Source organism: Dreissena polymorpha, chromosome 8 (assembly GCF_020536995.1).
Source record: "Dreissena polymorpha isolate Duluth1 chromosome 8, UMN_Dpol_1.0, whole genome shotgun sequence".
Classification (NCBI taxonomy): Eukaryota; Metazoa; Mollusca; class Bivalvia; order Myida; family Dreissenidae; genus Dreissena; species Dreissena polymorpha.
The window spans coordinates 21,538,832-21,683,010 of record NC_068362.1 but is presented as its reverse complement, the minus strand read 5'-3'; the positions used below and the strand labels follow the sequence as shown (position 1 = coordinate 21,683,010).

Sequence of the window (144,179 nt, the reverse complement as noted above, 5' to 3'; positions counted from 1 at the left end):
TGGCTATATTATCTAACGGCAGTAGAAACATACTAAATAAAAGATAAATATCGTCCAAGCATCATTCTTGTATCTTTTCTTACCAACGCTACAGTTACTGTGAGTCCACCCAGGCTCACATTGCTCATTGGAGCAGTTACCGGAGACATGGTTACAGTTGGCTTTGTGTAGGCAATGACATTGTGTGGAGCAGTTCAAACCAAATAACCCTTGATCGCATGCTGTAAAGGTGAAACAAGAGGAAGTAATACGAGCTATACAGTATTACTAAACTAAATTACTGTTCATTCATGTCACAAAAAATCAAAGGGTCAAAATGTACGTAATTATACATTTTTATCATGCATAGACAACACCATAGCAACGATACTATATAAATTTTGGCTGTCAAATAGTTGCAATCTTATCAACGCTACAGTTACGATAAACCCACCCAGGGGCACATTGATAATCAAAACAATAGCCAGAGATAGAGTCACAGCTTATCCCGGGTAAGCAATAACACTGGGAGGAGCAGTTTAAACCATATATGCATTTACCGCATTCTTTTAAAATGGAGCAAACGATACAGAATAATTTAAGTTAAAGTAAAGTGAGTAACATTGTTAACACAATGTTAAAGTAAATGAAGTACTATGTCTATAGTAAATGCACTATACCGGTAAGAGGTATACTTGGCTATACAAGTCGATACCACTACATAGGTATTTTATACATGCATCATTTCATTAAGAGCATAAGAAGCGGAAAACCCGTCATAAGTAAACGACAACTATAAATCTTACCAGTGCTGCAGTTACGAAGAGTCCATCCTGGCGAACATTTGTCATTTGGACAGTGGCCGGAAATATGGTCACATCTATTACCATGCAGACAACGACAGGGGAAGGAGCAGTTGTTGCCAAACAAGCCATGATCACAAGCTTTGAAAGTCGAACAATTGAAAATATCTTAGAGTAGATATCATCTGTATTATGATTGCGTAGAAAGTACGCACTTGATGCGAAATCATTAAAAATCGCTTTCATGCGTACAAACTATAGCAGTCTTGATAGTTAATTATTAAGCTTTTATCAAGTGTCAAAATTATATCATACCAACGCTACAGTTGCTTTCTGTCCATCCAGGTGCACATAGGTTATCAGGACAGAGACCGGAACTTTTGTCACAACTTGCTCCGAAGAGGCAATGACAACGGGATGAGCAGTTCTTACCAAACATATCTGGATTGCATGCTAGAAGAGTAGAGGAAACAACAATATTCGTATATGACACAGCAGATTTTAATTCATATTTATACAAACAATACTCCTAAATGATTTTCTCACAGACACAGGCTAATTTTTAATGCCCCGATTCATAACTTAGCTGGCTTCAAATCAACAATAAATCGCTTACCTACGCTGCAGTTACTTTGTGTCCACCCAGGTGCACAAAGATCATCAGGACAATTGCCAAAAACAGGATCACATCTAACGCCGTTGATACAGTGGCATTCATACGAGCAGTTTTCGCCAAAGTTCCCATGATCGCAAGCTATGATATAGTATATTGAGAATTAGTAATAGCGCTTAAGCCATTTAATTTGATAGCGTTTACGGTGAACTTCAAATAGAAGGTGAAAAATATCAATAATTGTACCTGACGACATAATTATCACAGTTCTAGAGCCACATGAAATTGTAAGTAAAACATAAAGTTGCAGGCTATACCAAAATTGTATACTCGCTCTATACACTATTATGAACATCAAAATCAACCATTGATCTGACTTATATCTCACATTTCTATTTCACCCAAGCAATAATTATTTTGCATCCACCCAGGCGCACATATAAAGTAGGTTTCTGTAAACAAAGTAATGGCCATAATTTCCCCTTATTACCAGGGAAAGACGCAAGTAAAACAAAACATACCTGAATCACAAGATGCATGCTAATATATCCATTCGCAAAAGGTTGAAGTAATAATTAAAAAGTCTTCCAGAAATACATTAACTGAGATAATGCGGGACAACATAATACACCTCAATAGCTCGGTCATTTTTTTAATGAGAAACATTCTAAGAAGTAGATATAGATTTTGCATAAATATATACATTAAATTGTTACAATACAAAATTATTAATAACATGATTATCACCATGTTATTACGCACCTACGCTACAGTTGTCATGCGTCCAGCCAGCTGCACATCGCTTATTGGAGCACACACCGTCAACATGGTTACATGTTGCATTGTTGTGACAATGACAAATATTCGAGCAGTTAGAACCAAAGGTGCTACGGTTGCATGCTGCAATCATAAAACGTGGATTCAGTTATTATTAATCAAAGCTCTAAACCATAGAAGACTACGGCTTGCCAAAACTTTAGCTCTACATCAAGTCAACATGTAAGGGATTTTAAATAAAACTAGTTGTTCATGAATAATGTTTAATATTCCGGTTATTTATTAATCACGCATTTAAAAAATATTTTTCCTGATACATATAAAAAATTAATGTTCATGTTTAAAGATTCTTATTGGTGGTTATTTTTTCCCTTTGGCTATATTCATTGAAGCCAATAAAAAGGTCATTTTAATCTTTTGCGTGAAAGTTCTACAGAATAATAATACAAGTTTTAACTAATTACAACGACATTTGTGAAATTCAAAATCTAGCAATCAGATATAAATGGTTCATAAATATGCACATAAACTCTTATATAGTTCAGACAATAACAATGTAAAATTACTATGAAACACAAGTCAATAACAAGGGGATCTGCGTGTTGTTACGTACCTACGCTACAGTTGGCATGCGTCCAGCCAGCTGCGCATTGGTTATTGGGACAGCCACCGTCAACATGGCTACAATTTTCATTGTTTACACATTGGCAAATGTTGGAGCAGTTAGAACCAAAGGTTCCTTGGATGCAGGCTGTAATAGTAAAATGTCGATTCAGCCATAATAATTCAAAGTGGTGAACGCTGGTAAACTGTGGCTTGCCATAAATTTAATGTTACATCAAGTAAGTATGTCAGGAAATGTTCGAGACAACTGATTCTCCATTCAGAATTATTCGAGTTCAAGTATTTTACATATGACACGTTGCTAACATCTTATAAACATCCCATTTATCAAATTGATATTCCACGGCTTTGATAAGCGTGTTTGTTTTGTAAATTTATCATCCTGGCTAACTACATTTAAGACAGTGACAAAAGGGGGATAACTGTGTAATTGCCATACTTCACTATACATATTTTGATAGCGGTTCTCAAGACTTCGACTTTGCCGCAGTCAAAACGATCATTATATCCTGTTATCACATATGAAAACATTAACCTATTAGCTATTATTTTTCGGTAAACTTACTTTCATTACATGCGAGTCCTCTCCAGCCGTCTTTACATGTAGCAGACACACAATTGCCCGTGACACTTTCACATGAACCCGTAAGACAATGACATGCTTTTGAACAGTTTGCACTGTACTTGCCGTCTGTACAGTCTGGAAAAATACTGACATATTATTATAGCGTAATGAAATGTCAGGTAGAACCTATATAGACTTTAACGGTTTTGTTCTGAAATTTAAATATACTAGTTATTTTAAGATTTATAAGTGTGTTATTCTTGGCTCAAATTCTTGTTTGTTGTTTTGAAAATCAAAAATGTAAATAGTGTTATAGCACCCATTACTGAAACACTTATGACATTCCACTAAATATTGGTACATGTTTAATATAAGATGCTTAATATATATTTATTAAACACTAATTATATATACCACCCATGGGTTACTTTTGAAAAATAATAAAAGTTTGTGTTTTATTGTCACGGCAGAAAAAAATGTATTCACAATGTACTAAAACAGCTGTGTCAAGTAGTGTCTTAAACAGAAATGTTCAATTAATCTGCGCGTCTTGATGAAGTTTACGCTAGAGTTGCGCTGCCGGTTAAGAAATGTTTATTAGGTGGTATGTGTTAACGCGATCATAAATATAAGAAAACAGTCAAACGTATAAAAAATAGTCACACTACAACATTGGGCTAAAAGTTTACAATTCATCATAAAAATGTTTGAGTCATTTAGCATCGCAATAATAACCAGGTATATAAGCGATCGTAAATTAGAGATATGTTGGTGTTAATGGAAATGAATATCGGTTCATAATTCATAAACACCATTAAACAAAATAAAGATAAAGGTCTGACTTACAAATGGTTCCCAATTTATCCGAAACAGAGATAGGAAGCCAATGTTTGGTGAGAAGTCTCTCAATTTAGCAAATGCAACAATACGAGTTATTCATTCGGGTGTACTGGTGAGAACAATTTTCAATATAATAAATATTAGCAATTTAAGTAAGGTCGAAACCTAGGACTGCACAGATGGGACAAAGCCTGAAAACAAGATAAGGAAGTAAGTTAGTTGTTATAATAGTTCAATTTCAGCACGCTGGTGGTAATACTTTTTTTACTTATGTGCGACATAATTTGCCATTACTTCGGTGCGAACCAACGAATAAGGATGCACATGTCGGTTAATATGTTAACAAAAATAAGTCTCCCGGTATGAATATTTTACGCGTAAAGCGATTTAAAAGTAAAAGCAAATTATATATAAGCAGGCCATAAATCAGCCTATCGGAAATCAACGAACTAAAACTTAGAGGTGCGTAAGTCCACATGCTGGATTATATGTTTGTGAACTATGCATGGCACAAGATAAAGCATAAATTATTTGCTTAAGAAAGAGTCCATAACTCCGGATATGTCCGGTTATCACAAGTTATGGCGAACACACCGGACCGAAAAATTAAGGTACTAAAGCTCATACGCAAGTTGACCTGTTTTTAAAGTTTAGGTTAGTAGCAACACGTTTTGAAATTATGCTTCCCATTTTGAAAAAGGGAAAATCAATCGTCCACCTCTAAAGGGGAGCAATCATAAAATTGATCTTAAGTATGCATTCAACAACCATGAAGGTAACAATGCTTTAGAACTTGAGAACACTAAACGGAATTCGTAACTATCTCATGCTTATATGGTTTGTTTGCTGTAACCATAACTTTTCTTCTATTATGAGCCTATAAAGATCTGTATAGGTTTTCATACACTAAATTTCCTGTCTTCTTTGTGTGTAACACACTGATTAATCTGCAATTCTAATTCAAACCATATAAGTCCGTTCGTTTTCATATTATCATAGTATACTTAGCAAAAACGCCAAGTTTACTTTAGTTTACATACACGTTGACTAGATTATACATGATCAAGACGAAAATTCCAGAATACGGAACAAGCAGGACATACATGATACACAAATGTGTACATACTTTAAAACGACGTAAAAAGGCCAACTAAGCAGAAATATAAATAATATCCATGTAGCCATGTTTTCAACGAGATTAAATGATCGCGATTTTATCTTACTGTTGTCCCAGTTGGTAATGCACATTTAAATTATTACAAATCGCGATTTTATAATTATATACATTATATATTTATAATTATATATCTGCTTGGTACTGTTTCGGATTTATATCATTCCTTATAAAACCAGTATCAACGAGGGAAAATGACTTCATTTAATGCGACGTTACGCAAAGTCACCTAACCTTGAGTGAATTGATATAAAAAAAAAGTTCAATGATTTAAAAAAAGGAAGCCGTCAGCTACAAAGCGCGTTACCTGCTTGTCGGTATATTATTATCTCGCATATGGTCATATAGTCGCCTTGTTTCGTAACTGCCGAAACTCGCACCGTATCTACTTCGCGTGGAGGAGTCAGTATCGTCATCGCAAAAGAACGGTTTGTGGAAGTGAACGCTTCGTTCTTAAGTGATTGATCCTGTCTTCCCAGTGATAATGTGATGTTGTGAAACTGTTCAAAATCTGCAATATACAAATATACATACGCGTTCTTTGCATATGAAGTTATATAGACTCTTTGATAAATGTAAGTTGGTTGTATAATATTTGTGGTTTTTTTTAGAATATCAAATCCTTCATGTACCTGTACCGCTGGAAATAGTAACATCGGCTTTTAAAATAACCAGTTAGGGAGGATTAACATGTAATACCAAATATGCAGGTTCACGAGTTTTAGTATCATTTTTGGACATTATTCGAAAGTGTGCAGAAACTTCCAAAGTAAATTTGAAAAATGATTAATGGAAGCAAATCGCGTAACTGAACGGCAATGTGACTGGCTTGTGTTCAATAGATCTACATATCTAGAGAATATTGTGTACACATTGGGGGCAATGTTGCACACAACTATATAATCCGACGGACGCTTCTCAAGTCGAGGGAATGTTTTAAAAAGTTGTTATGGTAAGTTTAAAATGCTTGTGGCAAAATAATCTTTGATCTGGAAGTAATATTAGACAAAAATATATTATGTTATGCATACCAAACTTGAAAAGTGGAAGAGCTAGTTTGTCATTAAATAATACTCACACACATGTATTGCATTGTATGGGGACATACATACGCTGAGAAGCGTATGTATGTTAGATAAAATTCAAATATGGGGGAAACAATCAAATTACATGGAGGGAGAAAACTTAAGGGTGATCCAAACAATAAAATACGTAGTCATTTTATGAACCTATAAAAAAGCTTATTAAATCTGTATCAAATGATCCAACCGTACCACAGTAAACGTTATATTCTGAAAAAGTTCAAACGATTGAGGTTTTCAGGACTAGCTCTTATGTTTATCACGCTTTTCGCGTTTTCGCTTTACGTGAAATCGGGGTACCTCCAGAGTAACACTCTCCTGGAAGATTCAGTGCAGTTGGATATAACCATTTAAAATGCAAGCCTTCGGTCTTTATAAGGAGCATACTAAATAGCACCAGATTGACCTATTCCTATAGATGTTAGCTATGCAATTACTGCGGGAAGAACATAAGTGTGATTTGCATTTTTTCTTCTATTCTAAAGAGACGCCCCGCAAGCTGATGGAGGAGTGTGGCTGTACTGACGATTTGTTTACGCTGGTATTGAAATTGCAATCAAAACTGACGCATGTTTCTGGTATTAGTATCCCTATTTCAAACCGCTGCTGGTTACTGATAATTGTAAGTGAAACAACGTGTTTAGGTTTTAAATGTTAATATGTATGTCCTTTTATAATTTTATCATTTATAGTTTAAAAGGACAAAAACCCTAGCACATCCTTTTCAGCCTGCATACTGCTACACTTCAATCATTGGGTATTTTAAGTGCTTAGTGTTTTCTAATTTTCACTCTCGTGTAAGAAAACGCATGTAATCTATGGAAAATGGTTCTTGTAAGATTTATAACATTTTCACTATAAAACGTATACTAATAATTCAATGATGTTCTTCTTATAGTATATAATATTTAAACATTAACGTTTCTATAAGTATATTCATATAATGTCTTCCTAATTATTTCGTCAATTTATTACATTCATTCATTGTATGATTACACGTGTATCAGAACAATTTATACCTGTAGAGTTTATGTAAATATGTAATTCTGTCAATGCCTTGTAGGAAATAATTTATAGAAAAAGCGGATGTCTAAAAGGCAAACGGATGTGTTAGTTTTAAATCAATTATATTAATCTGTGATATTAACGTTACTAAACCTTTATATGTTTGTCATGAATTAGCGTTTATATCTACGCACTTTTCTCGGTACGCCCAAAAACTAGAATCTTTTCCACGAGATAAGTCTTGTCAAGTGTCAGTTGCACCGATGATGGTCTTTTAAGAACTGCGCAACATCCACAATTGTCCGCATAGTCTGTGTAATATACAATACCATCGTTGACATTATCTGCAGTCATGTCCTGCCATGGAGCCCCTTCTGATGTCACCGTGATGCTTGAATTAATGATTTGGATGGGATCTGAAGTATAAGCAAAAAGCCCTGATAATACAAGGATTCCGGTACTAAAATAAAAAAAATGTTTATTACCGATATTAATAATGTAGTGTATGTCTGTCGTTGTCATATATAAAAAGGGAGGAAATAATTCACAGAACGAGCAAATTTTTTATAACACTGAGCTAATAAAAATGGTTCAATCATTTAACTATCTCGGCATTGTACTATCAAGAGGTGGGTCATTTATACATATTACTCAAACTTTATCCGATAAAGGCTTAAAGGCTATGGGGTCGCTTTTTGCAATCACCAAAGACGTGCATGTTCCTGTTAAAATAATATTAAATTTGTTCGATTCTGATGTTACTTTAATACCGTGTTATGCGTGTGAGGTTTGGGGGTTTGTAAATGCTGATAATACTGAAAGAGTTCATAGAAGATGTTTTAAACGAATACTTGATGTCAAAATGAGTACCCCTAATTCAGCTGTGTACGGGGAACTAGGGCGATACCCATTATATATAAATCGCTATGTACGAATTATAAAATATTTTATAAAAGTGTATACTGTTAAGCAAACTAATTGTATATTATATATACACTATGTTATATGAGAACTGGTGCTGAAAATATAATACGATGTAACAATTGGATTACCAAAGTACGGGACTTGCTCCAAAACACTGTTTTGTAGATGTTTGGATGTATCCAGAATCAGTAAATGCAAGTGTATTTATTCCTATATTTAAAAACAAACTTATTGATATGTACATAGGTTTGTGGCTAAATGATTTAAATGTTAAAAGTTCATTTACTCTATACAAATTGAAACATCGATTTGAACTAACTGATTACTTTAACATAATCCAAAACCTTAAATTGAGAAAATTCATATCAAAATTAAGACTTTCGTTCCACATGTTAAAAATTGAATCTTGGAGACATATAAATATTCCTAAAAACGAACGCAAATGTAATATATGTAACTCAAGTGATATTGAAGACGAATACCATTGTGTAATTGTATGTCCTCCTTATACAGATATAAGAAAAATGTATATTGACAAATTCTATTATAACCGACCTAGTATGCATAAATTTATTATTTTGTTAACAAATACTAAAACCAAAGTCCTAAATAAACTCGCGATATATTGTAAAAATGCTTTTAAAATGAGAACTGATAAATTGAATGCAAACGTTGGGTAATATATTAGCCTAAGTGCATTTTAACACCTTTTTATGTACTATTTTGGTCACTTTTGCATTACTATGCATGTGCTTATTGCTTATATATTGTCAGTTATGTATACATTGTATGCAACGATGAACTGGAAATGTTCAAGTTATTTGAATAAACTTTCTGTTCTGTTCTTTCTGTTCTGTTGTTTAAGAAGCATATGTTTATGTTAAGAATGTCTGTTTTAATGTTGTTCGCACACTATGAAAGGGGTTATATATCATGTGTAGACGATCTGAATTGGTGGACAATTCGGTGAATAACTTCCATGGATTGTCTGAAGTATAACTTGCGAACTTACTGAGTGATGCTGTCTCGTGCTATTGATATTAATTTCGGATACTAATAATACAACAATTATGTATGTGAATGTCCACCAAAAGCGGCTTAATGGATTAAGAGATGTCTTCAGCACTTAGACAATTAAGTTAGTTTGCAGATATTAAACGTATTTATGTTAAGCAAATCTCGTTTAATCGGACATGTTGGGCGTATTAACATGTTATAAATATTCAAAGATGAAATGAATCAATTAGAGATAATGTTCCATTAACGAATAAACATAATTTACCAAAAACATAACTAGAATACAATCGTTGCTTTAAACCAGATTTTATTGCACGGTATCTGGCATACTTGTAATACGATACTTACAGTCTAGTGTAATCATATCAAAACCAACTTTTCATTCATGATAATGTTCTTGCCAAAGCCACACTTAATTATTTTTTTACAAAATAAAATTAAAATAGTTTTGTTAAAATACTGCCGCAGGGATATGACACAAAGTCGATTGATTATTAGATATGAACGAAAAACTTTTATCAGTTTGCCATTGCTTGTTACAAGCGTTAACTAACACAAAACTATTACTTTTATTAATACTAACACTATTAATATCAATATTATTATTATATTACTACTAGAAGTAGTAGTAGTAGTAGTAGTAGTAGTAGTAGTAGTAGTAGTAGTAGTAGTAGTAGTAGTAGTAGTAGTAGTAGTAGTAGTAGTAGTAGTAGTAGTAGTAGTAGTAGTAGTAGAAGTAGTAGTAGTAGTAATAGTAGTAGTAGTAGTAGTAGTAGTAGTAGTAGTAGTAGTAGTAGTAGTAGTAGTAGTAGTAGTAGTAGTAGAAGTAGTAGAAGTAGTAGTAGTAGTAGCAGTAGTAGTAGTAGTAGTAGTAGTAGTAGTAGTAGTAGTAGTAGGTTAGTAGTAATAGTAGTAGTAGTAATAGTAATAGTAGTAGTAGAAGTAGTAGTAGTAGTAGTAGTAGTAGTAGTAGTAGTAGTAGTAGTCGTAGTAGTAGTAGTAGTAGTAGTAGTAGTAGTAGTAGTAGTAGTAGTAGTAGTAGTAGTAGTAGTAGTAGTAGTAGTAGTAGTAGTAGTAGTAGTAGTAGTAGTAGTAGTAGTAGTAGTAGTAGTAGTAGTAGTAGTAGTAGTAGTAGTAGTAGAAGTAATAGTTGTAGTAGTAGCAGTAGTATTAGTAGTTGTAATTATTTGCAATACATTCATTTCATGATGGTGATGATCATGATGTGGATGATAAGGAGAAGGAAGAGGAGAATAATGGTGAGGATGTAGATTAGGATGAGGAGAAGGATGAAGATGGTGATGATGATGATGACGATGATGATGATGTGATGATGACGTTATGATGATGTGATGATGATGATGAAAAAGATGATGATGATGACGATGATGATGATGAGTTCGATGATGATGATGATGTTGTGTTGATGATTGTGATGATGGTGATGATGATGATGTGATGAGGATAAAGTTACCTGCAGTTGTGCTCACTTTCACTAAAAATCCAAGTATAAGCAAAACCAGCCATTCTTTTGTAGACATAATGAAATGACTGTCTGCTTGAAACCATAACTTATACCGTTAATGGGAAGAATAAAACAGGCGCCTCATGTTCAGTTAGAGCGATTTCGAGAAATATTAAAAATAAGCATAATTGAAGCGCGCCCTGTGCACTTAAATTTTGAGAACTTCCTTCTACACATATGAAGAAACTACACTATTTGAATTTAGTAACTTGATCGTTATCAATCTTCCTTGTTGCCTCCTGCATGATAATCAAAGCGTTGAAGGCATTGCAATTATTCGATTTTGAATTACATTTGACACAACTCATTTTTCATAAAGGAATTTATGCTTTTTAAAGCTCAAGTTTAAAGTAAACACAACACATTCGATGACGTTATGACTGTGCTTCAAAACAAATCTAAACAATGTGTGAGGACATGTGTGTGTACTTTAAAGCACACTATGGATGGTATAGGGATAAGTAAGTACTTTTTGATCAATCAAATGGCCCCTTGTAAGACTTCTTGAAAGTATAGAAACCATGATGCAAACGTGGCATCTTGCACTATAAGAACTAGTCACCAATAAATGAATACGTCGTCGGAATTATCAATGAATGCAATTATATTATATAAATTCGCTTTACTTGTGTGTAGTAATATCATTTTAACAAACTAGAATGCATTACACGATTAATGAAATTATATATTATTAATATTAATATATTATTTAACTCACGAATTAGGTAGAACAACCGACCCGGCTCTTTACACTTTGGTGTTCATGCGGGGTTACCCTAGGATCGTACAAAGGTGTCAAAACGCCTCAAACTCAAACTGCTGAACTGAACACTACACTCAAGTGTTTAAGTGGTACAGCAATTTAATCCAAATCATACTTTCTGCTCTTTGTCTGTATTTAGTATAGTTAAACTTGTACTCTTTGTCTGTATTTAGTATAGTTAAACTTGTACTAATGTATAATGTTAGTGAGAAGAAAGAACAATGTACACTATACAATATTGTTTTTATTACCGAAAAAATGCTGATGAATAGAATAATTAGGTCAACTCTGCAACATCCGTTAAAATAAATGCTTTTAGATTGGCTTTTCGAACATCGAAAACTTAACCAAAGCGAAACAACAACAACGACAAATAAGGAACCAGTTCGATATATATTGTAGTACTCATATATACAATAAACTTTAAATCCATGAAGCTGAATAAGTACTTGTTGATTAATTAAACAAAATTAAAGAACGAGCAGAGTAGAGGAGCTAATAATTGTTAACAAGAAATTAAAAAAAAATCAGGTACAACAAGATCAATTTTACCACTATTTAACATTTTCAAACACAAACACTTTTTCTAAAATTAATAAGTTATATTTTATAATCATTGAAAATAGTCAATAAAGTACTAAAAATGGATAAGACAACGGTCGAGAGGTAATTAGCAGAAAGACAGGGTTACTGTACACTCGAATGCGGATTTTATATCAAACATGATAATGATTATGCATTTAGACGGTAATTGGTTGACTATTTAAAGAATACGTCTCCGATTTCACTCACGTTCGCCATCTATCTAGCCACTCAGCCAATTGACACATGATTTTCATAATCTTGAGACAGCAAATGTCTCCCAGGATGTTCATTTGTTCCATAAGTAATAGAATGTTGAGGTCTATTAAGATTTTGGATGATAAAGAGACATTTAATTATAATTAACCTGAGTACAGAATGTTATGTTCTAAGAATATATGCAATAAAACGACCACTTTGTTTTAATTCGGACTGTTTCTGTTATATGTCAAATATAACATTTCTTCTGTTGTATTGGAGCACTGATTGTGCTTTATTATACTATATAAATAAAGTGATCTTTAGGATGCGACCATTTTTGAGCCCATGGGCATAATTTGAACTAACGTATAATAAACTATTAGACGATGTTACACACCAAATATTAAAACCAATTTCCAATCGCAAAAGTTGTGTGAGTTTTTACCAAATTAATCACATTTCTCAAAGTTAACTCGTGTTTTTCGAACACGCAAGAATTATGTTAAACCCTGGTCTAAATCAAGATTACCTGTTGTTTTTTTTTCATTTATCTTTTATGTCAACCAAACAGTGACAATGACGCGGAATTGAGTTACACAACAACAACAACAACAACAACAACAACAACATTTATTAGCTTTTAAGCATAAAATTGCTTTTTAGCCAAATGTATAATATACACGTGTTAAGACATGGATGATAATAATTATGAGAATAAGATAATAATTATGAAAACTATGCAATGGAAGAAGTTAGCAAATATTTTACTGATTTATAACCTAAGATATGTTCCTTTAACATCGATAATGACAATTGGTAATAAAATCATGTGACACAAATATTTTACTGATTTATAACATAAGATACGACATAAATATTTTACTGATTTATAACATAAGATATGTTCCTTTAACATCGATAATGACAGTTGGTAATAAAATCATGTGACACAAATATTTTACTGATTTATAACATAAGATATGTTCCTTTAACATCGATAATGACAGTTGGTAATAAAATCATGTGACACAGAATACATTATTTTGCGAAATTATTTTCACTTTAACATCGATACGTATCAGTGCTCATCGAATTCTGAGAGAAAAAATTAGTCTACGTAGATTAATTAATGTGTCTCTAAATTGTTCCGTAAACAATTCGCATTATATATGTATTTTGAAAGATTAATGATTTCTTTTTTATTTTGTGTTCCCATTAACATATCAAACTTATTTAATGTTGGCCATGCTTGATAATATGACTTTAAATATTTTTTTCTTATATCTTTGTATAATGGACAAATTAATAAGAAATGGTATTCACTTTCTACAACATTTAGATTACAAAATTTACATTTTCTGTTATCACGTGCAATATTGTGGTATCGACCTCGTTCTATTTCTAATCTGTGTGATGATAGGCGGAATTGAGTTAGTGCTATTTTAAATTTCTTCGTTGTAATGATATCCAGGTATGGTTCGGTATTAAACGTGTTCTTCGTGCGGCAGTATGTGTTTAGTCTTGACGAATTAATGATTTCACTGTACCAGTGCTGTTTATACCGATCAAATAATCGTTGTTTAATAAGATTATAAGTGTATGTTTGTTCAGATTTTTCTGTCAGGGTTTCTTGTTCATTCCATACATAAGTTAAACCTAGCTGCTCGAGTATTGATTTGATTTGATAAGCCCAATTTCTATTGTTGTATGTTATGTTTTGTTCTGCGTCATTGAACATGAATGAGTATGTTATTTTTATGGGATTATCATTTGTACATGATATTAATTTAAACCAATATTTAAATATGTGTAATTTACGTATCATTGATAAAGGGTATCGTCCTAATTCTCCATACAGTGCTGATAGATTTGTTGATTTGTTGACACAAAGGATTTTTCTTAAAAATTTTGTATGTATAATTTCTAATTCTTTTCCTGAATCATGTCCCCAGATTTCCGCAGAGTAATGAAGAACGGGGGTTACTAATTTATCAAAAAGGTTTAATTTTTCTTTAGTAGGGAATTCATATTGGTTTACAACAGAAAAAAGGCGATGAAGTGCTCTGTTACCGTGTTCTGATATTGATTTTATTGTTTTATACCAGTTTCCGTTTTTAAATAAAGTTACACCAAGATATTTGAATGATGCGACTATTTCCAACGGTTCACCATATAAAGTGAAGTTGAAACTTGTTTGTCGGTTACTTTTTTCAAAAATAACAACTTTTGTTTTACTTATGTTTATTTTTAATTTGTATGTATTACAATAGTTTTCAATGTCATTTAACATTAGTTGGGCTGATGTGGGTGAAGTTGAAAATAGGACTTGGTCATCAGCATACGATAATAAAAAGAATTTTATATCGTCGATCGATATGATTCCTTCAATATTAGAATTAATATTTTCGATAATGTCATTAACGAACATCATGAATAGGATGCTTGAGCAAGGGTCTCCTTGTTTAACACCAGAGTATGAATTGATATATTCGGATATTTCATTGTTTAACCGGACGGCTGATTTCACCGACGAATACATCGCTTTGAGTGCAGAAATCATTTTAGTGCTTATTTGTTCGGTGATTAACTTTTGCCATAGTAGTGAACGATTTATACTGTCATAACATTTAGCATAATCAATGAAAATGCAATATAATTTTTGACCAGAGTTTAACACTTTGTTGATTATACTGTTCAGTATAAAGATACAGTCGACTGTGCTCTTTCCCTTTTGGTAACCAAATTGACAGTCAGATATAATTTTGTTTTCATCACACCATTTAGTCATTCTGTTTAAAAGTACCTGAGAATATATCTTTGATAAAATATTATTTAATGTTATTCCACGGTAATTTTTGGTATCGCTCGGATCTCCGCCTTTAAATATTGGTGTGATGTAACCCACTCCCCAGCTTTCAGGATATTGTGCAGTATCAAATATTGTATTGAATATGGTTTTGAGGTACGGTTTAATAGAATTGTATGTTGTTTTAATTATTTCAGCTGAAATATCATCAGGTCCACTAGATTTGCCATTGTTTTGTTTGAAAACTGCTTGATATATTTCCGACTCTGTAATTGGTGAATCGAGTTGTTCAATTACGGTTTGTGGTGTATTTAAATTATGTTCGTTTATTTCATTATCTATACTGTCACTTGGTTCGTTTCCGATTAAGTCATTAAAATGATTGAACATTTCGTTAATTTTAGGTTGATTTGTATTTTTATTATTAGGTTTATAGCATTTTTTGAGTGTTTTCCAAAACGTTCTTGGTTGTGTTTTTGCAATGTTATATAACCTCGTGCTTTCATTCATTTTGTATCTATATTTTGCTTTTCTTCGAATTACATTATAATTTGTTCTGTAATGTACAAATTGTTGTCTATTTGGGTTGGACTTATTCTTATTAAAGTTGTTTTTTGCGTTACGGAAATTGCATTTTGCAGTTCTACAAGTATTATCAAACCATTCTGGCGGTTTTTGATGCGGCTTTTTATTGTTATTAATCGTAAACACTTTTCCAAATGTCTGAACGCTATTTTCGTGTAAAAATTGTGTAAGAATATTAATTTGATTATTAACATTAGTTTCAGTAAAAATTGTATTTAATACTTGTATATTTTCATCTATTAACAAGTTAAATTCTTGTGATTTGTCATTATCAAATATTATTTTTAATTCTTGTTGTTTTGTTTCCTTTTTGTTGTTTTGTAAGTTAATATTATTTACTGTTAGAAAACTAAAATAGAGCCCAGCATGATCCGAGAATTCAGTCCAATCAAGTATTTCAAATTCATGAATGACATTCCGATGGAATGTGTCGTGGTGTGTTAGTAAATAATCGGTTACGCTAAGACCACGTGTTGAGGTGAAAGTGTAATTACCTGTTCTATCTCCGGGCATACGACCGTTAGCTATGATATGGTTGGTTGATTTGCACATGGAGATTAAAGCTCGGCCTTGAAAGTCAATTATATGATCTTCATTCATCCGCTTCGGAATGTGTCCAAAATTTAGTTCACTTGAATTTGTATTAACGTTGTTATAATCATCTAAATGTTTATCGTATTTTAATATATCGGATAATAAGCCAGTTCTTGAATTTAAATCTCCTACGATAAAAGTGTATCCTAAGGTGCAATATTGTTCTATGTTATTTTCAATTTCTTCGAAAAAATCAAAATCTACATCTTTTAAGACTTTTGAACTAGGTGGTGGAATGTAAGTACAACAAATGTAAACATCTTTATCAAAATTTAACATTTTGCTATCTAATTTTAACCATATTATGCCATAATCATTTACTTTTACAATTGATATTTTATCTTTTAAAGCAGTTTTAAAATAAACAGAAATACCTCCGGCTTGCCGGCCTTTTTTAACTCCATAAGATTTATGTCCATAAATATGTCTGCTTTCAAAGTTTTGTATGTTTAAATTTTGCACTCTATTTTTGTTGGTCCAAGTTTCACTTAATAAGATAATATCATATTGATTAATATATTCTAAAAAGTCAATGTCATTTAGTTTTCGTATAAGTCCGTTTACATTCCACGAAATGATTTTTAACTTTCCATTGTCCTAATTATTTATTTCTTGGTAGGTGCCGTTCTGTCCTTTTACTAGTAGTCTGGATCCAGCCCATTTGGTGATTCTTCCAGCTGTGCGTTCTCTGTCAACTATGTGCTGTTTGGATCGCCTTTTTTCGAGTGTGGCCTTCGTTTGTTGAATTCCAACTCCTTGGTGTAGCGTCCTTAGATCTTGGTTGTTATCGATTGAGGCTTTTCGGACGAGTTCTCGGTCAGAGTAATGGTGAAATTTTGCCACGATGGGTCGTGTTTTCCCGGGTGAAGCTTTTCCTATACGGTGTACTCTATCGAGCTCGATGTTCTTTTCAATCCGTAGCACATCTCGAATTAATGTCTTAATGGTTTCTTCGCAATTTTCTTGATTTGATGTTTCTTTTATTCCATGAAATAGTAGATTTTCTCTTAGACTATGAAATTCCAAGTTATCATTTGAGTCCTCAATCTGGGTTAATTTTGTTTGATAAGTGTGCAGGATATTTTCGAATTTGTTGGTTTTTTTCGTTGAAAATTTTGATCTGCTCTTCTGATTTGTTAAGTTTTAATTTAGTTTCTTCGAATTGTCCATTTATAAAGTTGCAGCTGTTTTCCATAGATTTTACTTGAAGTTCTAACTGTTCTACCTTAAGAGTGATTTTAGAGACGGATTCTTCAATTTTGTCTATCTTTGATACTACAATGTTGTTCTGTTGCTTGATTGTTTTTATGTCCTCTATCAATCCCGTGGCCCAAGGAGGAGGGCTCATCAGGCTCATGGCGGGGTTCAAAGTGGGGTTCATGGAGGGGTTCGTGGTGCTTTGATATTGTTGGCCGAAACCTCCAAACTGGTTCATCGGTGGAGAGGAAACCCCGAACTGATTGTTATAGAGTGGCGATCCTGTATTGAAGTTCATGTTCCAAATAGCGTCCTGTAAACAATAGTTGTCGAAATTGAAAGCGGTCGGTGTTGTGGTTAAGTTTACACGTTTTGCTGCATTATTAACATTGTTTGTGTCACATGTACTGTAGGCAGCGCTTACATCGGAACCGGTTTTGCCGGTGTTTTCGTGCGATAATCCCGAGCTTATTTTGGCGGGCTCAATTGGTGATATTGTTTTTCTCTTTTTAGCCTTTTTTGCACTTTTGTTTACGTTTTTTTCTTTATTTTTCTTAGGTGACATGAAGATTATCCTACTATTTTCACTTAAATCCAAAACTTATTTCGAAATGCACGTTTAAATCCATAGTTTTTCACATAAATTTAAGAGCATTAAAATCCATGTCTGCACACCTGCGCATGCGCTTTTTATTATTGGTTTGCGCCTTACACAATGGCTAATGTAATGTGCTGCCTTGATATTAGAGCAATAGGGAAAACACCTATTCACGAAAGTTATATTAACATAACGAACTTAAGAGATTTAGGGAAGGTATGACAATGTGTACTTTAATAACAAACAGAGCGTTCGTTCTATCATTTTCACACAATATACAGCTAACCGCGCATTCGTAACAATTTATTCTTACTAGAAGTCAACATTTAACATCTTTTGACAAATCCTAATTTCATTTCTCATTTTAATTAAACTATACATGTACTTCGTTTAAATCGTTTGTTCAGAAAACAGCGAGCAAAAATATTCAAACGCTAAAACACAATCTGCTCGTAATGCATGTTAAGCGTGCATTGGGTGTTTTGATAGCTTAGAACAAACGTTTAAGAGTATATAAGTTTGAGATCTTTCCTAGCGTACGAAAATTACATAAAAAGATGGTAATCGACGTTTTACTGACATGGACTTACATTCTTTTTGTCCGGACTCAATTGACACTTAACTTTCCAAAGACGCTAATACCAATATGCCAATTATCTAAACTATCAATATGTTTTATTGATTCAGTACTAAAGGACGTATTCAGAGCAGGATGTGATTTAACAAATATCCGACTGTTAAAGGCATCACAAAATATTGTACTTATTTCGTGACATAAAGCAAGTATATATACATGTAAGCATATATGGATATATTATCAACGTAAAAACACTCATTTTCCATCATATCTATATATCCTGATGATATTTTATATTGATAGGCCATAATATCATAATTAATTACTATTGCATTGACAAAGGGGTTTTACATAAAGATTAACTAAACATCCTAAGATTTTTCGATATATGCATTTGGTGCAATTAAGCTTGGCATAAACAAACCAATGTTGTTTAAATATTTATAAAATTGAAAATTTAACACACAATATTATTGAAAATGAATTTGTAATTCTTTTAACACAAGTCTATACATTGATGTGCTTCTCTTTTCTGAGGTCAAATATTCTCAATGACGAAAAGAGATTAAGAGCCTTGATTTGTAAGTCCAGCCGTTTCTATAAGAGGTGTAACAATAATTCCACTTAGTGCGATCTAAGTGGAAACAATAGCAATATATCGATAATAAAAACGAAAACTATCCCTCATAGTCTATTGATAGTTAATACTACAAGTAGTAGCATAGAAGACGTTGTTTGAGTATATTAACGTCACCGTACTATGACAGTGCATGTAAATAGGAGCCACGGGCATTGTTTGTTAACAATTCATTAATACGCTACTACTACAACCGAGAGTGACATGGTTTAAAAGATTGCCTCTAACATCACAGTAATAGTTTGTTACTTGGATAGTCACAAACACGCTCAATCAAAATCAGCACCATTAAATTAAAAAAAATCTTTTACTGCGTTTGCAATAAAGTATTATAAGATAAGGAGTCAATGCTTTGTAACACTGCAAATATCAGAAAAGAACATTATGGGGCATATGGTTTACTTTCATTCCAAAACAAGGCTTAACTTCTCTGAAGTAAATGGATGTGCATGTGAATTAATTCGGTAGATTATCACAATGTTTGACCTTAGTATTGATCTATGTAAACACTAACATTTCAATAATGACAAGCAGTTGTGAAATCAACAAATGCATATTTTAATTGGAATTTTATTTTTTATATTGTCATGTATTTTGCGATCATTAAAAACCATCATCAAAAACAACATTATAACAGTGTCTATGAAATACGTGAGTCACTTTGCCGGTTGATTTCCAAATTGTCCACAAGTTTACGAATCCACGGTAGATATATTAAACCAACACAATTTGAAGCCTTTCAGAATTAATTCCAAGCATGATTTGTGATAATCAGGAAGTGAATGACGCATTTCATTTCTAATGTACGGACTTACGTTAGGGCCATCGTGGTTACACATGAAAATCCAGAGGGCGACAATGCGATAATACGATGACGATAGTGCGACAGTACAATGGCGACAATATGATGACGACAGTGTGACCATACGATGGCGACAGTGCGATAGTACGATGGCGACAATGCGATAATACGATGGCGACCGTGCGACAATACGATGATGATAGTACGATATGACTATCGCGTTGTCGCCATCGTACTATCGAATTGTCGCCATCGTACTATCGCATTGTCGCCATCGTACTATCGCATTGTGGCCCTCTGAATTTTAATGTGTTACCGTATAACCGTAACGGTGTTCCGTACTTATGCGCATGAGCAGCGATCTACAAGTCTAATATCGAACCGTACTTTGTGTCATGGAATCTTAATTTAAATAAACGTATTAGTTTGAACCAGTTTTAACCGCCCAATTTAACAAAATGGATGTTTGACATCGCCTGACGACGTATAAGTTTTCTCGGTGAATGTACACGGACGTTACTAACGGTCGTCAGATCGTTTTATGTCCCCCAGTCTATACTGGTGACATATTGTTTTGTCCAGTCTGTTTGTTGGTTTGTTTGCGTCAAACTTTAAACATTGGCAATCAATTTTGCAATATTGAAGATAGCAACATTATATTAGGCATGCATGTGTATCTCATGGAGCTGCACATTTTGAGTTGTGACAGGTCAAGGTCATCCTTCAAGGTCAAAGATATGGGTTTCACAAACAAATTTTGAATGAGATGCATTTATAAAATAGCCAATCTACATCCGAATTCGCGCTAAGGGCCGGATGTTTTGAAATTCAAGGATAATTCTACAGGTGAGTAGGTTGTATATGGGTTTTTTTCAACATATTTTAAATTATTTTAAAAATCGGGATATGTAGTGCGATTTTACGAAGATTAATTCGACCAAAAATGAACAGAAACGTACACTACATTTGCAAACCTGAGAACCTTTATAAATTGTGGCAAGGTTGATTTTTTTTTAAACAAATCATTGTCTTTACCGGTTTTAAGATCACATTTCCACCCAATTAAGTTGATAACTACATCTAATGATTGCGTTTAACATATACGAATTGATGCATGCAAAAATACATTAGTTTCCTTCGGATATGCTAGAAACTTTCTGCATTTTTCCGTAAGAGATTGAGCCAATGCCAAGAAGGCGGCGGCGCTAAGGGCAGGAGGTGGCGCAAATGCATGATATATGAATGCACAGTCGCATGACAATACAATCATCAAATGACTTACAATGGATAAATGATGTTCCTTTTTACATTGTTTCTGACCGGATATAGTCTGAAGATTTGTCTACTAGATAAAGCCAATATTTGACCAGATAAAGTCTGGAGATTTGTCAACCAGATAAAGCCAATATCTGACCAGAAATAGTCCGAATAATTGTTAACTAGATACAGCAAATATCTGACCAGATAAAGTCTGAAGATATCAGCGGAGTTTTATATTACATCACAACTGATTGGATGTGTTAATTATGTTATCTTATTAGCGGGGTGTTCATTAACTCACCTCCGATTGAAGGTGATAATCTGAATACCCGCAGCACGCAATCTGATTACCCGCTGTGCACACACGTCATTATGATATAAATGCTTTTGCTACATGTATCATGCCTGGGTTTGTCAAGTGAATAAACATTCAAAACATAAATAATTATAATATTTATAGAAAATAATCTTAATAGATGATTCGTACATATATACAAGTATATGAATGCTTTTTCAATACATTTACATTTAAGCGATGCAAAAAAACAATCATACCGATGACATATTGACCCTTTAAGGCGTAAATATAGGGGATTTTGGTACTCGGCAGGCGTACTTAATATTAACGGGGATTTCGGTAATTACGGGAATTTGGGTATTTCTACACACCGGTTAACAGCGGTGTAAATAAACTGATTGTAAACACAATTGACTTCGAGGACACTGTATTTTGAGCTCAAAACAAGTTGCATTGCTCATTTTTTATCGCAATGTCCAATAGCTTGTATATATTGATTTTTTTATAACCTTTATAAATAAAATATGCAAACAATATTTAAAATGGTAATAATTAAGGATCGTCACCTTTTATGAGCCTTTAAATACAACCATGTTTGATGATACTTGCATAGTAATAACCGTCACACATATGCATCATTTGTTTCGATCTGTAGAAAAAAAAACACATTTTATACATATTTCAACCAACATGATTGTAAGTGGATATGTCTTTCTTAAAACGGATGTTTCATAACTATATTTCAGGTTTGATTTTGAATTTATAATAGGAATGCAATACTGCTGGAACAACTTGAGTTTCACTTCTTTATATTAATTTTTCAATCTTCAATGGAAAAAATATTGTCACAGAAATTTTTCACATAATTAAAAAGAACATAAAATTCTAATGTCTGAAGTCTTCTTAATTTTATTTTATTTAGTCTTCACATTTTTGAGTATTTAAAGTCGTATTACCCACCGCTGTCCCTTTAGAAAACTGATTATATGCTTCCGGTACTTTGACAATAAAGTACTGTGCTAATACGTTTGATGTCAAATATGACCATGACATTTAAGGAAGCTATCTGTTTTTTTCATAAGCACGTTGATTTATATGGTTCTGATTATGGATAAAAGAGATGAATTTTTGGCAGTCATTTGCGTTTGTTAAATTCGTGGATTGGTCAACCAACAAAATCAACAAAACATTAATACCCACAAATAATAAAGATTTAACGGTATTTCAAAATCATTTAATGGAGAGGAAATTGAGAGTGAGGAAAACCCTATTTTGACAAATAATTAATCTTACGTTCGGTCATCAATTTTAATGCACATGCTTTATTTATGTATGCAAAACATTGCATGATTGTCTACTCATATTGGCAACTAATCTGACTTTAATACAACAAATACTTTAGGTTTTACAAAGTTACAGAGCAGAACAGAAGTGTGGAAGTACTAAAGCACATTTTCTACATATCAGTTCTTTTATCAAACAGTCAAGAAAAGCTAACAATCGATTTGTATGACTGGACCATTCATCATGATCTTCAAAAAAAGTCATGCTTAGTAAATGCAGTTTGAACAAGAGATTGCCAAGCAATATGGTCCCGTACCGGTGAAACTCCACCATTGTCAGATTTTTTTTTTAATTTGTTGCCATAGCAACCATAATTATTGACGTAGTAACAAAATAAAATGACGTGCATAATCTCCATATTGCCATCTATCCATATTTTATGTTTCATGAAAAAATATGAAGAACTTTTAAAGTTATCGCAGGATCCAAAAAAGTGTGACGGACAGATTGACGGACAGACTGACAGAGAGAGCGCAAACCATAAGTCCCCTCCGGTTTCACTGGTAGGGGACAAAAACATATGCACCCAGCAATTGCAAAAAACACTTTTCATGACAAATTTATAGATTGTACAAGTAACAAGAGCTGTCTCCATCGGAAGACATATGCCCCGGAAAAACGCTTTTTCGTAACCTAAATGCAGACTTCAAACCTAAACGCGGACCCTAAGTTCATGGTCAAGGTCAAAGGGGTCCAAATTTGTGGGCGTATGGAAAGGCTTTGTCCAAATACACATGCATACCAAATATGAAGGTAACATCTGCAGCGACATAGAAGTTATGAGCTTTTTTCGAGCGGAAACGCAATTTTTTTTATGATTCAAGGGCCTTAACTAAGAAGTGCCTTGGTAAATTTGGCTGATTATTGAACTTAACCTAGATTGTATTGCCTTACACATTTTTATGAAGTTTGGTGAAGATCGGATGACAATGGCTGGTGTTATTGAGCAGAAACGAGAAAAAACTAAATTTTTCGATAATTCAAGGGCCTTAACTCAGGAGTGTCTTGGTCAATATGGCTGATTATCAAACTTGACCTAGAACTTATGACCTTACACATTTTCATGAAGTGTGGTGACGATCCTATGACATTTGCTAGAGTTATTGAGTGGAAACGAGGGCCGTAACTCAGGAGTGTGTGGGTCAATTCGGCTGATTATCAAACTTGACCTAGATGTTATTGCCTTACACATTTTCATGAAGTTTGGTGAAGATCTGATGACCACTGCTCGAGTTAAAGCGCGGAAACTAAAAATATTTTTTTTTACAATGATTCAAGGGCGGTAACTCAAGAGTGTCTGGGTCAATTTGGCCAATTATCGAACTTGACCTAGATGTTATTGCCTTACACATTTTCATGAAGTTTGGTGAAGATCGGATGATAATTGCTCGAGTTATTGAGCAGAAACGAGAAGAAAAAAAATTGTTTACAATGATTCAAGGGCCGTAACTCAAGAGTGTCTGGATCAATATTGCGGATTATCGAACTTGACTTAGATGTTATTGCCTTACATATTTTCATGAAGTTTGGTGAAGATCTGATGACAATTGCTTGACTTATTGAGCGGAAACTTATCCGGACGGACGGACTGACGGACTAACGGACAGTGCGATTTTAATATGATCCCAGAACCTATGTTCTGGGAACATAAAAAGCTGATTTACATATTATTTCAGTGTACAACATTGACAAATGACCAGTTCTATTCCTTTTTACTTATGCCGTCTGGTGACTATTAATATGTGTGTCCTGTAATTTATATCCATGCCAAGCTTAATTCGAGACAAGTAGAGGCAATTTGACCTTAAACATCTTGGAGTAAATTTTACCTTTGGCAAAGGTATTGAAACAATACAAACCACCATACAAGACAGCCAAACACTAAGTCAATTAAAGATTTTCACTATCAATTAGTACCAACAACCCAAAATCCTATTTATTATCAAATTTTCATTTTCACAAAATCATTGAAATATCCATACAATATATGCAAGTCCTTAGATAAAAGGGAAACTGTTTAATGTTTACTTAATTTTGAGGTATCATCACTTTGCGGAAATAATAAATCCACTTCTAAGTGAGGTATGAAATTGTCATAAAACATTACAAGATTAAAGGAACGAAGTGAAAACATCCTTTAATGTTCAAGTATTAATTGGTTCTCGCTGAACAGTTTGACTCTTTTAAGTGCTATGAGTGTATCCATTTTAGTGTTCATTTCTTGGAGCAGTCTGTTTCTTGTCCTTGTTTCTTCCAGCATCTCTCTTTCAATGTTGATGAGCTCTCTCTTGTACAAGTCATCAGGACCTGAAAGGAAGACGGTGTTCACTTATTTGATTGTATTTTATTATATGACATGAGCATGTTTGTTGCTTTGGTATTATTATGTTACACTGATAATACAAGTAATAGTATTTCAGTCATATCATAATAACCAGATAGCCTACTCACACTTTCCTTTGGTAAACTCAGCAAATATATGAGACATGCTCTGGAAAAACAGAGCTTAATGTACTTGTGTTAAGTTGTAGTCCCCACAGGCTTTTCTGCATGGTATTTAAATATTAAATACAATCTCTTCTGAGCAAAAGACTAGCAAAAAAACAGACACAGGCTTATCAGGGCCACCACTTTAGGCACATGCATGGTCCCAGAGTGAGGCTCATTGTTCTCATTCACAAGAAGTCACAGCTAAGATTACTTTACTAAGGTAAATCCAACTGCAAAGGGAAAGATGCCAAAGACTATATTTCAGACTTATCCCACCACAAGTTGTTTCATTCAATATATGTTATTCTCCCAAATGCTGTAATAATCACATCTTTGTCACACAATTTCCATTTGTTATTGAACTTTGACAATTGTTATATAATAACAACAGGAACAAGCCTGCATATTTGAATGTAGTAAGTTAATAAGTGCATGAGAACACCTGTTGTCATGTTAGTGTCGACAGACATACAGACAGACAGATGGACCGCCAGCCAGCCAGACAGACAGACAGCCAGCCAGCCAGACAGGCAGGCAGGCAGGCAGGCAGGCAGACAGACAGGCTGGCGGACGGGCGAGCGGTCAGGCGGACGGTAGGACAGATGGACAGGCAGACAGACACACAGACAGACAGACACACAGACAGACAGACACACAGACAGACAGAATGACTGACAGATAATCATGGTGATTCCAGTAAATCCCCATATACCCCCTTTACTTTGAATGGGGGATATAACAATAACTTTCTTAAACACATTTAATCCTTCTTTGTATTGTGTAATCATAACAGTCTAATCTTAAAGGTTTTTCTCCTGCTGGTTCAGTCGCAGTTTCACTTTGTTTATATCAGAAAGCAATTGCCCATCGAAAAAGTAAAATGTCAAGCAAATGTGCAATATAATTACAATATGGTTTCTAATATTGTTTGTTATGGTTTTAGTTTTCTACCAGCACTTATTTTATCAGACAAAGCATGATATGATCTTATTGCAACTGCTACAAGTCTAAAGAATGTGTGGTACTGTGTAATTATTTCTTTGTGCTTATACTCTTCATTAATTTCAAGCATTATGTTTTTAACATCATACTTAAATGGTCATTTATCATTCACACCTTTGATTAAGTGAAATTATTATCATATTAAATAACCAGCTCTTTATTTATGTTTATTTGAATACAAGTTAAATAAAGTTAGAGACATTTTTTGCATACATGTATTTCATTGTTACAAGATTAAACAAGAGAGCCTGAAAGGCCCAAAGTCGCTCATCTGAGATTCAAAGGAACTGACCTGTTCTGTGCAGCCCAAGATGTCATAAGAACAATATGTTCTTACCAACTTTCATGACTAGTGAACACCCTGGCAGCCACGTTTTTCAACAGACCAGAACCATTTTCATACACATCCAAGATATCATTTAAACAAATATACTGACAAAGTTTCATGAAGATTCATAAGTCTATATAAGGAAAAATGTCCCGCCCACTGGTGGCCATGTTTTTCAAGCAACTGGAACCACTTATTAACTTGTTCAAAATATCATTGGGACAAATCTTCTGACAAAGTTTCATGATGATCGTACAACAAATATGGCTTCTAGAGTGTTAACAAGGTTTAATTATATCTATATAAGGAAAAATGCCACGCCACATTGGCGGCCATGTTTTTCCACCAACCGGAACCATTTTCCAACTCATCCAAGAAATCATTGGGACAAATCATCTGTCCAAGTTTCATGAAGATCGGACAATAAATGTGGCCTCTAGAGTGTTAACAAGGTTTAACTAAAGCATGATACATAGCCATATTAGGAAAAATGCCCCGCCCCCTAGTGGCCATGTTTTTTAAGCAAACAAAACCATTTTCCAACTCATCCAAGATATCATTTGGACAAATCTTCTGACCAATTTTCATTAAGATCGGAAAATAAATGTGGCCTCTAGAGTGTTAACAAGGTTTAACTACAGCTATATAAGGAAAAATGCACCGGCCCCTGGCATCCATGTTTTTCAACCAACAAGCATCTTTTTATCAAATTGTCCATGATATTATTAGGGTGAATCTTCTGACCAAGTTTCATGAAGATCGGACAATAAATGTGACCTCTAGAGTGTTAACAAGATTTTACTATAGCCATATAAAGCCATATAAGGAAAAATGCCCCGCCCCTTGGCAGCCATGTTTTTCAAGCAAACGTAACCATTTTCGAACTCATCCAAGATATCATTGAGACCAATATTCTGACCAAATTTCATGAAGATTGGACAATAAATGTGGCCTCTAGTGTTCACAAGGTTTTACTACAGCCATATAAGAAAAACTGCCTCGCCCCCTGGTGGCCATGTTTTTTCACCGATCTGGACCATTTTTGAACTCGTCCGAGATATCAATGAAACCAAAGTTTCATGATGATTGGGCAAAAATTGTGACTTCTACAGTGTTCACAAGGTTTTTCTTTTTTTTGACCTAGTGAACTAGTTTTTGACCCAGCATGACCCAGTTTCGAACTCAGTCGAGGTATCAATGGGACAAATGTTCTGACCAAACTTCATGAAGATCAGACAATAAATGTGGCCTCTAGAGTGTTCACAAGGCAAAATGTTGACGACGGACGGACAAAAAGCGATCACAAAAGCTAAACAAGAGGCCCAAAAGGGCCCTGGGTCACTCACCTGAGAGACTTAGATGGAAAGAAACAAAGATTAAAACTCTTCAGCAAATATTTAAAGTTATTAGTATGACAAGACTGACTTTAAAAATAAGGTGTTCCAAAGTATTCACAATAGGCCTATATAGAAAATTACCCCACCCACCCTGTCGGCCATGTTTTAAATACCCAGATTTTTAAAAAATATATATATAAGGAAAATGCTTCTTACAAACATAGAGAAAACTGCCCCATCCCCTGGCGGCAATGTTTTTCCACTGATCACGACCATTTTCAAACTCATCTGACATATCAATAAAACCAATGTTTTGACCAAGTTTCATGATGATTGGCCAAAAAATGTGCATTTTAGAGTGTTCACAGGCTTTTTCAGTATATAAATATAAGGAAAATGACCCCCCCCCCCTTGGCGGTCATGTTACTAGATGGATCAAAACCATTTTTGAACTCAATCCTCGTATCCAGGAAACAAGGGTTGTTAACGTTGTTTTGTGAAAAGAAAAGGTTGCTGTTTCGGCAGATATATACATATATGCGTTATCAGTAGTTTTCTGTGTGTGTGTTTAAATTTAAATAAATATACATTTTTTAACTGTTGCGACAAAGCTATTATTTTACATAAAAGTAATATGAGGACAGTAATTTAATAATGCGCATCAGCAAAAGAAAAGGGATGTACATTTTTTTACAAATTGTTGTCCAAATTTGAGATCATGAGATAAGAATCTCAGCATCTTATAGGGGATGACTGTTTACAATCTGTTTAGCAAGAACACTTTTAGATACTGAAAACAACCGTATTTGTTCAAGAGATTGTGTTTTTGTAAAATAGTTTTTGCATAGTTAAATAAAATATGTTGAATTGTTATCATATATCAAAGACAGTTATAAAAAAGTAAATGATTATGAGAATATGTACAGCTACAAGAAATTCAATATTTATCTTCTTTTATAGAACAAAACAGCACTTGATCTATCTTATAGTTATAATTGTGTGCAAATATAGAAGTAAACCCACACAAGACATTTGAAAATGTATCATATCAAAACAACAATCAAACTATTTGTAATTTAAATACACAAAAAATCTGTTGCATAAATACATTATTTTTTCAAAAACAAATGCAAATCAACTTTTCTTCATACGGCTGTTTGTGCTTCTTAAAAGATGTGATAAGTTGTTGTTTTTTACTACCAAATTGTTCACATTTTTGACAAAGTGTTTTTAAACAACTGGAACAATTTTAGGACACACCTTGCATTGATATTTCCAATTGAACTAACAATAAAACCTGTTAAAATCACAAATCTTTTATAATCACACACAAACTACTGACTAACTGAAAATTGTAGGGGTAAAACATTTCAAGTTGTAATGTCTTATCTATCTGATGAATGGTTTCCATCTGACATCAACACAAAAGTCTTTGATGAAAGTGCCCAGTTAATTGGGGTCAATTTCCAGGAGTGTTACACGACTACCACCTGGCAACAATGCAAGCACAGGTATAAATGAGTTTTATAGAGAGTAGCCTAGGATAAATGAATGAAGTCAAATAAGATTCATATGTAACACTTCTTGTTGTTTTATTGGTTTTACCACTATGTTAAATTTCTGCAATGATATAGATAACAGTCATAAGTAATGGCAATAATTAATTTTAGTAATGCAATAATTATAATTAGATATTTGGGTTGTGGTTAATGTTTCTGAATTCATTACAAGTATCATCATAATCATCAAAATCTATCATTATCATCATCATCATCATCATCATCATCATCATCATCATCATCATCATCATCATCATCATCATTATGCACCAACATCTGCATTACAACTAGAGTGTTAACATGGTTTTAATATAGTCATATTATGAAAACTGCCGCTACCCTGGTGGCCATGTTTTTCAACAAACCGTAACCATTTTCGAACACAGCCAAGCTATCAATACAACAAATCTTCGGACCAAGTTCCATGAAGATTGGGCTATAAATGTTACTTCTAGAGTGCTAACAAGGTTTCACTATAGCCATATAAGCAAAGCTGCCACGCCCCTTGGTGGCCATATTTTTCAACAGACCAAAACTATTTTCAAACTCAGCCAAGCTATCATAAAAACAAATGTTCAGACCAAGTTTCATGAAGATTGGACAATAAATGTGGCCTCTAGTGTTCACAAGGTTTTACTACAGCCATATAAGAAAAACTGCCTCGCCCCCTGGTGGCCATGTTTTTTCACCGATCTGGACCATTTTTGAACTTGTCCGAGATATCAATGAAACCAAAGTTTCATGATGATTGGGCAAAAATTGTGACTTCTACAGTGTTCACAAGGTTTCTCTATAGCCGTATAAGGAATACTGCCCCGCCCCCTGGCGGCCATGTTTTTCAACGGACCGGAATCATTTTTGAACTGAACCAACATATCATTTAGAAAAACATTTTGACAAAGTTACATGAAGATTGGGCATCAAATGTGACTTCTACAGTGTTCACAAGGTTTTTCTTTTTTTTGACCTAGTGAACTAGTTTTTGACCCAGCATGACCCAGTTTCGAACTCAGTCGAGGTATCAATGGGACAAATGTTCTGACCAAACTTCATGAAGATCAGACAATAAATGTGGCCTCTAGAGTGTTTACAAGGCAAAATGTTGACGACGGACGGACAAAAAGCGATCACAAAAGCTAAACAAGAGGCCCCAAAGGGCCCTGGGTCACTCACCTGAGAGACTTAGATGGAAAGAAACAAAGATTAAAACTCTTCAGCAAATATTTAAAGTTATAAGTATGACAAGACTGACTTTAAAAATAAGGTGTTCCAAAGTATTCACAATAGGCCTATATAGAAAACAAGGGACAAAATTGTCACAAAACCAGGTTTTCATTGTGAAAAAAAAATCTGATAAAGGGAGAAAACTCAAACTGAACTTTTGAAATGACCAAAAAAAATTAACCCCCTTTGTAAGTTTTTTTTTTTTTTTAAATCTATTTTTAGTCGTGGCGACCTTGACATTGGAGATATTGACGTGATTCTTTCGTGGGACACACCGTCCCATGATGGTGAACAAATGTGCCAAATGATTTTAAAATCTCACAATGAATGACATAGTTATGGCCAGGACAAGCTCATTTATGGCCATTTTTGACCTTTGAACTGAAAGTGTGACCTTGACCTTGGAGATATCGACGTAATTATTTCGCGCGACACACCGTCCAATGATGGTGAACAAATGTGCCAAATGATTTTAAAATCTGACGATGAACGACATAGTTATGGCTCGGACAAGCTCATTTATGGCCATTTTTGACCTTTGAACTCAAAGTGTGACCTTGACCTTGGAGATATCGACGTAATTATTTCGCGCGACACACCGTCCAATGATGGTGAACAAATGTGCCAAATGATTTTAAAAACTGACAATGAACGACATAGTTATGGCCCGGACAAGCTTATTCCGCCAGCCCGCCAGCCAGCCCGCCCGCATTCGCCAATCTAATAACCAGTTTTTTCCTTCGGAAAACCTGGTTAATTACCCCACCCACCCTGTCGGCCATGTTTTAAATACCCAGATTTTTAAAAAATATATATATAAGGAAAATGCTTCTTACAAACATAGAGAAAACTGCCCCATCCCCTGGCGGCAATGTTTTTCCACTGATCACGACCATTTTCAAACTCATCTGACATATCAATAAAACCAATGTTTTGACCAAGTTTCATGATGATTGGCCAAAAAATGTGCATTTTAGAGTGTTTACAGGCTTTTTCAGTATATAAATATAAGGAAAATGACCCCCCCCCTGGCGGTCATGTTACTAGATGGATCAAACCCATTTTTGAACTCAATCCTCGTATCCAGGAAACAAGGGTTGTTAAAGTTGTTTTGTGAAAAGAAAAGGTTGCTGTTTCGGCAAATATGCGTTATCAGTAGTTTTTTGTGTGTGTGTTTAAATTTAAAAAAAAAATACATTTTTTAACTGTTGCGACGAAGCTATTATTTTATATAAAAGTAATATGAGGACAGTAATTTAATAATTCGCATCAGCAAAAGAAAATGGATGTACATTTTTTTACAAATTGTTGTCCAAATTTGAGATCATGAGATAAGAATCTCAGCATCTTATAGGGGATGACTGTTTACAATCTGTTTAGCAAGAACACTTTAAGAAACTGAAAACAACCGTATTTGTTCAAGAGATTGTGTTTTTGTAAAATAGTTTTTGCATAATTAAATAAAATATGTTGAATTGTTATCATATATCAAAGTCAGTTATAAAAAAGTAAATGATTATGAGAATATGTACAGCTACAAGAAATTCAATATTTATCTTCTTTTATAGAACAAAACAGCACTTGATCTATCTTATAGTTATAATTGTGTGCAAATATAGAAGTAAACCCACACAAGACATTTGAAAATGTATCATATCAAAACAACAATCAAACTATTTGTAATTTAAATACACAAAAAATCTGTAGCATAAATACATTATTTTTGCAAAAACAAATGCAAATCAACTTTTCTTCATACGGCTGTTTGTGCTTCTTAAAAGATGTGATAAGTTGTTTTTTTACTACCAAATTGTTCACATTTTTGACAAATTGTTTTTAAACAACTGGAACAATTTTAGGACACACCTTGCATTGATATTTCCAATTGAACTAACAATAAAACCTGTTAAAATCAAAAAATCTTTTATAATCACACACAAGCTACGGACTAACTGAAAATTGTAGGGGTAAAACATTTCAAGTTGTAATGTCTTATCTATCTGATGAATGGTTTCCATCTGACATCAACACAAAAGTCTTTGATGAAAGTGCTCAGTTAATTGGGGTCAATTTCCAGGAGTGTTACACGATTACCACCTGGCAACAATGCAAGCACAGGTATAAATGAGTTGTATAGAGAGTAGCCTAGGATAAATGAAGTCAAATAAGATTCATATGTAACACTTCTTGTTGTTTTATTGGTTTTACCACTATGTTAAATTTCTGCAATGATATAGATAACAGTCATAAGTAATGGCAATAATTAATTTGAGTAATGCAATAATTATAATTAGATATTTGGGTTGTGGTTAATGTTTCTGAATTCATTACAAGTATCATCATAATCATCATAATCATCATCATTACCATCATCATCATCCATCATCATCATCATTATGCACCAACATCTGCATTACAACTAGAGTGTTAACATGGTTTTAATATAGTCATATTATGAAAACTGCCGCTACCCTGGCGGCCATGTTTTTCAACAAACCGTAACCATTTTTGAACACAGCCAAGCTATCAATACAACAAATCTTCGGACCAAGTTCCATGAAGATTGGGCTATAAATGTTACTTCTAGAGTGCTAACAAGGTTTCACTAAAGCCATATAAGCAAAGCTGCCACGCCCCTTGGTGGCCATATTTTTCAACAGACCAAAACTATTTTCAAACTCAGCCAAGCTATCATAAAAACAAATATTCAGACCAAGTTTCATGAAGATTGGACAATAAATGTGACTCCTAGAGTGTTAACAAGGTTTAACTATAGCCATATAAGCAAAACTACCCTGCTCTTTGGCGGCCATGTTTTTTTACCAATCCGAACCATTTTCAAACTCAACTGTCATATCCAGGAAACAAATGTTCTGACCATTTTTCATGAAGATTTGACCAAACATGTGACTTCTAGAGCGTTCACATGTTTTCACTATATACATATAGAGAAAACTGCCTCACCCCCTGGCGGCCATGATTTTTCACCGATCTGGACCATTTTCGAACATGTCTGAGATATCAATGAAACCAACGTTTTGACCAAGTTTCATGATGATTCGGCAAAAATTGTGACTTCTTGAGTGTTCACAAGGTTTCTCTATAGCCATATAAGGAATACTGCTACGCCCACTGGTGGCCATGTTTTTCAATGGACTGAAACCATTTTTGAACTCAACCAACATATCATTTAGACAAACATTTTGACAAAGTTACATGAAGATTGGGCATCAAATGCGACTTCTACAGTGTTCACAAGGTTTTTCCTTTTTTTGACCTAGTGACCTAGTTTTTTACCCAGCATGACCCAGTTTTGAACTCGGTCGAGGTATAATTGGGACAAATGTTCTGACCAAGTTTCATGAAGATCGGACAATAAATGTGGCCTCAAGAGTGTTCACAAGGCAAATGTTGACGATGGACGCACGACAGACAAAAGGTGATCAAAATAGATCACCATGAGCACTTTGTGCTCAGTTGAGCTAAAAACTAACAAGAGCACCGCCTTGCGGGTGCAGACTGCAGATCTATTTTTTTTTTAAAGGTGAAAGGACCTATCTCAATTTCAATCACAAAGGAAGGAGGGTGGGGGGTGTATAGTGTGGGGGTGTGGCCATTTATTACATTTTCTTCCAATAATGCAATTTTTTTTGGGGGGGGGGGGGGGCGGTTCTTGGGTGGGATGTTTGGACACTTTTTCAAAAATAAAACAAGGGACAAAATTGTCACAAAACCAGGTTTTCATTGTGAAAACAAAATCTGATAAAGGGAGAAAACTCAAACTGAACTTTTGAAATGACCAAAAAAAATTAACCCCCTTTGTAATTTTTTTTTTTTTTAAATCTATTTTTAGTCGTGGCGACCTTGACATTGGAGATATTGACGTGATTCTTTCGTGGGACACACCGTGATGGTGAACAAATGTGCCAAATGATTTTAAAATCTCACAATGAATGACATAGTAATGGCCAGGACAAGCTCATTTATGGCCATTTTTGACCTTTGAACTCAAAGTGTGACCTTGACCTTGGAGATATCGACGTAATTATTTCGCGCGACACACCGTCCAATGATGGTGAACAAATGTGCCAAATGATTTTAAAATCTGACAATGAACGACATAGTTATGGCCCGGACAAGCTTATTCCGCCAGCCCGCCAGCCAGCCAGCCCGCCAGCCAGCCAGCCAGCCCGCCCGCATTCGCCAATCTAATAACCAGTTTTTTCCTTCGGAAAACCTGGTTAATAATACAAAAAAATATTTGTGTTTTTTAACCATGTTTCAAAAAAAATTGGGGGTGGGGATTGGGTTGGGGGGGGGGTAGAGTGTTAGGGTGTGGTGGTCATTTATTAGATGATCTTAAAGAAAAAAAAACTTTTGGGGGGGGGATTCAGGGGGGGGGGGGGGCTTGAGAGATGGTTTGGGTGGAGTATGTCAGGTAAGAGTTGTTTTGTCAAAGTATCAATCAAATCTAATCATAAATAAAGAAGTTATGGAACTTAACCAAAATTTAATAGTTTGACCTTGAGAGTCAAGGTCATTCTAAGGTCAAAGTAAATTTCAACTTGCCAGGTACAGTACCCTCATGATAGCATGAAAGTATTTGAAGTTTGAAAGCAATGGCCTTGATACTTTAGAAGTAAAGTGGATCTAAACACAAAATTTAACCATTCAAAGTACTAAGTCAAAAAAGGGCCACAATTCCGTAAAAATGACAACCAGAGTTATGCAACTTATCCTTTCCTGTCCCCTTATGATCGTTTGCGAGTCTTGCAAGTATGAAAGCAATAGCTTTGATACTTAAGGAATACAAGAGCACCGCCTTGCGGGTGCAGACCGCTCATCTATTTTCTTTTTAAAGGTGAAGGGACTCTCATTTTCAATCACAAGGAGGGAGGGACGGAGTGAAGAGGGGTGTATAGTGTGGGGGTGTGGAATTTAATACATTATCTTCCAAAAATGCGAAAAAAAACGCAAAAAAAAATAATTCGGGGGGGGGGGGTGGGGGGGGAGTGGGGGGGGGGGATTTTTGGGTGCGATGGTTGGACGGTATTTCAAACATAAAATAATAAAAATAAATATTTGTGTTTTTTAACCGTTTAAAAAAAAAAAAAATTTGGCGGGGGGGTTGGGGAGGGGGGGGGGTAAAGTGTGAGGGTGTGGTGGTAATTTGTGAGATGATCTTAAAAAAAAAAAAAAAATTAGGGGGGGGGGGGTGGATTCAGGTGGGGGGGAGGGGGGGGGGGGGATTCTTGGGTGCGATGGTTGGACGGTATTTCAACCATAAAATAATTAAAATAAATATTTGTGTTTTTTAACCGTTTCAAAAAAAAAATGGGCGAGGGGTGGGTGGGGGGGGGTATAGTGTGAGGGTGTGGTGGTCGTTTGTGAGACGATCTTAAAAAAAAAAAAAAAAAAAAAATTAGCGGGGGGGGGGGGGGAGGGGGGAAGGGGGGGGAGGGGGGAAGGGGGGGAGGACACAGGGGATGGTTTGAGTGGAGTCTATTGTGGTATGTCAGGTAAGAGTAGTTTTGTCAAAGTATCAATCAAATCTAATCATAAATAAAGAAGTTATGGCAATTTTAGCAAAATTTAATCATTTGACCTTGAGAGTCAAGGTCATTCAAAGGTCAAGGTAAAATTCAACTTGCCAGGTACAGTAACCTCATGATAGCATGAAAGTATTTGAAGTTTGAAAGCAATAGCCTTGATACTTAAGAAGTAAAGTGGATCGAAACACAAAATTTAACCATATATTCAAAGTTACTAAGTTAAAAAAGGGCCATAATCCCGTAAAAATGACAACCAGAGTTATGCAACTTGTCCTTTTACTGTACCCTTATGATAGTTTGCGAGTGTTCCAAGTATGAAAGCAATATCTATGATACTTTAGGGGTAAAGTGGACCAAAACACAAAACTTAACCAAATTTTCAATTTTCTAAGTATAAAAAGGGCACATAATTCTGTCAAAATGCCAGTCAGAGTTACATTACTTTGCCTGCACAGTCCCCTTATGATAGTTAATAAGTGTTGCAAGTATGAAAGCAATAGCTTTGATACTGTAGGAACTAGAAATGGCGCGGCAGAGGCCGACGCGTATCCCCACGCCGAATGTTTGACCTAGGTGTGCCCCAGGGTTGGTAATGGGGCCATGCATAGCTGAGATTGACCGTATTGTCATAAGAGAAGTTCATCATCAATTAGAAGTGAATTGGTGTAGAAATGAAGAAGTTATAGTAAAAGGCAATTTTGGGTGGGTGTGACATATGTGGGCAGGGCGCCCCAGGGTTGGTAATTGTGCCATGCATAGTTGAGATTGACCGTATTGTCATAAGAGAAGTTCAGTATCAATTTGAAGTGAATCGGTGTAGAAATGAAGAAATTATAGTAAAAAGCAATTTTGGGCGGGTGTGGGTCTATGTGGGCGGGGCCCCAGGGTTGGTAATGGGGCCATGCATAGTTGAGATTGACCGTATTGTCATAAGAGAGGTTCAGTATCAATTTGAAGCGAATCGGTGTAGAAATGAAGAAATTATAGTAAAAGGCAATTTTGGGTGGGTGTGGTCTATGTGGGCGGGGCGCCCCAGGGTTGGTAATGGGGCCATGCATAGTTGAGATTGACTGTATTGTCATAAGAGAAGTTCAATATCAATTTGAAGTGAATCGGTGTAGAAATGAAGAAATTATAGTAAAGGCAATTTTGGGTGGGTGTGGTCTATGTGGGCGGGGCCCCAGGGTTGGTTATGGGGCCATGCATAGTTGAGATTGACCCTAAATGTCATAAGAGAAGTTCAGTATCAATTTGAAGTGAATCTGTGTAGAAATGAAAAAAATATAGTAAATGGAATTTTTTGGTGGGTGTGGCCTATGTGGGCGGGCGCCCCAGGGTTGGGATTGGGGCCATGCATAGTTGAAATTGACCCTAATGTCATAACAAAAGTTCAGTATCAATTTGAAGTGAATCCGTGTAGAAATGAAAAAATTATAGTAAATGGAAATTTTTGGTGGGTGTGGCCTATGTGGGCGGGGCGCCCCAGGGTTGGGAATGGGGCCATGCATGGTTGAGATTGACCGTATTGTCATAAGAGAGGTCCAGTATCAATTTGAAGTGAATCGGTGTAGAAATAAAGAAGTAAATGTAAAATAACCTAAAAAAATGAGTGAAAATTTCTGACGCGGCCCCACCCCAACCGCTATAACTTTTGACCCAGGGGTCAGATCAAAATTCCAAATAGTGCAGGGTCGCACATATGCTCATAGCTACCATGTGTGTAAGTTTCAAGGTTCTAGTGCTTTTAGTGTAGGAGGAGATAGTGGCCAGGACGGACGGACGGACGGACGGACGGCGGAGATAACCACAATATCCCCACCTTTTTTTCAAAAAGCGTGGGGATAATAAAGTGGACCTACACACAAAACTTAACCAAATTTTCAATTTTCTAAGTATAAAAAGGGCACATAATTCTGTCAAAATGCATGCCAGAGTTATCTAACTTTGCCTGCCCAGTCCCCTCATGATAGTAAGTAAGTGTACCAAGTTTGAATGCCATAGCATTGATACTTTCTGAGAAAAGTGGACCTAAACGCAAAACTTAACCAAAATTTTCAATTTTCTAAGTATAAAAAGGGCACATAATTCTGTCAAAATGCACGCCAGATTTATCTAACTTTGCCTGCCCAGTCCCCTCATGAAAGTTAGTAAGTGTACCAAGTTTGAATGCAATAGCATTGATACTTTCTGAGAAAAGTGGATCTAAACGCAAAACTTAACCGGACGCCGACGCCAACGCCAACGCCGACAACGACGCCAAGGTGATGACAATAGCTCATAATTTTTTTTCAAAAAATAGATGAGCTAAAAATAGACCCAAACACAAAACTTAACCAAAATTTTCAATTTTCTAAGTATAAAAACGGCACATAAGTCTGTCAAATTGCACGCCAGAGTTATCTAACTTTGCCTGCCCAGTCCCCTTATTATAGTAAGTAAGTGTACCAAGTTCGAATGCAATAGCATTGATACTTTATGAGAAAAGTGGACCTAAACGCAAAACTTAACCGGATGCCGACGCCAAGGTGATGACAATAGCTCATAATTTTTTTTCAAAAAATAGATGAGCTAAAAATGTTCCAAGAAAATTCAAGTGTTAACGTGAAAAAATTATTGTATTCATCCACCATGACAGAGAACAAACATCTATTTTGTTCGCATCAATCAAGGATGCCGTTTGTAAAGCTGCATCATTGTATTCATGAAATAATCAAATCTGTCTCCCAAATAGATGTTCATATCTTTCAGCAAATAGTTACATGGAAGTAATGTAATGCATACAGCTTCATTGCTTCAAATTATGAACTGTCAATGACACACTTCAATATACTTAATTCAAGGACTGATATCTTACTACTCATCATATCTGACTTCCTCTTTCCTTGTCTTGACATGTGTTGATCCTCTTTCATAGATGACAGCACGCATGCGATGTTCTGTATTACTTGAGTAGCTGACTGGACTTCTAAAAAGACAGTTAAATAATAAGGGCCTCTGGGAAAACTGGGCTTAATTCAAGTGTGTTAAGTGTCACCCAATATTAGAGGGTGCAGTCTGCACAGGCTTATCTGGGACGAAACTTTCTGCTTTTATGGTATTTTTCATATAAAGGTTTCTTCTTAATGAAAGTCCAGTTTGGGCTAAGTGTCAAACTGAACAGGCTGATCTATGACAACACTTAACGCAGAATCATTAAGCTTGGCTTTCCCAGAACAAGGCTCATAAATAGATTAATCATCTTTGCCCTAAAGCACTCACATGAGCTAAAATTACACCAATTGTTATCAAAACCACATGGTGACCCATTTTTTACCCCAGGTGAGCCAGATTCAAGCCTTGACTCCATCAACATTAACATTTTGACCATGATTTGAGCATGGAGTTATTAAATTCAGATTCTTGGGTGATAAAAAGTTGTTTTACGATTTAAACTAGTTTGAACACCAAGTTTTAAACTTGCAATAGATATCAAATTAAACAGTCTGACAAAGTTAAACCAACATAATGGTAGTATATGCCTTAAACCATATAAGCTTTCATAAGTTTACTTTACTATTTTTGGTCATCTTCATACGTTCAGGGATTGACACAATAAAATAATATGATGAATGTATAATCAAATAAACATGTAATTTAATTAAAGGTTACCAATATCTTATACATTATTTTACCACGGGGCTGTTATAAGTAATGCAAATTACTCAGTTTTACGAATACATTTACTTGATTGTTGTTTTCCAACTCTATAAACAAAGTGGAATTACATACAAGAGGAATAACATCATTTGCATCTGCATCTTCAAAAGTCAACTCATAAATTTGCAGTAATTTTTTTTTTTTTTTTATGGGTTTCATAATAATATATTTAACAAGAGTGCCAAACTGTCACAAGATACGCCCGTTTTAAGGCTTTGGACAACTTGATACCTTTACCATGACCCATATTTGAACTTGACCTACATATCATCTAGACACAACTTCTGACCAAAGTTGGTGAAGATCTTATGAAAACTACTTCAATTAGAGAGCGGACACCATGCTTAATGCTTGAAATGCACTAAGTGACCTCCTGACCTAGTTTTTAACCTGGCATGACCCATATTTCAGCTTGACCTACATGTAGATATTGTCTAGACACAACTTCTGACCAAATTCGGTGAAGAGTGGATGAAAACTACTTCAATAAGAGAGCGGACACCATGCTAAATGCTTGAAATGGTTTAAGTGACCCTGTGACCTAGTTTTTGGCCCGGCATGACCCATAATCGAACTTGACTTAAATATTGTCTAGATACAACTTCTGACCAAGTTTGGCGATTATCAGATGAAAACTACTTCTATTAGAGAGCGGACACCATGCCAAATGCTTGAAATGCACTAAGTGACCCTGTGACCTAGTTTTTGACCCGGCATGACCCATATTCGAACTTGACCTAGATATTGTCCAGATACAACTTCTGACTAAGTTTGGTGAAGATCGGATATAAACTATTTGAATTAGAGAGTGGACACTGCTGTGGACGCCGCCCGCCCTCCCGCCCGCCGCCAAGGTGAAACTATAATACGTCATGTTTTTTTAAAACGGGCGTAGAAAATGGATCACAAAAATGTTTGCCCGTACAGTTTAAAAACAAGAAACCGTGGGAGACAGGTGATGCTCCCCAAAGGCTTTTTTTGTCACAATATTGCACTATATATTCAGATAAAAGGAAACGTCTTGAGGGGCATAACTTTGGACAAAATAATACTATGGATGGTTTAGCAACTTAAAAATTTCAAAGGGCCATAACTCTCTAAATAAATCATCTAACTAGAACCTACAAATAACATGCACATCTCCTCAAGGTAGTTAAGCTTCCCATAAAGCTTCATTGAATTACAGTCATTAGTTGCTGAGAAATAGCCCGGACAAGAATTGCACTATATGTACAGTTAATGGAAAATTTCAAAGGGTCATAACTCTGTGAAAAATCATCTGACTAGAATCCGCTGATAATATGCACATGTCTTCTTGGTAGTGAAGCTTCCCATACAGTTTCATTGAATTTCGGTCATTAGTTGTTGAGAAATAGCCCGGACAAGAATTGCACTATATGTACAGTTAATGGAAAATTTCAAAGGACCATAACTCTGTGAAAAATCATCTGACCAGAACTGGCTGATAATATGCTCATCTCCTCTTGGTAGTGAAGCTTCCCATAAAGTTTAATTAATTCTGGTCATTATTTGCTGAGAAATAGCCTGGACAAAAATTGTGTACGGACGGACACACGCACAGACAAAGCGGCGACTATATGCTCCCCTCAAAAATTTAGTGGGAGCATAAAAAACAGTATCATAGAGGCATTTATTAATTGCAGTGTTGATTTATCTTACAATCCTTTGACAAAAGTGTTCCAATAGCTGTTAATTTTATATGTAAACAAACATATTGGTTACAGTTGCATCTATTCACATTTCAAGTCAAAATATTTATTTTTGTACATAACAACCATTTTTTTTGAACATACTTATTGTAAAAATTATAACAATATAATTGAGACTGCTACTATAAGTCTATTTTAAGGGAAAATTACTGTTTTATATGTAGGATTTTCAAGTCTCATTCTGTTTTTAAGCAAGCTAATCCCAATTTTGAATTCTATTATCTACATGAAATGCTTACAGTGTTGCTGTCTTACATTTTTTTAAATACTAATTTATCAGTGTAACAAGCTATGAGTGCATAAGTCACAGATGCCCCCTCATTAAACTTTTGTCTCAAAACTCCAGATACATAATAAACTCAATCTTGATCTGAAAATCCTACAGGTAGACTCACAAACTAAAAATCATGTCAATATCTGAAAGTGTTTCACCACAAAAATACAGAAAAGTATTATTTGAGAGAAGATTGTATAGTCCAACACATGTAATTTCATCATAAAGTATTATGTATAAGAAAATGTTAAGTCCAACGCCTGTTACTTAGTAAACAAGAGCACCGCCTTGCGGGAGCAGACCGCTCATCTATTTTTCTTTTTAAAGGTGTAGGCACCTATCTCAATTTCAATCACAAAGGATGGAGGGGTGGAGTGGAGAGGGGTGTATAGTGTGGGGGTGTGGTCATTTATTACATTATCATCCAAAAACCCCAAAAAATGCAAAAAAAAAAAGTTTTGGGGGGTTTCGGGGGGGGGGGGGGGGGGATTTTTGGGTGGGATGGTTGGACGGTATTTCAAAAATAATATAATAAAATAAAAATTTGTGTTTTTTAATCATGTTTGAAAAAAACAAGAGATGTGTTTGTCAGAAACACAAAGCCCCCTATTGCGCCGCTTTGAAGTTATTATTTATTTATTTTTTACCTTTGACCTTGAAGGATGACCTTGACCTTGAACATCCACCACTCAAAATGTGCAGCTAAATGAGAAGGCCGCTTTGAAATATTATTTTTTTGACCTTTGACCTTGAAGGATGACCTTGACCTTGAAGGATGACCTTGAACTTCCACCACTCAAAATGTGCAGCTTCATGATAACGCCGCTTTGAAATTATTTATTTTTTTACCTTTGACCTTGAAGGATGACCTTGACCTTGAACTTCCACTACTCAAAATGTGCAGCTTCATGAGAACGCCCCTTTGAATTATTATTTTTTTTACCTTGAAGGATATCCTTGAAGGATGACCTTGAACTTCCACCACTCAAAATGTGCAGCTTCATGAGATACACATGCATGCCAAATATCAAGTTGCTTACTTCAATATTAAAAAGGTTATGGCCAATGTTAAAGTTTTTGGACTGACAGATGCCATATATTTGACATTGACCTTGAAGGATGACCTTAACCTTCACCTTTCACCACTCAAAATGTTCAGCTCAATGAGATACACATGCATGCCAAATATCAAGTTGCTATCTTCAATATTGAAAAAGTTATGGCCAATGTTAAAGTTTTCGGACAGACAGACACCATTATTTGACATTGGACCTTGAAGGATGACCTTGACCTTGACCTTTCACCACTCAAAATATGCAGCTCCATGAGATACACATGCATGCCAAATATCAAATTGCTATTGTAAAAAGTGAAAAAGTTATGGCCAATGTTAAAGTTTTTTTCGGACTGACAGACAGACTGACTGACTGACATACTGTTCAACTGCTATATGCCACTCTACCGGTGGTGGGGCTATAGTGCGAGGGTGTGGTGGTCATTTATTAGATGATCTTTAATTTAAAAAAAAATAATGGGGGGGGGATGGTTTGGATGGAGTCAATTGTGGTATGTCAGGTAAGAGTTGTTTTGTCACAGTATCAATCGAATCTAATCATAAATAAAGAAGTTATGGCAATTTTAGCAAAATTTAATAATTTGACCTTGAGAGTCAAGGTCATTCAAAGGTCATTTGCCAGGTACAGTACCCTCATGATAGCATGAAAGTATTTGAAGTTTGAAAGCAATAGCCTTGATACTTTAGAAGTAAAGTGAATCTAAACACAAAATGTAACCATATATTCAAAGTTACTAATTCAAAAAAAGGGCCATAATTCGGTAAAAATGACAACCAGAGTTATGCAACTTGTCCTTTACTGTCCCCTTATGAAAGTTTGCGAGTGTTCCAAGTATGAAAGCAATATCTATGATACTTTAGGGGTAAAGTGGACCAAAACACAAAACTTAACCAATTTTTCAAGTATAAAGGGTCCATAATTCCGTCAAAATGCCAGTCAGAGTTACATAACTTTGCCTGCACAGTCCCCTTACTATAGTTAGTAAGTGTTGCAAGTATGAAAGCAATGGCTTTGATACTTTAGGAAAAAAGTGGACCTAAACACAAAACTTAACCAAATTTTCAATTTTCTAAGTATAAAAAGGGCACATAATTCCGTCAAAATGCCAGTCAGAGTTACATAACTTTGCCTGCACATTCCCCTTACGATAGTTAGTAATTGTTGCAAGAATGAAAGCAATGGCTTTGATACTTTAGGAAAAAAGTGGACCTTAACACAAAACTTAACCAAATTTTCAATTTTCTAAGTATAAAAAGTGCACATAATTCTGTCAAAATGCCAGTGAGAGTTACATAACTTTGCCTGCACAGCCCCCTTATGATAGTTAGTAAGTGTTGCAAGTATGAAAGCAATAGCATTGATACTTAAGGAATAAAATGGACCTAAACACAAAACTTGACCAAAATTTTCAATTTTCTAAGTATAAAAAGGGCACATAATTCTGTCAAAATGCAAGCCAGAATTATCTAGCCTGCCCAGTCCCCTCATGATAGTAAGTCAGTGTACCAAGTTTAAATGCAATAGCATTAATACTTTATGAGAAAAGTGTACCTAAACGCAAAACTTAACCGGACGCTGACACCGACGCCGACGCCAAGGTGATGACAATAGCTCATAATTTAAAAAAAAAAAATAGACGAGATAAAAATCAATAGACAAGAACAAAACAATTACTTGATCTGTATCATGGGACCCCACTGTATCGCGGTACTTGTCGAAAAATCAATTACTTTGTAGCAAAAAATCTGATATATTCCATAAAGTTTATGTTTAATCCCTAAGAAAATCATTATTTCACAAAACAATCGCATTTATTTTACATTGGTGTGAAAATTAAAGACGTAACAGCATAAAGGTCATAACCTGTCAAATCGTTCGTAAAATCTATGTCACTCCATTATATCACGCTAATGTTACAAAAGGAAAAAAATTCAAGTATGGTGGGCAACAATTGCCATAAATTTTTTAATAGGGTACATAACATATTATATCATCATTATAAACAATGTAAAACTCAATTTTGTCAAAAATAAGATTTTTAATTATTTTTTTACTTTTACACAGAGAATTAATCTGTGCTTTCAATCGTTAAACTGTAAACGTGTTTATTCACAATGAGGACACAGAAATTCAGTGTCCCGTCGTATTACTCTCACATTTTGTACATAATTTCAAATGAGTCCAATGTGGACATTTGTCACATTTTCCCCATGTCACCAATGTTATGTATGGGTCAATATCTGCAGGCTCAAATCTATTGCAAACGCAACATGATTCCGATTCAGCCTCAATGTCCTCATTGCTGTCCGCATCCTCGGGACTCAAATTGGGCACATGTTGTTTGCCGAGTCCAGATGTACTCGGCTTAGTTCCCTTTGGCGTGTCCTTTTCTTTATCTTCGGTAGTTTGTGGTACTACAATTTTGTTTACTGCAGCTGTAAGTTGCTGGACATTTTCAGTTCAGGCCATCGTTTACAAAAGCCGTAGAACCAGTTGTCACTTAGGCTTTTTTGGTCGGGTTTCATGGCTTTACCCAAAGACTCTGCAAAATCTTTCCCCATATACTGTACCGATTTCTTCGAGTACCCAAACCCAATTTCGGCCATATAGGTAATATGGTTGTACAGCTTATTTTCTTTGTCGATGGTGAAAATGGTCTCGTGTCCTACTTTTGCTTCTTTATCAACACGACCTTTTACCCTGTCCCTAAGGGTCGTTTCAGGTACAGAGTACATCCTTGCGGCTCTGTACGCAAAAACTCCGCCTAAAGTGGCCTCAAACGCCCTCTGTAGTTGTCTCTGTTGTACCGCAGACGCTGTTTTTTTATTGGAGGTTCCTGAAAAATAAAATAGAATTATTAGTACAAATTCTTTAATATTGCCATGCAATCAAAAAAAATGCTGAAATATGCATTTAACATTAAAATATATTTGACACCTATGCGCTTCCGTAGTTTTTATTTTCGAAAACGGAAATGACGTAACTGTCAAACTTAACAGACGACCGCAAACTGTCAAAAGTTTGTTTAGCAAAATAAACACTTTTTTAAGACAAAATGTGCAACAAAATAATGAAATCAATTAGAAAATCACTTTCGATCGATAAATAAAGCAACTTACCACGACTCGGAACATTTTTTCGCTGGAAATATGACGATAACAAAACGAAAGTACGGAGTAACTAGTGTAAACAACCGGTAGGTGGCAGTGATATTGAAATATTACGAGTTATAAAAATAGCGCAATACAGTGGGGCCCGCGATACAGTGGGGTGTGAGTATAAGTCATGTAAACAGACCAAAACACCAAAAATCAGATAAATATCTGTAAGTATTTAGCAAAAAAAGTCCAAAAACTGTTATTGTTCAGAAAATTACATCCACAAAAATAATGGACTGGAACGAAACTGGAACTTGATCTGTAACTCATGCAGGGAGATTCACATAGCAAATATGAGGTAAATGTCTGCAAGCGTTAAGGAAAAACTGCGGAAACAGAATGACAAACAGAATGCCAGACAGACAGACAGACAGTTCCATAGCACAATGCAACCCTATCATGTGCAATAAAAAATGTACACACTGTATGTTCCGAAAAAATGAGAACTGAAGTCTCAAACATCACCTATTTGTAAATGTTTCTCATAACTTGTAATTGATCATATACACTGAATTTCCTCAAATATAACTCCACTGGGACAATAGACTGAATGAATCCCCATCATTCTGTAGTCAAATTAAATATATGTACCATGCTCTGGGAAAACAGGGCTTAATGCATATACGTCTGCACAAGCTTATCAAGGAAACACATTCTGCTTAAATGGAAATTTTCGTTTGAAGGGAGTCACTTCTAAAATAAAATCCAGTCAAGGCAGAAAATGTCTTCCCATTTAAGCCTGTATGAACTGCACATGTCAATCTGCTCCATTTTCCCAAAGCGGTGTTAAAATATGTTAATCAAAGGGAACAACTTCCAAAATCAGAGACCAGGAATTTAACCTGTCACTTTTGTACACTACCCAATAGCGCCATACCTTGTTCATCAACATATTCTGGTGGGCACTGTACCACCTCATCCTCATGGTCTGCAGTATCATCTGGGGTTGAACAAGAAATTATTCAAATGATAAATACCATAGCACATATTTACAAGATGGCCATGGCCCTCAAGGCGCTCACCTGAGACACGAAGGAACTAGCTAAAAATGTGACTTCTGGAGTGTTTTTTAACTATATAAATATAAGGAAATAGACCCACCCCCTGGAGGCCATGTTTGTTTTACAAATCCAAACCATTTTCGAACTCAACCGTCATATCCATGAAACAAATGTTCTGACCAAATTTCATGAAGATTGGGCAAAAAATGTGTCTTCTAGACGGTTCTCATGTTTTCACTATATACATTAGAGACAACTGCCCGACCCCCTGGCGGCCATGTTTTTCAAATGATCACGACCATTTTCGAACTTGTCCGAGATATTCACAAAACCAATGTTTTGACAAAATTTCATGATGATTAGGCAAAAAATGTGACTTCTAGAGTGTTCACAAGCTTCTTTACTATATAAATAAAAGGAAAAAGCCCCCCCCCCCCGGCGGCCATGTTTTTTTACCGATCCAAACCATTTTTGAACTCAAAACTTGGTATCCGGAAAACAAATGTTCTGACCAAATTTAATGAAGATTGGGCAAAAAATGTGTCTTCTAGACTGTTCACATGTTTTCAATATATACATAAAGAGAAAACTGCCCCGCCCCTTGGCGGCCATGTTTTTTCACCAATCATGACTATTTTTGAACTCGTCCGAGATATCTATAAAATCGATGTTTAGACAAAATTTAATGATGATAAGGCAAAAAATGTGACTTCTGGAGTGTTCACAAGCTTTTTTTACTATCTAAACATAAGGAAAAAGACCCCCCCCCCCCTTGACGGCCATGTTTTTTTACCAATCCAAACCATATTTGAACTCAACTGACGTATCCAGGAAACAAATGTTCTGACCAAATTTCATGAAGATTTGACAAAAAAAGTGACTTCTAGAGTGTTCACATGTTTTCACTATATACATATAGAGAAAACTGCCCCGCCCCCTGGAGGCCATGTTTTTTTTTTACCGATCTGAACCATTTTCGAACTCATCCGAGATATCAATGAAACCAAAGTTTTGACCAAGTTTCATGATGATTGGGCAAAAAATGTGTCTTCTAGACTGTTCACATGTTTTCACTATATACATAAAGAGAAAACTGCCCCGCCCCTTGGCGGCCATGTTTTTTTTACCAATCATGACTATTTTTGAACTCGTCCGAGATATCTATAAAATCGATGTTTAGACAAAATTTAATGATGATAAGGCAAAAAATGGGACTTCTGGAGTGTTCACAAGCTTTTTTTACTATCTAAACATAAGGAAAAAGACCCCCCCCCCCCTTGACGGCCATGTTTTTTTACCAATCAAAACCATATTTGAACTCAACTAACGTATCCAGGAAACAAATGTTCTGACCAAATTTCATGAAGATTTGACCAAAAAGTGACTTCTAGAGTGTTCACATGTTTTCACTATATACATATAAGGAATACTGCCCTGCCCCCTGGCGGCCATGTTTTTCAATGGACCGAAACCATTTTTTAACTCAACCAACATATCATTAAGACAAACATTTTGACAAAGTGACATGAAGATTGGGCATCAAATGTGACTTCTACAGTGTTCACAAGGTTTTTTCTTTTTTTTTACCTAGTGACCTAGTTTTTGACCCAGCATGACCCAGTTTCGAACTCAGTCGAGGTATCATTGGGACAAATGTTCTGACCAAGTGTCATGAAGATCGGACTATAAATGTGGCCTCTAGAGTGTTCACAAGGCAAATGTTGACGACAGACGGACGATGCACAACTGACAAAAGGCGATCACAAAACCTCACCATGAGCACGTTGTGAAGAAGTATTGAAGAAGAGATTATTGAAATGATAAATATCATAGCACAAAAAGGGAATTATCTCATATCTTAACTAAATCTTGCAGAAACAAAGACAAATATTGCAAACATGTCCATATACATGGATCTGTAATATTAGCAATATAAAAATTACAGTATCAATTACTGGAAAGCAGGTGAGGCTTTTAACTATTTATGTAGAATTTATATGATGTATTCTTTAATCTGGATGTATGTCATTGTACACGTGTGCCTTGTCTGGGATACAGGGTCTAATGCATGTGCGTAAAGTGTTGTCCCAGACTAGAATGTGCAGTTGCCAAGGGCTAATCAGGGACGACACTTTCCCTTTACTTTCTTCTTTTGTTTTCCGTAAAAACAGAAGTCTAGTTGGAAAGAGTCCTCCCTGATTAGCCTGTATGGACTGCACAGGCTAACCTGCGATGACACTTTACACATGCATTAGACCCCATTTTCAAGAGCATGGCTCATATACAGAATTTACAGCAAGGAACATACCTATGTAATGATGTTGAAACATGGTACCATCAGTGTTGACCTAAATATAAAGCAAACATATTTACACTTGTTTATCACAAGATTTAATTCACAAAATAATTCAAATCACAACATTTGTTTATGACACATGCAATACACAAACTTCTTAAATATGCTAAACATTACAAATCTAAAACACTTGTTCTAATTACTGCCCTTTCTAAGTACCCTTGCTTATGAATAATCTAAACTCAAGGCTTTAAATACATAATCATTCAAATTTGTGGAGAAAATTTTTAAGTAACTTTTGAGATACTTAGCTGAAGTGGTGCTGACCTTGGTTTTTATAGTTTTGGAAGGAGAAAAAAACTTTCGAGTTCTAAAATCTTACAAAAAATAAGACCAGGAGATGACTTGTTTTTCCCTTAATCACTAACACAGATTATCACTACATCTCAAATGTTATACAATGTATATCCACATGTTGATATAAATAAGGAATCCCCAATTATTCAGAGTTCTAACAAGAGATCCAAGACTATCAGTGAAACTGATGGATTCTCCCATATTATGCTCTCTGTCAATCAGGTATGTGTTATAACAAATTACAAAGCAAGTGGCAATTACTCCCTTAAAAGTCACTATCACATGGCAGATTAACATGACAATATGGGCATTTACACCATTTTGGGTTCACATGTTCCTGTGATCATTCACAGAAACATAACATTCATTAGACAATGTCAATTATTGAACGAAGGGCAATAACTCACTAAAGGACTTTAGAAGCAGAACAACCTAAAAAAATATTGTGTCCACCCTATTGAGAAGCCGCATATGAAATGTAATAAAGTTCGGACTATAAGTGCCTGGCGTCAAACATGGAAATTAATTATCAAAAGCAATTATTCCCTGAAAATCTACTGAGAAGAATGAACTGACAAAGTGTGCATGGTCAAACTAAAAGAGAAGTGAATCTTTTCATTTCCATCACAAAATGACATATTCAAATGAAAAAGGAATACATCCTTGCAAAAATCAATCAAGAAATTTGTAATTTTTCCATGATTGAAACAGTGCTATATGAAGCTTACTTAGAGCATTAAAAAATACTAAGTAGCCGTTTACCTTAGGATTCCATTGTGTTGGTGGTCTGACTTTGGTTTGGTTTTTTGTAGAGAGATCCTTTTTCTTTGTTACACCCTGATAACATAACATGCATATATTACAATAATGATCAAACCATGAGGCTTTCAACAGTCATGGAGTGTGGAAACAACAATGCTCCAGAAAATAAAATTATCCATTGCTCAATACAAATTGACTTAGAAAATAAATTGGGAAAAGTACTTTTATTTACCAAAGTTTGAACATATTTACCGTTCTATTTTTGCGTTTGCTACTCTCTCCCCTTTGCCTGCTGCCTTTAACCTGTAAAAAGGAAGTTGATAAGTACATTTTTGTGTCATATAGAGAAATAATGACAGACCTGTCACAATTATTGACATTTCAACAGAATATTATGCTAGTAGTATGTTCTGAGAATAGCTATCAGTCAAGTTGCTTGTGTTTATTTGTGCAATGCAACTTGCAAAATCAACAAGACTGATTAAGTTCTCATAACACCATACTAGCGTTGCATTTTATTTATTATGATACCTTTTTGATGTATTATGCTTCAAAACCAAAATTAATAGTTCAATAGGTTACGTTAAACAAAGTTTTTGCTCAATGACGATACTGGCAGATGCCAGTATTTAACATTTGTATTATACTTTATAGCATTTTGCTACTTGAATTAAGCAAAAACATAAAACTCTAAACAAGAGGGCCACGTGCCCTAAGTCACAAATATACTGACCAAGTTCCATGAAGATTTGACAATAAATGCAGCCTCACAGTGTTAACAAGATAAATGTTGATGACAGAGGATGCACCACAGACAACGCACAACAGACAAAAGTTCATCACATAAGCTCACCATGAGTATGTGCTTAGGTGAGCTCAGTACAATTTCTTGTATGTTTATGTGTATTTGCATGTTTTAGCACATGCATTAAATCCAGATTTCTCAAAGCGAAGCTCATTAGAAATTTCAAAATGTGTCAGCTTTAAGTACCTTGGCTTTATGCTCGCCATTGGGGAATTTCAAACGTAGGGCTTTGTTCATATGGTTCTGTATGGTCCTAATGGCAGGGTAGAAGCGTCTGTTGGTCGGGAGGATGGCAGGATGGCAGCGCTGCACGTACTGCTCAAGATGCTGCTTCATACTTGGGGAGTCATACACACCCTCATCTATAAACTGGACTATAACATCTATCAGCTCCTTGTCTATAGGCTCAGTTAATCCAGCCTCCTGTAACAATATTGAATGGCATACAAGCTGCGTTATAGCAAACTGGTTTGAATGCATGAGAGTAAAGTGTCATCCCAGAATAGCAAGTGCAATCCACACAGGCTAATCAGGGACGACCATTTCCTCATAAAGAGGATTTTTGTATAGAAGTGACTTCATTTTAACTAAAACTTCCATAAAAGCAGAAAGTGTTGTCCAAGATAAGCATGTGCAAACTGCACAGGTTAAAAAGGGACAACATAAAACACATGCATTAAGTGCCCAGTGTCTACAGGGCTCACTAACCCACCATGCACACCCCACCATACAATGCTTTACAACAGGAAAAACAACCATACCCATCGCTAATATCAAGGGCACATCAGTGATTGTTTCCTTTTTTATAAAGTACCCGTAAAAGGGACGATCCCAATCGTGAAAAATTACAAAATTCCGAGTAAGAAAAATGCCCATAAGTACAGACGCAAAATTATCTACCAGTCAACAAATCAAATTAGCACTGAAACTGAACATTTCAACCATATGCAAGTAAAAGAATATTCAGATGGATTTGTGCAATTAAGTAACAAGAAATTAAAAAGACCCATTATTCCGAATTGAGAAAAACATTTGCTCTACTTTAGTAGATTACATCAGTGAAAATGATATCTTGCAAATCTACACATCATGGTGATTTTATGTTTCAATGGAATCTCTCAGGAATTATTGTAGTTTTTTAGTACATAAAGTTATGACATGTCACATCAAAGTTGGATAATCATATTGGTGATTTTGTAACACCAAACAGCATTCTAAAGTTCTTTTATGTTTCAATATGCTATCTACACCTTCAGTAATTAGTATAGATTATACATAAAGATTATTTTATAAATGAGGTTTCAAGAGTGGTTACCAGATTTTAGTAAAATTTGACCTGGTGACCTACTGTTTGGACGCATATGACACAGATTCACATTCGGTCAAGATATTGTCCGATTCTGAAATGGTGTCATCATAAATGTAGCCCCTATACATGTAATGGTAAGTAAAAAGGTTTTACTAAGATTTGGCCTGGTGACCTTTGTTTTAGACACATGTAAGCAAGATTAAAAAACCGCCAATAGATTGTCCAGATAAACATTCTGACCAAGCTTCATCAAGATTGAAAGACAAATGTGGCCTCTTAGAGTGGTAACCAGCTGAAAGTTGACAACGCAAACCACACACAGAACACCACACAACGCCAGACATAGAGTGATCACAATAGCTAATCTTGAGCACCTTGTGTTATCAGGTGGTCTAAAATGACAGAGCTGAAATTGAAATGTACTTAAATTTTTACCATGACCTTGAATCAAGGAGCATGGGTGTTGCACAAAACACGTTGTGTTTTCATGGAGATATCTGACAAAATAATTTAATCCTTACTCGCATGTTTAAATTAGACAGAGGAACATTGGAGATCTTCAAGACACATAATATGATCATACGGAGACAAAAATCCAAAGTTCTATTAAAACCCTCCAAGGGAAGTAATTCAGACGGACACACCAGGGATTTTTTCCTTCATTATCAAGTACCTGTAAAATGTACTTTCCAAATCAAAGGAAAGCTACAAAATTCCAAATTGTGGTCTAAACAATCCCATAAGGAAAAAACATGTTGTCAATTTTCCTCCAAAATGCATTATCTGCAAGTGAACAAATGAATTGAGCACTGAAACTGAACATTTCAAGCCAAAATGAATGCACATAAAGATTCCAATCGGTTTATGCAATTACAACCAAGTAATTCTCTATCTGAAGATTTCACAACGCAAATGTTTCCAATTTCAGGGGGTTTTCAAGCTAATTTTTCCCAATTGAAATGGTGCTGGTACTTTTCCCAATTGGGCAGAAAAAATCGCAGCACGCACTCAAATACAATATACCACGCAAGGTGTGAATACTATAAGCCCTCCTTCTGAGACATAACACACTTGCTCTCACCTCTCCAATTGGATGGTTCTTATGGTCCTCCAACTGTGGCAAGGTAAGAATAAATCTCTTAGTTCCGCCATGGTTTCCAGATGCAATTCTCTCTCGCAAAATAAGTGAATTCTTATTTTTCTTGTGCTTGCTAGGGTCTTCATCAGTCTACACAAATAATTGGTATTTTTTTATGACCAATAATTAAAGATTATATATAACTTATACAAGAATACATTCCAATAGCATTTCTTTATGAGAAGAAAAAATGCCCCATTTTCAAATTCATATCTTAAGTATTGCATATTATTACAATAATAACAAGCAAATTCATAGAATTGATATCCCCCAGACATATGCTTTGTTTGAGGATGGGTGCAAATCGGACGGATGAACATACTGACAGATGGACGGACGGAGGACAATAACTCAAAACAAAGACAGAGGAAGGTTCTTGAGCCTTCAAAAATTATTATTTTTTTTTATTTTTTTTTTATTCAATATAATACATACAATGTATACATGAATATATACAACATAGTGATTGTACAAAGCAATAAAGTTCAGACATGTTATACAAGATATGCTAATATGTATATTTTTTAAAGAGAAAAGAAAAAAATAATAGAAGAATTGTTATGAAAAATGATGAGTTGTATAAAGTCGGAAGAAAGCATACTGGACTTGTGTGTTTCGTTGTATATTCAAAATGATCTTATAAGATTGAAAAAAAAAAACATACAAAAATATTTTAGAAAGATAAACTTACATTAGAGTGAAATGTATATAAGTGGACAAACATCATGAGAATTTAATCCGATTCCATTTTTGTTCAAAGTTTTGTAATGTGTCATTACTGAGGGCTATTTCTTTCTCAATCTGGACTTTAAGTTTGAGACTATGGATAAAACAATTAAAATTTGGTACTTGTTTTTTGAACTTCATGTTAAAGATGAACAATTTCATCATTATAAGAATAAAATTCACAATATTATTACAATCTTTTGATTTCAATGAGTAAATTCCGAAACTTACATTTAAGAAAGATAGTTTAACGTTTAGTTGCTGTTGTTCAAGAAAAGATGTTAATTGATTCCAAATAGGCTGGATGTGTTTGCACTCCCAAAACAGGTGTTCTATAGTTTCGATGTTTTCACTGCAGAAGTCACACAGATTTGAATTAGATAATTTGCATTTAAAGAGATATTTATTTGTAGCTATAATTCTATGAATGTATTTATATTGAAAATTTCTCAGAGTGCTTTCAATAGTTGCTTTATATGGCATGGTAAATATGTGTTTCCAATTAAGTTCATGTACTCCGAAAAGGACTTGCCATTTATTTTGGGTTTTTGAGTTTTCTGTAGGGTTTTTAATTTGTAGTGTTTAAAATATTTTATTTGTTTTGTTTTTTCTTCCAAGTATATTTTCTACGAATGTTGTTTTAGTACATGGTGTATTATTTGTATTGATTTCAGATTTAATATGTATGGGTATGCTTTTGATTAATGTGTAGTACTTCAAAAAATTATTTGAAGGTATTCCGTATATGTAGCATATATCATTAAAAGAGTAGAAATCCTTAATTCTGTAGTCATATAATTGGTCGACATATTTAATGCTTCGTTCAAACCAATCTTTATAGAAAAACGTCTTATTGTTTGAAGTTATGTCTTTATTGTTCCATAGAATAGTTTTGCTGCTTGTTTGGGTTTCTAGGTTATGAGTGACATCACTCCATGCTGATAGAACATCAGACAGAAATATGTTTTCGTTTGCAATTTCATGTAAGATAGTATTGCTGATGTTACATTCAAAGAGTAAGGAGTCACCATATTTTTTTAGAATTTTCTGATAGAATAATTTCCATTTACTTGTATTGGCATTATCTAGGTATCTTTTAACCCAGCTGCATTTGATTGCATTCAAGAATGAGTCAATGTTCGTTAATTGGATACCTCCATTTTCTACAGATTGAATTAACTGAGTTCGTTTTATTTTATCAGGCTTACCGTCCCATATGAAATTAAATATTGCTGATTTTATATCGTTAATAATATCATTTGGTGGATTTGGGAGGACTGTTAATACATAAATTAATTTAGGAAGTGCAAACGTTTTCAATACTGTGTTTTTTCCGATAAGTGTAAGTTTACGGTGATGCCATGATTTTAAGCAGTTTTTAAAGTTCTGTAATTTAGGTAGTATGTTTTTAAGAACTGTATCTTTTTCATTATTTGTGAAAGTAATTCCTAACGTTGTGGCTTCATCGGATGTCCAATTAAATTTCATTTCTTTTTTATATTGGACATTATTTTGTTTTAATTTACCTACTCGTAGCACAGTACATTTACTTTTGTTTAGTTTCAGACCCGATGTCATTCCGTAAAGGGTTAGCGATTCTATTAGGTTATGGAAAGAATCGTAAGTGTCGTTTAAAAAATAAGTTGCATCGTCAGCAAATAGGGACTGTTTGATTTCTTCGTCAGGTTCTAGTGATATGCCTTTTATGTGTTTATTTGATTGGATGTGATGTGATAGATACTCGATGCAGATAATAAATAGCGATGATGAGAGTGGACATCCTTGTCGAACCCCTCGTTCGATGTTAAAACTGTTTGAAAAGAAGCCATTGTTAATGATTAAACTGTTAATATCGGTATAAAATAGTTTGACCCATTGAATGAGACTTTCACCAAAGTTCATATTTTCTAAGCAAGAGAACATAAATGAATGATCAAGCGAATCGAATGCCTTTTCGAAGTCTGCAAAGAAAATTAGACCAGGATTATTTAAATTGTTGAAATAGTTTATGCATTCTTGGATAAGACGAACGTTTTCACCAATGTAACGTCCTTTTATGAAACCAGATTGAGATCTTGAAATGATTGCTGGTAATATTTTTTTTATTCTGTTTGCTATACTTTTAGTTGCAATTTTATAATCATTGTTTAGTAAACTAATCGGGCGCCAGTTTGATAAGGATTCTAAGTTTTTTCCAGGTTTTGGAATAAGTGATATAATACCTTGTTTTTGTAGCGTGGTTAAGTTTTCGTTGTTAAATGAATAGTTTAGTGAATTAATTAGATGTGTTTTTATATCGTTCCAGAATATTTTATAAAATTCGATTGTGATGCCATCAGATCCTGGGCTTTTGTTATTTTGCATATCTTTTAGGGCTAATCCACATTCATATTCATTAAGCAATCCGTCGCACAGTTGTTTTTCCTCTTCGTTTAAAGCGTGATGTGTATTTTTAAAAAGGTTGTTATTTTCAACATTTTTTCGTTTATAGAGGGTTTCGAAAAATAAACGTTGTTCTTCTAGTATTTGAGTCATGTTTGTTATATCTTTGCCATTGACTACTAATTTGTGTACAGTTTTTTGTTCACTTCTACGTTTTTCAATGTTTGCGAAGTATTTTGTATTTTTTTCATTGTGTTCAACATGCTGTGCACGCGCTCTTAGTATTATTCCATTGAGACGTGTATGATAGATTCCATCTAATATTTGTTTTTTTAATGTTATTTCATTTTCAATGTCGGTGGTATCATTTGTGTTTGTTTGATGCAATTGTTTTTCAAGTGTTTCAATGGTTTTGATGGTTTCAGTTTCAAGTTTGTGTGTTTCTTTTTGTTTAAATGATGTGTATCTTATTGTTGTGTTACGTATATTTCCTTTAATTACTTCCCATAAGGTGTTTGGGTTTGCATCTTTATTATTTTGAACTGTATTTAATATTTCCTGTTTTATTTGTGTTTGATATTGTGTATCCAATAAGATGCTGTTGTTAATTTTAAAGTATCCTGGGCCTCTTTCAGGTTGTATATTATGCAGTTTAAGTTCAACTAGAGAGTGATCAGTCATAAATCCTGGTTTTATGTTACATGTGTCAATAATGTTGCAAAGAGATTCAGATATTAAAAAATAGTATAGTCTACAAAATATTGTTGGTTTTGTGTTTGAGTGCCAGGTGAATTTGCTTTCGTTTGGGTATACTGTACGCCAGATATCTATTATATTGTAGTTTTCAATTATGTTATTTAAAATATTTCTATTTTTAGGATGAGTATAAAGGTTTCCATTCTTTTTATCTAATAATGGGTTCAGGACAGTATTGAAATCACCACCGATTATAATATTTTTATCTTGGTTATTAATTATAAAAGATTGTAATGTTTCGTAAAATGTGGAATCATCTATGTTAGGACCGTAAACGTTGATTAATGTTAGTTGTGTTTCATGTATTTTGATATCTATACTTGCTAGTCTGCCAATTATTATTTCGTTAAAATTATCAACTGTGATCCCTATGTTACTTTTTATCAGAAAGGCAATGCCTTGTTTATTAGTATATTGTCCACTGAGGTAGATGTCCCCGTCCCATTCATCTTTTAAGGTTTGTGTTAAAGTATGTGTCAAGTGACTTTCTTGTAGTAGGCATATATTTTTTTTTTTTTCGTCTAACCATTTGAAGATTTTAATGCGTTTGTCTTTATTGATTAGCCCTTTTACATTCAGAGTGCATAATTTAATCATTTAAAGAAAGGGAGGGTGTGTAAATATTATTGTGTGGATTTGTCCAGTAAGTTTCTATTTTAAAACATGTCCAGTAGGTTTCTCTTATAGGACATAAGATGTCCATACATACATACAAACGTTTAATTGGTATACAGCATACATCAACATCATTTTTAACTCTAAATTTCTGCATTTTAAGATGAAAGCAATTTAGCAAATTAAGTACAAAAAAAACAAAGAAACAAGAACAAAAAAACAAACAAAGGGATAGCAAGGTAAAACAAATGATCGTGATTACAAGCAAACAAATCAGTTTGTTTACATCAAAATACATGATTTTACAACAGGTTTTTTACATATATGTGTTAAAGAAGTGACTTTTACAACATAAATGTTTTGAACGTATTATTGTATATGTAGTGATTCATCTTATCGCATCCAATGCAGAACATATAGTATGATATTGAGAATGAGACAAAAAACACCCGATTCTTACGCATAATGACATTTAAATACTTATAAAGCATAATGTCTTAGATGAAAGCATGTTTTCAAGTTATTTACATATACTTATATATATTTACATCTATATAAATAAATACTGACATATACAATCACTCACAAAAACATTCCCATATACATTTATATCTATATCTCAAATAAATGCATAATTTCTTAGATCAAAAGCAAGTAGATAGCTGCATGGGATATTTTTTGAGTTACATGTGTACCTACATATATTTATATATATATATATATATATATATATATTAACATCTATATAAATACTGACATACACCGTCACATACACACAAAAAAAACATACAAACATACCCATATACAGCTAAATATATATATTCTAAATAAATGCATCTTTAAGTATATATATATTCTAAATAAATGCATCTTTAAGTATATATATTCTAAATAAATGCATCTTTAAGTATACATCAAAAATACAATTGTTATTGTGAGAAGAAAGGAACCGCACAAATAAAGCATCATCAATAAATCAAGTATTATTCTATGCAGCTTAAACTTTGTCACTACTACTGTAAAATGAGATTTTGAATGAATATAAGGGAAGCAAATCTGTAATAAAAAGAACATGCATAAACCGTAGTTGTTTCCCTTGTTTGAACCATGCTAAATCCTTAAAATGCCTATTTCCAGTAACTGTGACCTTCACCTATGACCTTGACCTTTGACCTAGTGACCTCAAAATCAATAGGGGTCATCTGCGAGTCATGATCAATGTACCTATGAAGTTTCACCTATGACCGTGACCTTTGACCTAGTGACCTCAAAATCAATAGGGGTCATCCGCGAGTCATGATCAATGTACATATGAAGTTTCATGATCCTAGCCCCAAGTGTTCTTGAGTTATCATCCGGAAACCACCTGGTTGACGGACGGACCGACCGACCGACCGACATGAGCAAAGCAATATACCCTCTCTTCTTCGAAGGGGGGCATAAAAATAGAATAGATTTTTCTTTTTTTTTAAATAATATTCAGTCCCACAGCCACAAATTATACTCATAGTGCGTGCTTAATCATAAAACGTGGCTTACACAGGTAGTTTTAGCAGATTAATTGTTAAAAATAAAAATAGTATGGATATTTCATTTTTTAATAATATTCAGCCGCACAGCCAACAATTTACAGTCATTGTGCATGCTTAATCATAAAGTATGGCTTACACAGGCAGTTGTAGCAGATTAATTGTTTAAATAGAAAAGTATAGATATTTCATTTTGTTTAATAATATTTAGCTGCACAGCCAACATTACAGTCATAGTGGCTTAGATATTTCATTTTTTTTAATAATATTCAGCCGCACAGCCAACATTACAGTTATAGTGGCTTACACAGGCAGTTTTAGTAGATTAATTGTTTAAATAAAAATAATATACATATTTCATTTTTGATAATATTTAGCCGCACAGCCAACATTACAGTAATAGTGCAAGCTTAATCATAAAACATGGCTTACACAGGCAGTTTTAGCAGATTAATTGTTTAAATAAAAATAGTATAGATTTTTAATTTTTTAATAATATTCAGCCGCACAGCTAACATTACAGTCACTGTGCGTTTTTAATAATAAAAACATGCATTAACGAGCACACAAGTTAAGACAATGACCACTCTGTTTGAAAAACAAATAAGAGTATGATATGAATAGCAATGACATATAAGGATTGACAAATAAACATCAGCGTTTTAATAGAAACATTCAATTAAAGAAAGAATTTATTTGTTTTTATTATTTCAGAAAAGGTTTATACGTTACTTTTTTGCAAATTTGCATATTCTAAACATATGTTGACTTCATTTAAATAAGATAAGGACTATAGTCTCACTAGTGGTTTGTGATGGTTTAAATAATCCAATTTATCAAGGTGAATGACCACATGCTAACAATACTATATGATTTATAGTCTGTTTTACAGTTTGACATTTATATTCCTTTTTATAGACTTTTTAATTACTATTTGTTTACAGGTTCACTTATATCGAATAATGTATCGAGAAGTGCATTTCTGATATATGTAAATCATTTTCTATCGCTCACTAGATAATGTATAGTCTGGTTTGAAGATTGACATATATATGCTGTTTTTACAGTCTCTTTCATTGTTAATTCGTTTACAAAGTATACTTACATAGAATAATGTATCGAGAAGTGCATTTCTGTTATATATCAAGCATCGTTTAAAACAAAAAAATCAACAAACGTTATTAGTTAATTATAGGGTATAATTACAATAAATAATAGAATATATTTACAAATGTTTTTTGAATTACAGAGAATTGTGTAACATACAGAAGCGTGAACTATTTTATTAGAATCATACCATGTTTCAGTAACATGGGGTCCATACATGGTAGTAATGATGTCTTTAACGTCCACTCACCCCCGTTCTTCTGAAGCGCCTGAATTCTTCAATAACATTGTTCACGTTGTCATAAATGTCAAATTTGATGCGCTCATCAGCAACAGTTTGACCATATACGGAACCGTTAAAGTACCAGGCACTACTTATGTCCGGGTGTAGGTGAAGCCTACTGATAAGCCCCTGGTTGGGCTTAGTGACGTCATCCACCTGAGTTTGTAGCCATTGTTCTTCATGGGGGTCCTCTTTCGCATAATGGTGGACTTCGCAGAGTTGTTTTTCAGTTTAATAAGGACTGGGCGGGTTTTTCCCCGCTTTGTGGGGATACGATGGATCGCCACTATATCAGTCAGCAGTAGGTCTACCCCTGCCCCTGCATTGGTCTTCAGGGTTGATGTTACTGTTTTTGCTAGTGATTCTTCTGATTCGTCCCTATTTTCTTGAATGTTCAATATCTTAATATTATTCTTCCTGGAATTGCTCATTGTAATTTGCTTTTTGATGTGCAAGTTTGCTCAGCTCATATGCTTTATTTACTTGTTCTTGTAGTGATTTATTTTCAGAGGTTGTGGTGTCTTCTATTTTTTGTATTTTTTCTTTTAGGTTTGTATTGTCAAACTCTAGGGAGTCGATTTTTGATTGCATTTCATTAATCTTTGAACTAACTATGTGCTCTATCTTATTGTTCATGTTCTCTTCAATTTTGGCCATAATTGTTGTTATTGTGCTGGTAATTAATTCTTCTATCTCTTCTTTTTTAAGCATACTCTTGAGCTCATCCCTCAAACTGGTAATTCCCTCTGTCATATTTTGCAGCTGTGTTTGGATAGTATGTAGCTCATCCATGCTTGAATTACTTGTCTCACTGTCAGGGCGTGATTTCTTAGTAGCCTGCTTTGTTTGAGGTTTTGTCCCCGTGAAAGTCAATTTTGCCTGGCCTTTTATTGTATTTTCACTCATTGTTAAAGCAACTCTTGTTGAAAGGCAAGATGGAGATAATTGAGATAATTAAGAAGAACAGTTAGTTTTCACCAAGTTTTTATTGTATTGATAATATAGCTTTTATTCAGCTTTTATTCTGCCTCAGCCTATAATCCAGGTAAGCGCAGGTAAACCCAGGTATTCAGGGGTTTTCTCAAAATAATATATTTTGAAAAATTTCAACAGTCGTTCATCTATTGTAAAAAAAAACACAAAAATCCACACCTTCAATTTACTCTTTTCAATCACAATATTTCCAATGTTTCACTTCATCACTTGAAGCACCTAACATTCATGTACATGTTGTACTCAAAAAGTCCATGACTTAGTCACTATAAACATGTATTTTAATGTATTTGTTTCAGAACAATTTATCCACACATCTCTCTGTGATGACCTTGACCTTCCCGTCAATTAATAAGTCGTGCGTTTTCCTCAAAAACATTCAATGTTTATATATATGCTCAATTTTCAGAGTGTTGCAGCGGACAACCCCAAAACAATATCCCTCCGCCTATGGCCTCTGGTGGGGGATATATATTCATACCAAGTTACAATTAAATCCGCCAAAGCACTTCCAAGATATAGCTCCGAACACAAACATGCCAGTAAAAAGCATTTTTTCAAGATACAAAGGGCCATAACTCTGGTTTTAACAGATGGTGTACAATGCCATTTGGCGTGAATCATCCTCTTATGCATATACATGTATATACTTATACGAAATTTCAATGAAATACGCCAAAGCACTTCCAAGATATGGCTCCTGACGCAAAAGTGACGGACGGACGGAGAGCCGGACGGACAGCCGGACAACGCCAAAACATCCCTCTGCCTCTGGCGGGGGATATATACTCATACCAAGTTTCAATGAAATCCGCCAAAGCACTTCCAAGATATGGCTCCGGACACAAAAGTGCCTATAGTAAAAAGCATTTTTACAAAGGGCCATAACTCTGTTTTTAACAGATGGTATACAATGCCATTTGGCGTGCATCATCCTCTTATGCATATAATATATATATATACTCATACCAAGTTTCAATGAAATCTGCCAAAGCACTTCCAAGATATGGCTCCGGACACAAAAGTGCCTATAGTAAAAAGCATTTTTTCAAGATACAAAGGGCCATAACTCTGTTTTTAACAGATGGTGTACAATGCCATTTGGCATGCATCATCCTCTTATGAATATATATACTCATACCAAGTTTCAATGAAATCCACCAAAGCACTTCCAAGATATGGCTCTGGACACAAAAGTGCCTATAGTAAAAAGCATTTTTTCAAGATACAAAGGGCCATAACTCTGTTTTTAACAGATGGTGTAGAATGTCATTTGGCGTGCATCATCCTCTTATGCATATATATACTCATACGAAGTTTCAATGAAATCCGCCAAAGCACTTCCAAGATATGGCTCCGGACACAAAAGTGCCGGACGGACGGACAGCCGGACGGACGGACAACGCCAAAACAATATCCCTCCGCCTCTGGCGGGGGATAATAATTAGCACAAATTATCTGTTTTGCAATTGTGAAAAAAAGTCCCCATGACAAATTAAATGGGGTCTAATTTCTAGATGGGTTCAAGATATCTTGACATGGAATCCTACATAGCTAAATTTAGCTTAGATCAGATTTGTTTACATAACAGGTTTTTTTTTCCACTTTTTGGGAAGATAGCCCTTGGCTTTGGAATTGGGAATTTTATCGGCAATTTCATGAAATTGGGAAAATAAATTCATTAGCCTTTTTATTCCAAACGAAAAGTCCACTGATTTAGGGAAATACTAAATTTGATATAACTCTTTATAATCATTCAAATGAAATGAACAAAATCATGTACTACTTTGTTAGATGTAATTGCATTAAAATTGTGATAAAATACACATTAGACACTTCTTTCAAAAAAAAAAAAAAAAAAAAAAAATTTTTTTTTTTTTGGAAATTGGAAATTTTTTGCCACATTTTGGGAAAAAAGTATACTTTTTGGGATTGGGAACATAGCCGAATTTCGGCTATAAAATCGGGCAAAAAAAAACCTGCATAAATATCCACTATACAGAGCTCCAGATAAGGATTTGTGAAATTAGTAACGGTACTGCCACTGACAGAAAGACAAGGAGTAATGCTGAAAATCAATTAGTACTTGTACTACCATATCCAAAAATACAGGTAGTACTGTACTACCCGTGTTCTTGAATATTGAAGGGTGTATAACTGCCTTTACAGAAACATTTGCAGCAATTATAATAAATAGTTACTTTATTAGGTTTTCCATTCAAAATTATGATGAAAATACAACTACACATTAAAGCTCATGACTAAATACTAGTTCTTCATATAAATAATTTTTCTTGAAAAGAAAACACAAGCCAACTAGTAAGCTAAGTAAATGAACACAAATGTCACTGTCTCATCTCAAAAGAATAATTGCTTTCGCAGTTAACTGTCAAAGCCACATTTTTAGCCATCGATGCAATCAAATTGTTTAATATCGGGGCGAGAATGTCTTTTTCCTGGGTTTACAGATTGAATGTCAGGATGGTAAGACGACCGTATGTAGCCATTGTAGGACAACAAAGTGTGTTTTATTAACCGCTTTCGGTTTAGCCCGCTCTCCATGCGCGCAGACATTTTTTTTTTGACAGGTTTACAAGTAACCAGAAATCACGCGTCAGAATAGACAATAATACCGAACCCAGTCTACAACTTTTCGGTAATTTAAATAAACGAAAAGGCGCCGTTAGGTAAGAGACCAACAAATCACGCCGTGCGGACGTACCGGTACGGCCAGATATTTTTCATTAATGCGTAAAAGGGATATTCAAGTCGTAATTGTACGTCCAGTTTATAAAAATAAATGTGTAAACCTTCATGAAAAAAGCCGTATGTACGGCTGTACGGCCCTTATCTGGAGCTCTGACTATACATGTACCAGTTTTAACAATCCAAAAATGAATGGATATTCAGCATAAATAAGCATTATTAACCAAAAACATTATTCTTTATTTTGACCTTTGACTTCTTTGTATAAGCATGTTGTAAATGTTAGTCAAATTCTTCTTATACAGATTTGTCCATGCACTTTTAAGCCAAGACATACTTAAACAACAAAGTCCTGAAGCTTCACACTTGACCTAAAAAAAACTTCACCTAAAGGGTGGCCTCACAGCTTTACAGATGGATACGGGACTAACAGTAGTTGAAATATGTTTGTTGAAAATAAACAATACAAAGTATTTAAATAGCAATTTACTTTATAATACAATGAAACAAAAGTATTTCCATGGTACACACAATGAGTTTCAGTCAATGAGAATCAGTTACTTGATTGAGCCTTACTTGATTGAGCCTCACTCTGATTTTACTGGGCTTTATGCATGTTCATTAAGTGATGTTCCAGATTAGCATGTGCAGTTTGCACAGGCTAATCAAGGAAGGACACTTTCCACTTATTCAGAATTTTTCAATTAAAGGAAGTCCCTTAAAAAAATGATCCAACCTAGGCAGAAAGTGTTGTTCCCAGGGCTATAGATAACAAGCGTACGTGCGTTATTACGCAATTAAAATAACCAAAAACGTAATTAAATTCAAAATAAAGCGTACAAAAACGCAAATACAAATTTAATAACGTAATTCCCGTAAAAAAACCTTGCGTCATGAAACGCAATTCTTAAGAATACCGGGCGTATTTTTTAGACTGGTTATTTTCCGTACAAAAATGTACCGCATAGTTTTTATGCCGTCCAATGAAGAAAAGCGGTTATCAATCTTTGAGGTAGTATTGTAATTATTCGTAGACCGTCCGCTTTCTAATTTCATTTTCAAGGTATTCATCTCAAAATGACCCGAAAACGGGGTACATCGCTTTGAACAGCCATAACTTAATCAATTCTGTAGCGATTTTCTCGAACTCGGTCTTGTTCAACGCAAAAATGAATGAACTTTGAAAGGGAATTCAGTAATTGTTTGTTGTTATGTAAAGGTACCTTTTTAAATTCCGTTTGTATAAATAATATAGTAACCTTAGAAGATTTTTTATTATTTTATATATGTAATTCCCTACATTACCCAATTGAGTTAAAAAACCGGGAGTGAAAAACCCAATTAAGCTCAAAATTAGGGGGTGAAATTTTTTGCTAAAACTCTATTGAATTTTCAAAAACCCTATTGTTGTCAAAAACAGGGGGTAAATCACCCGATTACCCCAAAAGTTATCTATAGCCCTGGTTGTTCCTGAAAAGCCTGTGCAGACTGCACATGCTAATCTGTGAAGACCCTTTACACACATGCATTAATCCAAGTTTTCCCCAAACGCAGTTTGATTTATAAAAAAAGTACATGCCTTCAAATCAAAGAATACGAAGACCTCCTTAACCTCGACCTTGGCAGGACAGTCCAGCTTCTTACTTTGCACAACCCTCTGTGGAGTGGCAGGAGTCACTGGAGTGAGCTGTGGTTTGATATAGCTAGAATGGTCTGCTTCATCTCCCTGAAATGCACACCACACTATGAGCCTTGTCTTGGAAAACTGGGCTTAATGCATGATTGCAAAGTGTAGTTCAACATTAGCCTGTGCAGTCAGCACAGGCTAATCTGTAAAGACACTTTCTGCTTTTGTGTTAATTGTCTTTCTCTCCCAACCAAAAATAGTGTCAATGTAGAAAGTGTTGTTATTGATTAGCAATCTGTGCAATCTTCACAGGCTGATCTGGGACAATCTGTGCAATCTTCACAGGCTGATCTGGGACAATCTGTGCAATCTTCACAGGCTGATCTGGGACAATCTGTGCAATCTTCACAGGCTGATCTGGGATGACACTTTAATCTGTGCAATCTTCACAGGCTGATCTGGGACTATCTGTGCAATCTTCACAGGCTGATCTGGGATGACACTTTAATCTGTGCAATCTTCACAGGCTGATCTGGGACTATCTGTGCAATCTTCACAGGCTGATCTGGGACTATCTGTGCAATCTTCACAGGCTGATCTGGGATGACACTTTAATCTGTGCAATCTTCACAGGCTGATCTGGGACTATCTGTGCAATCTTCACAGGCTGATCTGGGACTATCTGTGCAATCTTCACAGGCTGATATGGGACTATCTGTGCAATCTTCACAGGCTGATCTGGGATGACACTTTAATCTGTGCAATCTTCACAGGCTGATCTGGGCCTATCTGTGCAATCTTCACAGGCTGATCTGGGACTATCTGTGCAATCTTCACAGGCTGATCTGGGATGACACTTTACGCACATGCATTCAGCCATGTTGCCCAGAACACAGCTCAAATGTGCATTTTGACTGACAACTTAGTTGAGCAATTATTGGATTAATGTTCACTGGTCATATGTATAAATATGACAAGATTTCCTTAATCCAATTCCGGACACCCAACGATACCTACATGTACTATGGTATTTTATATTGTTTATGATCTTTGTTTGCTAGAGGGAGGGATGCATTAACATGCCATTAAATGACATATTTATGATGTAATGCCACACAAATGGTCAAATTTTCGGTAATCAAAAACATACAAAGTTATACACTGTTCTGTGTAAGCATCTTGGAACAGTGAAGAAGTCCGTCTACCCAAAATAAGAGAACATTCTATTTCTCCGCCATGCCAAATGTTCATAAAATTTCACCATCATATCAGAAAATCCTTTACATAAATTGGACACTATATGAATAATATGAAGTACCTTCCTTCTTCTTTCTTTTTTTTTTCTATGGTAGTCCTTTCCATGATGGCAGAATAATACTTTGCGGCCACAACTTACGTATGGAATATCGTAATCCCAAAATATCTTATGTATTGAAGTCTTGTCCAGCTGCTCTACAAAATAAAGAGTATATTATTATTATTGACCCCTAAGTGTGTATGAAGGTTGATCCACAGGTCTGTAGTCATCTGCGCAAAGCTAACGTTAAAGCATTGACATGTGTCAGAAGGACACACATACCATCACTTTATGACACTGAGCACAGAAAGAAGACACAAATAATGTGAACAGTTAATACAGCATATAATTATTATCAATTCTTTTGAATACAGTTGCTACATTTTTCAAATGTAAATATACAGAATGTCAGAAATAGAACTGAAATTCACATAACATCTAAAGTTGATAAGGATTTAAAACAAACTTTAAGTGTCCACTGTGACTTTAAGGGCACCACATAATTGTTTCATAAGGATTATAACCTCCAACTTGTTTCAAATCCTAAAATGCTTGATAATATAAGTGACCAGACATGAACATGTACTTTGAATACAGCCATATAAGGAATATGCACATAGAAATTATAGTGTACGTGAATATTAGGATCTTTGACCTTAAAGCCAGAAACTTTTTTGTTGCTCATGACATGTCACCTTGACATGATAATCATGTTCCAAATTCTGTTCAATGTTGAAAACTAAAAGTGTTTAAGATTTATTTAAATCCCCATTGATTTTATTTTTCTAGTTTAGATTTTATGTAATTGACATCCAATTGAAAGGTTATCAAACTGTGCAATATTGAGGGAGATCCACAGAAAAGTTAAAGAAGAGTCAAAAACACAAGCTTCAGACTGTAAACAACAGACAATTGGCATTGCTGAGGTACTGATGTCATTCAATTGAGAAAGATTGAACCAGATTCATCCAGTAGTTCAAGAGAATTTAAAACACACACTTCAGGACATCCAGACATACAAGTGAACTGGGGGCATAAATATGTGGCCTTTACAGAGGTAACCAGCTTCAAATTGACTACACATGGCGCTCAAAGATAGACATTGACTGACAAAACTAACAAGAGCTTGTCACAGTAGTGTTTGCTTGTATGACAACATTTGTTATAGAGAGAAGAATAATATTTGTTAAACATTGCACCTGTGTCATCTATTTATATTTCAAGGATTGATTAGTTATATAGTGTTGGAGTTATGCTGTAGAGGATAAAATATATTGAAATGAAAGAAAGGGAGGTGATTAAAAAAGAAGACTATTAACAGTTACTGTTCTTGATCACTGTATTTTTCCTTAAACTCATCTTTTCATTTTACAGTGAAAACTTCAGTGTTCAAATTAAAATATTAATAATAATATTGACAAATAGATAAAGAGAGATTTTAAAAATTGAAAAGCTAAAATATTTACTATGAAATTAAATTAAATATAATTTAGAATTATAAATAAATAAGCAATTAAAAAACAAGAGGGCCTGAAAGGCCCAAAGTCGCTCACCTGAGATATTATTGGGACAAATCTGACCAAGTTTCATAAAGATCGGAAAATAAATGTGGCCTCTAGAGGGTTAACAAGGTTTTACTATAGCCATATCAGGAAAAATGCCCCGCCCCATGGCAGCCATGTTTTTCAACCAACCGGCATATTTTTTAACTCACTCAAGATATTTTCAGGATGAATCTTCTGACAAAGATTCATGAAGATCGGACAGTAAATGTGGCCTGTAGAGTATTAACAAGATTTTACTATAGCCATATAAGGAAAATTGCCCCGCCCCTTGGAAGCCAGGTTTTTCAAGCAAACATAAATATTTTCACACTTATCCAAGATATCATTGAGACCAATCTTCTAACCAAATTTCATGAAGACTTGACAATAAATGTGGCTTCTAGAGTGTAAACAAGGTTTAACTAAAGCCATATATAGGGATTTACAAGAGGGCCTGAAAGGCCCAAAGTCCCTCACCTGAGATAACAAGATATTTTTGGGACAATTCTACAGACAAAGTTTTATGAAGATCGGACAGTAAATGTGGCCTCTAGTGTTAACAAGATTTTACTATAGCCATATAAGGAAAAATGCCCCGCCCCTTGGAAGCCATGTTTTTCAAGCAAATTTAATTATTTTCAAACTCATCCAAGATATCATTGAGACCAATCTTCTTACCAAATTTCATGAAGATTGGACAATAAATGTGGCCTCTAGAGTGTTATCAAGGTTTTACTTAAGCCATATATAGGGATTTGAGGAAAAATGCCCCGCCCCTGGTGGCCATGTTTTTAAAGCAACCAAAACCATTTTTGAACCCATCCAAGATATCATTTGGACAAATCTTCTGACCAAATTTCATGATGATTGGAAAATAAATGTGACCTCCAGAGTGTTAACAAGGTTTTACTATAGCCATATAAGGAAAAATGTCCAGCCCCCGTGGTGGCCATGTTTTTCAACCAAAGGGCATCATTTTTTAACTCTTCCAAGATATTATTGGGATAAACTTTCTGGCCAAGTTTTATGAAGATTGGACAATAAATTTGGCCTCTAGAGTGTTAACAAGATTTTACTATAGCCATATATAGCCATATAAGGAAAAATGCCCCACCCCTGGCAGCCATGTTTTTCAACCAACCGGCATCATTTTCAAACTTGTCCAAGATATTATTGGGATGAATCTTCTAACCAAGTTTCATGAAGATCAGACAATAATTGTGGCCTCTATAGTGTTAACAAGATTTTACTATAGCCATATATAGCCTTATACAGAAAAATGCCCGCCCCTTGGCAGCTATGTTTTTCAAGCAAACGTAACTATTTTCGAACTCAACTGTCATATCCTGAAAACACATTTTCTGACCAAATTTCATGAAGATTGGACAAAAAATGTGACTTCTAGAGTGTTCACATGTTTTCACTATATACATATAGAGAAAACTGCCCCGCCCCCTGGCGGCCATGTTTTTTCACCGATCTGGACCATTTTCAAACTCGTCTCAGAAATCAATAAAACCAATGTTTCCACCAATTTTCATGATGATTGGGCAAAAATTGTGACTTCTAGAGTGTTCACAAGGTTTCTCTATAGCCATATAAGGAATACTGTCCCGTACTCTGGCGGCCATGTTTTTCAAAGGACAGGAACCATTTTTGAACTCAACCAACATAGCACTTAGACAAACATTTTGACAAAGTTACATCAAGATTTTGCATCAAATGTGACTTCTACAGTGTTCACAAAGTTTTTATTTTTTTTGACCTAGTGACCTTGTTTTTGACCCAGCATGACCCAGTTTCGAACTCAGTTGAGGTATCAATGGGACAAATGTTCTGACCAAATTTCATGAAGATCCAACAATAAATGTGCCTCTAGAGTGTTCACAAGGCAAAATGTTGACGACGGACGATGCAAGACTGACAAAAGGCGATCACAAAAGCTCACCATGAGCATGTTGTGCTAAGGTGATCTAAAAAAAGGGAGATAATTCAAAAACTACGGCCGAAAGAGTAATGGTTCATGTTCACTGCACTTCTTCTAGTTGCCATCTGTTTATATTTCTAGTTTCAAGTAAATCCCTTCAGTAGATTGAGAGTTATGCTGCGGACAAAAATTTACTTTGAAATTAAATAACGGGAGATAATTCAAAAACTAAGGTAGATAGAGTTATGGTTCTTAGTCACTGCACTTCACCTTCTTGCCCTCTGTTTATATTTTAAGTTCTAAGTAAATCCCTTCAGTAGATTTAGAGTTATGCTCCGGACAAAAATTTATTAAACAGTTAAAAAAGTATAGACACTAAAGTTATACCTAGCTTTCCAAAATTTTTAGTTGCCTGGCCGGTCACAAATCTGGTTGTAGTATCAATTTCATGCTTTTTAAGAGCAGCAAAAGCTTCTGCTTGCGTGGGATATGCGGCTATCGTCATGACTGTTAGATTTACCTGGAAATAGTTGAACAAATACTATTATTTCAAATTAATAGCTATTTCTCACGTTTTACACCCTTTTAAAATTTTATTTAAGTAAAAATGGAACATTATAAGTTAACAAGAAGGCCATCAGGCCCTAAGGCGCTCACCTGAAAGCCAAAGGAACTAGACTATTCTGAAAAAAATGCAAGCTGATTCATGAAGATTATTTTGGACCAAAAAAGTGACTTTTAACATGTTTTTTTTTATATTTGACCTTGTGACCTAGTTTTTGAGCTCATATGACCCAGCTTCAATCTCTGGCAAAATTTCATTGGGACAAATGTTCTGACCAATTTTCATGAAGATTGGCCAATAAATGTGGCTTACATAGTGTCAACAAGTTTTCACTAAAGCCATATAAGGACAACTGCCCCCCCCCCACCCTGGCGGCCATGTTTTTCAACAAACCATAACCATTTTCAAACTCACTCAAGCTATTGTTAGAACACATGTTCAGATCATGTTTCATAAAGATTGGATAATAAATGTGACTTCTAGAGTGATAACAAGGTTTTGTAGTAAATAGCCATTTAAGGAAAAATGCCAAGCCCCCTTGCGGCCATGTTTTTTAACTGATCTCAACCATTTTTGAACTTAGCCCAGATATTATTAGTTCAAATATTCTGACCAAGTTTCATGAGCATTGGACCACAAATGTGACTTCTAGAGTGTTAACAAGGTTTTACCATACAGTAAAGACATATAAGGAAAACTGCACCGCCCCATGGCGGCCATGTTTTTCATTCAACTAGAACCATTTTCAAAACAGTCCAAGATATTATTAGGACACATGTTTTGACCAAGTTTCATGAAGATTGGTCTAAAAATGTGACTTCTAGAGTGTTAACAAGGTTTCACTATAGCCATATAAGGAAAACTGCCACGCCCCCTGGCGGCCACGTTTTTCAACCAACTGGAACCATTTTCGAACTTGTCCAAGCTATTATTGGCACACATTTTCTGACAAAGTTTCATGAAGATTGGACTAAAAATGTGACTTGTAGAGTGTTAACAAGGTTTTACTATAGCCATATAAGGAAAACTGCCACGCCCCCTGGCGGCCATGTTTTTCAACCAACCAGAACCATTTTCGAACTCATCCAAGATATTATTGGGACACATGTTCTGACAAAGTTTCATGAAGATCAGACAATAAATATGACTTCTAGAGTGTTAACAAGGTTTTACTATAGCAAACTGCCACGCCCCCTGGCAGCCATGTTTTCAATCAACCAGAACCATTTTTGAACTCGTCCAAGATGTTATTGAGGAACATGTTCTGAGTAAGTTTTATGAAGATTGGACAATAAATGTGGCCTCTAGAGTGTTAACAAGGTAAATGTTGACGACGCACGACGCACAACGGACAAAAGACGATCACAATAGCTCACCATGAGCACGTTGTGCTCAGGTGAGCTAAAAAGTGTAACAGGTCTATACAATTTGTGTTGTGTAACCGATTTCTTGAATGTAGGGTGGTGTATCAGTTGTGACTAGTTCTACACGGTTTATTATGCTGGGTTTTACGTTTTGAGATTGAAGGCTCAAATATCAATGGGAATCTTGTATATATTCTAACATCTTAGTGACAGGTATGGTCATGTTTGTTTAAAGGTATCAGTCCCTGTGTATTTCCTGCATTTATGGCCCAACTTGCTCCTATTTTCTTCTTTCCTTTTTGATAAAATTTATGAACTGTCAATAACTTTTGCATTGGTTGTTGCGCATCACTTTCACCTTGAAATATAAAATTAATATTACAGCAGTCACAGCGCCAACCTTCCCAAGGCTGAGAGAGGTCTAGAGTAGCTCATACTATGTAAGTTATATATGCATTTTGTCAAAGTAACGACGTATAAACACTATTGTTATTGTCACTGTGTTGTTTTCAGGATACCTATGTTTAAAGTTAATCTGAACGTGCAGTCAGATTGGAGCCGACCTAGCATTTCTACGAGTTCGAGACGTTTTTCTTGTAGTTTATGTTGGCAAGTAGCCGTTTGTGGTCATTTTTCGTCACTAGGCATCCTTTCTCAACAAAATTTGTACATAGTTAACAAAAATTGACAGCCATTGAGGCACTTAATGGCTTAAAAATGTTGATGTAGGTGATTTTCCTGTGTCAAGAGATACCTACCTTGTTTATATATATTATATCAGATTTTTTTTTGGATAAAAAAAGTTGTTTTATGACACATTGATAGTGTTAAAGTGACTTGGACATGCGCCCAATAGATTCATTGTTATTGTTTTGAGTTTGTTTCCAGATTTTCGCTCATGCGGGATGCACTGGTAGGCAAAACCATGGGTTACAGTAACGAAAAACATATGGATGACGACACTTTGTTTAGTCAATAAATCAGAAAAGAAACTCCGAAAAAACAACACCTAGATAATATTTCAAAAACATAATATTTAGTGCCAAAAGAATTTATTAATACATTTATATTTGCATCTTAAAAGAACGCATCATTAACATCAAAGTAAAGATTGTCTGAAGACTGCCAAAGACCGACAATTTGACACAACAAAGAGCTTCATGCATAAGCCGTATTATCATTTGCAGAAAAGCTTCAATAAATTACAATATTGATACATCTGATTATAAAATTATAATTATCAATGGCATGAGTACGCTAAAGGCGACTTATGGTTTGCGCTCTGTGTGTCAGTCTGTCAGTCAGTCTGTCCGTCACACTTTTCTGGATCCTGTGATAACTTAAAAAGTTCTTCATATTTTTTCATGAAACTTGAAACATGGACAGATGGCAATATGGAGATTGTGCACGTCAATTCATTTTGTTCCTACATCAAACAAGAGGGCCTGAAAGGCCCAAAGTCGCTCACCTGAGATTCAAAGGAACTGACCTGTTCTGTGCAGCCCAAGATGTCATTAGAACAATATGTTCTTACCAACTTTCATGACTATAGTGAACACCATGGCAGCCACGTTTTTCAACAGACCAGAACCATTTTCATACACATCCAAGATATCATTTAAACAAATATACTGACAAAGTTTCATGAAGATTCATATAAGGAAAAATGCCCCGCCCACTGATGGCCATGTTTTTCATGCAACTGGAACCACTTTTGAACTTGTCCAAATATCATTGGGACAAATCTTTTGACAAAGTTTCATGATGATCGTACAATAAATGTGGCCTCTAGAGTGTTAACAAGGTTTAACTATAGCCATATAAGGAAAAATGCCACGCCCGCTTGGCGGCCATGTTTTTCCACCAACCGGAACCATTTTCGAACTCATCCAAGATATCATTGGGACAAATCATCTGACCAAGTTTCATGATGATCGGACAATATATGTGGCCTCTAGAGTGTTAACAAGGTTTTACTAAAGCATGATATATAGCCATATTAGGAAAAATGCCCCATCCCCTGGTGGCCTTGTTTTTTTAGCAAGTAACCATTTTCGAACTCATCCAAGATATCATTTGGACAAATCTTCTGACCAAGTTTCATGAAGATCAGAAAATAAATGTGGCCTCTGGAGTGTTAACAAAAATTTTACTATAGCCATATAAGGAAAAATGCCCCGCCCCTTGGCAGCCATGTTTTTCAAGCAAACGTAACCATTTTAGAACTCATTCAAGATATCATTGTGACCAACCTTCTGACCAAATTTCATGAAGATTGGAAATAAATGTGGCCCCTAGAGTGTTCACAAGGTTTAACTATAGCCATAGCCATATAAGGAAAAATGCCCCGCCCCTTGGCAGCCATTTTTCAAGCAAACTTAACCATTTTCAAACTCATCCAAGATATAATTGAGGCCAATCTTCCACCCAAATTTCATGAAGATTGGACAATAAATGTGGCCTCTAGAGTGTTAACAAGGTTTTACTATAGCAATATAAGGAAAACTGCCCCGCCCCCTGGCGGCCATGTTTTTTCACTGATCTGGACCATTTTCGAACTTGTCCAAGATATCAATGAAACCAATGTTTTAACCAAGTTTCATGATGATTGGGCAAAAATTGTGACTTATAGAGTGTTCACAAGGTTTCTCTAAAGCCATATTAGGAATACTACCCCGCCCCCTGGCGGCCATGTTTTTCAACGGACCGGAATCATTTTTGAACTCAACCAACTAATCATTTAGACAAACATTTTTACAAAGTTACATGAACATTGGGCATCAAATGTGACTTCTACAGTGTTCACAAGGTTTTTCTTTTTTTTGACCTCGTGACCTAGTTTTTGACCCAGCATGACTCAGTTTCGAACTCAGTCGAGGTATCAATGGGACAAATGTTCTGACCAAATTTCATGAAGATCAGACAATAAATGTGGTCTCTAGAGTGTTCACAAGGCAAAATGTTGACGATGGACGTCGCACGACGGACAACGCACAAAAAGCGACCACAAAAGCTCACCATGAGCACGTTGTGCTCAGGTGAGCTAAAAATGTTGTTGCTATGGCAACAAATGTAAAATATTTCATTTTTTTTAAATGACAATGGTGGAGTTTTACCGGTAGGGGGCCATATTGTGTGGCAATCTCTTGTTTAATGTGTCAACGGGTTAGTTTTCCGAGACAAATACCATTAGGGCTAATTTTTATATGTGGTTTGTTGGCATGTTGAAAAATAAAATCTAAATATAATCTTTTAAATATAAATGATCACGCTATATTTCTTCCCATCAATTGTGTCTTTCTTTTGCCTACCAATGCAGTCCAGTGTAAACACACAGGTGCGCGTGACGTCACGCGTGAACTGGTCTATACCTGTGGCTGGGAGTTGGATAATTGCAACTACCTCTTGTTTAAAATGTAAACTACCCCTACAGCCAGCAGGCTCTGTTTCAAATTTCCATTGAAGTTTACAGTGCAAAACGATGAATGAGCAATGATGTCTTTATTCAATTGCTATAAAGATGTCCAATGACGGACCATCGTTAAAACATGACTCTAAAATAGTTTAAAGTTCTTGTTTTGCAGTTAAAAAAGTTAATTGTTCCAGTTTTGAAAATGTAAATACGTTAGGTGAAAGTTCGGATAGTTTATCTGATGTTAATTTGTTTGAAATCCAAAAACATGTTGAAAATGAATATCTTCATTTGGTTTTGAATGATGATGAAAGCAGCATTTGCAGCAACGAAAGTACTGTAAGTTCAAATGATCATAGTGGTTCAAGTATAAACTCTGTGTCAAGTGATACTGAATTGTACATGGATTCTTCACATAATGACTCAAACTCTACGGAAATATATACACATGTATACGAATTCTTCCTCTCAAAATTTGTCAAACTCCAGTACAAACTTTAGTTTTGAAAAACATGAAGGTTTAAAGTGCATTTACACAAATGCGGATAGTATTAGAAATAAATGGTCTGAATTGGAAACCCTTGTTTTTATTCACCAGCCTGACATCGTTGGACTCACAGAAGCGTTTCCTTAAACTTGTGACTCTTTGAATATTGAACATTTTGAACTACAGGGTTATAAGCAATTTGTTTATCCAAGATTTATTGGTAAAAATTTCAGGAGAACACTTTTATTTATAAGAAATGGTATTGAAGCTGAAAGCTATGAGAAACTGAACTTAATTTCTAGTCAAGAGGCATGTTGGTGTCAAGTAAAGATAAGCAAAAATGAAACTGTTCTTGTTGGTTTAGTTTATCGTTCGCCAAACTCAGGAAATGAAAACAATAATAAGTTGAACGAGCTAATGGCAGCCGTTGGAAAATGAAAATCATGTGAAAAAAGTGGTAATGGGTGACTTTAATTATAAAGACATAGACTGGAATCATTGGGTATCGTCTGCACCTGAAACTCATATAATAAGCCATGAATTTATTGAATCAGTGAGAGATAGCTTCTTACACCAAAATATTAACTTTCACACACAATTTATAGGAACAACAGCCCAGTATTTTGGACCTTGTAATTTCAAGTGATGAACTTTTTATAAATGAATTGAGACACTATTCTCCTATTGGCAAAAGTGACCACATTGTAATTTCATTCATTATGGACTGTTGTAATCAGGTAAATAATGTTGAAAAAGAGACATTTTTGTACGATAAAGGGAATTATGATGCATTAAATGAAGAATTGTCAAGTGTAAATTGGGAAGAAGAGTTCAGAGACAAAACTATACATGAAAATTGGTCATTAATAAAAGAGATACTAGCGAAATGTGTAGAAAAGGCATGTTTCTAAAAAGAGACATAAACCTCAAGTTACATCGAAAAAGAACAGACCACTATGGATGACTAAATTGGCTCTTAAAGCCATAAGAAAAAAACATAGGTCATGGCAAAAGTATATTAATACTAGAGAACACATTCATTTTAAATATTATTGTAGGGACCGTAACACAGCTACAAGTGCATGTAGGCAAGCAAGAAATGACTTTGAAAATAATATATATCGGAGGAAAACAATCCAAAAGCTTTTTATAAGTATGCAAATTCAAAGCATAAAGTGCAAGTAGGAATTTCAAACTTGAAAAGGACTAATAGAGGATTTACTGAAAATGATAAAGAGAAGGCAGAAGAACTGAACTCATTCTTCAAACGTGTATTTGTAGTTGAAGATTTGAATAATATTCAAGATGCAAATGACAGGAGTAATGGTTTAAACATTGGTGAACTAATGATTGATGAAAATAAAGTTATGAAATTACTAGAAAATTTGAATACCTTGAAATCCTATGGACCTGACCTTATTCATCCTAGAATTTTGATAGAATGTAGAAGCAACTTAGTTGTCCCACTTACAATGATTTTCAAACTATCTTATGAAATTGAAACTGTTGTTGAAGATTGGAAATCTGCACATGTGAAAGCATTGTTTAAGAAAGGTGCCAGAGATGAAGCTGGTAACCACAGACCCATAAGTTTTACTTGTATACCTTGCAAAATGATGGAAAAACTTGTTAGAGACTGTATAGTTTCATATATGAACTCAAATAACATGTTTTCAAATTCTCAATTTGGTTTCCGTTCTTTACGTTCGTGTGCTCTACAACTTTTAGACGTGATGGAAAAATGGTCTGAATGGATAGACGAGGGTAACAGCTTTGACTGTATTTATTATGATTTTAGCAAGGCATTTGATACAGTACCACACTACTGATTGATGAAGAAATGAGAGTCTTATGGTATAAATGGCAAAATTTTGAACTGGGTAAAAGCTTTTCTTACTAACAGGAAACAACAAGTTATTGTAAATAACAGTAAATCTGAATGGTGCAATGTTACAAGCGCCATACCACAAGGAAGTGTTTTAGAGCCCACCCTTTTCTTAGTTTACATAAATGACATTGAGGACTTAATTGAAAGTACCATTAGACTTTTTGCAGACTATACAAAACTATTCAATATTACACAATCACGACAAGATACGGACCAAATTCAAAGAGACAATGACAAATTATGTAATTGGAGTGATACTTGGCTTCTAAAATTTAACACTGAAAAATGTGGAGTAATACTTTATGGAAAAAATAACCCAAAGAAGACTTATTTGCTTGGAACAGGATCCGAAAGAAATAAAATTTCAAGTAAAACACATGAAAGGGATATAGGGATTATATTCAGTCCTGATTTGAAATTTATAGAACATTTGAACCAGTGTATAAATAAAGCCAACAGCCAAATAGGACTAATCTTCAAATTAATACAAAACAACTAAGGAAATTACGCAAGTTGTTTATCAGACCTCACTTGGAATATGGTAATATAATTTGGTACCCACGATTCAAAAAAGATATAGAAGTTGTGGAATGAGTACAAAAACGTGCGACTACATAAGTATACTATGTTAGACACTTGCCATACATTGAAAGACTTAAAATTTTGTAAATACCATCCTTGTCATATTGTCCTTTCCGTGGAGACATGATTGAAGTTTTTAAAATCTTGAATAAAAAAGAAGACATTGAATTTGACAGATTTTTTTAATGAACAATACTATAACAAGGGGTCACTGTTTCAAACTCAAGAAGAAATCTTGTAGAAAAGACACCAGAAAATACTTCTTTTCTCAGAGAGTGATAGATCCGTGGAATTCGTTGTTACTGCGCCATCCCTAAATACTTTTAAGAACAGATTGGACAATTACATTGGTGACAAAATGTACTCAGTTATACCGGAGACTACCTGGATTAACGAACATGAGGGGGCTATTAGAAGCTGATCCAGCTTGCAGCCCTAACCGGATATGTATGTATGTATGTATTGTTTAACAAAGCCTCTACGCATCCAAATTACTATTCCATTTTACAATATTTAAAGACACGCTGCAACAATCAATAAATTGAATTGTCCTTCTAAATTTTTTGATCTAACTAATCTTGCAAAAAAATAATTACTCTCAAATAAAAAAATCACAAAATGTTTGGAAATTCGGTTTAGTTGCTGTTGTTTTTCTGCTGTTATTATTTTTCGAAATTATTAGACGCTGTCGACCAGATATCCAGTCTATTCGTACCGACGTCAATTCGCCTGTGTTGTCAACTGGTACTCAAGTAAACTCGAGCTTCATGAATTGACAAAGACTTACAGCGAGGCCTCGCCTTAGCGCATCCATATAAGAACATTCGCACAACTAGGTCTTTAAAATGTGTGGAAATTCAGGTTTCTCTTCTGTTTTCATTTTGGTCTCAGGTCGTTTCGCCCTCAAACCTGTTCGCCCTAGTTCACCTTGAGTCGTTTCGCCCATGGTCGTTTCGCCCATACAAGTGGGTTGTTTCGCCCTTATTTAATTCTAATAATTCTAATAATATATTATGGTTTTGTAAATTTTGTTTCGATCTGAATAGTACTTTTTAACATATATGATTATTTGATTATTACAAATTTGATTATTGCGCAGTTATCCGTTATCTAACGGAAACATTTTGATACGTTATGTTACAAACTAATAAAGTATCACGATTAATTAGTTTGGCAGAGGTATCATACGTTTATTTGCCAATCAACATAATTTCGGGACCAATTACAATTATCAAACAATCTTAGATAGGAAGATGGGAAGACGTGTGATCAGATGATTAGCACAGAAACATTAATAGAAGATATTATAAAGACGTTATATTGTTTTTATAAACAATGTATTTCGTGTGATCAGATAGTCACACCTCGCCAACATGCCATCACATGTGGTTTATGTGACAGATGGCAACATCGGACATGTGATACAGGTACGAGATGCTTATATATTAATTTTAACAGACATTTCCCCAGACGGTTTAAGCACAGCGGGCCCGCAGTGCCTGGACTTCAAAATCCATTGCGCCGCGGCGCTTGATTTTCAGATAATGACGTCGCAATGCTTGAAAAGTTTACAAGCCATTGCAAGCTCTGATCCGAATGTTGTCTGCATTCTGGCATCGACCAATCCTTATAAGTTTAATGTTCACAATAATACATTTGATAAGACGTGAGCACGATTTATGGGTCGTTTATAGGGGTCAATGATGTTGTGTATCCCCTAATAATGGTCTATAATGATCGATTATTACCGGTACACGTGACGTAAGAGCAATTGAAGGTATGCTCGATTTTGTTGTTGTTTTATTTTAATTGCACACGACTATTCACAAAATAAACAGTCAACGTTGTTTGTTGCGGTAGTGCGTACTTGAATAACAGAACATAACACGTGTTTTATTATTACTTGCAGTATAACAAAACACAGCGTGATTAAGAAGATTTATGTCACGTTAATCATATAACTTTAGTAAAACACGGTATACATTTCAGCGTAATTTAAGTTATATTTACAATTAATTAAAGTCAAACGTCTAACTTGATTTCTCCCGCAAACTTACAATGTTTTCACACTATTTTCTCAAATTAACATCACCAACTTAACATGCAATTCACATCAAATAGCTTATTCGATATTTTCGGAAAACGCTAAATATCTGCAACAAAGTTTTCTTTAGTTTTGATGCACGAAATAATGATACGATCGAATATACGACCAGTCCCTGTGTCTGGGAAATCTGCAATTGCACATTTCTTTGTCAGTACTACTAATTATCGTCGCTGTCAGAGAGTGAAATAAGTGAAAGTGAAAGTGTCAAGGACGTTTTAGTGATCCTGAGACCTCCAACCCACGAACCAAAAGTCTCAAACAGCGAGTCAGTGGTAGCAATATTGTCCAATGTTGTCCATGGAAACATAAGTTGAAGGAGGTAAGAATATCTTTACTTAACTAAACTTTTTGTAAGTATGTAGTGAAATCAACGCAAAATGAAATCGCACGTGAATAATTATTAAAAACAGACAGATATTGTGTTGAATCAAATATGAGACACTACCGATGATAACATTTTAATATAAAAGCATATCTTAACGTAACTTTATAAACATATACTAGACTTTAAAATAAAACAGTTGTTCGAAAAATAATCCACCCTTTTGTAGGTTTATTGAGCTCTATGTGTATTCTTCACATGTGCAGATCAGTGCGTTCAGAAAAAAAATCGGTACTGCTCCTTGGTTACTTGACTAGACTGTCAATAATATATGTAATAACAAACGAAAAATGATTTTTTGCTTAAGAATCTCTTAGTGTTAAGTCAATGAGATTTAACATTCTAATTTCAGAATAATTTTACATTTTGTTTGTTTTTCAGACTGCGAGTAGGCTCAAGCACAATGAAAGGGGGTAAACAAACAGAAAATTCTGCTCGCCTGAAGTCTGCTGTCCTCAATGCTCTGGTGATGGTCAGCATTGAAGGACCAGACAATGAGGCAGTGGAAGAATGGTGGATGCCTGGCACCAGGAGATGCCTCGGGGAACAGGCGTTCCAAAGGAAAATTGTATATATGTACACGTGTGGTAAAAAATGTAACTTTATTATTGTGGTGTTTTTTCAATCATTTTAGTGCGTTCTACTGCCTACTGTTATTTTTCTTGTTATTTTATAATATAAAATATGACTTTAATATTATCAATTGAGGAAAAATAAATAAACAATAAACTTGTTTTAATGTTTTCATAGCTCCAAATTAGAGTGTATTTTATATAGGAACATGAAGAAAAAAGTGGTTAAATAGCTCCTTAGTTAAGTTTTGTGTATTGTGATTAAGAAAATGTAGAAAAAAAGAAAGCTTAATGGCACTCTTTTGAATCAACCCCCATTCCGCCATGTCTTGCCGCTGTGCTTGACCAAAATCCTGGGGAATTCCTGATATTTTATTTATATTTCGCGTCAACGGTATTTGTCTGCATGTTGTCGTTGCTGTCAGAATTGTTTTTAAATGGTTTTATAAATTTTTAAGTAAGAGACTCATTTTAAAAAGTGAGAAAAAGGAAAAAGTAGGAGATCAGCACATTTTTCATTATTTTCCGTTTCCGTAATGAAAATTTCTGTTAATATCTGCTGTATATACTGTTTCAGGGAATATAGGTTGGACTTATTTTATCCCATCAATCAAGTCATTACTACAATTTTATAATTTTGTAAAACAAATAATATAATACTGTATAAAACAATATCCCATTCCGCTTGTGACAAGCTAAAGATAAATCCTTTTAAATCGCTGTATGTATAAAAACTAGGGCGTAAAGACCCAGGAATTAGGGCGAAACGACCCAGGGCGATCATGAGCAAAACAGAAATAATTACGAATTCATAAGCTGACTGATTAAAATTACTGTGTGAATACTGCTGTGCTTTTTTATGTATTTGATGCGGAATTACTATTGTAAGATGTGCATGCTGATTATAAACTAATGTTATTATTATTGAAGTGTTTATTTTCATATACTTATGATATTCATATGGGGATGATATTGGAAACTAAATAAACTTAACATAGCACAAACACAACAAGCATCATTGGGTTTATTTTGTTATCTGGATCTGGATGGGTACGTTGCAGTGCCTTTCGGCATCGGCGCAACGGTAGAGAGGGTGGTTAGTCCCACTGTAGGACAGTTGACCTGAAACTGCCAACTGTGTCTGCGCGCACTACACGTTCTTCTAGCTTGTTCTGGGCTATTAATGTCTTGTCTTAGGGAAAACAAAGAGTTTTTATATTATGGGGGTTTACACTTGATTGGTATGAAACACTTAGAGTTTTTGTCCGCTTTAAAATCAGAGAAAGTCTTCGGGGTAACTCTGCGTTATGATTGCCGGACTGGGGTAAGGAAGTCTTGGCTAGGCATGGCTGGTACCAGCCCTTCAACCACCTTATAGAAGAAGATCAGTCTGTTGGACTTTTATTCTCTCCTTGGGGGATGGGATCTTCATACGTTTAGCATATTCACGCAGCCAGTTTTGTGGTGGTATAATCTCCAGTGATGAATATCGTCGATTGTTTTTGGATTTTTTTCAACTTTGTCTACTTCTTTTCGGAGGTGTGCATCACAGATAATTGAGCTGTATTCTAGAGTTGACCTTGCTAGGGCGAAGAATGCTGCTTTGCGACAGTGTTCCGGGCAATGTTTCAAGTTGCGTCTAAGGAAGCCAAGTTTAGAATTTTCTCTTTTATTGATCTTGTTTATATGTGAACTCCATGATAGGCCATCTGATAAACTTACTCCGAGTATGGGGTTTATGGGATTTTTTAAGGATATTGTTATTAAGCTGGTAGAATTTGCAGGTTTTCTGGTTGATGGTTAGGATATAGCATTTTTGGCATTGAATTTCATTCCCCATGTATTGGCCCAGATTTCTAGATTATTCAAATCCGGCTGTAAATTTCATGGTCCTGAAAATTTCTGACGGTGCGGTACAGTAAACAGATATCCGAATAGGCGGACTGAGGACTTGACTGAGTCGTGTAGATCGTTGATGTGACAGAGGAATAGCAGGGGGCCAAGGACTGTGCCCTGTGACTGTTGCCGGATCCGATTCTCTCCTTCGACAACAACTTTCATGCTCCTGTCTGTACGGAAGTTTTCAATCCAGTGGTTAATGTTACCATTGATGCCGTACTGCTCCAGTTAATATAGGAGCTTTTTATGTGGGACAATATCGAAGGCCTTGCTGAAGTCCAGTAGAGCCATGTCTATCTGCTCGCCAGAGTCATAGTTGTTAAGAAGGTCGTGGACAGTGGTCAGTTATTGCGTTTCGCATGAGTAACCAGAACGAAAGCCATGGTAAAGTTTAATTAGGATGCTGTTTTTTCTCCAGGTGGTTTAGGATGTGCTTGCATATAATATGTTCGGATCTATTTGTACGCAGGCCGCAACAGTTCGCGGTTAACAAACGTAGATTTGTCTTGTTCCGATGGGTGACCTGGTTGGAGGTATGCTGTTCACTGGAGTTTCCATGTGAGCTGTTTTGTGGAGGAGGTTCTGTTTTTGATGAGGGCTGCTAGCGTGTAGTTGACTGAAGCAGGTTGACGTTACTGAGATGAAGAAGGTATCTCTATCAAGAGGAGGTGTACAAACGGCTGAGGTATGAAGTTCGAAGCTGTTATGAAACAACTGTTTTATTAACATGCACACTCAGATTTCATATGCATCTTATCAATATTAGTAATAACATATATACAAAATTGAAGAAATTTCTTAACATAAATTAACTCGAAAACGAAAACACGAAGTGGAATATCGGAGATACACGCTACTAAAAACGGTGAAATTTGTATAGCTACTAGTGAACAAGAAAGGTATAGGTTATAGCAACATTCTTTACAAGTGTATTTACAGAATAAACTGATAAAAAAGATACTATGGAGAACATAAACATTGAGAAATTATTAAATGATGATGAATTTAAAACAGAAGAAGTGAAGAAACAACTTACCACATTCAAGTCTCCAGGTCCAGACCAAGTCCACTCGATTGTATTGTCAAAGCTGTAAGATATAATTCATATATCTCTGTGTCATATTCAATAGTTCCTTCAAGTCAGGCATTGTGACTATTTAATGGAAGATTGGCTAGATTGCAGCATCCTTTAAGAAGGTGATACAAAAACAAACTTCAAACTACAGTCTTAATAGTGTACTCTAAAATTGATGAAAACAAAATTATCCGTAAACGTATACCCGGTAGTTGACCATATGAACTGTAATGTTTTATTCAGTGATGGACAGTTTGGATTTATAGGAGCCCGATCAGCCAACCTCAGAGTTATGGACCACTGGGCTAGTATATCAGAGATCGAGGCGGTGAAATTGACACAATAAATACGGACTAAATGGAGGCGTTCGACAAGGTCCCGCACACACTTTTAATATATAAATTTAAAACATTTTAGGCAACTGTAATAAAGGGCCCAAGTCTATGGGAACTATTTCCAAAGTCACGAAGTGAAATTCCCCAGGGAACTGTTTTAGGACCCATCCTATTTGTGGTGTTCATTAATGACTTACCAAAATATGTGTACTCTTACGTTTTCATGTTTGCAGATAATACTAAGATATACTGTGAGACATCCACCAAGTCTGATCTGTTAATTCTACAGGATGATATAAATACACTTTTTCGAGTGGAGCAAAAAAAGGTTGTTTAAGTTGCATCGTGAGAAGTGTAAATTATTTCCAATATTTTTAAAAAAGACAAGATCCTATACTTTGCCCAAATGTGAAGGAGGCAATGTTTCTAAACTTGTAACTTGCTAATTTGATAAAACGCCTATTTATATAATTATATTCAATGGCGTTGTACAAAACATATATATGTACATAATATTGATAAAAATTAAGAGGTATTGATAATATTATGCAGCATAGAGAGTGTTGCAAATTAACAATGTGTTGGTGTAACAATAGACACAAAACTGAAATTTGATGAACACATACAAAACCAAGTTAATAAAGCCAAAATCATGGGATTAGTCAGACGATCGTTTAAATATCTGGATACTAGAAGCTTCAGATTATTCCATCGTTAGACCACATGTACAATATGCTAATAGCGTATGGAGTCCATCTAAAATTAAAGACATAGAGAGCATTGAAAATTAACAACGTAGAAGTCATCCTTTGAAACTTAAAACACGGATGTAAACGTGACGATTTTAAGAACTTTAATTTCAAATGAAACCGTATTGTAAACGTGTTGAATAAATAACCAAGTGCGGTCGTTATAGCCAAGAACACTGACACATATAAAAGACACCTGGACAAATATTGGATTGATCATCCTAAGATGTGTGACTATAAAGCTGAATATAACATAATTATATCCGGAAGTAACACATTGAGATAAGTAAAAAGTGAGAACGAAGAAGAGGCCACTATAGAGGTTCCAAACACCAGCGGGTGTAAACCACCAAAGGAAAGGTAACCTAATATATTATACACGTGCGGGTGACGGTACCACCGCAAACTTCGGAGAGCGTGTTTACTACCAAAAAAAGCTTAACATATGGCTAATTTGAATAAAAAATTCTAATTCCTCTGCATAATAAAAAGATAAATATTCATTAAATAATTGTAACAAGCTATGAAAAACACCGATCAATGTTGTAGTGTAAGGGATATCGGTATCAATTGAATATGCGTTTGTTCCAAATAAACAATAATTGTTATATTGAAACCCAATATAATTCATAAGTATAATTAACATTCTACACAATTCGTTATTTAAAGCGAGATAATACGATTTTTTGTGTGAAATTGTAATATATTGATAAAATATCTTACAATGACACAAAACACGGTGAAAAGGCGAATACCACAACTTTTCCGCTCACCGTCGAAATTTTATACTTATGACAAGAGCACCGTATCCTTCTGTCGAAAACATGGCCGCAAACATTTTTGCGAGCCCAGAAATGAAAGAAAAAAACGAGAAAAGAAGGTAAGTTTGTAATATGAAGATATTCCATCAAACGAAGTATATACTTTACACCTAATGCCGTTTACCGCATCAAAATTGAGTCGCTATTAACTTCAAAATAGTGAAAACAGTTTGAGCATGTCGGGAAAGAAGTGACTGTAATGACGCCAATAATCGTATTTTTTGCAGATTTTAAACTTTTTAAATGAAAGATTTTTTTTGTTAAACGGTATTTTATGGTAGAAGAATCAATATACAACACATTATGGCATGCTTTATTGAATATAACTTTGATTTTTACATTTACACGTGTTAGCAAGTATGCACCGCTCAACACTGACATTATAGAAATATGAACACCGCTCAACAATGTCCATAAAAGCACCGCATCTTTATGATTTTTTTGGCACCGCTTTATTCCGATATGTTTTCTTTCAGAAGGAAGAGACGTTCAAATATATGTTTGAACAAACACAAAAACAACAAGAAAATCAGACTCTTTCCTCCGGTTGCTGAATATTACAATGTACTTTGAAAATATTTGGTTAATATTTTATATTTGAAAATAATTGTGTTTTTTTTTAATACTTGACGGAAATAACTATATATGATTCAAACCCTTTACATCTCGTTAAAACGGACCGCGCTGTAATGTCTTATCTATGGAGACATGCACTCACAAGCTTCTATAGACAAGAATCAATATACAACACATTATGGCATGCTTTATTGAATATAACTTTGATTTTTTCATTTACACGTGTTAGCAAGTATGCACCGCTCAACACCGACATTATAGAAATATGAACACCGCTCAACAATGTCCATAAAAGCACCGCATCTTTATGATTTTTTTGGCACCGCTTTATTCCGATATGTTTTCTTTCAGAAGGAAGAGACGTTCAAATATATGTTTGAACAAACACAAAAACAACAAGAAAATGAGACTCTTTCCTCCGGTTGCTGAATATTACAATGTACTTTGAAAATATTTGGTTAATATTTTATATTTGAAAATAATTGTTTTTTTAATACTTGACGAAAATAACTATATATGATTCAAACCCTTTACATATCGTTAAAACGGACCACGCTGTAATGTCTTATCTATGGAGACATGCACTCACAAGCTTCTATAGACAGTCTCAAAAATTTTATAATTGTAACCCCTTTGTTTCTAATATAAGTAGGCGAGAGCATCTTTGGTATATATCTTAGGTTTTGGCCACAAACACCATATTCATATTTCAGTAAATTTAACCAATGCTACATCACTTTGTACACTCTATACATAACTAGACTTATTATTTCCTTCGGTAAGTTTTACACCAACATTTGCTTATACCTTTTCATAATCGTAGCTGGACATTATGAATCTGAAATCAATCAATAATAATTATCAATAACGATTGTATTTTACCACAACAATATAGATAAACTGAAACATGAGACTTAAACATGTGCCCTCCACGTACTGGAAAGCAAGACAATCGATCCCGGTGAACCTTTTTTGGTGCAAGCATGCCATCATTTTCATCAATTCTGGGACATATAACTTTTATAACTGGAAGATTATCGTAAATAAATTCTGCTCAGGATGGCTCGTTCTAGTTTATCATTTGAAACCATGTGCAGAAGTTAGCGATGCCACGAATTTCAGTGACACGGAACATAAATACGGTGTTTATAATCAGTGTTGCGCGGTGCATCGATATTTATGTAAGTGATGCATGTTTTCACCAAACAATTAGGCCTTTAACAGATATTGAAACAAACAGGTTCGTATGGCATGCTTTTTTATGTATACAATGATTTAAGTCTGTTACATCAGGTCGGACATATCGACAATCATCTCATTTTTACATTTTTCTCACAAGTACAAATGGTGTCGAGCGCGACACGACTTTTTGTAAACACTATTTCAAAGTCATGCTTAACATTTCACGACTGGTCAACTTTTAAATAGACGACATATTGGTTCAGAAATTCGGCGGAGTGCTTCGCTAGTGGCAATCATTTTGCAGTGTCTTATAATAAAACATTTTGTCACCCACTTAGCTGATATTGCTTCGTCCTCCATGTTTCTTTTCGTCAGAAGCATACGGTGCTATTGTCAGAAGTATAAAATTTTGACGGTGAGCGGAATAGTTGTGAAAATCGCCTTATCACCGTGCAAAATAGATAAGAAAAATTATACATTGAAGACGAATTTTATAAAATGCAGCAAAGACAAATTAGCGCTCCGAGCTGATTGTGACGAAGATATTTCGTACATATTTTCCTACAATTATGCACTCGTCTTTTTAGTTAGTGTTCGTGTGTCGTATGAATAGATATCGTTGTAGGAATTTAAAATGAACCGTTAAACTAAATTTAGATTCACATCGTACATGCATTATTAACATGCTGGCGAATTCGACTGTACATACCATACGGCCCAGACCATACGGCCCAGATTCTCGGACCATATGGCCCAGATTATCGGACCATACGGCCCAGATTTGCGGACCATACGGCCCAGATTTGCGAAGCATACGGACCATATCTTTATAAATATTTCTTTCGTTAATATTTATTGCGTGTTCCTTCAATTTTGTATGAACCAATTTAAGAAAATATTAAAATTGTAGTATTTCATGTTCATTAAAGCATGTTTTATATTATTTCATCGTGTAAGGATTATCGGACTATACGGCCCAGATTTGCGGACCATACGGCCCAGATTTGGGAAGCATACGAACCATATCTTTATAAATATTTCTTTCGTGTTCCTTCAGTATTGTATGAATAAATTTAAGAAAATATTAAAATTGTAGTATTTCATGTTCATTCAAGCATGTAAGGACACAAATATGGATACCTTTGTAAATTCCTTTATAGTTTGTTATAATATCGACATCCAAAATACACATCAATATCAGACACACATATATATATAGAATACTTCTAAACAAACACACATTGTGGCGTCCGTCAGGATGGGTTTATTGGGGGTTTTTGTGAGTTATATTCGTACAACAAGAATGGTGGCAGTTTAAATATATATTTACACTTCTGCTCCCTCTTTCGAGCACCGGGTGGTAGGTTTGGGTCGTTTAATTCCTCCAACACACAACGGACAATGACGGGTGCACTCTCAAACACGTCACCTCGAGCTGCCGCTTGTAAGTAATTGAAAGCGAAACACATACTAGCAACTATTAAAAATGATTGAACATTTTATTTAATTCTGTAATTAAAGGCGAAACACATAATAATAAAGAGTTCGATTAGTTTTAAGTCCTGTATACTTTCGACGTTGAGCTAATAAAATAAAAATGTTTGGACATTTTATGACAGATAAATTAAATATAATTACCTCTTTCGCGTTCTGAACAGCAGTGAGAAGGCCGGGATTTGCTGGGTGACTGTGCCCCCGTGATCCTTTCACAAACGCATACCCAGTTTGCTTGATGACCGCCGGACAACCAGTTCCCTTTCCTCGGACGCTACATCGCCACTCCGTCACACCAGAGACCAGGGTTCTCTTCAACACAAACGCATAGCCTTCACTGGATGCTAGCTTCCGCGAACCTTTCTTGGAACCACCATCCACCACAGTGTATGTATGTGTTCCATGTAGGTGTACGACATAGTGGACGGTTTCATCGTTGAGGTCACTGAAAGAAATCATTGTTGATTACTTTATATTAATTAATATGAATAATACCAAATTAATTTAATCAAATAACAAATAAGTATGCGATATATACAATAAATTGAATAATGCATATATAATGCGGGCTTGTATAAGCTTTATTGCGGAATAAATGCTGTTGTTGTTATATAGAACTAAAGTATAAAGTAGAACAATTGTAATTGCTGTTATAATAAGAAGTAAAACATAGGAATGTTGTTATTATTTGTATAGAACAACAAATATTTGTATTTGTTTGATCTATTATTGTATATTATAATTATGATAACTTTTTAATTTGTCCACCCAATTAATTTATTCAATTAACAAATGAGTAAGTGATATATGTATATATATATATATATATATATATATATATATATATATATATATATATATATATATATATATATATATATTTTTTTTTATATATATAGATATCATATATGACTATAGTGATACATTATAATGTATTGCTATAATATGATTTTAAACATAGGAATAGCATTAATGTTATGAATTTTTAATCGGCCAACTTACGTCTCATCTTCTTTTGACTCCATGGAACGCTCAGGGCGACTAACGTCAAACATTGACGTTGAATGATCTGCTCCCACCGCGTCCATAGTATCCCCACTTCCTGATTCTTCGTGCAACAACAGAGCAGCCTGTGTTGCTTCAATGCCCGTCGGTGCATCAGGCACCCGCAGTACGTGGACGACTTCATCTACATCCATGTCATCATCAGAGGTATCGTAGTGACGACACCTCATACATACGAAACGCAGTTCATCCTGATTTCGAACCGCTTTGTCATATACCTCCTCCGATATCCCGGTGTTTCCACATCGGATATGATGCCACCGTTGGCACTTGTCACAAGTGACCGCTCTTGAGTTGGAGTAAATTCTCCTTAAGCAAATCAAACATGGAGCGCGGGCATTTTTTTTCGAATATGGTACCGTACTTTGTCCATACTTGATATTTATATTGTCTTCAATAATAACGATTGTCACATTTTACCTTTAAATAGTAATTAAAGACGTGCTCACTCTATTAGCATTAGTGTAATTATCAACATCAATCAATATTTACGTTATAAATAGCGCACCAGATGTGCAAACATAAGCCGTTGTTGTCTACAATTATAACGATTATCACACTTTACCTTTAATTGGTACTTACAGACGTGTTAATCCATTAGGGTATAATATCAATTACTGTAATAGATAAGATCAATCAGTAGGTGTCATAAATAAGGCGTATCCAATATACAAATGTACGAGTCACTTATTCGAGTTTCATACCCCTATTGCAATTATAATATATTTCATCAAGCGGCATGTATTAAATTTAATAATTATGTTATACATTTTTATTACCGTTTTCACCACGCGGCATGTATTAAATTTAATAAATATGTTATAAATTTTTATTACCGTTTTCACCACGCGGCATGTATTAAATTTAATAATTATGTTATACATTTTTATTGCCGTTTTCACCACGCGGCATGTTTTAAATTTAATAAGTATTTATTTACAACTTTATTAAAATATATTCTGTCGATTAAAGTGAATGTTTGCGTGGTGTGTACTGCTTACATAAATAGTTGATGACAACATTCAAATTAATTTAAAATCTGAGAGAAATAATAACTATTTCATTTCCCGTGTTATTTATTTTCAAAAGCGAAACACATACTAGCATGTATTTATTTTTTTTAACACATTTATAGTACAATGGTAGCACAGTATTGTAGTGTATTCGTGTTTTAGAATAATGTACATGACGTAAAGAAACATGTGGGCCGTATGGTCCGCAAATCTGGGCCGTATAGTCCGATAATCTGGGCCGTATAGTCTGGGCGGTATGGTCCATGGTTTGTATGGTCCGTATACCGGGAGGTTAGTGCCCCTTGTTTGCGAAAGTGCCATGAAAGTTTTATCTGAATTAGAATTCAGATCTGACAAAAAATATCACGGAAGAGATGAACATTTTAAAGATGGGCGGACGTATCATGGATCTGAGGAAAATTATTCAGGTAAAGGCATTATTTTGTGATGCACAGAGTGTTACATGCAATGAACACATAAGTTGGAAAGAGACCAGAAAAATGCTTTGCATGCCTTTTTTGGCGCGAAAATGTAGGGAACGACTAACAGTAACACTTAAAAGCACAGGTACTTGAAAAAAAAAATGTTCTTATATATATATAATAAGAGTAAAGGTACCCAACAATGATTTCACAGGTGTATTGAATAACACTATGCAACAGCATAAAAGATCAAACAATGCACACATATGTTGTTGTGGTTGCCAGCAGGAAGCGTCCATCTATGATAAAACACCTTTTATTTGATGAAAATCGCCCAAGTATGTCCAAAACAGCCAAAAGTTTCACAAATAGCACCCCAAAATCAAAGTGTGTACACCAAATATCGGCCCCAAAATTGCCATAAAAAAACACTGTACAATCACCGAAAAATTACATAAAAGCACCGAATAGCACCGAAAAGCACTCAATTTCTCTTGATACAGGGCTTTCCTTTGACCCGAGCTCCCGGGTTTTGACGCTTGTAAATTACAGAAGACCCCTTTTTGACTCTTGAGAAAATTACGTCATGCGTCACATTTGACCCGGGGGAATATACCGACTTGCGTCAACGAGATCAAAAGTTGTTAAGACTAAGCGATAATTGGCTCGGGGCGGAGTATCTCATTTAGCACGCGCTAATCATTAACGCCCGTTTCCAATCATCGAAGCACAAGTCCACCCAGTGGCGGAGTTTGGTTAATTAAGAAATCTAGTATTGACCAATTAAAACACTGCTGGTTCGATGACGCGTGTATTAACTTTCCATTATTTATCATAGCGTTTGTGATCAGCTGTTTGCGGAAAAGACGTGTATTAAACCCACCTAGTTGCAATAATCCAACTCCCAGCTATTGACCCTCTGAGCTGTACGTATGTACTCATAAAAGCTCAGAGCAGTCATCGAAATTCAGATTTAAATCTACAAGCAAGTCGGGCTAGTAATATGGGAATTTGTACTAGCCCGAGTCAGCTTTTACTAGCCCAAACATTTTTTTATTAAAATGCAGATAAAAATAACATAAAACATCAAAAGAAGCATTCATTTATTCAACAATCTTGAGAATACATTAAAACTCTCTGATTTATTTCATCCTCATCGACCTCCAAGTCAGCTTCCTCATCTGATCCAGACTCTTTTGTATCCTGAAACAAGAATAAATTACTTTCACACATGATTTCAATCTAATCAAAATTATAAATATATACATACAGTTTAGGTACAAATTAGCAGAACAGTATCCCATATACCCACGCAAAAGAGAGAGCAAACCACCAGAAAATAGAAACTTGAGTTGGCGCTCGCTTTCCAGGTTTCGCCCCCGCGACGTATTTCAATAACTGTTCGGCCATTACACCCTCTGTGTACCGAACGCAACGCAAAACATTTATTTTCATAATAGTAATCCGGGAACCACAAAACCATGTGCTTCGGCTGATTGCGCAGCACATGTGCGCAATGTGTTAAATACATAAGCGGCAGTTGATATAAGCGGCTTAAAACTTTATTTATAAATATTGAAAATGAAAGTGGAACTCGTTTTTTGTTTTCTGAATTTTACAAGCACGTCGGGCTTGTAAGATTGGATTTCCTACAAGCCCGAAAGAAAAAATACTAGTTTTTTGCTGTCGGGCTAGTGCGAATTTCGACGACTGTCAGAGCATTTAAGAAGAACTATAAACCCACTAAAACAGAATGGACTCATCCGCGTCAGTTTTAATAATGTTCAATATTAAATAATAACATCCATATCCACAGAACACCGTAAAGCATATTTTGAGATATTTCGAGAGTATGGCAGAATGTTTTTCCAAAGCTGAATGCACTTATCACTGTTTTACTTCATGATTGCTCAGTTCAAAGACGCGCGAAAGTTATGCTGGAATATGTACTGTCTACAACGTCAAATTACACGCTTTGCATCAAAGTTGCTAAAAATAACTATAGAACCGATATAACTGACCTTGTGGCAAAGATACAATTTTTGCATGAGCTAATTGATTACAAAATACATGTAGGCGTAATAATTGACCGTTTGAGAAGGCATAGAAAACGGCGTGTTTGTCGCACGTGTTCAGTGAAGATGGCACATGAAATAATTAAAGGGCGTCGGAATTTTTGATGGGATTAAATACGGAGGCACCTTTATCGACGAGTAGAAATAATTTCCTTTTATAGTTTACCGATTTATATAGGCTATTGTGTTTAGGTACCACCCGTATGTTGTTGTTTTTTTTTTGTGATAGGCAGCGGAAATGTTTTTTTTTTCACATTTTGTATTTCATTCTTAATTTAATAGCCACGCGAAACGGTCAAACAAAGTTATTGGATAAAGTGTAATTGTGCAAAGTGTAATTGTGCTTGTGCATTCGGAAAATGTCGCAGAGAAACCTTTTCGAATTCGGAATCGGTAGTTACTCTGAAAGTGTGTGTAAGACGCCAACGACAAAGCGTACTTTAGATCTAATTGACAGTGCTCCTAACACCCCCAAACGTGCGAAAGAAGAACATATGACATATTACTCTGCTGTATACATGAAGTTAATGTTGTATTAGAATACATGTTTTGTATTTATTAATCATTGAAATATTGTGTTTAAATGCATAGTGTTGTAGTGACAGTAAAATGTAAGAAATAAATGTTAACATACATGTATCTTTTTATTTGTTGCTTTTTATATATTATATCTCAGTAATTTGCTTAAATTGCAAAAAATCATTGACTGTCCTGCGTTATTATTAGGACTCTCAGAAGTTTGATTTTGACTCTTGAAAATATGGTCCCAAGAGTCCTTGACTCTTGAGATTTGAGGTCTAAGGAAAGCCCTGTGATATATATGCAATATATCGTTTCTAGTGTGTGTTAACGGGTTTAAGTAGTTATTAATGGTTATATGATTGTATGTCTATACTACATTTGCCCAAAATGGTAAATATCAGCAATATACCGACTAGAAAGCATTTCATGTGAAGACCAAAAAGCACTCAATTTCTCTCTATATATATGAAAAATTGCGTTTCTATTGTGTGTAAACGGATTAAATTAGTTTTAAATGGTTATATTTCATGCTTATTTATACTACCTTATGTTTATTATGATGTATTAATGCCCAAAATAGGATAAATATCGGCAGTATATACCGACCGAAAAGCACTTCATGTGAATACCGAAAAGCACTCAATTTTTCGCTACACATATGAAAAATTGCGTTTCTATTGTGTGTAAACGGATTAAATTAGTTATAAATGGTTATATTTCATGCATATTTATACTACCTTGTGTTTATTATGATGTATTAATGCCCAGAATTGGATAAATATTGGCAATATACCGACCGAAAAGCACTTCATGTGAATACCGAAAAGCACTCAATTTCTCAGTATATATATGAAAAATTGCGTTTCTATTGTGTGTAAACGAATTAAATTAGTTATAAATGGTTATATTTCATGCATATTTATACTACCTTGTGTTTATTATGATGTATTAATGCCCAAAATTGGATAAATATCGGCAATATACCGACCGAAAAGCACTTCATTTGAAGACCGAAAAGCACTCAATTTCTCAGTATACACGGTAACTCCAATATAGCGCAGTCAATGGGGTCCAAGCCGCGAAACAGCGTTATAACGGATCCACGTTATAGGTTTTGAGCTCATTTACTGCAGGGCGCTATAAAAAAACAGGTATAGAATAGCCTATAATATAGGTCATGTATATTGCTATACTGTGTTGACGCAAATACATGCATATAAACCGAATCGTATCGATAACAGTATAAGCTTTTCTTATGTGCACATTTATCCGATAATCCAATAAAATTGCAACATCGCTTAAAAAATAATAATCTTGAACATTAATGACGATATATGTTTAAGAAATTCGTAAACACAACCGTACACATATATGCCATTTTCAGAAGTGTTAAGAGTACAGTGCATTATTGGGCAGAGCTTTCATTGGATGAGCGACTTTAAATTTAGATTGAATGCAATACGACTCATGTACGAAAAAATTGTTTTATTGCGTCATACGCATCCAAAAAACGTGTTTCCCGGGGACTTTCTGATACCGCGCGAAAATGAAAGTGCAACTCTGTTAACAATAGCCGGTACACTGCGTTCGCATGTAAATAAATCGTCTGCATTATTTAATATCTTATACACGAACTGAAAGATTAAATGACATAATACTAGAATGATAATGAAATGACAGAAAAAGTTGTTTTATACAGTAGGCAGCAGTGCTCCAGCTAGGATTTGAAAAGGGCACTTTCGACGCGCAGTATTTTGTCAAAAGGGCACTTTTGACGCGCAGTATTTTGTAAAAAGGGCACGTTCGAGCGCGCAGGTGTTTCTGGAATGCTTCCTATTGCATGTTAATTTATATGTTATAAATAATTGTATTATTCCCATTATTATTAAACCATTCAAATATAATGTCTACAATGAGGATTAAACTAATTACAATGTAATAAGAGATTTATGAATTATCATATGTAAAAAAAAAAAAAAAAAAAAAAATTTTTTTTTTTTTTTTTTAGGGGGGGGGGGGGGGTCAGGGAGGAGGTTCGGGGGGGCAGGGCGGAGGTTCGAGAGGGCAGGGCGCGGCGCCCTTCGATTTAGGCCTAGCTGGAGCACTGGTAGGCAGTATATTTCACAGCCGCTCATTTAATATAGTCAAACTGCAAACATATCAAAGTAAGAATGTTTCAATCGTTTTGAATTACTTGAATTGTATAACTATCCCGCTTGCACTTAACTTATGGAAATTATCGCACTGAACCGCTCTGATGAGGAATACATGTAATAAACACTGACACGCGAGTTTTTCACTCCTTTATTGACATTACACAACAGATTAACACCAATTAGCTGTCGGTGTTGTTTAACCTCGAGGCGATTATAATCGGTTCAACGGACGGTTGAATAAAGCAATCAACATGACTGTGATTGCCGCCATCTTTGAATTGTCTGAAAATACATGAAGTTGCATAATACGGATTTGAATCAGAAATCAAATGGAAGGTTGGAGAAAAAATGGGATCCAAGCACCCTCCACGTTATATTGGATTCAGCGTTATAACGGAGCGCTTTATATTGGAGTTACAGTGTATATATGAAAAAATGCGTTTCTATTGTATGTAAACAGATTAAATTCATTATAAATGGTTATATTTCATGCATATTTATACTAACTTGTGTTTATTATGATGTATTAATGCCCAAAATTGGATAAATATCAGCAATATACCAACCGAAAAGCACTTCATGTGAATACAGAAAAGCACTCAATTTCTCTATAATTATATGAAAAAATGCGTTTCTATTGTGTGTAAACGGATTAAATAAGTTATAATTGGTTATAGTTCATGCATATTTATACTACCTTTTGTTTATAATGAGGTATTAATGCCCAAAATTGGATAAATATCGGCAATATACAATGCCAGTTGCATAAATCTATATAACATAAACTACTCTTACAAATTATTTGTTTGCTCTTACTCGACTCACATGTATGAGATCGTCTATGAAAAAAAATCGAGGTAGATCGATCCCCGCTTCGTCGCGGTAATGTTTGTTAAAGTTGTTGTTGTCATGAAAACTCGTTGATTCTTAATGCAACGTCTTATTTGAACCAGGGACTTATACAAACAATGTTTGTATAGGTCCCTGTTTGAATGGACGGGAATTAATTAAATCATATTTTTAACTTCGCTTTTGCTTTATTTTGATAATTTAATCCAAAGTTTAATGTTAGCATGTGTTTTTTACTGGAATTGTAAACAAAGAATCAGTTTAAGTCTTCCAAAAATTTGCACTCTGTGTGAATTTACTGTGAGTTTGACGTCATCAAAGGAAAGCCACTTCCTGTCTGAAGCAATACAGCAACATATTTCTCGCCGACAAAATTGGCTTCCTTTGTCTAGCAATCAACATGCCGAACCAATCGTGTGTTTGTTTCTCAATTGCAATCCTCCAATTTAATAATTATATAGCACATGTATAGCTATGCCTTCGACTCTTTTGCAGAGAAAGGAGGTGGAGTCAAACAGTTAATTGAGCAAGTGTTTCAGCAAGTTGAGTTCCGATTTGCCAAAATTGCTCGGCCCTAAGCATTGAAACGACGAATACATTAATCAATTATTTTCTGAGATATACCGATTTGTTCCAATTTACAATCTTTCTGTACAGTTCTTAACTATGGCGGACGTGTTTACAAAAATCCTAAACACATATATCGTAAATAATGGCGTTTTTTTAATTGGATTATTTATACTAATTATCAAATTGGGAGGTAATACTTTTTTATCTAATATAATATCGGGTTTGTTTAGTATAATTAACATGTTTTACAATATAGTTGCGTCACAGACTTGGAAATAAATTTAATGCTGTCAAAATTTTACTGACGCTGATTTTCCTATTGTCTGTAATTTTTACCCGAAATAAATTTTTAGAAGTGCCCATAAAAGGACTGGTACATAAGGTGTCACATTGAAAAATATTCTTATGTCTGCAATATATGTGAACTAGTCGTCGATTGTACTTACTTGATTTTATTCGCAACTGTACTCAAACTGATTTTTTTTTTATCGTTTCGCTTGTTTTTCAGTGCGGTCGGGAATAAAATTAAAAAAAAAAAACGATTTTCTGTTTTTATTTTTTTTCCCATTTTCCTAAATTTGGGGTCGGCGATTTTGTTAACCAAGAAATATAAAAGTCATGGCTGAAAAAAAAAAAATTATTTTTTTATTTTAAAGTTTAAATACATAAGTTAACCTGATTCAGTGTAGAAAATATAACATATTGCATAATTAAATTATCTGTCACCTTGAATATATCCGGCGTTTTGCGTGATTTTTTTCCCCCAAATCTGGCATTTCGCGCAATTTTTTTCACCTCAAAAAAGGCCAGGCCCTTTCCCCAAAATCAGATAAAAACCCCTGAAAGTATAGACTTTGTGTAATTCTTTCAACAGTTCACATTTGGATGGATGTCTTTACTAGTTTACTTTGGTTTTTTACTTTTCTCTTTTTTCGGTTTTTGCCGCTAATACTTTGACAGTCATCAGTGCAGGACCAGCGGCTTTTTGGTGGATTTTCAGGATCAATTCCAAGGCAAGCATATGGTACTATTCTTCCTTCATCTCCATTGCCTTTGCTGCGCAGTCAATCATTGGTTCATTTGTTCCAAGGTCAATGCGACAATTGCAGTACTGGTATGGTGCAATTTTTTATGTCCCCCACTATAGTAGTGGGGGACATATTGTTTTTGCCCTGTCTGTTGGTTGGTTGGTTGGTTGGTCTGTTGGTTGGTCTGTTGGTTGGTCTGTTTGCGCCAACTGTAACATTTTGAAATAACTTTTGCTATATTAAAGATAGCAACTTCATATTTGGCATGCATGTGTATCTCATGAAGCTGCACATTTTGAGTGGTGAAAGGTCAAGGTCAAGGTCATCCTTCAAGGTCAGAGGTCAAATACAGGTGACCAAAATCGCTCATTTTTTGAATACTTTTGCAATATTGAAGATAGCAACTTGATATTTGGCATGCATTTGTATCTCATGGAGCTGCACATTTTGAGTGGTGAAAGGTCAAGGTCATCCTTCAAGGTCAGAGGTCAAATATCAGGGGTTTTTCAGCACTGTCTGCGCCTCCGGGAAACGGAGGCATTCCCAAAGCAAACGGACCCGTTCCCAATCAAATTTTGATTGCATTTTTCCCAATTCCAAAAAATAAAATCTTCCAAAATCGTAATAAGTAAACATAATTTATATCGAAAGAGTGACTTCCCTTCATTCGCTTCGCGACGTAATAAAGCCTTTAGTGACACAGATTTTTTGGTGTATTTGCCGGATGCATTTACTCTCAGCGATGACGTTTGAACTGTTCCGCATTATACAAGAGTATATAGAGTCGCACAAAACACATTTTATACCATATCTGTAGACGCTTATTTTTCAATCATGGCTTCGCACAATAGTAAATATTACATTAAAAAAAATACAAAAAATAGACGCTAAAGGATGTGTAACGATATCATCGATGTTTTCGAAACGCTCAGAATCTTCCGAAATTACTGCCGCGAGTAACCCTGAACAGACAGGCTCGGACGATACGCAGCAAAATGGAACAGCAACAGAAGTAATTCGAGGGCCGTAAATCACAAAATCGGCAACTGAATGCTCAGATCCTTGTAAGAAAGTTGTAGTTCAATGGTCATTTAATACATTAAAGTATGAAATGAAATACCCATGGCTCTATTTTAGCTCGGCCAAATATTTTGCTGTAACTTGTGTTTGAGCAGTGTTTGTTTTGCATGTGTTTATATAAAAAAAATTAAACCACAGACTTATTTAAGCATGATTAATTCAATTTTTTTCCCAAAATGAGCCGATTCACGAAACAAAAATTCCCAAAATGGGCAATTTTGTCGATAAAAAATTCCCAATTTGGTCAGACTCCTTTTCCCAAACTAGCCAGAAAAACCCCTGAATATATGTGGCCCAAATCGCTTATTTTATAAATACTTTTGCAATATTGAAGATAGCAACTTGATATTTGGCATGCATGTGTATCTCATGGAGCTGCACATTTTGAGTGGTGAAAGGTCAAGGTCAAGGTCATCCTTCAAGGTCAGAGGTCAAATATATGTGGCCCAAATCCCTTATTTTATGAATACTCAGGGCCCTCAATCTATCAAATCTGCCGCCGAATTTCGATGGCAGTCCCCCACCTGAAAAGTATACTTTTTTCCCCTTTTGGGGGGAAAAATTCCCCTTAAAAAAAAAAAAAAAAAATTTTTTTTTTTTTTGGAATAGAAAGATGTGTCTCATGATTATTGTATCTCAATTCTATTTCAATTTAATCTTTTCAAACATACTAAATTATGAAAAATGCAATGGATATAGTGCAAACATGTACAAATGAAATAATGAGAGAGTAAGTAAAAAAATCCCCCAAAAAGGGAAACGCCGCGAAAATTCCCCCTCCTAAGGGCTGCGGACCCCTTCCCCCAAAGTAGTGTGAGGGCCCTGATACTTTTGCAATATTGAAGATTGCAACTTGATATTTGGCATGCATGTGTATCTCGTGGAGCTGCACATTTTGAGTGGTGAAAGGTCAAGGTTATCCTTCAAGGTCAAGTATATGGGTCAAAATTGCGCATGTAATGTCACTTCTGCAATATTGAAGCTAGCAATTTTATATTTGAAATGCGTGTGTATCTCAAGGAGCTGCACATTTTGAGTGGTGAAGGGTCAAGGTCAAGGTCATCCTACAAGGTCAACATCATATAGGGGGATATTGTGTTTCTCAAACACATATTGTTGGTTTTGACATTCGTTAGAACAGTACCATGGTGATGGTTTGTTGTCTGGGTCGACTCCTACACACGCATAGTGGAAAAATTCACCCCATACTCATTGGCTGCGACATTCGCAACCGATCATGTCTTCAACACTTTCCTTGCCACAACAAATGACATGTTCGTCTGTGAAATCTTCGCACGTCAGTTTGGAAACGTCATGTGTCTGCCAAATTTCGTTAACAACTGTTGCTGTGATGGTATAAAAGTATTCTTGTTTGTCAAGGTTATTGGCAGCCTCTATACCATCAGGCGCAGTTTGCGGTCTATCAGAAGGACTGTTCATGTTCAAATACTCCATTAAAAGCAAGCACACAAATCCTTCCACTATTGTCGCCATAAATTCCCATGCATGCAAAAAGCATTCAGAAATATAGCTGCGAACCTGTAGAAAATTAAAAAAAAATTTCAGTTGGCATATTGCCTTCCTGTCGGCTGCACTAGACTGCTTGAAAATTTCATCGTAGAAGTCCTGCGACAGTAACATTTCTTTATGAAATTCTTGTGCAGCAGGCTCGAGGCCTTCAAGTCTCTCAGTGGGGTCAAGCCCATTTTCTCTTGCCTTGTGAGCATCATTACCACGCTTGCAACTGAGGCCGTCGCCATAAACTATGGATGTAAATGGTTTATTCCTAACAACCGGAACATACTTCTGCAGCTTTTCGTAAATCCCAATCGCACCCTGTGTTGAAGATGGATCCTCGTTTAAGACGCCCAAGTTGATAAGGCTTCCTTGTAGACTGCAGTATATGATCGTGAACAATGTGGGGAGTCTCCTTGAAATTGTCTTTAAACCATTGTAAATGACGTGTGACTATTCTACCAACAATGACACGCATGCGATTCTCGTTAAACATCTTCTTTCCTTGCAGCGTTATAGATAATTTTTTACCCATGGGGATAAATACCCCCACTTCTCAAAGCATGGGGGTAAATGGTCAAATTTTGCCTTGCTTGAAGCAGGGGTTTTTTTTACTAAGAAAGTGACGCCGATATTCGGCGTCTTCCCCTACCAGAATTTTTCCCCTAAAAATACCTTTTCCCCTCCAAAAATATTTTTTTTCACCAAAATATAATATTTTACTCTCAAAGAAATGTTCTTTTTCTTTTGGGAAGTCGACACTTATCCAATTTGTACCATGTACAACGATCTCGCTCTCTCTCTCCCGACGAACGCTCAAATCTGGGAATCCCAGTGATTCTATATATAGCTCTTAAATTACGTCATGGAAACCGGGCAACTAATCGTATTAATCATGTGACTATTTTACTGGATTCCGGTCTTGCGCTAGAAACGGTGTTTCGTCAATTAATTACCGGAAACCAGTCGAATTTTCATCCGGGTTATGTGAAAGCCAAGATATAAACGTTAAAACAGAAAAAAGTCTCACAATTGGCGTTCATACACGAACAAAATAAAACGTTCGGACTCGGAAAATATTAATTGCGTTGACGCATTTTTTAAGAATGAATCATCAAAAACCGTTGAAACCCAGCAGGATTCGGAGGTACATGTAATCAACATCGATTAATACTGTCGGATTATTGTGAAAGTGAAAGTGGACAATCGGCAGCTGCCGCACCTTTCCCTTCCAATACTGTAGCAGATCTAGATCGTCAACCCATTCATCATGAAATTGAAATCATAATATTGACATCGTTCCCCGGCCACAGTTGAAAACATTTCCCATTATTAGATCTACACCTGCAACTTTATTTAGGACTTTGACTTAAATATCATACTTGTTCATGTGTTTAAGAACAAAAAGGTCAGAGACATGCCTCTTTTTCTAAAAAAAACCCTGAAGTCTGTAGGTGAGTTATAGACATTGAAATGAACAGTTTTTATTTTTTCCCCAAATATGTCTCTTTCGCGCTCGATTTTCCCCTTTTACCCAGCGTCCAGCGTCTTCCCCTTTTTCTAAAAAAAACCCCTGCTTGAAGGGTAATTTGCTAAAAGTAAAATAAGAATATAGCCGGGGTACAAACACACTACTTTAATCATGTTAAACACAAAAAACCATTAACTATGTTTATTCCTTCATAGTAGTAGGTTTCTTAAAGTGTTTTTTGTTTTTTAACTGTCCTTGGTTTATAGGCCCGTGAGCCACGTAAAACGTTTTTGCCAACTGTCAACAGTTGTTTATTAGCGTTTAAGTGTGTCCTTTTTGATTTGAAAACAGAGGAAATTAAATCATTCATTATTGGCAGTACAATGTTTTTACTCGATACAGCTTTTGCCGTATAAAAAGAATCAATTTTACTTTGAGAAGTTATTTGTTTTGGCTTCGAAGAAGCCATGCTGACCTCTTCATGTAAATAAACACATAAGCGCTTGACTGTCTGTTAAAAAAATCAATACTAAATTTACCATGCGTTTAGATAATACAGAGTATATATACCGACTGGCTAACTATTTCTACAATCCAGCGCACAAATTAGCTCTAATTTTTACGATAACCAGTCTCATTTTGGCGAAAGACAATCAGCTGTTTATATTTTTAGCTCATCTATTTTTTGAAAAAAATTATGAGCTATTGTCATCACCTTGGCGTCGGCGTCGGTGTCCGGTTAAGTTTTGCGTTTAGGTCCATTTTTCTCAGAAAGTATCAATGCTATTGCATTAAAACTTGGTACACTTACTTTCTATCATGAGGGGACTGGGCAGGAAAAGTTAGATAACTCTGGTGTGCATTTTGACAGAATTATGTGCCCTTTTTAAACTTAGAAAATTGAAAATTTTGGTTAAGTTTTGTGTTAAGGTCCATTTTATTCCTTAAGTATCAAAGCTACTGCTTTCATACTTGCAACACTTTCTAACTATCATAAGGGGACTGTGCAGGCAAAGTTATGTAACTCTGGCTGGCATTTTGACAGAATTATGTGCCCTTTTTATACTTAGAAAATTGAAAATTTGGTTAAGTTTTGTGTTTAGGTCCACTTTATTCCTACAGTATCAAAGCTATTGCTTTCATACTTGCAACACTTATTAACTATCATAAGGGGACTGTGCAGGCAAAGTTATGTATCTCTGACTGGTATTTGGACGGAATAATGGGCCCTTTATACTTAGAAAATTGAAAATTTGGTTAAGTTTTGTGTTTTGGTCCACTTTACCCCTAAAGTATCATAGATATTGCTTTCATACTTGGAACACTCGCAAACTATCATAAGGGTACAGTAAAAAGACAAGTTGCATAACTCTGGTTGTCATCTTTACAGAATTATGGCCCTTTTTTGACTTAATAATAACTTTGAATATATGGTTAAATTTTGTGTTTAGATCCACTTTACTTCCCAAGTATCAAGGCTATTGCTTTCAAACTTCAAATACTTTCATGCTATCATGACGTTAATGTACCTGGCAAGTTGAATTTTACCTTGACCTTTGAATGACCTTGACTCTCAAGGTCAAATTATTAAATTTTGCTAAAATTGCCATAACTTCTTTATTTATGATTAGATTTGATTGATATTTTGACAAAACTACTCTTACCTGACATACCACAATAGACTCCACCCAAACCATCCCCCGTGCTCTCCCCTCCCCCCTTCCCACCCCCCCTCCCCGAATCCTCCCCCCCTATTTTTTTTTTTTTTAAGATCATCTCACAAATGACCACCACACCCTCACACTTTACCCACCCACCCCCATTTTTTTTTTTGAAACGGTTAAAAAATATTTTTTTTAATATTTTATTTTTGAAATACCGTCCAACCATCACACCCAAGAATCCCCTCCCCCCAACCCACCCACCCCCCACCCCCGAATTATTTTAATTTTTGTTTTGCATTTTTTTCTGCATTTTTGGAAGATAATGTAATAAATGTCCACACCCCCACACTATACACCCCTCTTCACTCCACTCCTCCCTCCTTTGTGATTGAAATTGAGAGTCCCTTCGCCTTTAAAAAGAAAATAGATGAGCGGTCTGCACCCTCAAGGCGGTGCTCTTGTTTGTTTACGTTGTACGCAGAAAATTTACATCATTTGCGTAAGTCCAGATTGGCTTGCTTAAATGTACGCACGAAAATGATAAATTGAGCGTATCTTGATATTTCTAATGCGTATATTATGCTGGTACGCAGCTTATCTAGAACGCTGTTGCTAGGTAAAAAGTTGTCCACAGGTATTGCTTGTGCTTCTACCACAGACGGGTCATCGTAGAACTTAGCAGTTGGCGATCCGACTCTGTTAATCCCCATGTAACCTAGAGCCATATTTACATACTTGTTTTTAGCTCGACTTTTTGAAGAAAAATGAAAGTTAACGAGTTACTCGCAGGCTGTTCTGGCTTTATGCTGTTTGCACATAGCCATTTTCACTTTGCTTTTAAGTGGGAAATGGCTATACTACTTGCCCTGGCGTCAGCGTCGGCGTTGGTTTTAGTTTTTTGCTCCACTGGCCAGAGGCCAGCGGGGCTTATGTCATGGTCCTGTGTCCGTCGTGCGTGCGTGCGTGCATCCGTCCGTTTGTGCGTTAACTTTTTCTTTAAATATCTTCTTCTCCTAAACTACTGGTCCAATTCTGATGAAATTTCTCAGGAATGTTCCTGGGGTGAACCTCTTTCAAATTTGTTCAAATTATGCCCCTGGGGTCTAATTTGACCCTGCCCCGGGGGGTCAAAAAATTGAAAATTTGCTTATATAAGGCCTATTTTGTGAAGACTTTTAAAATCTTCTCGTCCATAATCATTGGGCCTAGGGCTACCAAATTTGGTATGTAGTGACATCTTATAGTCCTCTACCAAGTTTCTTCAAATTATGCCTCTGGGGTCAAATTTGACCCTGCCCTGGGGGTCAGAAAATTTAAAATTTACTTATATAAGGCCTATTTTGTGAAAACTTTAAAAATCTACTCGTCCATAACCATTGGGTCTAGGGCTACAAAATTTTGTATGTAGTGACATGGGGGTCAGAAAATTGAAAATTTGCTTATATAAAGCCTATTTTGTGAAAACTTTAAAAATTACTCGTCCATAACCATTGGGTCTAGGGCTACAAAATTTGGTATGTAGTGACATCTTATAGTCCTCTACCAAATTTCTTCAAATTATGCCCCTGGGGTCAAATTTGACCCTGCCCCAGGGGGTCAATAAATTGAAAAGTTGCTTATATAAGGCCTATTTTGTGAAAACTTTAAAAATCTTCTCATCCATAACCATTGGGCCCAGGGCCACCAAATGTGGTATGTAGTGACATTTTAAAGTCCTCTACCAAGTTTCTTCAAATTATGCCTCTCGGGTCAAATTTGACCCTGCCCCAGGGGGTCAAAAAATTGAAAATTTGCTTATATAAGGCCTATTTTGTGCAAACTTTAAAAATCTTCTTGTCCTTAACCATATGGCATAGGGCTTCCAAATTTGGTATGTAATGACATCTAATAGTCCTCTACCAAGTTTGTTCAAATTAAGCCCCTCGGAACAAATTTGATCATTCCCCAGCACACTGCGCCCAGCATGAGAATTTATTAATTTTTTCACTTTTTACTATTTCTCAAAACTTAGCATTTCCTCATAATACAAACTTCAGTGGTTAAAATATCAAATGGTTCTTTTTTTATGGCTATTTGATTAGACAGTAATCCATAGATTATCTGTTAATCTTATTTTTCTTTGCACCTGTCGCTCGTCAAACAAAAAAAGCATGTGAAATTTGAATAAACATAAAATCAAGGCAGATTTACCTTTTTAGATGATTTTTTTTAAACAACATAGTAATTTTGTTCCCTATTTGAATCTTTAGAGTTTGTAAGTTTGCTTTTACATTAACTTTGACATATTTGAGCACAAAAAAAACTGAAATGGATTTAAAAAAATTCATTTTGTTTCAGATTTTATGTTTATCAAATTGCCATGTAACCATGAGCTTTTATAAATTTGACAAACTTTGACATACTCTTTGCTGGTACATTTCCAAAATTCAAAACATCAGGATAATGATGGAAAAAACATCAGTTAAAAGGGATTAAGGGCTACTTCCCTACATCAATTTGAATTGAGGGACATTTATGACAATTCTAACCTATTTTTTTAATGAATTTCAACTGGGAAAGCAATTGACCAATATGTGCGGAAAACCTTATATATCAAATAATAAATATTATTTTTTCAAATAACAGTAGTGTTCTAAAAATTTACACAATTCAAAGGATCTCATATAAAGCTTAAAAAATTAGTGTCATACACTTCTTGACATTATGTCTGTAAAACAAATTAAACGAAACATCACACTATCACAAATATCAGTAACAAAATTGCAATATTAGTCATATACATTAAACAAAACATCAGTCTAGCACTGACACATGTGTAATATCCAGTCAGTAATACAGTGAAGCAATTTTTGACTCCTCCTCTGTCATGACTGAAACCACCTTGTGTTTGGATGAGCGAGCTGTGTGTCCGACAGCACCTCACACAGAGCAACTGGGCCGCGGGCGCGCAGTGTGCCAAGTTCGATTACATTCCTCCACAACCATTCGCAATGCCTTCTCGTTTGATAACTTTTGTTCATTTGCAAAGTTCTCAATACTCATGACTGCTTCATTTAGAATTGATCTTTTTTTCTTCAGGCAAGGGGCATCAGCAAGAGTCTTACTTGGCTGTCCTCTTGTTTTGTTTTTCATCAGGTGCAGGTTGTTTAAAGAATACACCATTTTCCCATTCTATCATATTAGCAGCAGATGATTTGTTGCCTGGTTTTGCTTCCAACAATCATTTGAACTTCATGCTGAATGTTCTGTGATCCATGTCCAACCCATTGCAGTGTTTAATAAATTGGGTTGCTGCTTTGTCACACTTCACACCAATTTTAGCATTTTTTTGAAACTCCTTGGTGAACTTCCCAAATAAATAAAATGCTATTTTATTTGTCCACTTCATGTTTATGGTTTATGATCGAGAAAACTATTAAACCAGCTCAGTGTGCATGCATGTCTGCAAAGCAGACAACATGGAGAGGTTACTTCTTGTATATTAAACACAAGATGTCTCCCTAGTAGCTATGAATTAAACACAAGATGTCCCCCCAGTCACATTGATCATTATGTATTACAGTACAACACATAGATGCTAGATGGAGCTGACAACACTTATAAATTCTGACTGATGTTATTAAAATGTCAATAAATCAACTTGCAACTATTTTGGTTTTCACATATCTTTAGATACCTAATAACATGGTTAAAACCAGCACTAAACTGTAATTGATCATTTTCAGTCTAAATATTCTCAAATTAATAATTTTAACCAAAATGTCCAATATGGTAATTTAACCCCAGACCCCCACAAATAAATGCTACACATTATTTCTTTTTTTAACTCTAAAGAGCATAAAATTATGCTTCTAACAAGCTATCAACCAGCCTCTGGCCGTAAGTTTTAGTTGAGATATATAATTATTTCCCATATTTCCTGATCTGGGCGCAGTGTGCCCAGTAGGGCTGTCACGATTCACCGGTATATCGGTATATCGCGGTGCATGTCGTGAAAAAAATCGCACGCCGCACCGGTTTTTTAATATTATTATATTAGCACAGATATAAATACATTACATAATTATTTTGATATAGATATCGTTTTGAAAACTGTAGAAGCGATTTAAAAGGGCTAAATAAATAATCCCTTAATATCCAGGTCAAGCAAGCGCTTCCACTGTTAGATGTTTAACTTTCACGTTTAAAATACGGCGATGTATGGGTCCGTACCTTTTTTGGAATTTGGGACAGATTTCCTTTGCAAATAAGTTCATAATTATCCAAAAGATATTTATTCTATTTCTTATTTTCTTTCTTTTGTATATCGATCGTTCAAAGCATGGCACTTCAGAATCATGTTATCTTAAGATTCTGAATAAGTCGAGGAAGAGTCAGAACGCTACGGATTTTCAATACTGGGCCTGCTGACTCCACATTTTAAACATGCCCTTGAAGCGTTCGATTTACACAGATCGTAGTCACAGCTATTGCAAACAACATTGCGGACATTTTAGAAAAAGACGAGAATAACAATAACAATAACAATGACTACTTCTATCAAGTTTATTACAGTTTCTTTTACAGTTTCTAGTCATACTATGATACCAGTGTTTTCTGATTATAGTTTAATAAAGTTTGTAAAACTTGTTATTCTGCTGTTTTCTTCACAGATACATATTCTGTAAAATATTGCGGTACGTACCGCGATACATTGTTGCTGTACCACGATATACCGCGGTACGCTCACGGCGTATCGTGACAGCCCTAGTGCCCAGTGGTCACAAAATAGAACATATGCTTATATTGGGCCCATTTTGTTCTTTAAAAATCTATTTCTCCATAACCATTGGGCCTATTTCTACCAAATTCAGTATTTAGTGACATCTAATAGTTTTTTACCTAGTTTGTTCAAATTATGCCCCTGGGGACCAATTTGACCCTGCCCTGGTGCTCACAAAAATGAACATATGCTTAAATAAGGCCTATTTTGTGCAAACTTTAAAAATCTTCTTGTTCATAATTATAGAGCCTAGGGCAACTAAATTTGGTGATATCTAATAGTCCTCTACCAAATTTGTTCAAATTATTCCCTTGCGCTCAAATTTGACCCTGCATGCCCGGAGGGTCACAAAACTGAACATATGACGTTTACCAGGGGAGATTACTGCGGCCTTGTGTCTGTGACCACAACAACAACAACATCTTGTAAACATTAGATAAAACCCTGTCATTTAGTGCCATTTAAGATCAAATGGTGACTGCTTACAAAGGAATTGAAGTAAGAAAAAGTGTTATGAATTTTTTTCTTATAAACTGAAAAAAGTTGGGTTTTATTTAATATGTCGAAAGTGAACATATATCTGGATAAAAATATTTCGGATGACATGTTAATTTCATGTCTTTTTTTGTAGTGTTTAAACCAGTTTAATAATATCTAATTGAGTTTTAAAACACAACTTCCATGAACATAATTATTTCAAGAAAAGTCAATATATGATACTGCATGGTAAACTCAAACTTTGTATCCAAGAGAAGGTGTTGGAATTAATGAAGTGCAATGTTCTTAACTATTGTATATGCTGCTTTTTAATAACTAATGATTCATTGTTTCATTTGTGAATCGTGACTCATGAATTGTGGATATGATTGTCAATTGCTCAACGATCCATAGATCTAAACATATCTGACCATTTTATAATTTTCTTTAAATAAGTTATGAATTGATCTTATAAGTCAAATGTATTACTTAATTATAAACATTTATAAATATAAAGAAATAATCTTTAGATTATCATAATATTCTCAGGCCTGTTGGTCTTAGGGATGTCTGGGTTGTTAGTCATATTTTGAGATGATTCTTTACAAAGAAAGATGCTACTATTGTATTTGTTAATATGATAATAGGTGCTACCTAATTTACGGGCAAAAGCTTATTTGATAACCACGTGAAAAAAAGCATCTGCAAAGCTTTATCATTTAATATCTCATAATTGTGTGCTTTTTTAGCCTCTGGAATTTAAAGCTGGTTCGGTGGCTGCGGCGTAGTAGATATGGTGTCCGCTTGGTGACTTGGGGGTCTCGGCATTGATCCCTTTAGGGGAAGTGTTCTTTAGATAACCCTTAAGATGCCAAGTACTGATCCTACCCAGGAAACATGTTATTCCATCTCATGTCTCGAGTCAAAGTAAGCTGTTGATTCAATCATAAACTGATTTAAAATAATCAAAATAATGTAATGTGTCAGATCAATTTTGATTGACAGGATTATCAATGTATAATTATGTGAACTGTAGGATATCTTACTTATTTTATTTTTTTTGCAATTGAAATATTTCATTAATACCGGTATCTCCCAAGGTTACAGGTTTTTTTTGCAAACTATTGTCGCATAGATTAAATAAGGTTTCCACTAAAAACGAGCCATTTTGTAGTAATTCAAAAATCACAGTCTAAACTGCATACACTATTAAAGTTTGTAGCTGTATGGTAAATATTTGAATGCAAACAAACATAAGGTTATATCATCCATATTTATTTTTTTAATTTTTACATTCTTTTAACACAAACAACACACACATATATTTCAGTAATCATATGTGCTTATTGTCCCCCTCCAAAGGTGATGGGATATTGTTTTGGAATTGTCCCTTCTTCCGGCACTTTTGTGTCCGGAGCCATATCTTGGAAGTGCTTTGGTGGATTTCATTGCAACTTGGTATGAGTATATATATATACGGATAAGAGGATGATGCACACCAAATGACATTGTACACCATCTGTTTATAACGGAGTTATGGCCCTTTGTATACATTCTGTGTAAATGCAGCATGTGGGGGTATATGTCACGTCTGTGACAAAGCTCTAGTTTGGCGGGGGATATCAATTCAACGAATTTGCTTGTTTATATGTCAGTCTGTCTAGGCTTAGAAGAAGCATGTTAATTATTGTAGTATATTCAGTCCATATATAAAACTTATATGGTAATGCATTGCGATACAATATAAATAGTGAACACTTCACATTATTTATTTGCAAATAAAAGACTAGTAACACAATCAGTAATGCTTAAACACTGTCATCAACTTACAAGAATATTTATGTATTATGTAGTTACAAAGTGATGTTATCTTTTGAGTAACTGTTGAATGAATTCCTTATGTATCATAATCCATTCAATGCATTATGAAAAACAAGAATAAGACAGAATAGTATGCAGTTTATTCAAAACAATATATTATACATACAATTTTATAAATAAACAATGCTGGTTTTTTACTAGTGTATAAAATATTTATCAAGGGACAACAACAATAAACAGCCAATTTATTAATTTATGATGCTAGTTGCTACTGTTTATTATTACACTGTCTTACTAAATGATCACAACGTTTACGAATGGAGTTCTTTTACCAACTTGTGGTAAGTTGTTTTATTGCAAGTTTAACATTTAGTTGCAGACACTGGTCAACATATAGGCTAAATTTGCATCCGAACAATCGCTTTTCTTCAACATGTTAATTGCCTTCAAATCGTTAATTTAACAACCCATTGACAATGTTTGCACATACGTCTTTATAATGTGACAGCTGATTTTTGTTTACAGAGAGACAGATATAGACTCTGCAAAGTTGTATAAAAGTTCACATATGTTCCTTTGAAATTGAAGTAAACCTACAGAACCAATTAACAAGATCACCATAGCTAAAAACTTCATTCCATGGAAACTTTGATAGTTCAGGAATCCCTCCTTTTCTGATTTCTGGAAACCAACACTGTCAGTTTTGTTCAATAGAATGGCTTGTGTGATGTCCAGTGCTTGGCAGAACAGCTTCTAATCAAAGTACTGAAAGTACTGGTTTGACGATGCTTTTGAAGAGGATGGATATATAGAGGATATTTGTTGGATAGGGTGGAATATCGATTTTCCCAGAAAAACAGCGAAAAATATCGATATTTTCACTGTTATTTTTCACTGTTTAAAACAGTGAAATGCCAGTTTATTTCACTGATATTTCTGTATAAATCACCGGAAAGCATAAAATAAATAAGCATCCATTTAAGTTAATCTACATCACCCAATTGTGTAATTTTTATTGATTGTCATTTATCCGCAGGTGAAATAGTTAATGGTTGTGGTGCAATCATTTTCGTTCTTGGACACTGCACTCCCTTCAATGAGATTTTTTTACCTAAACTTCTCATATTTGAACTTACAATTCTTTTGGGAGTAATGGTCCAGACAACTGGATAAAACAGCAACAATATGCTAACCCATTATTTTTCGAGGAACATAATTGAGAATTCCTGTGCTAGCCACCAATCACAGTATGTTGGGTATATAATAAAAGTCAAATTTTGTTTTTCTTCTCAAAAGATTGTCGTAGATTATACGGTGAGGAATATATCATCCAAGACTACAACTTTTAGAAAGCCATTTTTTCATTTATTTTTATTGATAAACAAGGTTTTGTAACAATCTATACTATACATAGATAGCTTTAACAGCACAATGTGGGTCACCTGAAACTGATTGTTTCCTAGTGGTGTTATTTAATTTTTCATGAAGATCTAGAAAAAAAGGCATTGTGAGTATGAACAAACTATTTGCGTCTATCAGATCTAGTTGAGCCTTGTTTCCGAGTTCCTACTTTTATTTATTTGAACATTCTGATCAACTGCCATGAAGATCAGGTAAAACATGTAAGTGTTAACATAGATTTTAATGATTTTAGTTATTGATCAAATGCTTGGAAGCACATCACCCAATTTGGAACGTGACCTGTTAATCACTGAGACTAGACCTTGTGACCTAAATGTTGAATATGCTACTTTCAAGCTTGACTTTGAAATCATTTAAAATAATGTTTTAACCAATTTACAAGTGGATCAAAGAGAGAATGTGACCACTAAAGTATTAACAGACCTTTTCTTATATTTGACCTAGTGCCCTAATTTTTGATAGAATATGAAACCCAAAATGACATAGAGGTGACTAGGTTTCATAAGAATCTGGCAAAGGGGTGACACCCAAATTTAAACATTGTAAAATGATATCTTATGTGTTCACAATAAACTTTGGATAAAATACAACATAGAAAGAGTGATAACAAAAGCTCACCTTGTCACATCATAACAAGTGAGCAAAATAACCAAAACTATGACATCATATAATTGCTCAGTTACTTCCAATAACAATAAAATGTTACTTTTGAAACAAATACAATACCTTCCCTTTTTTACTACAGGCTGTTCTAAAACATACATGCCATAAATTTTCAGACTGATTCCGGGACATTGTGCTAAATTTTACGGGACATTTGCCGATTTTCCGGGACATGTATACAAATAGCGATATATGAAGTCATACATGTATTTTTGGTACGCATTTTTTCGCGATATCCAATTAGTTAAATTACTTATGTAAATTACCTGGAATAAACAAATTTAACATTCATTTAAGATCAATGCACAAAAAAAACGTTATTTAAACAAGAAGAATAAAGTATAATTAACATCGTAAATTGCTTAAAGTCACTATCACGCTCACCAATACATACGGCTACTGTATTATGCTATATAAAAACATTCGACAACAAGTAGTACCATACGATGGTTAATTACAATAGGAAGACCCTAAAAACAAGTAACATTGATGTAAAAACGTTTTATTACAAGCATTCGGCAAGTTTTAAGCATCTTTAAATATCAAAATATCGTTCCATGATGTAATATACTTTCGCTTTCGAGTCAGGATCGGATTCATTCGGGTTGCGTTCATTTGCATAATTTATACAAGCAATTTTCGCATTCGCTAAGTTCCAGTTACCCAGAATTCATTTTGATTTCACAGACTGATTATTTATGAGAGCTACGTCATGCTTCCGACGCTTACCGTATCCAATCTCGTGTTCGCCCGTAAATGTTCGGATATTTCACGGGAGATATAAATGGAATTATTTGTGGCCACAAAAAAATAAAAACGAGCATTTTGTATCTCGTTAAATCAATTCTACCAGACAACATCTAACGTTGAAATCTTGCATTTTGCTAAAAGGAACATAGATTTTTTATGGGTTAGCTTTATTTAACGAAATATTCGATATTTTTTAGTGTGATTGTTACTTTAAACAATTGACAAATTAAACATTTCTACATCCGTTACTAGATACAAGCCACGTGTTTTGTGTGTTTGAAAAGAGCACATGTATTTAACATGAGATAGTTCAGTGCTGATTTAATTTTCAGTCACTGTATACACTTAAAACGTGGACTGCGTGTAACACGGGTGATGAATTCAGACGTTGTCATGGGTGGCGCGCGCGGTGTAAGCTATGACGTCAAACTGTTACAACTCACATTGTATGCGCTGAGCGTAAAGGCGTGTTGTTTGTCGCAATATGAGTGTGAATGAATCTGACATCGCGAAAATCCGGGTGAAACTGGATTTATTCATGAATGTGCATCGCGCAATCCGTTAAAACTACACAGCCATCAAATTTGAGCAAGCCAATTCACAGCGAATTAACCCCTTTTGTTTGACTGTGATTACGAGACAATCAACAAGATAATAGGACCCCCCGTTAATTGATCGATTTTGACACGTAGCGTTTTTGCCTAATCGGACAGTCATTGTTTTGGAGATGACGCAATATCAGTGGCAAGTACAGATTTGCATGCTAAGATGAGGAACATACAGGTTTTACTGAAATCCGGGACATTTGACCAATTTCCGGGACTGCGGGACAGGGTATGCATTTCCGGGACTGTCCCGGATATTCCGGGACGTATGGCATGTATGTCTAAAACAAGATAGCCCTGTATCGCTCACTCAAAACTCCTTCTATAGTGTCAAAAACTTGTGTATGATTTGACTAAGTTGTAACCTAGCTTTAGCCTGCACATGACCAACTTGCAAATTCAGCTTTTGATTTGATTAAGAACATGAACATTTACAAACATAAGACAAACAAGGGCTGTTTGTAAAACATGTATGCCCCCATATGGGCTGTCAGTTCCAGTGGTAGCCATTGTGTGAATACATTATATGTCACTGTGACCTTGACCTTTGACCTAGTGACCTGAAAATCAATAGGGGTCATCTGCCAGTCATGATCAATGTACCTATGAAGTTTCATGATCCTAGGCCTTATCATTCTTGAGTTATCATCCGGAAACCATTTTCTTATTTCGAGTCACTGTGACCTTTGACCTAGTGACCTGAAAATCAATAGGGGTCATCTGCCAGTCATGATCAATGTACCTATGAAGTTTCATGATCCTAGGCCTAAGCATTCTTGAGTTATCATCCGGAAACCATCTGGTGGACGGATTGACCGACCAACATTTGCAAAACAATATACCCCTTCTTCTTCGATTGGGGGGGGGGCATAATTAAAATCTTTGATTATTCAAAACGGCGCCTTCTTTAAATGTCACAAGTTGAAAAATATCTTTAATGAATAATGCCCATAACAGATTATACAATGGTCTATAATTTATATTCATATTACTGTATACTTGTAAAAAATCATGAGGTAATCACAAATATACGTGTGAATTGATTTAGTGCATTGTAAACTTAACAAATCCTATTAATTTCACTTTTGAATTTTCTAGCTTACTACATTATTGGCCTAAATCCTTACAATTAAGCTTCAATGTTGTTAAAAAAATAATCCTGATGAGGACAATTAACTTTCCTCAAGCATGTAATATAAACTGTTTACTTTTCTTAACCTTTAAGTTTTAATAATAAATAATCAGACAAGACATCGAAGCTAACAGTACTCATACAAATATAAACAAAAGGAAATTAACAGGGCAGAAACAAACATGAAACTGTGTAACTAAACATGAACTTTACCTTCTGGTGTGTTTGTACATTTGCTAATGCTACTGAGATCATCTTCTGTACACCAGACAGAGCAGAGTATCTCTGTTTCATCAGGATCGCATACGCTGTCCCCAACACTGGGACGAGGTCTTGGATCCTTTTACTGTCACCTATCTTATTTCTAGGTAAAGTGATGGCAAGGCACCTGAGCAAGGAAACTTTGTTTTTTGACCATTTCGTTTATGATGTTTTCCCTTCTAAATTTGATTAAGTTGTCAAAGTGTTTCAAGTACAGTGCACTTCCCTTGTTTGCACACTCTTGTGCCTCCATCTCAAGATCAAATAACACTATATTTCTCAGTTCTTCTCCAAGTGAAGTTATACCCATTATTGTTCTGGCCATCTGCTGTGGTGTAGCATTATCTAAAAAATGTATAGGAAAAAAACTAATTACTTGCAATTCTACTTTCTTTTTTTTGTATATTTTGCCAGAGCCCAGACAGGTTCTACTCCTTGTCGGATTTATGTTACCCACCTCTGTATCAAGGGGGGTAGTTGCCAGCTACTAGCAAGGAGTTGGCGTGATGTTTAGAAATGTTAGGTAACCAGATGCCATGATATAACTGAAAGATTGTTGAAGGCGGCTTAAAACTCCAAACAAATAAAGTAAATTGCTTATTATCTAACCCTTGCAAAAAGTTAACCCACTTTCATACCAAAACACACTTAAACCAACATAAAACTGTGTTTTTTCTAAGTTTTTCTGAGCGGAAGTTGGTTTTTGCTAATAAAAGCGAGTTTTATGTGAGCTAAACTGTGCTTAACTGAGTTTAAAGTTGGTTTTTTAAAGTAGATGTGTGTTAAAGCGAGTTTTTTTGCTGTAAGAAGTTGGTTTTTTATGTGTCAAAAGTGAGTCTTTTTATTTATGAGTTGGTTTATGTGTGTTTAAGTGTGTCTTTTTGTTTCATAAGCGAGTCTTTTACAACAGAAGTGGGTCTTTTTATAAACAGAAGTGGGTTAAAGCGAGTTTAAGTTGGTCTTTTTATAAATAATTTGAAAGCCGCAACAAGGCTAAAAGACTCACTTTAACACACTTATCAATAAGTTGGTCTTTTGTTTATTAACATAACTCAACAATAAAACAATAATTCTTCAACTAGATCTTTGTTTCATGTTTATAGCCATATATTATCAAGGTGAATTGTAAAGGGGCTTTTTTACAGCTTGTTTGCCATTGCACCTTTTGTACATTTATGGGCTCCCCATAATTTTAAGGAAACATTGGATAAAAATTGCTCTTTCAGAACATCACAGGTTCACAGATACTATAAAAATGTTAAAATGTTCAAACTTAGTTTTATACCTGAATATGAAATTGTTTGTCTTTCACTTTGAATCAATACATAAATATTAAATATATTATAAGAACAATCACACATCTATAAAAATGTGAATACTTCCATTTAATTCATGTTCTTTGGATAATTCAATAGACTTACAGTGTGTTTTTTTATTAATTTTTTGGGGGGGAAAGTGACACTGTTTTTATAATAAATAAAACTAGTTTCAGTGTGAAAGTGTTGATTAATATATGGAAACTTATGTGGGCTTGCCAGCATCAATTATAAAAACAATAACTATTTTAACTTTCTTATACTGATATTTAACCCCAATACAATTAATGCCTACCACATTGACCTTTAACATACAATTTAAAAGGCAATAAAAATAAATAATATTTATACTATTAATATTATTTGCTAACACCATTCAGCATGTTTTTTTTTAATATTCACAATTAAATATAATATGCTAAGGGTGCTGTGTATTATTCAATAAATACATATATGTTGGTGTTGAAATCAGTAGATATTTCTCAGATTTAGTAATTGGCTGACACACATAAGAGATTAGCCCTCCCCCCCCCCCCCCCCCAATTAAATCATAAACATTAATTCTTATCACAGTATCAGTGCTCCATCTATAGGCCTAACAAAAGGGGTGTTGATAGACTTTTGATTGGCTGAGCCACCATCTATTTGAAAACAAGCGACTTTGATTGGCTGGAGACAGGAAGTTATGTTTTGAAAAGAAAGGGGGTTTTCATCAACTGACTTTGAGCTTTAAGGTATAATTGAGTAACATTAAGACTTATAATTCTAGTTTAAAATGTCTTGAATAACTTTCAGCATGAAGTATTGTGTGGTGAAAACAATGTGTATGTACTACAATGTGTAAATCAACAATAAGTTTGTTGCAAAGGAGATTCAAAGTGGATGGTTAAAGTGATATGGTCTCATAATTCATCAACTGCCTGTTATCTTGGAATACTGAAGAACAGTTGTTTTAGGTTTGTATTTTCATTTTTACATCACTTTTTTATTTGGTTTTATATTGAATTAATTATGATCATTATCATATTTATGTATTGTCACTGGGAAATGTAAATGGATAAGTATAAATGTAATGCAATTATAAGGAAAAACAACACCATTTGAATAATTATGGCTGTATTTTATGATTATTGTCATCTTAAATGTTATTTATACCTATTTCTGGTCATTAATGAACAGATTTCTTTCCCACATATTCAATGAAAACTTTTATATTTTAAATTTGAAGGTTAAACTCCCAAGGTGAAATTTACATTGATTGGAAGATTCTTTGGATAGAATATTCCTGCCAAAAGACAGCAGAAGGGGGACTATTACTGATGTATGGATTTTGACACCAGATTTTACCCTGCACGAGCAGCCCAACTTGAGTAGATCAGGAGTGGGAAAACCGAGCCCTGTCCTTGACCAAGGAAAGTTGGATTTGTTGAGAGGTAAAACTATACAGGTTTTAGCATTTGAAAGGCGTCACACTTCCGACCAGTCCACACAGCCAAATGAGACCACATATCTTGGTACATTTTCAAACAGTATTTTCTACCACACGTAATTTCTTTTAATTATTTATGACAAGCGTTAAGTCACATGTGATCACAGGATTTAAATTGCAAAAATAAACAAACAAAAACAACAAGCAAACAAACTTGTTTTGATTTAAATTAATAATATTTATAGTAACAAGATATACCATAACAGCAATATTTATCACTTACATTATAAAATATCTTTCAGGACCTGATCTCAAATGAGATCATGCACAAGACGCACCTCGCAAAGGCCATGACAGTATAGTTTTCAGACCTGATCAGCTGGTGACTGCTCTATGAAGTGCTGTTCAACCTCCCCTAAGGGGGAGATTCGAGAGGGTCTCCTGATTGCTGAACACTATGCCATGGTTGGTATGATTCTTTTTTATAGGGAAAAAGGGGATTTAAATATATAGGTGTTCTACTGCCTCCATATTCATTTTGAAACAAACATAATGCAATTGATTCAAATTTGACTCCAGCACATAATCTGTCTTGCGTTAATTTAATACTACTGCTAAAATTGAAGAGTTACTAAAAATTGTGTTTGTGTATAAAAGTTTTGAGAATTTAACACATAGGCAGACAAAAATAACCTCAGTATAAAGTTAACGATCAAGCTCTAATTTTGAACGATATAAAAAATTCAAGCAACAGTAATTTGCCTCCTTGTTTCAAAAACCTCTTTTGAAATCCTTCTTATGTAGATGATGTTAAAATGGGATATCTGAACTGATGATATTGATGTAAAAGTTTATTCCACCAAAATTAAGTCATTCAGATCAGACTTGATTTGGGTAGAATAAACTTCTACATGTTTTTTTAATACTGTAATGTACAGTAAAATCCTGCATTGATTGTTCATATACATTTCAGTTGTCATCTCCAAAAAGTTTGCCCTGCCCATATCAACAGTGGAAGAGAACATGAGATGGGCCTTGAGGAGGCTTTGTGTCATGTACTGCGGGGAGAATATATAAACTGTTTAGTGCTGAGCAATATGTTCCTTTGTTCATAGGTGTAAATATGTGTAAAGGGCTATTCCAGGAAAAGATAGGATGAAGGATTCCTTAATGTTGTCATTTTATAAATCCGGTACCACCAACACAGTTAAAAACAATTATTATTAATTTTATCCTCTGTATCACCCCTCACTAACTGAAACTGTATATAATCATGGTTCATACCCTTCCTCCCATTTTTACCTGTGGTAGCCCAACGAGGAGAATGTTATTTATTTTAATTTATTATGTTAAATGTGCTCGCATATTGTGATAATGTATCTTGGGTAGATGTTTTCCTGGTTTTGTTAAAAATGCACTGTAAAAATGTTCACATTATTTGTTGTTTTTAATATAAACATTGTTTTTTGCAAATTGTGTGTGTCTTTTATTTATAATCACATGGGGCTTGTAATGATCTGTTGTGATTTTATCTCAAATAACCTTTTTACCATTAAGGTGTAAATATTTTTTTTACAAAGGTTACAGGTCAAACAAGCAAAATTTTATGATCCCTTAAGCGAACAAAAGACTCACAAAAACCAACTTAAACACACTATTGTAGACAGAAGTGTGTTTAAGTTGGTTTTTTGTGAGTTTTGGTATGTTGGTTTTTTGTGAGTTTTGGTATGTTGGTTTTTTTGTGGGTTTTGGTATGTTGGTTTTTTTTGAGTTTTGGTATGTTGGTTTTTGTGAGTTTTTTCTGTGTTTAACTCAGTTTTAACCAAGTTGGTAAAAAAACCCACTTTAAACACAGAAAAAACCAACATACCAAAACTCACAAAAAACCAACATACCGAAACTCACAAAAAACCAACATACCAAAACTCACAAAAAACCAACTTACCAAAGCCCACATTTATGTAACAAGTGAGTTTTTTCTGTGTTTAACTCAGTTTTAACCAAGTTGGTAAAAATACCAACTTTAAACACAGAAAAAACCAACTTACCAAAACTCGCAAAAAACCAACATACCGAAACTCACAAAAAACCAACTTACCAAAACTCACAAAAAAACAACTTACCAAAGCCCACATTTATGTAACAAGTGAGTTTTTTCTGTGTTTAACTCAGTTTTAACCAAGTTGGTAAAAATACCCTCTTTAAACACAGAAAAAACCAACTTACCAAAACTCACAAAAACCAACATACCAAAACCCACTAAAAACCAACTGCCAATACCGCTTGGTTTAACACGGATAAAACTCGTGTTTAACTCGAGTTTTACACACTTATTTGGGAAGGGAAGCTTCAGAATAACAATGACATTTTAAGGTTACCTTTAAAAAAAAATCCTGTAAATTCTCCTGCAAGCCAAGCTATTGACACTAACTGTTAGATTCATATCAGTTTGTGGGTAGTATGGCCTTTTTAAATCCAAAAGCAAAATACTGATGCTTGTATCTGAGGGATATCTGAGTGGATGCATGGGGAGTTGCTCTATAGTGCATGAGAAAATCATGAAATTCATCTCTCCAATCACGGTTCGCAGCAACTGCAGCCCTAACAAACTTGTTAAGTGTGGCCATAAACCTTTCTACAGTTCCGTTGGCCTCAGGCCAAAGAGGAGTAATTCTTCGGTGTTTGAACCCACAGGTAGAAGCAAACTCTGCAAATTCCTGTCCCTGAAATGGAGGACCATTGTCTGACTTCAGGACAGAGGGAAATCCTTGTCGAGCAAAGATAGACTTCAATCTAGGTACAACAACTCTGGCAGCTGTCGAATAAACAATCTCCACTTCTGGGAACCGGCTGTGTTCATCCATTACAACAAGCAAGTATTGGCCAGATGGGAAAGGACCTGCAAAGTCAACAGCAACTTCTTCCCATGGCTTAGAAGGAAGCTTTGTAGGACAGATAGGTTCTCGTTTGTTTGGACCGGGATATGAAGCCTGACATGGGATACAAGATCTAACCGCATCCTCAACCATCTTATCAATGCCGGGGAACCACACCTTCTCCCTAACTAGTTGCTTTGTCTTAACCATGCCTTGGTGGGTATGGTGAGCAATTTCGACAACATGCTGCTGCAAGGAAGTGGGAACAACAATGCGGTGGTCACGCAAAATAACACCATCTACTATCGAAAACTCATCTCGAAACCTGACAAAGGACGTACAATCGGAGTGAGACCAGTTGCCGGACTGAATGGCTGTCATAACTTTCTGCAGTGTAGCATCCTCTCTGGTTGCGGTTTGAATCTCCTGTAAGGACATAGCTTTCGGTACTGCCTTCTGGACAATGAAAGCAACATGAGCCTCAGCTGCATTATCACGTTTTGGCTTCGTGAATGGGTGCCTGCTCATATAGTCAGCAGGATTCAGGTCATCTTTACCTGGACGATACTCGAGTGTGAACTGATACGGCATCAACCGAAGACGCCATCTCTCAATGCGCGCAGAAGCAGGTTTACGACTGTTCACAAGACCTAGAAGGGGTTTGTGATCTGTGATCACCTTGAATTCAGAAGCAAAGAGATACAGATGGAAGTGCTAAACACCATAAACAACAGCTAACATCTCACGATCTGTTTGTGAATATCGCTGTTCCACGTCTGTGAGTGCACGGCTTCCGTAACATATAACTCTACCTTCCTGAGTGAGAATCGCTCCGACTCCAACAGGGGATGCATCAACAAGAACCTCAGTTGACTTGTTCTGGTCAAAGTAAGCCATCACCTTAGTACTAGACAGAGCAGATCGCAAACTATCAAAAGCATTTTGGGCATCACTTGACCAATCCCAAGGAACATCTTGCCTAGTGAGACGTCTGAGTGGCTCAGTCATGGTTGCATAGTGAGGTATGTATCGAGAAACATACTGCGTCATGCCAAGGAAAGATCTTACTTCAGCTGGGTTTTGAGGAGCTGAGTGACCTACAATAGCCTTAATTTTTTCTGGATCAGCCGAAACACCTGTATCGCTGAAAACATGGCCAAAGAAAGAGATTTTGTTTACAGAAAAGATACATTTATCTCTGTTGAGTTTGGCACCACATCTGTTCAGTCGCTCCAATGTAAGGCTAAGTGCTCGATCATGATCTGACTGAGATTTACCATGAATAATGATGTCGTCTGCCAAGTTCTTTGCACCAGGGATATCAGCAAGGAGGTCTGCAACCGTCTTCTGGAAAATTTCAGATGCAGCATTCACACCAAACAATAGACGTTTGTAGCGCCGTAAACCAACATGAGTGACAAAAGTAGTGATGTACCTGCTGGACTCATCAAGTTCAAGTTGGTGATATGCGTTGGACAGATCAAGTTTGCTGAATACTGTAGAACTATTCAAATCTGACATAAGTTCTTCCACAGTTGGCATAGGGTGTTTCTCCCTAGAGATAGCCTTGTTAGCCTTACGCATGTCAATGCAAACACGAACACCTTTTGACTTTTTGGGGACAACTACAACGGGGCTTACCCAGGGTGTGGGACCTGAAATAGGCTCAATAACATCAAGGTCTTCAAGACGCTTGAGTTCAGCCTCAACATCTTTGCGTACATGGAATGGAATTCGCCTTTGACGCTGTGTCACTGGGGGAACATCATGATCAATGTGCAGTTTCACAGAGATGCCCTCTATCTTGCCCATCTTGCCATCAAACAGAGAAGGGTACTGATCTGGAATAGAACTTGAAGCTGCAAACGAAGAAAATGCAAACTGAACAATATCCAGAGCTTGAGCAGTTTTGGCCCCAAGGAGACAGCTGGACTGCCTAGAGTCAGTGTTACCTACAACATACATGTCAGCAGTAACTGTTTTACCCTTATAATTGATGGTTGTTCTAAAATAACCCTTAACATCTAAAGGTTGAGATGCACCGTATGCAAAAATCAATGGTACAGGCTGTTGAAGAGAAGGTTTGCTGCTCATGTTATTGTAAATATTTTCATTCATTATATTTACACTAGAACCAGTATCAATCAAAAATTTAACATCACTGTTAAAAATATTAACACAAACAGAGGGTATGCTAGAATTTGTACAACAAAGGTTAAATACAGATTCATCACTAGAACTATTTTGTGTAGCTTCTGAAGTACTGGCTTCTGTATAGTTCACATGTTGTAATCTTGATCTGCAAACTGTTTGAAAATGATTTAATTTGCCACAATGATGACACTTCTTCCCAAATGCCGGACACTTCCGGTCTACATGTTTGCCACCACAGTTACGACAGTCAGTGCCAGTTCTTGATGCCTGGGATGGGTTGTTGTAGGAACCACGACCTCGTGAAGATACACTACGACCACTCGAAGACACACCACGACCACGCGAAGACACACCACGACCACGCGAAGACACACCACGACCACGCGAAGATACACCACGACCACGCGAACCACCAGGGATAGTGTGGATAGCGTTAGCGTTAGCTGCTTGCCGTCCCTCCATGTCAGACGCTCTAACCTCGGAAACCTCCAATGCGCGAGCCTCTTCAATAAGTCTGTCAAGAGTAAAGTTATCTCGCAGAGCTCGACGTCTGATGCGTGTAGACGTGCATCCTTGTATAACTTGGTTAAGGATCTCAGTGTCCTTGTTGTGAAATTCACATGTCGCTGCAAGGGTTCTTAGCCTTGTGTAAAAGGTGTCGATCGACTCACCAGATTCTTGTTTCGACTGCCTAAACTTATAGATTTCGTAGGTAAGATTCTGTTTCGGATAGAAATAGTTTTTGAATGAGGAACACAATTTTCCATATTCGTCAGGGGTTTCTATGTTATCACCGTTTTCATTCTGTACAGTTTTAGTAGAACCTACCCCTTTTTGTTCATCAGTGAACGAGTCATATATGTCGAAACACTCTTCGCCACAGTAATGCAGAAGGAGAGCCTTTTTGCGCTTGTCAATATCAATGTCCAGTGCACAGATTAAATTGTCTAATTTTTCCGTCCACTTACGCCACCGTACGCCGGCTGAATTTGACGAAGAATTTGACGTGTCCCCGCTGTCATGGATGTTGAACGAAGGAAATGGAGGAAGGTTGGCCATCCTCGTCGCCAGTTTAGTGTTGTAGCTCGTACAAGCACGTTATAAATGGCCAATTACGGGTTTAAAAACAACAAGACCATGCTACTCAGAAAGCGTTCATTACCAAAACTCTTAGTCGTACAAAACACCACAGGTTACATTCAACTATTCATTTACACACAACACTACAAGATCTACACCTGCAACTTTATTTAGGACTTTGACTTTAATATCATACTTGTTCATGTGTTTAAGAACAAAAAGGTCAGAGTCATGCCTCTTTTTCTAAAAAAAACAAACCTGATGTCTGTAGGTGAGTTATAGACATTTAAATGAACAGTTTTTATTTTTTCCCCAAATATGTCTCTTTCGCGCTCGATTTTCCCCTTTTACCCAGCGTCCAGCGTCTTCCCCTTTTTCTAAAAAAAACCCCTGGTATGAATGGTCACCGGAAAAGAAAGATGCAATTCGTTCGTTCTTTCTTTCAGATGTTTCTTTTAGGCAATAACTTTGTTGTAGGAGCTGAAAAAAATAACGGTAAACCATATATCATATATCATATAACTCCCACACTGGCGTATCACAAAGACAGCATATTTTCATGTTTCTGGCCATTTTTCCTTTTCATGTGGATTAAATATTTTATGTTAAAGCAACAATATTTTTGTGCACCCATGACTGGTGTCATGCAGTCGTCAGTGGTCAGAAACACAATATAATATTATAAACTCTGTTAAAGTGCTCTAAAATACACGTAAAAAGTCATTTGCAGGAAACGCTTGCATTAATAATTCCTTTAATATTTAAATAATAACTTTAGTTTAAGCAAATAATTCCTCCAGACATTATAAACCTTGGATTATCCGAATTGTTTGTTTCATCCGAAATATGGCTAGGTATTCTTGTAGTATTTTTTGCATGAAATCGGGCAGATCACAACAAATGGAAGACACTAACGTATTTGTTATATAAGACTGTCTTCATTTTTTTCAATATATAGACATGATCATTTGATTCAAAGAATCAACCTTACCTTAAACCACTGCCGCCATTATTGGTATTTGCCTGACCCTGTTACGTAGTGAAAGGGGAAGGAACTCCAGACAACAATCTCCTACGCAGTGGCGAATGCCCAAGGGAAGTAACTGAAAAATCGAGTTATCTCAATCGGACTGGCTGGGTCTTTTTCATTATAAGGTCGCCATTGTGAAGAATTTTTTGATGGGTATCATACCTTATCAAAAATGGAGAACCAACAGTGAGCACAAACCATAAAATTTGATAAATGATGCAGGCGTTTTGTAAAGTTTTTTGTTTAATTTTGAACAATCTGGAATATTGTGGTACGAAAATCCGACAGTGTTAGATTTAGGGGTTTTAGGCCTAATCTGTATATAGTGATATGTAACCTCGGCAAAGTGAGACGCATCAAAGTGTAAACAAGTTGAAACTAAGCTAAAATACAAAACAGTTTAATCGCAATATCGATACATTTTGTAAAAAGGATTACAACCGCAACTTACCAGATTATTGCTAATGATCACATGTAAAACTCCTTTCTGAGAGCGAATGCAAATTGTGTCATGAAATCTGACATGTGAACAGCACGTACTGTAGGGTGGCGCATTTGAAATACCGCGAGAATACCGATGCCGACAATAAAATTTTAAATGACATTATTTTTAAACAAGCGTTTATTGATTTATGAGGATAATAACAATCAGAAATCAAATAGATCGAAGCAAATAGATTCGAAAGAAATCTGGATTTATGCAATACATTTAAGACGGGCCATATTACGGGAAAATATGTTGCCCAAAGTTATCACGTTTTGTAGTTACCAGTCTGTGGAATATGACTTGTTGCTTGTACGGCTTAAGGCCGGGAAACAGGCAAACCGGAAGAAAAACAAAAAATTGCATTTTGGCGGTCAAAAACATAATTATAATACAATAACATAGAGTACAATTAGCTACTTAATAATTGCTGCCATGACGTATTATTTCATGAGGAATGCATCTACGTGTCACATTGCGTTTGTCGAAGTGTCTATGTGCTCCAGCGCACTATGATTTTCCATCGCGAAAATAGGTGACGGCAGGAATTATTTGACTTGATAGCCTATAAGGTAATGTCTCTTTGTATTTCAGAAAAGTGATACAAATTAACGGTCAACGCCCGCTTCGCGGGCTTTTGCCCGTATAAATGTGTGAAAGGCTCTAAGAAGGAACCAGAGATTATTAACCCTTTACCAAACATAACAGGATTTTACGGGTTTGTAGCTGACAACTTTATAAATAATTGTGGTAAAGGTCAAGGTCATCCTTCAAGGTCAAAGGTCAAATAATATGTGTCAAAATCCCTCATTTAATGTACACTTTTGCAATACATGTATTAAAGATAGCAACTTGATATTTGGCATGCATGTGTATCTTATGGAGCTGCATATTTTGAGTGGTGAAAGGTCAAAGTCATCCTTCAAGGTCAAAGGTCAAATATATGGGGACATAGTGTTTCTCAACACATCTTGTTTTTTCTTATTTTTGAAATATCATCTAATGAATGACCACACCCTGAATTATTCCCCATCTCCTTCTCCCCCCCCCCCCCCCCCCCCCCCTCCCTCGCACAAAGATTTTTTTTAACAAGGTAAAAAAACAACAATTATTAATTTTATTTTATTTCTTTTAAAGGCCGTCCAACCATCCCACCCAAGCTATTCCTATCAAACTTGAAATATAATCTTATTATATTAGCTCGGCTGTTTTCGGAGAAAACCCGAGGTATTATCATAGCCAGCTCGTCGTCCGCCGTCTGACGTCCGCCGTCCGTGTCGTGCTAAAAACTTTACATTGGCTCTAAAATCAAAGTGCTTCCACCTACAACTTTGAAACTTCATATGTAGATGCACCTTGGTGACTTCTACACGCCACACTTATTTTGGGGTCACTAGGTCAAACAGGGCCCTCAATCTATCAAATCTGAAAAGTATACTTTTTTCCCCTTTTCGGGTGAACAATTCCCCTTGATTTAAAAAAAATATTATTTTTTTCTTTAAAAGATGTGCCTCATGATAATTATATCTCACTATATCATTCCATACAAATTGTTTAACTTGATTTCGTCTGTCATGGTGATTTCCAGGAAAAAAATCAGCGTGTCAAAAATTAAATTTGGTGCCCATAGTGTGTATTGGCTGTTGTTGTAGAGAAAGAGCGAGTTTCCCTGGTAAACAATCGGTAAGAAATGATTCATGTGTATGCAATTTACAACATATTTTGTTCATTACCCTATTAAATGAGTGAAACAATAGTTACAGGGATTTATCACATCGTCTTTGGAGGTTTCTGTTGAAACTGAAAGTAGATAGAGAAAGAGCGAGGTTCCCGGCCTGCGTGCGCATTTCAATAAGCGAGCGGGTCGACAGCAATTTAATTATGGGTAATGACGCACTTCCGTTGCTTGAGAAAATGGCGAGTGATTAACCTTGTCAATATCTATGTACATAGTCAAACTATATTTTTTTTAGAAGACGTTTTGTCGGAAGATTTTTGTTGATTAAGTATGTGTATGTATTATAATAAACAACGGGTAACTAAAAAAAAATTTAAACATTGCCATCGAGCACCTATGGATGTGATCAATAGCATTGAGTGTGGCATCGTAAGCAACACAAAACCCAAGCCTACTTAGCTGTTTGATCGTCTCTCTTATCTTGTTATCACTCTAGAGGCCACATTTATTGTCCAATCTTCATGAACCTTGGTCAGAAGATTCATCTTAATAATATCGTCAATGAGTTGGAAAATGATGCCGGTTGTTTGAAAAACATGGCCGCCAGGGGGCGGGGCATTTTTCCATATATGGCAATAGTAAAACCTTGTTAACACTCTAGAGGCCACATTTATTGTCCAATCTTGATAAAATATGGTCAGAAGATTTGTCTTAATGATATCTTGGATGAGTTTGAAAATGGTAACGTTTGCTTGAAAAACATGGCCGCCAAGGGGCGGGGCATTTTTCCATATATGGCTATATAAGGTTATAGTAAAATCTTGTTAACACTCTAGAGGCCACATTTATAGTCCGATCTTCATGAAACTCTGTCAGAAGATTCATCCCAGTAATATCTTGGACAAGTTCAAAAATGATGCCGGTTGGTTGAAAAACATGGCCACCACGGGGGCGGAGCTATTTTCCTTATATGGCTATAGTAAAACCTTGTTAACACTCTAGAGGTCACATTTATTTTCTGATCATCATGAAACTTGGTCAGAAGATTTGTCCCAATGATATCTTGGATGAGGGGCGGGGCATTTTTCCTTATATGGCTATATGTGGCTATAGTCACACAAGAGGTCACAATTTTGTTTCAAATTTTATGAATCTTGGTCATAATATTTATTTTTGTAAGCAAAGTTTGATGTTTGGTAAGGGGGATGGGGTCAACTCAAATGATAGGTCACCAGGTCAAATCTTACAAAAACAAAAACACTCCATATGCCAGAGTTTTGGTTCAATAATGATGAAACTTGACCAGGATGTTTGTCTGGACAATATCTAGGTCAAGTTTGACGTTTGGTAAAGATTGAATGAACCTACCCCTCTCAGGCGAGGGAACTAGGGCCATCTTGGCCCTCTTGTTTAGACTTCTTATTGTCTTGTTCATATCTGCAACCGATTTTGCAATGGAAGCAAACATCTCCATGTTTTACTGCAAATCTTGCAGAATCTGTTCCCTCCGTCTGGATAATGAGTTTGCCCTTTCCCACATTGGGGCCCCCAAAGGGTTTTCTTCTGCAATTTATTGACCTAAACTATATAAGAATGTCTCCATTATCTTCTTTGTCTTTTTATAAAATACAATTTTTAATTGTTTTGTATTGTATTCATCTAATTCCTAGGGTATGCGCTCATATTTTGTATAATATCCTTTATTGTCCCCTACCGGTGAAACCGAAGGGGACTTATGGTTTGCACTCCGTCTGTCTGTCAGTCTGTCTGTCATTTCGTCACACTTTTCTTGATCCTGCGATAACTTTAAAAGTTTTTAATATTTTTTCATGAAACTTGAAACATGGATAGATGGCAATATAGAGATTATGCATGTCATTTCATTTTGTGCCTACGTCAAAAATTCTGGTTGCTATGGCAACAAATGATTTTTTATTTTTATGCCCCCATTTCGAAGAAAAGGGGGTATATAGTTTTCGCACTGTCCGTCGGTCGGTTGGTCGGTCGGTCGGTTGGTCGGTCGGTCGATCGGTCGGTCACACTTCGTGTCCGCTCTCTAATTCAAATAGTTTTCATCCAATCTTTACCAAACTTGGTAAGAAGTTGTATCCAGACAATATCTAGGTCAAGTTCGAATATGGGTCATGCCGGGTCAAAAACTAGGTCACAGGGTCACTTAGTGCATTTCAAGGATAAAGCATGTTGTCCGCTCTCTAGTTTATGTGGCTTTCTGATTTATTTTGATATTCTAAGACATTTTTATGCCCCCAAAGGAGGGCATATAGTGATCGGACTGTCCGTTCGTCTGTCCGTCCGTCTCTCCTTCACACTTTGCGTTTAGTTTTCGAAAAATGCTCATAACTTCGCTTCTGATAGCAATTTCATATTTGGCATGCATGTGTATATGGACAAGGTCTTTCCATACGCACACAAATTTTGACCCCTGTGACCTTGACCTTGAACTTAGGGTACGTGTTTAGGTTCGAAATCTGCGTTTAGGATTTGAAAAAAAGCTAATAACTTCTACCAAGCCTTTACACAGTTATACTTTTATGTAGTGACAAAGTTACAGTTGGGGGCATCCGTGTCCTGTGGACACATTTCTTGTTTTTACTGACAATGGTGGAGTTTCACCGGTAGGGGACCATATTGCTTGGCAATCTCTTGTTTATAATAATTTAATGGAATTTCCACAAAAATGCGCATACAGCCATGTATCTAGCCATTTAAGCTTTGTGTGCACGCTTTATGAAGAAATCGCGCGTAAGGAAAACACCACGACTTCCTATGCGGTGGTGCCCTTCCTGTATAAGTTATACGTATATTACGCTATAGTGCATATGAAACACAGAACAGCTTGGCTGAGGCTATGCGTATGCCTGTGGTCAAATTTAGGTCAACTTTATTTGGATCAATGCCGCTGTTTTAAAGGTTACGCATCCCCAATTAATTTCCTTCTTTGTTATATATAGAATTTGCAATTTTTGATCTCAAATGTCACCATGACCGAGCGATAAGCCAATATATCACTATACATGACTGGAACAGTGGTAATTGGCCAGACACATTAACTATACTTACATGTATAATGCTAATACAATCCGCGCATCATAAATTTATTATGATTTTAATTATTATTATAATTGTTCTTTCAAAATTTGTTAAAAACATGTAACTAATAATTTTAAGAAGATTTTTTATTTCATGATGCGCACTCGACTCGGCATCATGTGGCGGATCCAGCATGCCTCGGCGGACAGATGCGAAGTTTCACGGCGAAATGCGACTTGCCGCCGCATACTGACGCAGCTTAAACGACTGACGCGGCATCGACTCGTTTCACCTTGCCGTCGCGGATCGCGAAATACGTTTGTTCCGCTTTGGCTGTACTGTATTTGGCATGCATGTGTATCTCATGAGCTGCACATTTTGAGTGGTGAAAGGTCAAGGTCATCCTTCTAGGTCAAATATATGGGTCAAAATTGCTCATGTAATGTAACTTCTGCAATATTGAAGCTAGCAATTTTATATTTGACATGCATGTGAAAATATTGTGTATCTCATGGAGCTGCACATTTTGAGTGGTGAAGGGTCAAGGTCATCCTTCAAGGTCAAACGTCATATAGGGGGACATTGTGTTTCACAAACACATCTTGTTTAGTGGTATGATCGTCATTCACTATTTCCTGGAAATCCTCACAGGCTGTAAGAATCTTTGAGGCATCTCTACCCCACACCTGCCTTCTGTCGGCGCATCCCTCTCCAGCGACTCCATATTGTCATAATTACTGCTTACAGCACAGCTGCAATATGGCTGCAAGAACGCCCGGCATCTGCTGGGCATGTACATTGCACACTCACAATTCCCGCATCCGACACAGCGGCCCAGGATTGGTATTCTGACCTCCCGACACCGGATTGACTGGGGGAAACAGTTGCCTTCATAAAGTGTAAATCCTGTGCCAACCTTGTGGATTGTTCTTGGACCACTCTGCATCATCTGGTGGTATTTCTGTGAAAACTATCTTTTTCAAACATTTTTATAAATTAATTATTAAGAACTATACTTTTAATACATTTTATGTTGATTCAAACACAGCAAGTAAACAATTTGTTTCTATTGATTATGCGTTATGAACAAAACAAGTAAGAAAAACGTTGTTCTGAGTAGCAAGTAATTAAATAATGTTATTGATGATGATGTACATCTCTATGAATAATACAAATCAAATGATAACCTTTTTAATTAAGGCGGTTTAAACTGAACCAAACTTGATAAAACGTTACCATAATCGAACACAAAAATCGGAATCCATCTTTTTTCGATGTATGTAAACATCCGTTTTAACATGTTCGTACAGTGCATTTCTAATGAAATGTTCCATTATGCATTACAGTTGTATTCGTAATTAAACAACATTCTACTGAATTATCGTTAAAAATAAATACATAAAAATAGCTTACTTATGTGTCGGGAATGGTCCATATTTTAATTTTCTTGTTAGGCCTATGCAATGTAGAACTCGATCAGCTGTTATCTGTCAAAATTCTTCAGTACCGTTTTCAGTTGCGGGTCACGTGATAGCCAATATGGCGGGGGTCAATTTATTGATTATGGGATTGTCTATTTGGTCTGCCGGATTTGAGGGTCCTGAATTTATTGTATTGCACTTTATATTTCTTAATTGTTTTTCATTTCGTTGCTTAGAAAAATCATCTGTGTGAATTTTTTTTATTGTTTGTTCAACTCATTTCACATTCTGTGTTTTGAGCAGGTTTGACAGTTGTCGTTGTACCCCAACTCTTGCAAGTCCTTGGCTCCTTTGTCATACTGAAACTTGGAATGCTGGTGTTTCAGCATTTTCTTATGTCTAACATTTTCCACTACTTTAGGCTTTAGAAGCTCATCTGCAATAATTGGCAATTTGTTCCTAGTTCTCCTGAACATTAAATGTCGCGTTGGACTCTGTCCATTCCTTCTGTTGGGGTGTTTCTCCAGTCGAGGATAGCCATGAGTCTCTTCATCCATTCCGTTTGAAAAAACAATTGGAACTTCTGAAAATTTATAAAAAATTAATTTAGAATCTGGAATTATTTTTCACAGATTGTAAGTCATTGGTCTAAATACTAATTCTAAGTTGTTCACTGGTAATATGTTTCAACAACTTTTCGGTAACTGAAAACAGAAATTCAATCAGTTTTTCAGGGTTTTTTTCTGCTCTATAAATTCAAACTATAATGTTCATCATCATATCAAAAATTATATTTAGATATTTTTTTATAAAAATCTAAATATAACATTATTTCCTTAATGTTACTATATACTCTGCACAAATTAATTAAGGATTAAAACTTTACTTCTTTTAGAGCTTGGCTATCAGTCAAAGAATTATATGGCTCTAGTAAAACCTTGTTAACACTCTAAAGGCCACATCAATTTCCTGATCTTCATGAAACTTGCTCAAAAGATTTGTCCCAATGATATCTTGGATGAGTTAAAAAATGGTAACCTTTGCTTGAAAAGGGGCCTGGCATTTTTCCTTATATGGCTATATGTGGCTATAGTAAAACCTTGTTAACACTCTAGAGGCCACATTTATTGTCCAATCTTCATGAAATTTTGTCAGAAGATTGGTCTCAATGATATATCAGATGAGTTTGAAAATAATTATGTTTGCTTGAAAAACATGGCTTCCAAGGGGCGGGGCATTTTTCCGTATATGGCTATAGTATTGATCAAACACTATTGTTAACACTCTAGAGGCCACATTTACTGTCAGATCTTCATGAAACTTGGTCAGAAAATTCATCCTGATAATATCTTGGAAGAGTTAAAAGATGATGCCGGTTGGTTGAAAAACATGGCTGCCAGGGGGCGGGGCATTTTTCCTTATATGGCTGTAGTAAAACCTTGTTAGCACTCTAGAGGCCACATTTATTTTCATGAAACTTGGTCAGATTTGTCCCAATATATCTTGTTATCTCAGGTGAGCTTTTTTGGGCTTTTCAGGCCCTCTTGTCTCTGGAATTTTCCAAATAATCTTTAAATGTCAAAGGTAGTTACCATAATGGTATGCAAACTTAGGGAATGGCAGTGATAGTGAATTGATCCACCTCCTTCGTTTCTGTTTGCAATTAGGCTGAAAACCACATAATTCAACTGGCTCATAATAGTCAACCTTCTCCATTTCCTGTTTAAGTTTTTCATATTCCTTGTCTGCATGATTGTTTCCTTCCACCACAGTTGTCTGCCTTGCCAAACGTACAGGTTCATGTTGCTGATGATTTGCACTCATTTTTTTAGATGCCAGATATAGGTAGGTAAGGTATTTTTGTAGCCCCTCAAGAAGTTCTGCTAAAGCTGCTTTAAACAATAAAATCTTCCTGTCCAGTATCAGAGGCGTTAGCAGCAAATCTCCGAGGCGGTCAACGTTTTCTTTTAACATCTACTCATGTTATCTGCAAAAGAATATATATATATATATATGTAAACAGAAAAAAGAAAGCAAACAGAATGTTTTACAAAAGAAATGTTCACATGGTTTATAGCTCAAGTTGGTTTCATATATATGAAGCATAGCATATGTGAAGCCTCTGCAGTATTGTTCAAGCCACATTCCACAGTGTGTGACCTCTGTCCTGTATTGGCTATGTCAGGTGGGTTAGCTTGGGTCTGCTTAGGACTTGACCCTTCGGACAAGACCTGCAAGCCAAAAATTGGAAAATGACTAACATACAATAGGGAAGAGACAGGCATTCTGCTTTGGAATGAGTACAAGTATATCGTAAATTCATGACTGCTTTGAATTGCTATGTTACAAAATGCAATTCTGAAACTTTAACATGATAACTGAATGAAATAAGCTAAAGTTTCAATTATATTTAAATAGCAGAGGTAATATTGATGGTGTATTTTGATCACTTTAAATCATGCATAGACCTTACATAATGGCAATAGCATTCAATATATCCCCCTAAACTTAGTTTGTGGGGGTATAAAAATTGAACATTTTAAAACATAGTAAAAAACAGTTGAATGAACCTCAAATTTGAAATCTAAAACTTTTTAAACACTAAAATATTAAACATAATGAAAAACAGTTTGAAGCATGTTGCACTCAATTTGACTTTGCTCTCTTCCGCAACACTTTTTGAATGTTTTCCAGCTTGTTTATGAACATTTCTTAAGATATCTGCGTCTTTTTTCGAACTACTCATTCCAACCTTTCCATCTTGGTTACATGAATTGGTGGGCGTGGATTGCCCACACATTTGGTTGTTTTCTTTCCCCTTCGCGAGCACGATACCAATTCGTCTACTGTGAAGATGGATTTGGATAGTGAAAAGATAACCTCTTGCACATTTAATGGGTTTAAATGCTTTACCGACTCTAAAAGCTGCCCATCCTTGTCAATTACTTTCAAAAATATGTATGAAACATCTAGCACAAAGGAATTCATGAATTATTCATGATGAATCCTCAAAGTCTGTCTCAGAAAAGTCATCAGAAATAATTGTTCATGAAATGTTCATCACTAAGTATTAATGGTTAGATGAAGAACTGTTCATGCATTTTTAAGTGCTCACCAATAATTCATAAACAGTTCATTAATGTGTCTTAAGAACAGTTCATGCACAAAAGTTCATGAACCAAGTTCATGATTTTTTTTAGAACCGTTCATGAACAGTTCCTGATTGGCTTGAAGTGTTCATGAAATCATGAACAACATTTCGCAGGGGAAGTACTGGTATAATGATATCTGTCTGCTTTTTTAAATTTATATATGGCTGTGGATTTCTTAATAACTTACCTTTTGAGGACTGCAGCACTGTATCTTTATCTACACACTGAAACCAATGTGAGGACTAGAAATATTAATCTTTTTTTTACAAATGTCAAGTAAATGTGATTATCTACACTTTTAACTTCATTAATATCTGATTTGTGATAAAGTGATCATAGTGGTAAAAAAATCAACATCAGAAAATATCAGAAAAGTATATTGGTATACTGTAAATGATCAATTTGAATTTTAATGAGATTGTTATTTTACAATGTTGTTTTATTGTATAGTTAATCTTCAGCATTAAGATTGAATGATACCTTTAAACAAGGTTGTGTGGCCAAGTACTGAATTGCATGTGGTTTCATAATCGTTTTAAACAGTTCAAACTCTGGATGACAAAATCCTTTTAAGGTGGCTGGACCTCTATCAGAAGAAAACTGAAAATATTCAAGTTTCCAGAGTTTCCTGATATTGAAATCTCCTGAAAAAGATATTTTTATGTCCCCCACTATAGAAGTGGGGGACATATTGTTTTTGCCCTGTCTGTTGGTCCGTTGGTCTGTTGGTCTGTTTGTGCCAACTTTAACATTTTGCAATAACTTTTGCTATATTGAAGATAGCAACTTCATATTTGGCATGCATGTGTATCTCATGAAGCTGCACATTTTGAGTGGTGAAAGGTCAAGGTCATCCTTCAAGGTCAGAGGTCAAATATATGTGGCCAAAATCACTCATTTTATGAATACTTTTGCAATATTGAAGATAGTAACTTGATATTTGGCATGCATGTGTATCTCATGGAGCTGCACATTTTGAGTGGTGAAAGGTCAAGGTCAAGGTCATCCTTGAAGGTCAGAGGTCAAATATATGTGGCCCAAATCGCTAATTTTATAAATACTTTTGCAATATTGAAGATAGCAACTTGATATTTGGCATGCATGTGCATTGCACATTTTGAGTGGTGAAAGGTCAAGGTCATCCTTCAAGGTCAGAGGTCAAATATATTTGGCCCAACTCGCTTATTTTATGAATACTTTTGCAATATTGAAGATAGCAACTTGATACTTGGCATGCATGTGTATCTCATAGAGCTGCACATTTTGAGTGGTGAAAAGTCAAGGTTAAGGTCATCCTTCACAAGGTCAAGGTCATCCTTCAAGGTCAAACATCATATAGGGGGACATTGTGTTTCACAAACACATCTTGTTATAAATATTTTTGATGTATGGCAATGTAACAACAAAATTAAGGAACATAAATACAGTCCAACCCCTCTTAAGCAGCCAGTCAAGGGAAACAGCCAAATTGGCTGCTTAAGCGGGGTGGCCTCTTAAGAGGGGGTTGGGTCATAGGGAGTCTGGAGTTGATGAGTGCATCGCCAACTGTTCAATTTTTGTATAAACAAAATGGTAAATATGTGTACATGTACTAAACAATGTATAGACTTAAAATAAATTTATTTCTTCCTGTCTAAAATCAGCTATAAGACAACATTTTCATTCAAAATAATATTCTTTCATCTTTCTAATCATCATCAATATCATCATCATCAGAATCGAGTCAATGAAAAAGAATCATTCTCATGATTCATTGTTTACACAATGCGTGTTGTATGGCCCCAATGCACTTAAGATGGGAACAGTTGTGAATCAGTTATGCCTGAATAACTCCCGTGTCACTATAAATCGATAATTTAATCGGTTTATTACAGTTTTATGGCTTTGAATACCTACCGCACGAATTGGTCCCGACAGTGATCTCCTCCACGATAAAATCGTGGCCAGTTACTTAAGAGACTGATAATAGCAACCGGGTGTAATCCTCCTTGTAATCGTGCTTTTCATGCATAATATTATAAAAACATTTTTTCGCCGCGTAAAAGGTTTTATCAAAATTAATATTGAAATCATTGTAAATATAAAACAAATATAAATGTTTTGTTTTATTCCCGAACGAGAATAATAATTTGTAATCCGAAACACACTCCCGATTGTTTAATGTTAACGAGACGTTTACAAATTCTAGCATCGTGTATTTCCTTTGTCCCGACAAAAGCGCGCGAAAATTATGCACCATTGTACAATGTCACGCCATACCCATGGTTCGAAAGCATGCGTGTATTGATTTTCGGATAAAAACTTTGTAGCACAGAGAACATGTAGATCAGTTGATTTCGGTTAAAAGTTTTGTTGTTCTTTTTAACTTTTAATTAGCTGATAATTGTCATAAATGTGTGCTTGAAATAGTATGAGCTACAATAAATAAAATTATAAATTAAGAATCTCCTTTCCAGTAATAATAGGTGATATTCGCACGTGCGGAAACAAAATGATCAAACGGTCACATATTGCTTTTAACCCGATAACCCGATAATCCGCCGCTAATTAATTGTAATTTGCAAACTGGCTGTCAAAATGGAGCTGCTCATTTTGAGTGGTGAAAGGTCAAGGTCAAGGTCATCCTTCAAGGTCAGAGGTCAAATATATGTGGTCCAAATCGCTTATTTTATGAATACTTTTGCAATATTGAAGATAGCAACTTGATATTTGGCATGCATGTGTATCTTATGGAGCTGCACATTTTGAGTGGTTCAAGGTCAAGGTCATCCTTCACAAGGTCAAGGTCATCCTACAATGTCAAACATCATATAGGGGGACATTGTGTTTCACAAACACATCTTGTTTTTCCTGCATTTATATCAGTTTTTCTTGCATTGATTTCTATTTTCCCAGAATTGATTTCTTTATTTTTTCTTCCATTGATTTCTTTTTGGGGGCTTATGGTTGCATGCTGTTATTTGCTCTCCTCGAGTCATTTTGTTAGGTTTTATGCTTTTGTTTAAGCCTCACCTTTGCATTTGCTTGAAAACTGTCTTGAGCAGGTGTGGTACCGTACATTTTTTTAGCTCATCTGAGCACAATGAGATCATGGTGAGCTTGTGTGATCGCTTTTTGTCCGTCGTGCGTTGTGCGGCGTCAACATTTGCCTTGTTAACTCTCTAGAGGCCACATTTATTGCCCAATCTTCATGATATTTGGTCAGAAGATTGGTCTCAATAATATCTTGGATGAGTTCGAAAATGGTAACGTTTGCTTGAAAAACATGGCTGCGGGGCATTTTTTCTTATATGGCTTATATGGCTATAGTAAAATCTTGTTAACACTCTAGAGGCCACATTTATTGTCTGATCCTCATGAAACTTGGTTAGAAGATTAATCCCAATAATATTTTGTACGAGTTCGAAAATGATGCCGGTTGGTTGAAAAACATGGCCGCCAGGGGGCGGGACATTTTTCCTGATATGGCTATAGTAAAACCTTGTTAACACTCTAGAGGCTACATTTATGTTCCGATCTTCATGAAATTTGCTCAGAAGATTTGTCCCAATGATATCTTTGTTGACTCCAAAAATGATAATCTTTGCTTGAAAAACATGGCTGCCAAGGGGCGGGGCATTTTTCCTTATATGGCTATATATGGCTATAGTAAAATCTTGTTAACACTCTAGAGGCCACATTTAATGTCCAATCTTTATGAAACTTGGTCAGAAGATTTATCCAAATAATATATTGGATGAGTTCAAAAATAATGCCGGTTGGTTGAAAAACATGGCTGCCAGGGGGCGGGGCATTTTTCCTTATATGGCCATAGTAAAACCTTGTTAACACTCTAGAGGCCACATTTATTTTCCGATCTTCATGAAACTTGCTCAGAAGATTTGCCTCAATGATATCTTGGATGAGTTCAACAATGGTAACCTTTGCTTGAAAAACATGGCTGCCATGGGGCATTTTCCCTTATATGGCTATATATGGCTAAAGTAAAATCTTGTTAACACGCTAGAGGCCACATTTATTGTCAAATCTTCAGGAAACTTGGTCAGAGGATTCATCCCAATAATATCTTGGACGAGTTCCAAAATGATGCCGGTTGGTAAAAAACATGGCCACCAGGGGGCGGGGCATTTTTCCTTATATGGCTTTAGTAAAGCCTTGTTAACACTCTAGAGGCCACATTTATTGTCCAATCTTGATGAAACTTGGTAAGAGGATTTGTCCCAATGATATCTTGGATGAGTTCGAAAATGGTTTTGGCTGCTTTAAAAACATGGCCACCAGGGGGCAGGGCATTTTTCCTTATATGCCTTTATATAGCGATAGTTAAACCTTGTTAACACTCTAGAGGCCTCATTTATTGTCCAATCTTCATGAAATTTGGTCAGAAGATTGGTCTCAATGGTATCTTTTATGAGTTCGAAAATAATTGTTTGCTTGAAAAAAATGGCTTCCAAGGGGTATTTTTCTTATATGGCTATGTAAAATCTTAACAATCTTAACAATCTTGAGGCCACATTTACTGTCCGATCTTCATGAAACTTGGTCAGAAGATTCATCCCGATAATATCTTTGACGAGTTCAAAAATGATGCCGGTTGGTTGAAAAACATGGCTGCCAGGGGGTGAGCATTTTTCTTATATGGCTATAGTAAACCCTTGTTAACACTCTAGAGGCCTTATTTATTTTCTGATCTTAATGAACTTGGTCAGAAGATATGTCCCAATAATATCTTGTTATCTCAGATGAGCGACTTTGGGCCTTTCAGGCCCTCTTGTTTTAAAATGAAGTACATGCACTTTTCTCGAGGTAATAAATGGAATGGTAGACAAAATGACTGTTCATCTAACAATTTAACAATTAAAATGCAATCTACAATATTGTAAAAGCTTTACCAAAGATGCCTGGATAAATTAAGAAAAAAGCAGAAATGGCACATTGTAAATACAAAATTACATAACAGTAGAGCAAAATATATGTCCCTTAAAAAAAAGAATATATTAACTAATATTATTTCTCGAAATAATTAAAATTGCCCATTTGTATGACCATACTGCTATTATTAAATTTCATTCTAAACGTTTACCACCACAGTGAGTACCACTACCCATGAAATGTTTATGATATAACAAAGTAAGGAGGCTTCAATTGAAATAAAAGCTTCAAACAATAATGATAATCTTTACTCTGAACATTGAAAATAATGAGCAAAAGTTAATTGCCCATGATGAAACAAACACTTCTGGAAACAGTGTACTAAATGTATATTATAAATGATCTTAAGTGTATTTTTTCATGAAAGTGTTTTATAAGTAAATTTAAGAGTGCATTTCTAGTGCATGTAAAGCTTTTTTTTTCAAGCTCAAAAAAGACATAAACTAAAACAAACATTAACAAAATCAATACATGCATGCATATTTGAGAAATCATTCCTTAAATGTGTCTTTAGATTAAGGGGGAGGGGGGATAACAAATATGGAAAACAAAAATAACATTGCTGTGAATTTAATTTTCTTGTTTAAATACTTAGTTTTTTAGTAAAAATAATGTTTCTATTAGTGTTTAGTAAATACTTATGGAAAACAGAGAAACAACACCATTCTTTTTCAAAATCAATTTACTCAACGTTTCGGTCAAAGACCTTCATCAGGAGTAAAACATTTGTAATTAAGTAAAGGAAAAGACGTCACAATGACATGACGTCAATTGCAACAACGTCAAAGTGTTACATACATCTATTAGTGTGTGTAATACTAACGAAACAATTGATTACAGTACTCTAGATGAAATTCATTTCCATTCTGCAACTGGCAGTCCAGTATGACATTCCTGTGTACATAAACGTTTTTTTTAAATACAAAGACAGGTAACATCACTTCAGTTTCGCCTAAGTTTATATTCTGCAACGTTGATAAGAATGAAAACGGAACTTTTAAAATC

The 144,179-nt window shown here is 35.3% G+C and overlaps 2 protein-coding genes and 2 long non-coding RNA genes across 10 annotated transcripts in view; 1 reads left to right on the top strand and 3 right to left on the bottom strand.

Annotated features, from left to right (window-relative positions):
- LOC127840371 (multiple epidermal growth factor-like domains protein 11) overlaps nt 1–3,514 on the bottom strand; it is a 4,344-nt gene extending 830 nt beyond the window's left edge. Inside the window, exons 1-6 of the mRNA XM_052368782.1 lie at nt 3,481–3,514; nt 2,786–2,923; nt 2,158–2,295; nt 1,399–1,536; nt 1,098–1,235; nt 84–221 (exon numbers count right to left, since the gene is read on the bottom strand). Coding sequence (XP_052224742.1) covers nt 84–221; nt 1,098–1,235; nt 1,399–1,536; nt 2,158–2,295; nt 2,786–2,923; nt 3,481–3,514 — 724 coding nt within the window. The remainder of the gene's footprint in view (nt 1–83; nt 222–1,097; nt 1,236–1,398; nt 1,537–2,157; nt 2,296–2,785; nt 2,924–3,480) is intronic.
- A 21,688-nt stretch (nt 3,515–25,202) lies between these two features.
- On the bottom strand, nt 25,203–80,957 carry LOC127843177 (uncharacterized). 6 transcript variants are annotated; one of them, XM_052373034.1, is made up of 12 exons: nt 80,844–80,957; nt 72,146–72,278; nt 68,309–68,442; nt 66,943–67,089; nt 54,210–54,356; nt 52,006–52,242; nt 51,267–51,317; nt 51,015–51,089; nt 49,908–49,947; nt 47,476–47,538; nt 39,519–39,629; nt 25,203–25,479 (listed from the first exon to the last, which is right to left on the bottom strand). In XM_052373034.1, the coding sequence occupies exons 1-12, from the start codon at nt 80,868–80,870 to the stop codon at nt 25,310–25,312; spliced, it is 1,335 nt and encodes a 444-aa protein (XP_052228994.1). In that variant the 5' UTR covers nt 80,871–80,957; the 3' UTR covers nt 25,203–25,309. The 6 variants fall into 6 exon arrangements, with proteins under 6 accessions (XP_052228994.1, XP_052228995.1, XP_052228998.1 ...); XM_052373035.1 differs by having other exon boundaries at nt 39,522–39,629; XM_052373038.1 differs by lacking the exon at nt 80,844–80,957 and adding an exon at nt 80,653–80,750.
- A 13,880-nt stretch (nt 80,958–94,837) lies between these two features.
- Nucleotides 94,838–95,373, bottom strand: LOC127843184 (uncharacterized). 2 transcript variants are annotated; one of them, XR_008032118.1, is made up of 2 exons: nt 95,061–95,373; nt 94,838–94,951 (listed from the first exon to the last, which is right to left on the bottom strand). It is a non-coding gene; the product is annotated as an uncharacterized LOC127843184 (long non-coding RNA). The 2 variants fall into 2 exon arrangements; XR_008032119.1 differs by having other exon boundaries at nt 95,082–95,373.
- Nucleotides 95,374–120,595: 25,222 nt separating this feature from the next.
- Nucleotides 120,596–122,703, top strand: LOC127843182 (uncharacterized). The gene is made up of 4 exons (XR_008032116.1): nt 120,596–120,843; nt 121,116–121,320; nt 121,619–121,785; nt 122,290–122,703. It is a non-coding gene; the product is annotated as an uncharacterized LOC127843182 (long non-coding RNA).
- The last annotated feature ends 21,476 nt before the right edge of the window (nt 122,704–144,179 follow it).

What these genes read in the sequence shown, in the direction of transcription:
- LOC127843177 (XM_052373034.1), bottom strand. Translation starts at nt 80,870, where the DNA reads ATGGATGCGCTAAGGCGAGGCCTCGCT. An exon ending in TAAAAATTTTGGAAAGCTAG is followed by an intron (nt 68,443 to 72,145) that starts GTATAACTTTAG and finishes TTTATTTTGTAG; the next exon opens with AGCAGCTGGACAAGACTTCA. An exon ending in CAACACAATGGAATCCTAAG is followed by an intron (nt 49,948 to 51,014) that starts GTAAACGGCTAC and finishes CTTTATATTTAG; the next exon opens with GTCAACACTGATGGTACCAT.